This window comes from Amia ocellicauda, unplaced genomic scaffold (genome assembly GCF_036373705.1).
Source record: "Amia ocellicauda isolate fAmiCal2 unplaced genomic scaffold, fAmiCal2.hap1 HAP1_SCAFFOLD_30, whole genome shotgun sequence".
Taxonomy (NCBI): domain Eukaryota; kingdom Metazoa; phylum Chordata; class Actinopteri; order Amiiformes; family Amiidae; genus Amia; species Amia ocellicauda.
In genome coordinates, this window is record NW_027102865.1 from 551199 (window position 1) to 687692 (window position 136494).

The following is a 136494-nucleotide window of genomic DNA, read 5'->3' on the forward strand; positions in this document are numbered from 1 at the left end:
TTGTTCATTGAACTAAAATGACACAACTTAACATCAAAGTATTACCATTTCAAAATGCAATTCACACATTACATCTGAGATCACTGTCTATTCATTTCATTACAAAGATCTAACTATCAATTGATACAGCTGCTCAAAATGATAAGTGACTGTTGCATTACTCTTAATGCATAGTTTTATGGAAACTGACAAACAGTATTCCATGTTTCGATCATGAAAGTTTCAGGATAATGAGATCCATTGACACCAATAACCGAGGAGCATGGTTTCTGTTTGTGAAGGAACAGGACTGCGTTTTCCTGTCTGGGTTCCCGCAGGCTTAAGTGGGTTTGACCTACTATTAGAAAAAAAAAAAAAAAAGGAGCGCTAATTAATTGTTCAATATCTGATACGCCGGTGATAATATAAAATAACGTGTTTATAGTTTATAGAAGTTTATAGTGTTTATGGTAAATGAAGAAAAGTCATTAAGTTATATACAAGTTCTATAAATGCAAACATTGAAAAGCATGTTTGTTGTTATTCCTATATAGGATTTAGTATTATTTGTGTTTTCTTGTTTTTTGCTATGTTTTCTCCCCTGTCGTTTATTGTTATTTTGCGGGCTTGCACGCCTTGGTTGTTGTGTACAAAACGATACATAGAAAATGGGAAAACGTGTTACTGTGTGGGAACAGCTCTAGTAAGACGGGCGACCCGCCACTTAAAGGTACACATGTAAGGTACATGTATGATAACTATGGAGTGAAGCGGTGCGTTTGACTGGACAATAGGTGACAGAAAATTAAGGTTTCCAGAAGATGGGACTTTTGATTCAGATAGACTTGAGCACCTAAAAACGGTTTTGCAAAATAGGAATACAAAGCATTAAGAAATGAGAAACCAAAGCTAGCTATCTTAAAACATTTGTTAGAGAAAAGAAAGAAAAGACAACAGGCATAATTCAATCTGAATGCCCCGAAGACAAATTAAAAATATATATATACAGTGAGGGAAAAAAGTATTTGATCCCCTGCTGATTTTGTACGTTTGCCCATTGACAAATAAATGATCAGTCTATAATTTTAATGGTAGGTGTATTTTAACAGTGAGAGACAGAATAACAACAACAAAATCCAGAAAAACGCATTTCAAAAAAGTTATAAATTGATTTGCATGTTAATGAGGGAAATAAGTATTTGATCCCCTATCAATCAGCAAGATTTCTGGCTCCCAGGTGTCTTTTATACAGGTAACGAGCTGAGATTAGGAGCACTCTCTTAAAGGGAGTGCTCCTAATCTCAGCTCATTACCTGTATAAAAGACACCTATCCACAGAAGCAATAAATCAATCAGATTCCAAACTCTCCACCATGGCCAAGACCAAAGAGCTGTCCAAGGATGTCAGGGACAAGATTGTAGACCTACACAAGGCTGGAATGGGCTACAAGACCATCGCCAAGCAGCTTGGTGAGAAGGTGACAACAGTTGGTGCGATTATTCGCAAATGGAAGAAACACAAAATAACTGTCAGTCTCCCTCAATCTGGGGCTCCATGCAAGATCTCACCTCGTGGAGTTTCAATGATCATGAGAACGGTGAGGAATCAGCCCAGAACTACACAGGAGGATCTTGTTAATGATCTCAAGGCAGCTGGGACCATAGTCACCAAGAAAACAATTGGTAACACACTACGCCGTGAAGGACTGAAATCCTGCAGCGCCCGCAAGGTCTTCCTGCTCAAGAAAGCACATGTACAGGCCCGTCTGAAGTTTGCCAATGAACATCTGAATGATTCAGGGGAGAACTGGGTGAAAGTGTTGTGGTCAGATGAGACCAAAATCGAGCTCTTTGGCATCAACTCAACTCGCCGTGTTTGGAGGAGGAGGAATGACCCCAAGAACACCATCCCCACCGTCAAACATGGAGGTGGAAACATTATGCTTTGGGGGTGTTTTTCTGCTAAGGGGACAGGACAACTGCACCGCATCAAAGGGACGATGAACGGGGCCATGTACCGTCAAATCTTGGGTGAGAACCTCCTTCCCTCAGCCAGGGCATTGAAAATGGGTCGTGGATGGGTATTCCAGCATGACAATGACCCAAAACACACAGCCAAGGCAACAAAGGAGTGGCTCAAGAAGAAGCACATTAAGGTCCTGGAGTGGCCTAGCCAGTCTCCAGACCCTAATCCCATAGAAAATCTGTGGAGGGAGCTGAAGGTTCGAGTTGCCAAATATCAGCCTCGAAACCTTAATGACTTGGAGAGGATCTGCAAAGAGGAGTGGGACAAAATCCCTCCTGAGATGTGTGCAAACCTGGTGGCCAACTACAAGAATCGTCTGACCTCTGTGATTGCCAACAAGGGTTTTGCCACCAAGTAATAAGTTGAAGGGCTCAAATACTTATTTCCCTCATTAACATGCAAATCAATTTATAACTTTTTTGAAATGCATTTTTCTGGATTTGTTTGTTGTTATTCTGTCTCTCACTGTTAAAATACACCTACCATTAAAATTATAGACTGATCATTTCTTTGTCAGTGGGCAAACGTACAAAATCAGCAGGGGATCAAATACTTTTTTCCCCCACTGTATATGTTTTTCAGTATAAATGACAGTCCTCAAGATACTGAAGGAAAATTACTAGATAAGTAATAAATAAGGGTAGTTTGAGACACTGCAGGTCAATATAACATGCCAACCAAAACCATGGTATCTGAATTTACTATGGATATAAATTAATATGTGTCTCTTTGTATGTTTGTACGTTTTCAGTTTGCGCAAGGTAAATGTCCATATTTTGACTTTTTCATGTACTGTATAGTCCAGAATATGACTAAGAGAGTCATAAGTCACAAATAGTTACAGAATGATAGCTAAAAAACGCCAGTTAAATATGTTGTAATAACAGACCTACAAGAAAGTCAGCATTTAACTGTACACAGAATGCTATTGCAAACAGAAATAATAATACAAAATTAAGTTATTTAAATAGGTCTTACGAATACAGAAGTTAAAAGTAACATGTTAGAAATGGAATTAGAGCCAAATTTAGAAATAGGAATCCGAGGCAACCACAAACATTCGGTGAAGGTTTCTTACATATTGATAAATAGATAACCAGATACTCCAGGAAATTAACGATGTGCTCATTTGGAAGCTATGAAATCCACAATGAAGAGTTTTTAAATCCCTAGTAATAGATCCCTAAATACAATGTGTAGGTAAGAAATTAACTATTGATCAGTTCAATCTGGATTCGGGAACAGTTCTTCTGAACCTGTACTGGTGTAGATTGGACTTCAATAGGAGGAAGTGACACAATAAAGACATGAGCCGCGCAGGAGGACAGTCTTAGTGCCCACGCAGGTTCTTAGTTGGGGAAATCATTGACTGGACACATTTTTTGAAAATGTGCTTTCCTGAAGTACCTGGACATCATTATTGAGATCAATGAAAAGGCTTATTTTCCAAAGATTAAATACATTCATTAACTACAATAATGTAGTGAAATGTATATAAATAGTAATAATACAAATCGATCAAATATAACTTGCATTTTCTTGTAAGAAATTAGGAATAGGAGAAAGAACAGCTGTTGGGATGCAGTGCGATGTTATCCAAAATTGAAAGCGGTTGAGAAAGGAGAGTTTGTTCTGTGTGAGACAAATGTACTGCCACGAGAGACTCTGATGGTGATTGACTGGAATATGAGGGAAAATAATGAAGTTACTACAGGTATAACTAAAGGTGTAACATAACTAATTTAATGAAACATAGTCATGGCAAGTTATAAAACTGTTTGGAAATAGTCCTTTCACAAACAGAAATACCCTATCAATTAGGAAGAGGGGGGCAGGGGGCAAGGGCCGTATGTGCTCCTCTGCTCCCCCTGTTCGCCTGAGCAGACAAGCAGCCTGAGATGAGAGAGAGAGAGAGAGAGAGAGAGAGAGAGAGAGAGAGAGAGAGAGAGAGAGAGAGAGAGAGAGAGAGAGAGAGAGAGAGAGAGAGAGAGAGAGAGAGAGAGAGAGAGTCAGAGACTGTAAGTACGTGTAAGGGTTCATAACTTATTACAAACAGAGCAAGAGTGTAATGAATGGTAATTTACACTGCTTGTATTAATAATGATAATAATATTGATGTTGATACAGACGAATACATCACATACTAGATGACAACCGCATAAAACTAATAATAATGAAAATAGGAATAATAGGAGTATGGAAATAATTTCAAATTATGGTTTATTGGTAAAAAATGAATTGAGAAACAAAGATTAATAACTGCCATCATTTACCCAACTACTATTAACTATGGTGTTGAAGGAGCTGCTGTAATAGTTATTGTAATGTTCTCAGGTATTTAAGTTAGATAAAAGGACAAAGATAAGCACATTGTTTTGAAACTTTGACAACTCCACACAAAAAGAGTATCTACACTAGGAAGTAAAGCTGATTCAATAAACACAGGAGATATGATGCTGCTGACGACAGCTGAGTGCTGTACTGAAATAATTTGATAAATGAGATAAATTGGAATCAAGATTATTATTATTTTGAATTGTCCCTTTACTAGAAACCTTATAGATTGTGCGAATGTCAACTAATGTGATAGAGATGCCTTTTATAAGGACGATCTCTGATGTTGTGTGAACCACACATTGTGTCTTCAGACTGATTTATTCCACATGGCAGATATGCATATTATGAATCGTGTCCTGAAGGAACCGATGTCTGACCCATATGGAGAAGATGCTGGTGTTCTTGTTGAGACACAGTAGGCCAAGGGCGCGGCTTTAAAGACAGCCTCACAGCAACTTGAACAGACCAATGCTGAGGTCCACTACGCTGAAGTGATGCTTGACTCAGTGGAGAAATAAGTTAAAATACTATAATTAAAGGTTTTCCAGATTATAGGAATCTACAATATATTGTGAAACTGCTCAGATGACGTCCGCAGTAGCACATATTCTTCTATTGATAGTTTAATTTATAATGTACTATTAGTGGAGATGTCACATTATTCAAATGAATAGAATGACAGCCATGAAGTCAGAATCAGTCCATTGCCCTTCACTTAAGATTTGTACAATGTATAATGTTTATAAATCAAAACGCAACAAATATATGTACAATACAGTTTACAAACTGAATTTGTAAAAAAGAATGTTTTGCTGACTTTTGTATTCTCTTTGAAGCAACAAAATGTATGTGTTATGTATGTCGTAACTAGGGTTTGACTTTTATGACCTGGGGCTGGATGAAATTTCATTTGAGATGCACTGTAAAAGCTCCAGGAAATTGCAACTGGCCACTGCACCTTCCATAAGAGAGCTCAAACATTTGCTAATGCATTGGTTGCCTCACAGGCACTCTTTCCCTGGTTTGCCCATGTGGCGCATGGTGTTGGCCACACGGGCAAAGGGGGGATGTGTGCATCAGTCTTTTAAATTGGTTTGCCCCAGGTTTTATAGTAACAGCTTAGCAATATTGTAGAACTTGCCACATTTGTCAAGCTCATAATCCTGCAATATGCAAATAGATTGTGTTCAAGAGCTTAAATGTTGTGGATATGAATATATACTTGTAATAATATATAGGTGTTCTAAATGGGTTGAAGCCTATCCCGTAGGAAGGCTGAAGTAGTAAAAGTAGCAAAAATACAGTTAAGGGATGTTATATGTAGATTTCGCATTCCAGGGAAATTTCCAGTGATAGGAACACTCACTTCACTGGGACAATAGTGCAGGAACTATGCAAAGCCCTGCGAGGTAAACAACATTTTCACTGCCCCATCAGGCTCAGTCAGCTGGAGCAGTGGAGAAACAAAATGGGATATTAAAGAATAAGCTGTCTAATATATGCAAACAAACAGGACTCAAACGTCCAGATCCCCTTCCTATAGTCCTAATGACAATGAAATCGTCAGCAAATTGAGAAAAACAGGTCTTTCTCCGTGTGAGATTATTATGGGATGACTTATGAGACTCTCCATCACTCCTCCATTGTCTGTAAGGGAAATGGACATCCACTTGATGGATGATGCTATGTTGTCTTTTTGTATGGGACTAACACGTGCTTTCGAAGCTGTCCATTCACAGATGAAAGCCGCCCAGACTGAACCATCCCAGCAGGTTTACCACCCCTTCCAGCAAGATGACTGTGTATATCAAAGCACACAAGAGAAAGTCCTCCCAACAGCCCAGGTGGACAGGGCCCTACCAGGTGCTCCTGACCACCCACACAGCTGTGAAGTGCCTAGGAACGACAACATGGATCCACTCCTCACACTGCAAACTTGCCAATCGAGGCGATCAGCACAACCCTGGTGGAGAACAGAGGGATAAAGGAATTGTTCTTCCACATCAGATTTGACATTACTGTATGTATGCAGGCCCTTGTAATTGCTTTTCCAATACTGCCAACTGGTTATTGATGATTGATTTCACATTGTGGTACGAGTATCGAGTGAAATGCGTGCTATCCACCTCAACAACACAGCGATAACATGGAGCCGGCAGGTGATCCAGGTCACAATAGAGGTCAAGCAGTGGGAGGAGGAAGACGTGGTGGTCAAAGGTGTAGCGTAAGGTACACTTATAAAATTCAATTAAAGAAGTGAATTTATAGTATCACCTTATCACGAATCCTGGAATCTTGTAGAACTCATTTTCTGTAATAATTGGATGCAGACACCAATTCCAAAGATATAAATTGTCAAATTTATTCAAAAACAAAGACTAAATGTAGCACTACACTAATTATACAAAAGGGAAAAACTAATTAAAATTCAACTCTAGATCAACAAATCAAAGACAAATCACTTCCGTGACCAAATCAAAGACCATGGGATCGCATATGATAACACACAAATCATTAAACAAAAAAGGTTATAAACACATTGACTACAATACCGGTTAGTAAGACGAAGGTGAGTCTCTCATTAGTATTGTTAGTCAGACATTCAATAACTATGCAGGTTAGTATTTATGTCAGGTAACTTCTCGTTATATATATATCAGTCTCATTAACGTTTAGGTGGAGAGAAAGATCCTATCATTACTTGTTACCACAATTTCCCTTAACTGATTATTATTCAATGATTAAGGATAGGCAGGGCCACCTATAATCTGGTGTCTATTAACTTGTGTCAATTTCAGACTAAACAGTTAAACAGGAATGAGAAGATATTTCTCGGCGTTGACAGATTTTATTTCAAAAATTATCAACAAAACAGTTGAATGCAACACACATTTATGTTTAAGAAAACTAAATGATATTACACATTCTAGAGTTATGAATCACAGATTAACATTTCTAATTGATTTCTCAAATGTCATGAATCACAAACTCCAAACTGTTAAACTTATCTGAACTTCGTCGCAGAGAGGCCTCTCTGGCTTCGGGCTCAGATAACAGCACACGGCACGAGGTCCGTGTGGTTTGGAACAAAGGCAGTCCGGTTCGGCTTTGTCCAAGAACTTCCACTCAGTCGATGCACCTGGAAGTTGGGGTTTCGCGAATGTAGAGTCTTTTCCAAACAGATTTTCCACTGGTTTGAAGGCTCCAAGGTTGTGCACAAAATCTTCTTTGTAAGCAGGGTTCCACCGTAGTTACTTGAAGACAAAGTCTTTGAGGAAAGCAGGGCCCTGTTCGTTCCAAGGGTCAAGTTTCTTAAGACTCAAATAGCTATTTAAATGACTTTCGTATTCAATCGACTTAGTCAATTGTCCAGCTGGATGGCTGGGCACAGGCGGGCAGCGCAGTCTGTAAAGTTCTTTATTTAATAAAGTCCTTTAAAAGAATTCTTCGTACGGCTCAATCTCCTTCTCCCAGTTTAACCCTTCTGTTGCTGGTAAAGACTTAGTTGGTTTCTGGTTCCGGTTCTGGCAACAGAGATACAAGTTGAGCTGTGGCAGCGAGTTACTGGTTTAGGTGAGAGAGAGAGAGAGATGCCGTGCATTACCCTTTATACGCCTGTCAGATCAATAGGTGATTGGTTCTTTAGTTTGTGAGATTGGATTTCGGCTTCAGCCCCCAGTGTCCTATTGGAGGGGGGCTTGATTTATGACTGATGTCAATCCATGCCATCTTTTGGAAATGCCGGTTGGCACGGGTTCGTAGCTCTGTGTCGGGATTTCGGCTCTCGTCCATTTCAAAGAGTTTTTATTTCCTACAGGCCCCCTTCCCCAGACATCTCACAGCAGGGATTCCAAGCTATTTGGCCCATTCTTGGTGCCATCCTCCCAAGACTGTCACTTTGATGTAAACCAGTTCACATGCTGATGAGTTAAGGAAATCTGATAAATTTGGGGGGGAGAGGTCTTCTTTAGATCAGTGCTTCAGCTCAGAGCTAAAATGCTCTTATCAGAATACACCCAACATAACGCTACACTGGTTAATTCTGTTCTGGGAAAACCACAATCCTGCAGGTTTAATAAGTCTCTCTACACATCAGTCCCTGAGTACCTTCAACCAATGGTCATTTTGACCAATTAAGCCCAAGAATTGAGTCAATTAAGTTGTCATGGACTACCCAGTGAAGACGTGAACTCACGACTAGGTCACACTGTGAGCTCACCAGAGCAGACATTACACTGAGCTCATTGTGAGCTCACTTAGCGCTTTTCCAGCGACATGGTGCCGGTGCTGGAGCCGGAGCTGCTGCTCGGCCTGGGATCCAGCTGATCTTTTTTGAACCGGCCCGCTTTTCCACCGGTTTTGACGTCACTGGATGTGGGCGTTCCCAAGCATGGAGTAGAAGTGGAGAAACACAGCAATAGTAATCAGCACCGAGGCGACTGCGTCTTTAAACCCCATTTAACATCACAATCAAACTCATTCCGCGTCTATGGCAAATCGTAACCCTAATGTTACAAATGTTCCCTAAACACCTATTTTGCAGGATCAATAAAAAATTATTAGGATTTTTTAAACTTTTACTGACACACATAGTTAATAGCAATGTGTTATAACTTTACCGAAAATAATATTCTGTATATCTGTAATTGTTTAGACGTTATTAAGATATAATGCATCTTTCACATAGGGATCATTTGTAACATGTTAGGAAAAACAAACAAATGATTTGAAAATATTCATAATTACAGCATACAATTTGTCAGGCTTCATAACAATGGTATTTATAACATACTCTGTAAAAATCAAGCAAATAGCATTTGTGGTTCACGAGAAAATATATATATATATAATCAAAGCTATCAGACTATAGCAGCCGGTGTATGAAGACACATACGATTATACAGCATTATTTGGCAGCTTCGCAAGACCTAATTTTAAACGTTGTTGGTAAGTTAGATAATTAGTGGGGACCCGCTATTTGCAGTTCTTCCCCTCCATAATTGCTAAAATAAAGTTTTACTGACATTTTATTGACCCTACCACTGCATAGGGCACATCTGTAACATGAACGCTACTGAATGGCACATACATTGAAAACTACGGAGAACTGAGACAAATCCACTTTACACTTCATAAATAATCTTAAAACGTTTCCAACCAAGGCAACACCCACTTGAAATACGTTCATTCTCATTTTTGGTAAACAAAAAGAGAGATTGTTACATATGTTCCCTATGATGCATCTACAGAGAGAGAGAGACAGACAGACACTAACACTCTCTCTCTCTCTCTCTCTCTCTCTCTCTCTCAGCTGGGAGTGTGTGGGAGGGGTCTGCAGTGAGCGGGAGTGCTGCTGAGAGCTCTGTCCTTTGGCTGCGTTTTTTTGTTGCTTTACTTTTTTCAGTTTGTTTATTTTGTCTTCTGTTTTCAGTGCTTTTCTTATTGTGGGGGAACAGGGGAGGGGAGGGGGGAGTACCGGTAGTTCTTCCCGGGTCGGGGGGTCGGACCCCCTGAATGCGTCTTTTGAAAAACTGACCCGACGCCATGGAGTCAAGATCGCTCCGGTGCAGTTCTGCCCCCTAGAGCAGTGTGTGTTAGCGGTTGGGGAGGTAGCAGGGTGTGAAAATATCAAGTCTGCTGCCATTGTTATCTTCTTAAAAACCACTGATCTGCTCAATCAGCTAGTGGCTAATGGCACAGTGTTAGACGACACTTTCACCCCGGTGTTGCCGCTCGCTGCTCCTGCCCGGAAGGTAACGCTGTCTAACGTCCCTCCGTTCATCCGCACCGGCTCGGGCAGCTGATGTCCGGCATTAAGAGGGTCCCGCTGGGCTGCAAAGCCCCGCAACTGAAACACGTCGTGTCCTTCCGAAGGCAGCTGTATATGATCCTCAATAACATCAATGAGGATCTTAATGTCTCCGAAGTTGGATCTCTCTTGCTGCCACCACCACGAAGATTGCTCTTTAGTAATGTTGGAAAGTCAAAGACAGCAACCGTCAGGGTTCTTGCATATGACGTATTCGTGCTGCACCTCTCTGCAAGGATCCAGGACAGTTTGTCAATGTAAACTCCAGTGCCTGGGAATATTTCCACCTAAAAGACAATGGTAAATAAAAAACAAGTTTATCCCCAAACTATTCTTATATTATGTTAAGTGGAATACATTATCAGTAAGGCTGTGATTTTGTTACAGAAATGTGTTATTAAAGACCACAGTATGTCTCAATTCTAAGTTTATTAATTTACAGACATAATAAAGTCAGTGAATCTGTGACACCCATAATTCAATTACATTCTTATTATCAACTATAACTATGAATATAACTGATAATGTAGCATCATTAGATTGTTTACAACCAATATTTGATTTCTATATATATATTTTTACCTTGTCTTTGTAATATTGTAGACCAAGAGTGTTATACCTGTTTTGGTGATTCTTTGTCAGATTCAGAACAATTTGCTGTGGGGCTGTCAGAACCACTTGATGGTGACACACTTTTGTCTTCATTGCTGATAAATGTGGCTTTTGTTACAATTTTTTTCAGATTGTCCAAAAGGTCTGGAATCTCTGGAGAAAAAAACCTTAGTATTAAATGATAATCATTTCTAGTAATATATTTAATACAAAGTGAAAACAAAACCATCAATGCCTGCAATTATACTTGAGAGACTTGCTCTATGTTATTGGCAAACTGACCTTTTTGTGGGTCATTAACATTAGCTACGAAAAAAATAAAAGAGATAAAATACAAGAATTACCAGGTCTAATGTAATGCATATAGTCATTAATGTAGGATTATGAAGTTATGTTGAAAAACTTTATTTAATAATCAGTATTATTAAACTATTAGACAGTGCACATTAAGAGTCTGTATTGTGGTTCTAGATTACTTCAGTATGATCAACTATAATACATTACTCTGGAATCTAAATTACTGAAGAATAACATTTATCAAGGTAAGGAATTATTTGCTATAAATAAAAAAACTTACCATCAACCATACGGTTTCGAAGACATTGGTTTTCATTTTTAAGTCTTGTGTTTTCCTTTTCGAGCTGCTTAACGTTTTGCTGTAGCTCAACTTCACTGGACTCTTTAAATGTCTGTAGAATATGACGGGATCTAATTCTTGAAGCTCCATCGGTTTTCTTTCTTATTTTGTGCTGTATTCAGAGAGAAAAAGAGTTTAAAATGAATATATATATATATATATATATATATATATATATATGAAAATGATTTAAAAAACACAATCCTGCAATACATTTATTATCGTCACTGTAATTATCTCACCGGTAACTGTGGTTCATCAAGGTCACTATCATCTGAAATTTGAAGTTTTTTGTTTGGTTTAGGTACTGTCTTCATTTTAGGACAGGGCATTTTTGTTAGGTCATTAAGTTTTCTTCTTAGTTCGCCTTCTTTTCCTAAAATAAAAATAAAATAAATAAAACCCTGCATTATGTCCACAGATATTTGGGGATTATATTTATTTGTCATAAAAATACTGTGCTTTGACCATACAAATTAAGATGAACAGCCAACAGTGAATCAAAACTGAAGTTAAATTATATCTGGTTTAATTTATTTTGTGATTTGGGGGATTTTATTGTAAAGCACAACACACAATAAATCGTTCTTACAAATGCCAGTCAAGTATGACGAGTTTTTAGCGCCCTCACCACCACCTACCATGTTATAAGAGTATGTTAGAAGTACAACACATTAATAACTTAAACATTCATTTCAAATATACTGTGATTGTATATATCAAATAGCATGTAAAGACTTTAATGTTTTTTTTTTTAAATAAACATTGTTACCAGTCATAATGATCTGCGCTTCATGGACAGGCCATCCACCTTTTGGAGGTTTGTTCGTGTCTCTCCACTCTGCTCTGAAGTTTCGAGTCGTCTCTTCGTCATCATCAGCAATGCTGAATAAATCAAAATTGCGAAAGCAAGCAGTGGGAATCACGCTGTAAGAGTCTTTGTCGACCCCGCTTTCCCACTTCACCAACGCGTGCATCACCGCCATACTACCTTCACCTTCTCGTCCGTTTTTTCTGCGCGTTTTTCCCCCGACAAGTCACGGCACAAAAAACAGTCCCGCTCTGCATTCTGGTACTTGGCGTTCTTAATAACACCAACAGGGTGTAATCGCATAGACCACTCGAGTATAAAGTACTACATATCCCATCTGTTACAGTTTTTTTTCTTCTTCTGAAACTGCAAGCGCACTACATAAAGTCTGGCAAATGAAGAAATTTGGATGATGAGTTTACAATCTTATAAACAGTATTTAAGTAAACCTAGATATGCAATTCCAAAAAGAACATCATCGAGATGGAGAAACAGGATACAAAAATAATAATACAATGTTTATACTTTTTGTATTTTAATTACAGTATGTAATTATTGCCTTTTGATTTACATTTACAGAAAAAGAACGGCGGCAAACGTGGACTACCCAACAAGAAGCAACAAAGTTACTAAAATATCAGATTCTCAGGTAAGCTTCATGCAGCCATACATGTATAATTATAAAATCAATCCAAAAAATAGACCTTGTTTACCCTACAACTGATTTGAGTGTTAATTCTATTTAAGATATAAAAAAATATTTTGTTTTCTGAACTAATAATCTGTGAACATTCTATTATCTCTATAATTTTAATTAATACATTTATTTTATTATTGGTGGAACATTATATTTTTCAGCTCAGATGATTTCACGTACCATCAATTTTTCTGTTAATAAATGTGCAAAAACAAATCAGATGGATAGGCCCCTACATATGAACATTAAGTTAAAGGCCTAGAGTGAGTGTTCTTCACTTCCAGTCATGGCGGGCCACAATCCAGCTCTTTGTAACTCATCAACAACCAAAGACCTGGGAAAAGGGTTAAATGGCTTCAGTTAAGCCAATTAGGTAATTAAGAGCTCAACTGGAAAAAAAACAGCAGGCATAGGGGTACTTTAGGACCACAGTCACTGATATAACCTACAATGTTGTTGTAATGAAAATCAGCAGACAGTGGGCCTCCTCCAGGACTAAGGTTGAGAAGCACTGGTCTTGAAGACCACAATAACAATCGACCTCAAGGGCTAGGGATATTCGAGGTGATGCTAAACCAGTCCTGAATGTTTAAATATAATGTTATTTTCTTGTAGTGTGCCGTTGCTGTTAATGCAACCAGTTATATTGAGCCATCAAATACAGAAGCTGACGAAAGACATCAACATGTAAATTTAGTTGTAAATTTAAAGTGTGTGTGAAAAGTATTTTGTATATGGAGATTAACCCATAGTTTCACAGATAAATTGTGGACCAGTGATATTCAGGATCTTCAAAACAAGTCCTGAATGCTCAAACTTAACACTTCTTTTTTTAGAGTGTCGTTGCTATCAATCCAGCCAGTGATGTGGAGCCATCAGATACAGAAGCTGATGAAAAACAACATGTAAATTTCCTAAATTAATATGGTGCATCAAAATACTTATTTAGCACTTTCAACTGTTTCTTTGTGATTCCTAAAATTACTTTACAGGCTGGGGCTGGGGGAAGACACTGCGCCCGCCTGGAGAAGCCTGTACAAGCCCCCCTCAATAAGAGAGCTGGCAATCTGCAGTGGAGGGTGTTACACACCATTATTGCTGTCAATTCTTTTATTACTGTTCTTAACCCTGCTGTGTCCGACGCCTGCCCATTCTGTGCTCAGAGAGAGACCGTGTTTCACTGTTTCAGCACTTGCTCTCGGTTGTCACCCATTTTTAGTCTTTTAACTCGTCTTTTTACTGATCTTAACCTGATTTTTAACACAAAGGTTTTTATTTTAGGGGCGCGATACACCAGAAAGACCAAACATGTGGACCAGCTGGTAAACTTCTTGCTGGGCCAGGCTAAAATGGCCGTCTATAAGACTAGGAAGAACAGAGTGTGTGGGGAGGGCAGTGAGGATGCAGTGAGAGTGTTTGCCATGCTGGTCAAGTGCAGAGTCAGACTAGAGTTTAACTATTACAGGCTGATTAATGATTTGGAGAGTTTTGAACAGGTCTGGTGTATTAATGATGCCCTTTGTGAATTGTATGACGGGGAGTTGGTTTTTATTATGTAATTCATTTATAGGGTTTAGTATTTGATGGTTGTTTTGTTGTGTGTATTGGGTTGCTTTCTTTAAAAGTGTACAGATCAGTGGCGGAGTTAATGCTTGTTGGGGGGAGACAAACAAAGGGGAACACTATTTTTTATTTATTTATTTATTTTCTTTTGTATGAATTATTGCGTGTTGCAAACAGGCAATGAAGTCTGATAAAAGTCAAAAAGTCTCTCTCTCTCTCACACACACACACACAGCCAGCAAGACACACAGAGCCAGCCAGCTCAGCGATGACATCACAAACATCTCTCTCAGGTGACTCCTATGACATCACAGAGCACGTACATTCCGTTGCTTGCCGTCTGTCAACCACTCAGTCACTGCCAGCCAGACTGGCTGGCTGACTGGATGGTGGGGCTGCTTGCTGCTGCTGCGTACCTTAGCAAGCTTATTTGCTTGACCGGCCTTCCTCCTCCGCCCACATGCCCACCTATGTCCGATCTGCTGTTCACCTGGATCACAGCTCCGCCCCAACAAGGCAGAGCCTCCCAAGAATGGTACAAACTCACCCACGATCCCCTCCACGGAAAGCTATAGCAAAAGGCAAAAGCATTATACGTAATGAAGAGGAACCCGAGTCCAAGACGCATCCGACCAGCCATACATATTTGTGTGTATTAAAGATCACATTTTATTACATTTAGATTTTCTGTACTTTATTACATCTTTTTGTGATTTTTAAATGTATTGTTTCTTTTCCTTATGTATGTATGTATGTATGTATGTATGTATGTATGTGTGTGTGTGTCTGTGTGAAAGTGTATGTGTTTGTGTGTCTCTGTGTGAAAGTGAGTGTGTGTGTGTCTGTCTCTGTGTTTGTGTGTCTGTCTCTGTGTGAAAGTGAGTGTGTGTGCGTGTGTCTGTCTGTGAAAGTGTGTGTGTGTGTGTGGGTGTGACAGTGTGTATGAGTGTCTGTCTGTCATGTAACTCGCACATCTGTGAGGGCACCATTTTTGCAGAAAGAGATGTACACATTTTGGAGCAACATATGCTGCCATCCAGACATCGTCTTTTCCAGGGACGTCCCTGCATTTTTCAGCAGGATAACGCCAAACCACATTCTGCCCAGATTACAAGCGCATGGTTGCGTAGGCAGAGAGTGCGGGTGCTAGCATGGCCTGCCTGCAGTCCTGACCTGTCTCCGAATTGAGAATGTGTGGCGCACTATGAAGTGCAAATTAAGACAACGAAGGCCCTGTGCAGTTGCGCAGCTGAGGAAATGCATAATGGATGAATGGGGGGAAATCCCACTTGCTAAACTTAACCAAGTGGTGTCTTCAGTGCCCAAGTGCTTAATAAGTGTTATTAAAAGAAAAGGTGATGTTACATAGTGGTAAACAGTCGACTGTCCCAACTTTCTTGGTTTCTTTTCACTGCTAATGAGATGCTGTAGAGTGAGTTAGTTATATTGCTTTCAGGAGCTCTAATCGTATTGATGAGTTCATGCAGCATTTGTAATTGAATTTCAAAAAGAAATCCTTGCTGTCTGGCCTGTGTGTATGAGATGTACTCTGTCAATCTTTGGCTAACAACTGAAACATTGGTAGAACAGAAATGGCAACATAAAAAAGAAAAGTACATTTTAAAAGAGCACATTAAATAGGATGAATATACAGTTTTTTACAATCACTTTGTCACTAATTTCAGAACCTTGATGTCATTTTTCAAAACTCTAGACACAAAACTCAAAACGGTCATCACTTGTAACACAGGCTGTCCAATGTTCAAAACATTGCATTGTGCATTCATATCTTTAAAGAAACCTTGCACTTGCAGACTTGTTGGTTCAAATAATTCATTTATCATGAAATACCATAGTAACATTTATTTAGATCACCCACACAGAAGATACCGATAGTTTCACTGTGTAGTTGTTCGTACAATCATTAAATATTGTAGTACAAAATATGTGATACATGTTTCATTATGGTACTACACATAAATACATCACTGTAAAAGGACTAGTAGAGAGAATACTACAGACACAGTGGAATCATTGAACAAAATCTGAAATGTATTGATGCAATACAATCAAATCACACCATAGGTTTCTTTGAAGCCATGCAACAATAATTAGCTACAAAAAAGAACAAAACTACAGTAAAATGTCAACTGCAGTGTTCCTCACCTGGCTTAGTGTAAAACAAAGGATTGATTACTGTACTTCTGAATTTCCATCAGCCCTGTGTTCAGGTTCAGGTTCTCACAACCATTTTTCACAAGAGGCATCTTGAAACTGAACATACCTGAACATACTCAGTCATCAGCTGCTTCACTCTGTCTGCATTTCTTTCAAAAGGCACACTATACTCTGTGCTACACATTGGTATGCAGTATACAGTCATTTGACAATTGAGAGTAGCCTAATGTTTAGTGCATGCTGAAGACTTGCCGCTTCTCAGTACGGAAATTTCTGATGATTGAGGCCACAGTTGATCCTGAGTTGATTCTGAGGTTTGATTGAATCATTGTAGCTGCCTCAGTCATGGTCATGCCATGATTTACAACATGCTCTACAACTATTTCTCGGATTTCACTGGACACTATTTGCTGTTGCTGCCGCTGTCTGGTCCGTGGCCTTGTCCTCTACCACGTTCCCCCAACACCTCTCAAATGAGGCCCATGGCTGCCTCTCTGGTGAGGCCTAAGCCCTCCTCTATGACGAGGCCCACGACCACCTCTCAGAAGGGGTGCATGTCCCCTTCCATTCCTTTGACCACCACGTCTTCCTCCTCCCACTGCTTGACCTCTATTGTGACCTGGATGACTTGCCGGCTCCATGTTATCACTGTGTTGCTGGGGTGGATAGCACTCATTTCACTCGATACTCGTACCACAATGTGAAATCAATCATCAATAACCAGTTGGCAGTATTGGAAAAGCAATTACAAGGGCCTGCATACATACAGTAATGTCAAATCTGATGTGGAAGAACAATCATCTTCAACCAGGTTGGAGCGTTAGTTGCAATGCCTTTAATACACGCAGCGTGGAGAGGAACAGTGACTCAAGTAGATCCCAAAGTCGCTCTGCCTTCATTTTAACAGTCAGAGCTTTTATACACAAAAATCAAAGAGCTGGTTATAATCAGAAAGTCATTACTATGTTATCTTAAAAGTTAGCTAAGCAGAATTTATATCATTATAGGACAGAGTTCATAGATCAACACATGGATTAGGGAGCAGGCACTTCAATCATACTGTTTGACATTGTCTCCAAGATTCTCATCGTAAATAACAAACAGAAATCAAACTACCTTCTGGCCTGACCTTCTAGCTTGACCTTATCTTTCTTAAGTATACAAGAGAGAAAAACAGGTATTAGAGAAAAAAATTCTAACTTTCCTTCCACACTGCAAACATGGTGTGGAAAAGTGCTACATGATGATGAATGATGATGAAATATTACATCCATAGATAATGTAGTCCAACTGGTTCATGCTCCTCGTTTATTGATGTCAATGGATCTCATTATCCTGAAACTTTCATGATCGAAACATGGAATATTGTTTGTCAGTTTCCATAAAATTATGCATTAAGAGTAATGCAACAGTCACTTATCATTTTGAGCAGCTGTATCAATTGATAGTTAGATCTTTGTAATGAAATGAATAGACAGTGATCTCAGATGTAATGTGTGAATTGCATTTTGAAATGGTAATACTTTGATGTTAAGTTGTGTCATTTTAGTTCAATGAACAAATGATCTGAGGTTGATGTGTATTGTATCCAAGCAATTGTAAAAAAGTGTTAGAGTTTTGAAAAATGTGCATTTTGATCATCGGGTGTGAGTTTAGTGTCTAGAGTTTTGAAAAATGACATCAAGGTTCTGAAATGAGTGCCAAAGTGATTGTAAAAAAGTGTAATATCAGGGGACAGTGGCTATTAGTGATCTGGCCTTCCGTGGCCTCTGTATTAATGTAACAGGTCACATTGTATGTGTACACTGATACTTGATAGTATAATATAGTACAAGTAAAAAACATACATAGGTATCATAGAAGTATTTTGCAGAAATGATTATGGATAGTTATCAAAATGGAGAGGAAATGCTAAATCCAGTCTCCCCAGGCTGAGCTTCTATTGCTGCACCTGCTAGCCCCACTATATGGATAGAGCCACACCAAGTACAAGAGTCTCCCCATTGCTATTTATATCTCCCTATCCAGTCTTCTATAGGTGTCAGGGTGGGGTGCCTATTCCCCTGCATGCTTTGAAACCTATAGCACCTGGGACGCACACTTGGGATCCGGTTCCTCTGCCCCTCACATACACATGAGGAATCCTAGGTGCTCAACACGTCATACTGTCTCTTTCATCTCATGTGTAAACTATGGACAAATACATGACTAAACGTGTTTAGTTGCTTTTCCCAGAATGCTTTGCGCCACGATATGCAAATAACGGGGACTATGATTGGCTCCCTGACATTACCCACACTGCGACTGATGCTACCCATTTCACTACCCAACAAAGACCCATAATATGCGTGTGTCTGTCTGTCTGTCTGTCAAAGTATGTGTGTGTGTGTCTGTGTGTGTCTGTGTCTGTCTGTCTGTGTGTGAAAGTGTGTGTGTGTCTGTCATGTAACTTGCACATCTGTGAGGGCACCACTAATGCAGAAAGAGATGTACACATATTGTTTATTTTCCATATATATGTATGTATGTATGTATGCATGTCCAATTGCTTTGACAATACAAATGAATTGAATTGAGAGGGAGAGAGAGAGAGTAAGAGAGAGAGAGAGAGAGACAGACAGACAGACAGAGAGACACACACACACACACACACACACACAGAGAGCCAGCCAGCCAGCTCAGCGATGACATGACGAGCCTCTCTCAGCTTACTGCTATGACATCACAGAGCACGTAAATTTCGTTTAACAAATCGTTAAACAAAAAAGGTTATAAACACATTGACTACAATACCGGTTAGTAAGACGAAGGTGAGTCTCTCGTTAGTATTATTAGTCAGACATTAAATAACTACGCAGGTTAGTATTTATGTCAGGTAACTTCTCGTTATATATATATCAGTCTCATTTACGTTTAGGTGCCGAGAAAGATCCTATTTGTTACCACAATTTCCCTTAACTGATTATTATTCAATGATTAAGGATAGGCAGGGCCACCAATAATCTAATGTCTATTAACTTGTGTCAATTTCAGACTAAACAGTTAAACAGGAATGAGAAGATATTTCTCGGCGTTGACAGATTTTATTTCTAAAATTATCAACAAAACAGTTTAATGCAACTCACATTTATATTTAAGAAAACTAAATGATATTACACATTCTAGAGTTATGAATCACAGATTAACATTTCTAATTGATTTCTCAAATGTCATGAATCACAAACTCCAAACTGTTAAACTTATGTGAACTTCGTCGCAGAGAGGCCTCTCTGGCTTCGGGCTCAGATAACAGCACACGGCACGAGGTCCGTGTGGTTTGGAACAAAGGCAGTCCGGTTCGGCTTTGTCCAAGAACTTCCACTCAGTCGATGCACCTGGAAGTTGGGGTTTCGCGAATGTAGAGTCTTTTCCAAACAGATTTTCCATTGGTTTGAAGGCTCCAAGGTTGTGCACAAAATCTTCTTTGTAAGCATGGTTCCACCGTAGTTACTTGAAGACGAAGTCTTTGAGGAAAGCAGGGCCCTGTTTGTTCCAAGGGTCAAGTTTTTTAAGACTCAAATAGCTATTTAAGTGACTGACACTTTCGTATTCAGTCGACTTAGTCAATTGTCCAGCTGTAAAACTCCACTGATCAGGTGGGTCTGTGAAGTTATTTATTTAATAAAGTCCTTTAAAATAATTCTTCGCTCAATCTCCTTCTCCCAGTTTAACTCTTCTGTTGCCGGCAAAGACTTGGTTGGTTTCTGATTCCGGCTCTGGCAACAGAGCTACAGGTTGAGCTGTGGCAGCGAGTTTCTGGTTCAGGTGAGAGAGAGAGAGAGAGAAAGACTGTCCGCTGTTCCTTATAGTCTGTCAGATCAGTAGGTGATTGGTCCCTGAGTTCTTGAGATTGGATTTCGGTTTCAGCCCCCAGTGTCCTATTGGAGGGAGGCTTTATTTATGACTGATGTCAATCCATGCCATCTTTTGGAAATGCCGGTTGGCCTGGGTTCGTAGCTCTATGTCGGGATTTCGGCTCTCATCCACTTCAAAGAGTTTTTATCACCTACAGGCCCCTTTCTCCAGACATCTCATAGCAGAATTCCAAACTATTTGGCCTCTTCTCGGTGCCATCCTCCCCAAAACTGTCACTTTGATGCAAACCAGTTCCAAGCTGATGAGCTAAGGAAATCTGATAACTTTGGGGGGGGAGAGGTCTTCTTTAGATCAGTGCTTCAGCTCAGAGCCCAAATGCTCTTATCCAAATACACCCAACATAACGCTACATATGTATGTATGTATGTATATATGTGTAGAAGGAAAATTAGAAATTATTTTCTTACACCTGTTTTTCTCTCTTGTATACTTAAGAAAGATACGGTCAAGCTAGAAGGTCAGCCCAGAAGATAGTTTGATTTCTGTTTGTTATTTACGATGAGAACCTTGGAGACATTGTCAAACGGTATGACCTACGTGCCTGTTCCTTAAAACCATGTGTTGACCTATGAACTCTGTTCTATAATGATATATGTTCTGCTTAGTTAGCCTTTAAGATAACATTGTAATGACTTTCTAGCATGTATGGATGTATGTATGTATGTATATATATATATATATATATATATATATATATATATGTATGTATGTATGTCCAATTGCTTTGACAATACAAATGAATTGAATTGAGAGGAAGAGAGAGAGAGAGAGAGAGAGACAGACAGACAGACAGACAGACAGACAGCTCAGCGATGACATCACGAGCCTCTCTCAGCTGACTGCTATGACATCACAGAGCACGTACATTCCGTTGCTTGTCGTCTGTCAACCACTCAGTCACTGCTAGCCAGACTGTCCCTAAGACAAAGTGTACAATACTTCAATTATATCTCCTCCAGACAGATAAAGAGTATTAAGAGTTACGATGAAGTTACCCAGGAGACGTAAAAAGCTTGCATCACCTGGTATTTCCTGGAGGTCACCCATCCAAGTACTAACCAGGCCCTGGCCCGTTTAGTTTCCAAGGTCTGACGAGATCGGGCACGTTCAGGACGGTGTGGCCGCAAGCCGAGATGCCTGGCTGCATGATGTCTCTTAAAGGCTGGCGGGTATTGACGGAATTTCCAGCAAAAAATAAAAAATAAAAAAATAAAAAAATGGAGGGAAAAATAACAGTGCAGGAAAGGGTGTTGAAAGTAGCCGGGAACGTGTACAATTCTTCAATTATATCTCCTCCAGACAGAAAGAGAGTATTAAGAGCTACGATGAAGTTACCCAGGAGACGTAAAAAGCTTGCAGCACCTGGTATTTCTAGGAGATCTCCCATCCAAGTACTGACCAGGCCATGCCCCGTTTAGCTTCCGAGATCTGACGAGACGGGGTGCGTCCAGGACGGTGTAGCCGCAAGCCGAGAGGCCTGGCTGCATGATGTCTCTTAAAGGCTGACGGGTGTTGACGGAACTTCCAGCAAATAAAAAAAGAAAAATGGAGGGAAAAATATCAGTTCAGCAAAGGGTGTTGAAAGTAGCCGGGTACGTGTACATTTCTTCAATTATATCTCCTCCAGACAGAAAGAGAGTATTAAGAGCTACGATGAAGTTACCCAGGAGACGTAAAAAGCTTGCAGTACCTAGTTTTTCCAGGAGGTCACCAATCCAAATACTGACCAGGTCCTGCCACGTTTTGCTTCCTAGATCTGACAAGATCGGGCGCGTTCAGGACGGTGTGGCCGCAAGCCAAAAAGCCTGGCTGCATGATGTCTCTTAAAGGCTGGCGGGTATTGACGGAACTTCCAGCAAAAAAAAGAAAAATGGAGGGAAAAATACCAGTGCAGCAATGGGTGTTGAAAGTAGCCGGGTACGTGTAAAATAATTCAATTATATCTCCTCCAGACAGAAAGAGAGTATTAAGAGCTACGATAAACTTACCCAGCAGACGTAAAAAGCTTGCAGCACCTGGTTTTTCCAGGAGGTCTCCCATCCAAGTACTGACCAGGCCCTGCCCCACTCAGTTTCCGAGATCTTACGAGAGCGGACGCGTTCAGGACGGTGTGGCCGCAAGCCGAGCTGCCTGGCTGCATGATGTCTCTTAAAGGCTGGCGGGTATTGACGGATCTGCCAGCAATAAAAAAAAATAGAAATGAAGGGAGAAATACCAGTGCAGCAAAGGGTGTTGAAAGTAGCCGGGTACGTGTACAATACTTGAATTATATCTCCTCCAGACAGAAAGAGAGTATTAAGAGCTACGATGAAGTTACCCAGGAGACGTAAAAGCTTGCAGCACCAGGTATTTCCAGGAGGTCACCCATCCAAGTACTGACCAGGCCTTGCCCCTTTTACCTTCCGAGATCTGACGATATCGGGCGCGTTCAGGACGGTGTGGCCGAAAGCCAAGAGGCCCGGCTGCATGATGTCTCTTTAGGCTGGTGGGTATTGACGGAACTTCCAGCAAAAAAAAAAAAAAAGAAAAACGGAGGGAAAAATATCAGTGCAGCAAAGGATGTTGAAAGTAGCCAGGTACGTGTACAATACTTCAATTATATCTCCTCCAGACAGAAAGAGAGTATTAAGAGCTACGATAAAGTTACCCAGGAGACGTAAAAAGCTTGCAGAACCAGGTATTTCCAGGAGGTCCCACATTCAAGTAATGACCAGGCCCTGCCCCGTTTAGCTTCCGAGATCTGACGAGATGGGGCGCGTTCAGGACGGTGTGGTTGCAAGCCAAGAGGCCTGGCTGTATGATGTCTCTTAAAGGCTGGAGGGTATTGATGGAACTTCCAGCAAAAAAAAAAAAAAAAGAAAAACGGAGGGAAAAATATCAGTGCAGCAAAGGGTGTTGAAAGTAGCCGGGTACGTGTACAATTCTTCAATTATATCTCCTCCAGACTGAAAGAGAGTATTAAGAGCTACGATGAAGTTACACAGGATACGTAAAAAGCTTGCATCACCTGGTATTTCCAGGAGGTCACCCATCCAAGTACTAACCAGGCCCTGGCCCGTTTAGTTTCCAAGGTCTGACGAGATCGGGCGCGTTCAGGACGGTGTGGCCGCAAGCCAAGAGGCCTGGCTGCATGATGTCTCTAAATGGCTGGAGGGTATTGACAGAACTTCCAGCAAAAAAAAATGAAAAAAGAAAAATGGAGGGAAAAATATCAGTGCAGCAAAGGGTGTTAAAAGTAGCCGGGTACGTGTACAATACTTCAATTATATCTCCTCCAGACAGAAAGAGAGTATTAAGAGCTACAATGAAGTTACTCAGGAGACTAAAAAGCTTGCAGCACCAGGTATTTCCAGGAGGTCTCCCATCCAAGTATTGACCAGGCCCTGCCCCGTTCAGCTTCCGAGATCTGACAAGATCGGGCACGTTCAGGTCAGTGTGGCCGCAAGCCTAGAGAGCAGGCTGCATGATGTCTCTTAAAGGCTGGAGGGTATTGACGGAACTTCCGGCAAAAAAAAATAGAAAAAAGAAAAATGGAGGGAAAAATATCAGTGCAGCAAAGGGTGTTGAAAGTAGCCGGGTACGTGTACAATACTTCAATTATATCTCCTCCAGACAGAAAGAGAGTATTAAGAGCTACGATAAAGTTACCCAGGAGACGTAAAAAGCTTGCAGAACCAGGTATTTCCAGGAGGTCCCACATTCAAGTAATGACCAGGCCCTGCCCCGTTCAGCTTACGCGATCTGACGAGATCGAGCGCGTTCAGGACGGTGTGGACACAAGCCGAGAGGCCTGGCTGCATGATGTCTCTTAATGGTTGGCGGGTATTGACGGAACTTCCAGCAAAAAAAAAAAAAAAAGAAAAACGGAGGGAAAAATATCAGTGCAGCAAAGGATGTTGAAAGTAGCCAGGTACGTGTACAATACTTCAATTATATCTCCTCCAGACAGAAAGAGAGTATTAAGAGCTACGATAAAGTTACCCAGGAGACGTAAAAAGCTTGCAGAACCAGGTATTTCCAGGAGGTCCCACATTCAAGTAATGACCAGGCCCTGCCCCGTTTAGCTTCCGAGATCTGACGAGATGGGGCGCGTTCAGGACGGTGTGGTTGCAAGCCAAGAGGCCTGGCTGCATGATGTCTCTAAATGGCTGGAGGGTATTGACAGAACTTCCAGCAAAAAAAAATGAAAAAAGAAAAATGGAGGGAAAAATATCAGTGCAGCAAAGGGTGTTAAAAGTAGCCGGGTACGTGTACAATACTTCAATTATATCTCCTCCAGACAGAAAGAGAGTATAAAGAGCTACGATGAAGTTACCCAGGAGACGTAAAAGCTTGCAGCACCAGGTTTTTCTAGGAGGTCTCACATTCAAGTACTGACCAGGTCCTGCCCCGTTTAGCTTCCGAGATCTGATGAGTTCGGGCGCGTTCAGGACAATGTGTCCGCATGCCAAGAGGCCTGGCTGCATGATGTCTCTTAAAGGCTGGAGGGTATTGACGGAACTTCCAGCAAAATAAAAAAGAAAAAAGAAAAATGGAGGGAAAAATACCACTGCAGCAAAGGGTATTGAAAGTAGTCGGGTACGTGTACAATACTTCAATTATATCTCCTCCAGACAGAAAGAGAGTATAAAGAGCTACGATGAAGTTCCCCAGGTGACGAAAAAAGCTTGCAGCGCCTGGAATTTCCAGAAGGTCTCACATTCAAGTAATGACCAGGCCCTGCCCAGTTTAGCTTCCGAGAGCTGACGAGATGGGGCGCGTTCAGGACGGTGTGGCCGCAAGCCAAGACTCCTGGCTGCATGATGTCTCTTAAAGGTTGGCGGGTATTGACGGAACTTCCAGCAGAAAAAATAAATAATAATAAAAATAAAAAAATTGATGGAAAAATATCAGTGCTGCAAAGGGTGTTGACAGTAGCTGGGTACGTGTACAATACTTCAATTATATCTCCTCCAGACAGAAAGAGAGTATTAAGAGCTACGATAAAGTTACCCAGGAGACGTAAAAGCTTGCAGCACCAGGTATTTCCAGGAGGTCTCACATTCAAGTACTGACCAGGTCTTGCCCCGTTTAGCTTCCGAGATCTGATGAGATCGGGCGCGTTCAGGACGGTGTGGCCGCAAACCTAGAGGCCTGGCTGCATGATGTCTCTAAAAGGCTGGCGGGTATTGACGGAACATCCAAGAAAAAAAAATAAAAAAAAAATAGAAAAATGGAGGGAAAAATATCAGTGCAGCAATGGGTGTTGAAAGTAGCCGGGTACGTGTAAAATACTTCAATTATATCTCCTCCAGACAGAAAGAGAGTATTAAGAGCTACGATAAACTTACCCAGCAGACGTAAAAAGCTTGCAGCACCTGGTATTTCCAGGAGGTCTCCCATCCAAGTACTGACCAGGCCCTGCCCCACTCAGTTTCCGAGATCTTACGAGAGCGGACGCGTTCAGGACGGTGTGGCCGCAAGCCGAGATGCCTGGCTGTATGATGTCTCTTAAAGGCTGGCGGGTATTGACGGATCTGCCAGCAATAAAAAAAAATAGAAATGAAGGGAGAAATACCAGTGCAGCAAAGGGTGTTGAAAGTAGCCGGGTACGTGTACAATACTTGAATTATATCTCCTCCAGACAGAAAGAGAGTATTAAGAGCTACGATGAAGTTACCCAGGAGACGTAAAAGCTTGCAGCACCAGGTATTTCCAGGAGGTCACCCATCCAAGTACTGACCAGGCCTTGCCCCTTTTACCTTCCGAGATCTGACGATATCGGGCGCGTTCAGGACGGTGTGGCCGAAAGCCAAGAGGCCCGGCTGCATGATGTCTCTTTAGGCTGGTGGGTATTGACGGAACTTCCAGCAAAAAAAAAAAAAAAGAAAAACGGAGGGAAAAATATCAGTGCAGCAAAGGATGTTGAAAGTAGCCAGGTACGTGTACAATACTTCAATTATATCTCCTCCAGACAGAAAGAGAGTATTAAGAGCTACGATAAAGTTACCCAGGAGACGTAAAAAGCTTGCAGAACCAGGTATTTCCAGGAGGTCCCACATTCAAGTAATGACCAGGCCCTGCCCCGTTTAGCTTCCGAGATCTGACGAGATGGGGCGCGTTCAGGACGGTGTGGTTGCAAGCCAAGAGGCCTGGCTGTATGATGTCTCTTAAAGGCTGGAGGGTATTGATGGAACTTCCAGCAAAAAAAAAAAAAAAAGAAAAACGGAGGGAAAAATATCAGTGCAGCAAAGGGTGTTGAAAGTAGCCGGGTACGTGTACAATTCTTCAATTATATCTCCTCCAGACTGAAAGAGAGTATTAAGAGCTACGATGAAGTTACACAGGATACGTAAAAAGCTTGCATCACCTGGTATTTCCAGGAGGTCACCCATCCAAGTACTAACCAGGCCCTGGCCCGTTTAGTTTCCAAGGTCTGACGAGATCGGGCGCGTTCAGGACGGTGTGGCCGCAAGCCAAGAGGCCTGGCTGCATGATGTCTCTAAATGGCTGGAGGGTATTGACAGAACTTCCAGCAAAAAAAAATGAAAAAAGAAAAATGGAGGGAAAAATATCAGTGCAGCAAAGGGTGTTAAAAGTAGCCGGGTACGTGTACAATACTTCAATTATATCTCCTCCAGACAGAAAGAGAGTATTAAGAGCTACAATGAAGTTACTCAGGAGACTAAAAAGCTTGCAGCACCAGGTATTTCCAGGAGGTCTCCCATCCAAGTATTGACCAGGCCCTGCCCCGTTCAGCTTCCGAGATCTGACAAGATCGGGCACGTTCAGGTCAGTGTGGCCGCAAGCCTAGAGAGCAGGCTGCATGATGTCTCTTAAAGGCTGGAGGGTATTGACGGAACTTCCGGCAAAAAAAAATAGAAAAAAGAAAAATGGAGGGAAAAATATCAGTGCAGCAAAGGGTGTTGAAAGTAGCCGGGTACGTGTACAATACTTCAATTATATCTCCTCCAGACAGAAAGAGAGTATTAAGAGCTACGATAAAGTTACCCAGGAGACGTAAAAAGCTTGCAGAACCAGGTATTTCCAGGAGGTCCCACATTCAAGTAATGACCAGGCCCTGCCCCGTTCAGCTTACGCGATCTGACGAGATCGAGCGCGTTCAGGACGGTGTGGACACAAGCCGAGAGGCCTGGCTGCATGATGTCTCTTAATGGTTGGCGGGTATTGACGGAACTTCCAGCAAAAAAAAAAAAAAAAGAAAAACGGAGGGAAAAATATCAGTGCAGCAAAGGATGTTGAAAGTAGCCAGGTACGTGTACAATACTTCAATTATATCTCCTCCAGACAGAAAGAGAGTATTAAGAGCTACGATAAAGTTACCCAGGAGACGTAAAAAGCTTGCAGAACCAGGTATTTCCAGGAGGTCCCACATTCAAGTAATGACCAGGCCCTGCCCCGTTTAGCTTCCGAGATCTGACGAGATGGGGCGCGTTCAGGACGGTGTGGTTGCAAGCCAAGAGGCCTGGCTGCATGATGTCTCTAAATGGCTGGAGGGTATTGACAGAACTTCCAGCAAAAAAAAATGAAAAAAGAAAAATGGAGGGAAAAATATCAGTGCAGCAAAGGGTGTTAAAAGTAGCCGGGTACGTGTACAATACTTCAATTATATCTCCTCCAGACAGAAAGAGAGTATAAAGAGCTACGATGAAGTTACCCAGGAGACGTAAAAGCTTGCAGCACCAGGTTTGTCTAGGAGGTCTCACATTCAAGTACTGACCAGGTCCTGCCCCGTTTAGCTTCCGAGATCTGATGAGTTCGGGCGCGTTCAGGACAATGTGTCCGCATGCCAAGAGGCCTGGCTGCATGATGTCTCTTAAAGGCTGGAGGGTATTGACGGAACTTCCAGCAAAATAAAAAAGAAAAAAGAAAAATGGAGGGAAAAATACCACTGCAGCAAAGGGTATTGAAAGTAGTCGGGTACGTGTACAATACTTCAATTATATCTCCTCCAGACAGAAAGAGAGTATAAAGAGCTACGATGAAGTTCCCCAGGTGACGAAAAAAGCTTGCAGCGCCTGGAATTTCCAGAAGGTCTCACATTCAAGTAATGACCAGGCCCTGCCCAGTTTAGCTTCCGAGAGCTGACGAGATGGGGCGCGTTCAGGACGGTGTGGCCGCAAGCCAAGACTCCTGGCTGCATGATGTCTCTTAAAGGTTGGCGGGTATTGACGGAACTTCCAGCAGAAAAAATAAATAATAATAAAAATAAAAAAATTGATGGAAAAATATCAGTGCTGCAAAGGGTGTTGACAGTAGCTGGGTACGTGTACAATACTTCAATTATATCTCCTCCAGACAGAAAGAGAGTATTAAGAGCTACGATAAAGTTACCCAGGAGACGTAAAAGCTTGCAGCACCAGGTATTTCCAGGAGGTCTCACATTCAAGTACTGACCAGGTCTTGCCCCGTTTAGCTTCCGAGATCTGATGAGATCGGGCGCGTTCAGGACGGTGTGGCCGCAAACCTAGAGGCCTGGCTGCATGATGTCTCTAAAAGGCTGGCGGGTATTGACGGAACATCCAAGAAAAAAAAATAAAAAAAAAATAGAAAAATGGAGGGAAAAATATCAGTGCAGCAATGGGTGTTGAAAGTAGCCGGGTACGTGTAAAATACTTCAATTATATCTCCTCCAGACAGAAAGAGAGTATTAAGAGCTACGATAAACTTACCCAGCAGACGTAAAAAGCTTGCAGCACCTGGTATTTCCAGGAGGTCTCCCATCCAAGTACTGACCAGGCCCTGCCCCACTCAGTTTCCGAGATCTTACGAGAGCGGACGCGTTCAGGACGGTGTGGCCGCAAGCCGAGATGCCTGGCTGTATGATGTCTCTTAAAGGCTGGCGGGTATTGACGGATCTGCCAGCAATAAAAAAAAATAGAAATGAAGGGAGAAATACCAGTGCAGCAAAGGGTGTTGAAAGTAGCCGGGTACGTGTACAATACTTGAATTATATCTCCTCCAGACAGAAAGAGAGTATTAAGAGCTACGATGAAGTTACCCAGGAGACGTAAAAGCTTGCAGCACCAGGTATTTCCAGGAGGTCACCCATCCAAGTACTGACCAGGCCTTGCCCCTTTTACCTTCCGAGATCTGACGATATCGGGCGCGTTCAGGACGGTGTGGCCGAAAGCCAAGAGGCCCGGCTGCATGATGTCTCTTTAGGCTGGTGGGTATTGACGGAACTTCCAGCAAAAAAAAAAAAAAAAAAAAAAAAATGGAGGGAGAAATATCAGTGCAGCAAAGGCTGTTGAAAGTAGCCGGGTACGTGTACAATTCTTCAATAATATCTCCTCCAGACTGAAAGAGAGTATTAAGAGCTACGATGAAGTTACCCAGGAGACGTAAAAGCTTGCAGCACCAGGTATTTCCAGGAGGTCACCCATCCAAGTACTGACCAGGCCTTGCCCCTTTTACCTTCCGAGATCTGACGATATCGGGCGCGTTCAGGACGGTGTGGCCGAAAGCCAAGAGGCCCGGCTGCATGATGTCTCTTTAGGCTGGTGGGTATTGACGGAACTTCCAGCAAAAAAAAAAAAAAAAAAAAAAAAATGGAGGGAGAAATATCAGTGCAGCAAAGGCTGTTGAAAGTAGCCGGGTACGTGTACAATTCTTCAATAATATCTCCTCCAGACTGAAAGAGAGTATTAAGAGCTACGATGAAGTTACCCAGGAGACGTATAAAGCTTGCAGCACCAGGTATTTCCAGGAGGTCACCCAACCAAGTACTGGCCAGACCCTGCCCCGTTTAGCTTCCGAGATATGATGAGATCAGGCGCGTTCAGGACGGTGTGGCCGCAAGCCAAGAGACCTGGCTGCATGATGTCTCTTAAAGGCTGGCAAGTATTGACGGAACTTCCAGCAAAAAAAAAAAAAAAAAAAAATAGAAAAAGGGAGGGAAAAATATCAGTGCAGCAAAGGGTGTTGAAAGTAGCCGGGTACATGTACAATTCTTCAATTATATCTCCTGGAGACAGAAAGAGAGTATTAAGAGCTACGATGAAGTTACCCAGGAGACGTAAAAAGCTTGCAGCACCTGGCATTTCCAGGAGGTCACCCATCCAAGTACTGACCAGGCCCTGCCCCGTTTAAATTCCAAGATCTGATGAGATCGGGGGCGTTCAGGACGGTGTGGCTGCAAGCCAAGAGGCCGGGCTGCATGATGTCTCTTAATGGTTGGCGGGTTTTGACGGAACATCCAGCAAAAAAAAAAAAGAGAAATGGAGGGAGAAATACCAGTGCAGCAAAGGGTGTTGAAAGTAGCCGGGTACGTGTACAATTCTTCAATTATATCTCCTGCAGACAGAAAGAGAGTATTAAGAGCTACGATGAAGTTACCCAGGAGACGTAAAAAGCTTGCAGCACCTGGTATTTCTAGGAGGTCAGCCATCCAAGTACTGACCAGGCCCTGCCCCGTTTAGCTTCCGAGATCTTACGAGATCGGGCGCATTCAGGACGGTGTGGCCACAAGCCGAGAGGCCTGGCTGCATGATGTCTCTTAAAGGTTGGCGGGTATTGACGGAACTTCCAGCAAAAAAAAAAAAAAAGAAAAATGGATGGAAAAATATCAGTGCAGCAAAGGGTGTTGACAGTAGCTGGGTACGTGTACAATACTTCAATTATGTCTCCTCCAGACAGAAAGAGAGTATTAAGAGCTACGATGAAGTTACCCAGGAGACAAAAAAGCTTGCAGCACCAGGTATTTCCAGGAGGTCACCCATCCAAGTACTGACCAGGCCCTGCCCCTTTTACCTTCCGAGATCTGACGATATCAGGCGCGTTCAGGACGGTGTGGCCGAAAGCCAAGAGGCCCGGCTGCATGATGTCTCTTTAGGCTGGTGGGTATTGACGGAACTTCCAGCAAAAAAAAAAAAAAAAAAAGAAAAATGGAGGGAGAAATATCAGTGCAGCAAAGGCTGTTGAAAGTAGCCGGGTACATGTACAATTCTTCAATTATATCTCCTCCAGACAGATAGAGAGTATTAAGAGCTACGATAAAGTTACCCAGGAGACGTAAAAGCTTGCAGCACCAGGTATTTCCAGGAGGTCACCCATCCAAGTACTGACCAGGCCCTGCCCCTTTTACCTTCCGAGATCTGACGAGATCGGGCGCATTCAGGACGGTGTGGCCACAAGACGGTTTGGCCACAAGCCGAAAGGCCTGGCTGCATGATGTCTCTTAAAGGTTGGCGGGTATTGACGGAACTTCCAGCAAAAAAATAAAATAAAAAAAGAAAAAAGAAAAATGGATGGAAAAATATCAGTGCAGCAAAGGGTGTTGACAGTAGCTGGGTACGTGTACAATACTTCAATTATATCTCCTCCAGACAGATAGAGAGTATTAAGAGCTACGATAAAGTTACCCAGGAGACATAAAAGCTTGCAGCACCAGGTATTTCCAGGAGGTCTCACATTCATGTACCGACCAGGTCCTGCCCCGTTTAGCTTCCAAGATCTGACGAGATCGGGCGAGTTCAGGATGGTGTGGCCGCAAGCCGAGATGCCTGGCTGCATGATGTCTCTTAAAGGCTGGCGGGTATTGATGGAATTTCCAGCAAAAAAAAAAAGAAAAATAGAGGGAAACATACCAGTGCAGCAAAGGGTGTTGAAAGTAGCCGGGTACGTGTACAATTCTTCAATTATATCTCCTGGAGACAGAAAGAGAGTATTAAGAGCTACGATGAAGTTACCCAGGAGACGTAAAAAGCTTGCAGCACCTGGTATTTCTAGGAGGTCTCCCACCCAAGTACTGACCAGGCCCTGCCCCGTTTAGCTTCCGAGATCTGACAAGATCGGGCGCATTCAGGACGGTGTGGCCACAAGCCGAAAGGCCTGGCTGCATGATGTCTCTTAAAGGTTGGCGGGTATTGACGGAACTTCCAGCAAAAAAAAAATAAAAAAAAATAAAAAAGAAAAATGGATGGAAAAATATCAGTGCAGCAAAGGGTGTTGACAGTTGCTGGATACGTGTACAATACTTCAATTATATCTCCTCCAGACAGAGAGAGAGTATTAAGAGCTACGATAAAGTTACCCAGGAGACGTAAAAGCCTGCAGCACTAGGTATTTCCAGGAGGTCTCACTTTCATGTACTGACCAGGTCCTGCACCGTTTAGCTTCCGAGATCTGACAAGATCGGGCGCGTTCAGGATGGTGTGGCCGCAAGCCGAGATGCCTGGCTGCATGATGTCTCTTAAAGGCTGGCGGGTATTGACGGAACTGCCAGCAAAAAAAAAAAGAAAAATAGAGGGAAATATACCAGTGCAGCAAAGGGTGTTGAAAGTAGCCGGGTACGTGTACAATTCTTCAATTATATCTCCTGGAGACAGAAAGAGAGTATTAAGAGCTACGATGAAGTTACCCAGGAGACGTAAAAAGCTTGCAGCACATGGTATTTCTAGGAGGTCTCCTATCCAAGTACTGACCAGGCCCTGCCCCGTTTAGCTTCCGAGATCTGACGAGATCGGGCGCATTTAGGACGGTGTGGCCACAAGCCGAAAGGCCTGGCTGCATGATGTCTCTTAAAGGTTGGCGGGTATTGACGGAACTTCCAGCAAAAAAAAAAAAGAAAAAAAGAAAAAAGAAAAATGGATGGAAAAATATCATTGCAGCAAAGGGTGTTGACAGTAGCTGGATACGTGTACAATACTTCAATTATATCTCCTCCAGACAGAGAGAGAGTATTAAGAGCTACGATAAAGTTACCCAGGAGACGTAAAAGCTTGCAGAACTAGGTATTTCCAGGAGGTCTCACTTTCATGTACTGACCAGGTCCTGCCCCGTTTAGCTTCCGAGATCTGACGAGATCGGGCGCGTTCAGGATGGTGTGGCCGTAAGCCGAGATGCCTGGCTGCATGATGTCTCTTAAAGGCTGGCGGGTATTGACGGAACTGCCAGCAAAAAAAAAAAAGAAAAATAGAGGGAAATATACCAGTGCAGCAAAGGGTGTTGAAAGTAGCCGGGTACGTGTACAATTCTTCAATTATATCTCCTGGAGACAGAAAGAGAGTATTAAGAGCTACGATGAAGTTACCCAGGAGACGTAAAAAGCTTGCAGCACCTGGTATTTCTAGGAGGTCTCCCATCCAAGTACTGACCAGGCCCTGCCCCGTTTAGCTTCCGAGATCTGACGAGATCGGGCGCGTTCAGGATGGTGTGGCCGCAAGCCAAGATGCCTGGCTGCATGATGTCTCTTAAAGGCTGGCGGGTATTGACGGAACTGCCAGGAAAAAAAAAAAGAAAAATAGAGGGAAATATACCAGTGCAGCAAAGGGTGTTGAAAGTAGCCGGGTACGTGTACAATTCTTCAATTATATCTCCTGGAGACAGAAAGAGAGTATTAAGAGCTACGACGAAGTTACCCAGGAGACGTAAAAAGCTTGCAGCACCTGGTATTTCTAGGAGGTCTCCCATCCAAGTACTGACCAGGCCCTGCCCCGTTTAGCTTCCGAGATCTGACGAGATCGGGCGCATTCAGGACGGTGTGGCCACAAGACGGTTTGGCCACAAGCCGAAAGGCCTGGCTGCATGATGTCTCTTAAAGGTTGGCGGGTATTGACGGAACTTCCAGCAAAAAAATAAAATAAAAAAAGAAAAAAGAAAAATGGATGGAAAAATATCAGTGCAGCAAAGGGTGTTGACAGTAGCTGGGTACGTGTACAATACTTCAATTATATCTCCTCCAGACAGATAGAGAGTATTAAGAGCTACGATAAAGTTACCCAGGAGACATAAAAGCTTGCAGCACCAGGTATTTCCAGGAGGTCTCACATTCATGTACCGACCAGGTCCTGCCCCGTTTAGCTTCCAAGATCTGACGAGATCGGGCGAGTTCAGGATGGTGTGGCCGCAAGCCGAGATGCCTGGCTGCATGATGTCTCTTAAAGGCTGGCGGGTATTGATGGAATTTCCAGCAAAAAAAAAAAGAAAAATAGAGGGAAACATACCAGTGCAGCAAAGGGTGTTGAAAGTAGCCGGGTACGTGTACAATTCTTCAATTATATCTCCTGGAGACAGAAAGAGAGTATTAAGAGCTACGATGAAGTTACCCAGGAGACGTAAAAAGCTTGCAGCACCTGGTATTTCTAGGAGGTCTCCCACCCAAGTACTGACCAGGCCCTGCCCCGTTTAGCTTCCGAGATCTGACAAGATCGGGCGCATTCAGGACGGTGTGGCCACAAGCCGAAAGGCCTGGCTGCATGATGTCTCTTAAAGGTTGGCGGGTATTGACGGAACTTCCAGCAAAAAAAAAATAAAAAAAAATAAAAAAGAAAAATGGATGGAAAAATATCAGTGCAGCAAAGGGTGTTGACAGTTGCTGGATACGTGTACAATACTTCAATTATATCTCCTCCAGACAGAGAGAGAGTATTAAGAGCTACGATAAAGTTACCCAGGAGACGTAAAAGCCTGCAGCACTAGGTATTTCCAGGAGGTCTCACTTTCATGTACTGACCAGGTCCTGCACCGTTTAGCTTCCGAGATCTGACAAGATCGGGCGCGTTCAGGATGGTGTGGCCGCAAGCCGAGATGCCTGGCTGCATGATGTCTCTTAAAGGCTGGCGGGTATTGACGGAACTGCCAGCAAAAAAAAAAAGAAAAATAGAGGGAAATATACCAGTGCAGCAAAGGGTGTTGAAAGTAGCCGGGTACGTGTACAATTCTTCAATTATATCTCCTGGAGACAGAAAGAGAGTATTAAGAGCTACGATGAAGTTACCCAGGAGACGTAAAAAGCTTGCAGCACATGGTATTTCTAGGAGGTCTCCTATCCAAGTACTGACCAGGCCCTGCCCCGTTTAGCTTCCGAGATCTGACGAGATCGGGCGCATTTAGGACGGTGTGGCCACAAGCCGAAAGGCCTGGCTGCATGATGTCTCTTAAAGGTTGGCGGGTATTGACGGAACTTCCAGCAAAAAAAAAAAAGAAAAAAAGAAAAAAGAAAAATGGATGGAAAAATATCATTGCAGCAAAGGGTGTTGACAGTAGCTGGATACGTGTACAATACTTCAATTATATCTCCTCCAGACAGAGAGAGAGTATTAAGAGCTACGATAAAGTTACCCAGGAGACGTAAAAGCTTGCAGAACTAGGTATTTCCAGGAGGTCTCACTTTCATGTACTGACCAGGTCCTGCCCCGTTTAGCTTCCGAGATCTGACGAGATCGGGCGCGTTCAGGATGGTGTGGCCGTAAGCCGAGATGCCTGGCTGCATGATGTCTCTTAAAGGCTGGCGGGTATTGACGGAACTGCCAGCAAAAAAAAAAAAGAAAAATAGAGGGAAATATACCAGTGCAGCAAAGGGTGTTGAAAGTAGCCGGGTACGTGTACAATTCTTCAATTATATCTCCTGGAGACAGAAAGAGAGTATTAAGAGCTACGATGAAGTTACCCAGGAGACGTAAAAAGCTTGCAGCACCTGGTATTTCTAGGAGGTCTCCCATCCAAGTACTGACCAGGCCCTGCCCCGTTTAGCTTCCGAGATCTGACGAGATCGGGCGCGTTCAGGATGGTGTGGCCGCAAGCCAAGATGCCTGGCTGCATGATGTCTCTTAAAGGCTGGCGGGTATTGACGGAACTGCCAGGAAAAAAAAAAAGAAAAATAGAGGGAAATATACCAGTGCAGCAAAGGGTGTTGAAAGTAGCCGGGTACGTGTACAATTCTTCAATTATATCTCCTGGAGACAGAAAGAGAGTATTAAGAGCTACGACGAAGTTACCCAGGAGACGTAAAAAGCTTGCAGCACCTGGTATTTCTAGGAGGTCTCCCATCCAAGTAATGACCAGGCGCTGCCCCGTTTAGCTTCCGAGATCTGACGAGATCGGGCGCATTCAGGACGGTGTGGCCACAAGCCGAAAGGCCTGGCTGCATGATGTCTCTTAAAGGCCGGCGGGTATTGACGGAATTTCCAGCAAAAAAAAAAAAAAAAAAAATAGAACAATGTAGGGAAAAATATCAGTGCAGGAAAGGGTGTTGAAAGTAGCCGGGTACGTGTACAATTCTTCAATTATATCTCCTGGAGACAGAAAGAGAGTATTAAGAGCTACGATGAAGTTACCCAGGAGACGTAAAAAGCTTGCAGCACCTGGTATTTCTAGGAAGTCTCCCATCCAAGTACTGATTAGGCCGCGCCCCGTTTAGCTTCCGAGATCTGACGAGATCGGGCGCATTCAGGACGGTGTGGCCACAAGCCGAAAGGCCTGGCTGCATGATGTCTCTTAAAGGCTGGCGGGTATTGACGGAACTTCCAGCAAAAAAAAAAAAAAAAAAAAATAGAAAAATGGAGGGAAAAATATCAGTGCAGGAAAGGGTGTTGAAAGTAGCCGGGTACGTGTACAATTCTTCAATTATATCTCCTCCAGACAGATAGAGAGTATTAAGAGCTACGATAAAGTTACCCAGGAGACATAAAAGCTTGCAGCACCAGGTATTTCCAGGAGGTCTCACATTCATGTACCGACCAGGTCCTGCCCCGTTTAGCTTCCAAGATCTGACGAGATCGGGCGAGTTCAGGATGTTGTGGCCGCAAGCCGAGATGCCTGGCTGCATGATGTCTCTTAAAGGCTGGCGGGTATTGACGGAATTTCCAGCAAAAAAAAAAAAAAAAAAATCGAAAAATGGAGGGAAAAATATCAGTGCAGGAAAGGGTGTTGAAAGTAGCCGGGTACGTGTACAATTCTTCAATTATATCTCCTGGAGACAGAAAGAGAGTATTAAGAGCTACGATGAAGTTACCCAGGAGACGTAAAAAGCTTGCAGCACCTGGTATGTCTAGGAGGTCTCCCATCCAAGTACTGACCAGGCCCTGCCCCGTTTAGCTTTCGAAATCTGACGAGATCGGGCGCATTCAGGACGGTGTGGCCACAAGCCGAAAGGCCTGGCTGCATGATGTCTCCTAAAGGTTGGCGGGTATTGACGGAACTTCCAGCAAAAAAAAAAAAAAATCGATGGAAAAATATCAGTGCAGCAAAGGGTGTTGACAGTAGCTGGGTACGTGTACAATACTTCAATTATATCTCCTCCAGACAGATAGAGAGTATTAAGAGCTACGATAAAGTTACCCAGGAGACGTAAAAGCTTGCAGCACGAGGTATTTCCAGGAGGTCTCACATTCATGTACTGACCAGGTCCTGCCCCGTTTAGCTTCCGAGATCTGACAAGATCGGGCGCGTTCAGGACGGTGTGGCCGCAAGCCGAGATGTCTGGCTGCATGATGTCTCTTAAAGGCTGGCGGGTATTGACGGAATTTCCAGCAAAAAAAAAAAAAAAAAAAAAAAAGAAAAATGGAGGGAAAAATATCAGTGCAGGAAAGGGTGTTGAAAGTAGCCGGGTACGTGTACAATTCTTCAATTATATCTCCTGGAGACAGAAAGAGAGTATTAAGAGCTACGATGAAGTTACCCAGGAGACGTAAAAAGCTTGCAGCACCTGGTATTTCTAGGAGGTCTCCCATCAAAGTACTGACCAGGCCCTGCCCCGTTTAGCATCCGAGATCTGACGAGATCGGGCGCGTTCAGGATGGTGTGGCCGCAAGCCAAGATGCCTGGCTGCATGATGTCTCTTAAAGGCTGGCGGGTATTGACGGAACTGCCAGCGAAAAAAAAAAAGAAAAATAGAGGGAAAAATACCAGTGCAGCAAAGGGTGTTAAAAGTAGCCGGGTACGTGTACAATACTTCAATTATATCTCCTCCAGACAGAAAGAGAGTACTAAGAGCTACGATGAAGTTACCCAGGAGACAAAAAAGCTTGCAGCACCAGGTATTTCCAGGAGGTCACCCATCCAAGTACTGACCAGGCCCTGCTCCTTTTACCTTCCGAGATCTGACGATATCGGGCGCGTTCAGGACGGTGTGGCCGAAAGCCAAGAGGCCCGGCTGCATGATGTCTCTTTAGGCTGGTGGGTATTGACGGAACTTCCAGCAAAAAAAAAAAAAAAAAAGAAAAATGGAGGGAGAAATATCAGTGCAGCAAAGGCTGTTGAAAGTAGCCAGGTACGTGTACAATTCTTGAATTATATCTCCTCCAGACAGAAAGAGAGTACTAAGAGCTACGATAAAGTTACCCAGGAGACGTAAAAGCTTGCAGCACTAGGTATTTCCAGGCGGTCTCACATTCATGTACCGACCAGGTCCTGCCCCGTTTAGCTTCCAAGATCTGACGAGATCGGGCGAGTTCAGGATGTTGTGGCCGCAAGCCGAGATGCCTGGCTGCATGATGTCTCTTAAAGGCTGGCGGGTATTGACGGAATTTCCAGCAAAAAAAAAAAAAAAAAATCGAAAAATGGAGGGAAAAATATCAGTGCAGGAAAGGGTGTTGAAAGTAGCCGGGTACGTGTACAATTCTTCAATTATATCTCCTGGAGACAGAAAGAGAGTATTAAGAGCTACGATGAAGTTACCCAGGAGACGTAAAAAGCTTGCAGCACCTGGTATGTCTAGGAGGTCTCCCATCCAAGTACTGACCAGGCCCTGCCCCGTTTAGCTTCCGAGATATGACGAGATCGGGCGCATTCGGGACGGTGTGGCCACAAGCCGAAAGGCCTGGCTGCATGATGTCTCCTAAAGGTTGGCGGGTATTGACGGAACTTCCAGCAAAAAAAAAAAAAAATGGATGGAAAAATATCAGTGCAGCAAAGGGTGTTGACAGTAGCTGGGTACGTGTACAATACTTCAATTATATCTCCTCCAGACAGATAGAGAGTATTAAGAGCTACGATAAAGTTACCCAGGAGACGTAAAAGCTTGCAGCACGAGGTATTTCCAGGAGGTCTCACATTCATGTACTGACCAGGTCCTGCCCCGTTTAGCTTCCGAGATCTGACAAGATCGGGCGCGTTCAGGACGGTGTGGCCGCAAGCCGAGATGTCTGGCTGCATGATGTCTCTTAAAGGCTGGCGGGTATTGACGGAATTTCCAGCAAAAAAAAAAAAAAAAAAAAATAGAAAAATGGAGGGAAAAATATCAGTGCAGGAAAGGGTGTTGAAAGTAGCCGGGTACGTGTACAATTCTTCAATTATATCTCCTGGAGACAGAAAGAGAGTATTAAGAGCTACGATGAAGTTACCCAGGAGACGTAAAAAGCTTGCAGCACCTGGTATTTCTAGGAGGTCTCCCATCAAAGTACAGACCAGGCCCTGCCCCGTTTAGCTTCCGCGATCTGACGAGATCGGGCGCGTTCAGGATGGTGTGGCCGCAAGCCAAGATGCCTGGCTGCATGATGTCTCTTTAGGCTGGTGGGTATTGACGGAACTTCCAGCAAAAAAAAAAAAAAAAAAATAGAAAAAGGGAGGGAAAAATATCAGTGCAGCAAAGGGTGTTGAAAGTAGCCAGGTACGTGTACAATTCTTCAATTATATCTCCTCCAGACAGATAGAGAGTATTAAGAGCTACGATAAAGTTACCCAGGAGACGTAAAAGCTTGCAGCACTAGGTATTTCCAGGCGGTCTCACATTCATGTACTAACCAGGTCCTGCCCCGTTTAGCTTCCGAGATCTGACGAGATCGGGCGCGTTCAGTATGGTGTGGCCGCAAGCCGAGATGCCTGGCTGCATGATGTCTCTTAAAGGATGGCGGGTATTGACGGAATTTCCAGAAAAAAAAAAAAAAAAAAAATAGAAAAATGGAGGGAAAAATATCAGTGCAGCAAAGGGTGTTGAAAGTAGCCGGGTACGTGTACAATTCTTCAATTATATCTCCTCCAGACAGAAAGAGAGAATTAAGAGCTACGATAAAGTTACCCAGGAGACGTAAAACCTTGCAGCACCAGGTATTTCCAGGAGGTCTCCCATCCAAGTACTGACCAGGTCCTGCCTCGTTTAGCTTTCGAGATCTTACGAGATCGGGCGCATTCAGGACGGTGTGGCCACAAGCCGATAGGCCTGCTGCATGATGTCTCTTAAAGGTTGGCGGGTATTGACGGAACTTCCAGCAAAAAAAAAAAAAAAAAAAAAAAAAAAAAGAAAAATGGATGGAAAAATATCAGTGCAGCAAAGGATGTTGACAGTAGCTGGGTACGTGTAGAGTACTTCAATTATATCTCCTCCAGACAGATAGAGAGTATTAAGAGCTACGATAATGTTACCCAGGAGACGTAAAAAGCTTGCAGCACCTGGTATTTCCAGGAGGTCTCCCATCCAAGTACTGACCAGGCCCTGCCCCGTTTAGCTTCAGAGATCTGACGAGATCGGGCGCATTCAGGACGGTGTGGCCGCAAGCCGAGAGGCCTGGCTGCATGATGTCTCTTAAAGGTTGGCGGGTATTGACGGAACTTCCAGCAAAAAAAAAAAAGAAAAAAGAAAAATGGATGGAAAAATATCAGTGCAGCAAAGGGTGTTGACAGTAGCTGGGTACGTGTACAATACTTCAATTATATCTCCTCCAGACAGAAAGAGAGAATTAAGAGCTACGATAAAGTTACCCAGGAGACGTAAAAGCTTGCAGCACCAGGTATTTCCAGGAGGTCTCACATTCATGTACCGACCAGGTCCTGCCCCGTTTAGCTTCCAAGATCTGACGAGATCGGGCGCATTCAGGACGGTGTGGCCACAAGCCGAAAGGCCTGGCTGCATGATGTCTCTTAAAGGTTGGCGGGTATTGACGGAACTTCCAGCAAAAAAATAAAAATAAAAAAATAAAAAAGAAAAATGGATGGAAAAATATCAGTGCAGCAAAGGGTGTTGACAGTAGCTGGATACGTGTACAATACTTCAATTATATCTCCTCCAGACAGAGAGAGAGTATTAAGAGCTACGATAAAGTTACCCAGGAGACGTAAAAGCTTGCAGCACCAGGTATTTCCAGGAGGTCACCCATCCAATTACTGACCAGGCCCTGCCCAGTTTTTCTTCCGAGATCTGACGAGATCTTGCGTCTTCAGGACAGTGTGGCCGCAAGCCGAGATGCCTGGCTGCATGATGTCTCTTAAAGGTTGGCGGGTATTGACGGAACTTCCAGCAAAAAAAATAAATAAAAAAAGAAAAAAGAAAAATGGATGGAAAAATATCAGTGCAGCAAAGGGTGTTGAAAGTAGCCGGGTACGTGTACAATTCTTCAATTATATCTCCTGCAGACTGAAAGAGAGTATTAAGAGCTACGATAAAGTTACCCAGGAGACGTAAAAGCTTGCAGCACCTGGTATTTCCAGGAGGTCTCACATTCATGTACTGACCAGGTCCTGCCCCGTTTAGCTTCCGAGATCTGACGAGATCGGGCGCGTTCAGGATGGTGTGGCCGCAAGCCGAGATGCCTGGCTGGATGATGTCTCTTAAAGGCTGGCGGGTATTGACGGAACTGCCAGCAAAAAAAAAAAAGAAAAATATAGGGAAATATACCAGTGCAGCAAAGGGTGTTGAAAGTAGCCGGGTACGTGTACAATTCTTCAATTATATCTCCTGGAGACAGAAAGAGAGTATTAAGAGCTACGATGAAGTTACCCAGGAGACTTAAAAAGCTTGCAGCACCTGGTATTTCTAGGAGGTCTCCCATCCAAGTACTGACCAGGCCCTGCCCCGTTTAGCTTCCGAGATCTGACGAGATCAGGCGCGTTCAAGACGGTGTGGCCGCAAGCCAAGAGGCCTGGCTGCATGATGTCTCTTAAAGGCTGGCGGGTATTGACGGAACTTCCAGCAAAAAAAAAAAAAAAAAAAAATAGAAAAATGGAGGGAAAAATATCAGTGCAGGACAGGGTGTTGAAAGTAGCCGGGTACATGTACAATTCTTCAATTATATCTCCTCCAGACTGAATGAGAGTATTAAGAGCTACGCTGAAGTTACCCAGGAGATGTAAAAAGCTTTCAGCACCTGGTATTTCCAGGAGGTCACCCATCCAATTACTGACCAGGCCCTGCCCAGTTTTTCTTCCGAGATCTGACGAGATCTTGCGTCTTCAGGACGGTGTGGCCGCAAGCCAAGATGCCTGGCTACATGATGTCTCTTAAAGGTTGGCGGGTATTGACGGAACTTCCAGCAAAAAAAATATATAAAAAAAGAAAAAAGAAAAATGGATGGAAAAATATCAGTGCAGCAAAGGGTGTTGAAAGTAGCCGGGTACGTGTACAATTCTTCAATTATATCTCCTGCAGACTGAAAGAGAGTATTAAGAGCTACGATAAAGTTACCCAGGAGACGTAAAAGCTTGCAGCACCTGGTATTTCCAGGAGGTCTCACATTCAAGTACTGACCAGGTCCTGCCCCGTTTAGCTTCCGAGATCTAACGATATCATGCGCATTAAGGACGGTGTGGCCGAAAGCCGAGAGGCCAAGCTGCATGATGTCTCTTTAAGGCTGGCGGGTATTGACGGAACTTCCAGCAAAAAAAAAAAGAAAAAAGAAAAATGGAGGGAAAAATATCAGTGCAGCAAAGGGTTTTGAAAGTAGCCGGGTACGTGTACAATTCTTCAATAATATCTCCTACAGACTGAAAGAGAGTATTAAGAGCTATGATGAAGTTACCCAGGAGACGTAAAAAGCTTGCAGCACCTGGTATTTCTAGGAGGTCTCCCATCCAAGTACTGACCAGGCCCTGCCCCGTTAGCTTCCGAGATCTGACGAGATCGGGCGCGTTCAGGATGGTGTGGCCGCAAGCCGAGAGGCCTGGCTGCATGATGTCTCTTAAAGGCTGGCGGGTATTGATGGAACTTCCAGCAAAAAAAAAAAAAAAAAAAATAGAAAAATGGAGGGAAAAATATCAGTGCAGCAAAGGGTTTTGAAAGTAGCCGGGTACGTGTACAATTCTTCAATTATATCTCCTACAGACTGTAAGAGAGTATTAAGAGCTATGATGAAGTTACCCAGGAGACGTCAAAAGCTTGCAGCACCTGGTATTTCCAGGAGGTCACCCATCCAAGTACTGACCAGGCCCTGCCCCGTTAGCTTCCGAGATCTGATGAGATCGGGCGCGTTCAGGACGGTGTGGCCGCAAGCCAAGAGGCCTGGCTGCATGATGTCTCTTAAAGGCTGGCGGGTATTGACGGAACTGCCAGCAAAAAAAAAAAGAGAAATAGAGGGAAATATACCAGTGCAGCAAAGGGTGTTGAAAGTAGCCGGGTACGTGTACAATTCTTCAATTATATCTCCTGGAGACAGAAAGAGAGTATTAAGAGCTACGATGAAGTTACCCAGGAGACGTAAAAAGCTTGCAGCACCTGGTATTTCTAGGAGGTCTCCCATCCGAGTACTGACCAGGCCCTGCCCCGTTTAGCTTCCGACATCTGACGAGATCGGGCGCATTCAGGACGGTGTGGCCACAAGCCGAAAGGCCTGGCTGCATGATGTCTCTTAAAGGTTGGCGGGTATTGACGGAACTTCCAGCAAAAAAAAAAAAAAAAAAAAAATGGAAAATGGAGGGAGAAATATCAATGCAGCAAAGGCTGTTGAAAGTAGCCGGGTACGTGTACAATACTTCAATTATATCTCCTCCAGACAGATACAGAGTATTAGGAGCTACGATGAAGTTTCCCAGGAGACGTAAAAAGCTTGCAGCACCAGGTATTTCCAGGAGGTCTCCCATCCAAGTACTGACGAGGCCCTGCCCCGTTTAGCTTCCGAGATCTGACGAAGTCAGGCGTGTTCAGGACGGTGTGGCCACAAGCCAAGAGGCCGGGCTGCATGATGTCTCTTAAAGGTTGGCGGGTATTGACGGAACTTCCAGCAACAAAAAAAAAAAAAAAGAAAAATGGATGGAAAAATATCAGTGCAGCAAAGGGTGTTGACAGTAGCTGGGTACGTGTACAATACTTCAATTATATCTCCTCCAGACAGATAGAGAGTATTAAGAGCTACGATAAAGTTACCCAGGAGACGTAAAAGCTTGCAGCACCAGGTATTTCCAGGAGGTCTCACATTCATGTACTGACCAGGTCCTGCCCCGTTTAGCTTCCAAGATCTGACGAGATCGGGCGAGTTCAGGATGGTGTGGCCGCAAGCCGAGATGCCTGGCTGCATGATGTCTCTTAAAGGCTGGCGGGTATTGACGGAATTTCCAGCAAAAAAAAAAAAAAAAAAATAGAAAAATGGAGGGAAAAATATCAGTGCAGCAAAGGGTGTTGACAGTAGCTGGGTACGTGTACAATACTTCAATTATATCTCCTCCAGACAGATAGAGAGTATTAAGAGCTACGATAAAGTTACCCAGGAGACATAAAAGCTAGCAGCACCAGGTATTTCTAGGAGGTCTCCCATCCATGTACTGACCAGGCCCTGCCCCGTTTAGCTTCCGAGATCTGACGAGATCGGGCGCATTCAGGACGGTGTGGCCACAAGCCGAAAGGCCTGGCTGCATGATGTCTCTTAAAGGTTGGCGGGTATTGACGGAACTTCCAGCAAAAAAAAAATATATAAAAAGAAATAAGAAAAATGGATGGAAAAATATCAGTGCAGGAAAGGGTGTTGAAAGTAGCCAGGTACGTGTACAATTCTTCAATTATATCTCCTCCAGACTGAAAGAGAGTATTAAGAGCTACGATGAAGTTACCCAGGAGACGTAAAAAGCTTGCAGCACCTGGTATTTCCAGGAGGACACCCATCCATGTACTGACCAGGCCTTGCCCCGTTTAGCCTCCGAGATCTGACGAGATCGGGCGCGTTCAGGATGGTGTGGCCGCAAGCCGAGATGCCTGGCTGCATGATGTCTCTTAAAGGCTGGTGGGTATTGACGGAACAGCCAGCAAAAAAAAAAAAGAGAAATGGAGGGAGAAATACCAGTGCAGCAAAGGGTGTTAAAAGTAGCCAGGTACGTGTACAATTCTTCAATTATATCTCCTGCAGACAGAAAAAGAGTATTAAGAGCTACGATGAAGTTACCCAGGAGACGTAAAAAGCTTGCAGCACCTGTTATTTCTAGGAGGTCAGCCATCCAAGTACTGACCAGGCCCTGCCCCGTTTAGCTTCCGAGATCTTACGAGATCGGGCGCATTCAGGACGGTGTGGCCACAAGCCGAGAGGCCTGGCTGCATGATGTCTCTTAAAGGTTGGCGGGTATTGACGGAACTTCCAGCAAAAAAAAATAAATGGAGGGAAACATATCAGTGCAGCAAAGGGTGTTGTATGTAGCCGGGTACGTGTACAATACTTCAATTATATCTCCTCCAGACAGATAGAGAGAATAAAGAGCTACGATAAAGTTACCCAGGAGACGTAAAAAGCTTGCAGCACAAGGTATTTCCAGGAGTTCTCACATTCAAGTACTGACCAGGCCCTGGCCCGTTTAGCTTCCGAGATCTGATGAGATCGGGCGCGTTCAGGACAATGTGTCCGCAAGCCAAGAGGCCTGGCTGCATAATGTCTTTTAAAGGCTGGACGGTATTGACGGAACTTCCAGCAAAAAAAAAAGAAAAAAGAAAAATGGAGGGAAAAATATCAGTGCAGCAAAGGGTGTTGAAAGTAGCCGGGTACGTGTACAATTCTTCAATTACATCTCTTCCAGACAGAAAGAGAGTATTAAGAGCTACGGTGAAGTTACCCAGCAGACGTAAAAAGCTTGCAGCACCTGGTATTTCCAGCAGGTCTCCCATGCAAGTACTGAACAGGCCCTGCCCCGTTCAGCTTCCGAGGTCTGACGAGATTGGGGGTGTTCAGGGCGGTGTGGCCGCCAGCCGAGAGGCCTGGCTGCATGATATGTCTTAATGGTTGGCAGGTATTGACGGAACTTCCAGCAAAAAAAAAAAAAAAAAGAAAAATGGAGGGAAAAATATCAGTGCAGCAATGGGTGTTGAAAGTAGCCGGGTACGTGTACAATACTTCAATTATATCTCCTCCAGACAGAAAGAGAGTATTAAGAGCTACGGTGAAGTTACCCAGCAGACGTAAAAAGCTTGCAGCACCTGGTATTTCCAGGAGGTCTCCCATCCAAGTACTGACCAGGCCCTGCCCCGTTTAGCTTTCGAGATCTGACGAGATCGGGCGCGTTCAGGATGGTGTGGCCGCAAGCCAAGGCGCCTGGCTGCATGATGTCTCTTAAAGGCTGGCGGGTATTGACGGAACTGCCAGCAAAAAAAAAAAAAAAAAATAGAGGGAAAAATACCAGTGCAGCAAAGGCTGATGAAAGTAGCCGGGTACGTGTACAATTCCTCAATTATAACACCTCCAGACAGATAGAGAGTATTAAGAGCTACGATGAAGTTTCCCAGGAGACGTAAAAAGCTTGCAGCACCAGGTATTTCCTGGAGGTCTCCCATCCAAGTACTGACGAGGCCCTGCCCCGTTTAAATTCCGAGATCTGACGAGATCGGGCGCGTTCAGGACGGTGTGGCTGCAAGCCAAGAGGCCGGGCTGCATGATGTCTCTTAATGGTTGGCGGGTTTTGACGGAACATCCAGCAATAAAAAAAAGAGAAATGGAGAGAGAAAAACCAGTGCAGCAAAGGGTGTTGAAAGTAGCCGGGTACGTGTACAATTCTTCAATTATATCTCCTGCAGACAGAAAGAGAGTATTAAGAGCTACGATGAAGTTACCCAGGAGACGTAAAAAGCTTGCAGCACCTGGTATTTCTAGGAGGTCAGCCATCCAAGTACTGACCAGGCCCTGCCACTTTTACCTTCCGAGATCTGACGAGATCGGGCGCGTTCAGGATGGTGTGGCCACAAGCCAAGAGGCCTGGCTGCATGATGTCTCTTAAAGGCTGGCGGGTGTTGACGGAACTTCCAGCAAAAAAAAACAAAAAAAAAAGGAAAATGGAGGGAAAAATATCAGTGCAGGAAAGGGTGTTGAAAGTAGCCGGGTACGTGTACAATACTTCAATTATATCTGCTCCAGACAGATAGAGAGTATTAAGAGCTACGATGAAGTTTCACAGGAGACGTAAAAAGCTTGCAGCACCAGGTATTTCCAGGAGGTCTCCCATCTAAGTACTGACCAGGCCCTGCCCCGTTTAGCTTCAGAGATCTGACGATATCGTGCGCGTTCAGGACGGTGTGGCCGAAAGCCAAGAGGGCCGGCTGCATGATGTCTCTGTAGGCTGGTGGGTATTGACGGAACTTCCAGCAAAAAAAAAAAAAAAAAAAAGAAAAAGGGAGGGAAAAATATCAGTGCAGCAAAGGGTGTTGAAAGTAGCCGGGTACATGTACAATTCTTCAATTATATCTCCTCCAGACAGATAGAGAGTATTAAGAGCTACGATAAAGTTACCCAGGAGACGTAAAAGCTTGCAGCACTAGGTATTTCCAGGAGGTCTCACATTCATGTACTAACCAGGTCCTGCACCGTTTAGCTTCCGTGATCTGACGAGATCGGGCGCGTTCAGGTTGGTGTGGCCGCAAGCCGAGATGCCTGGCTGCATGATGTCTCTTAAAGGCTGGCGGGTATTGACGGAACTGCCAGCAAAAAAAAAAAAGAAAAATAGAGGGAAAAATACCAGTGCAGCAAAGGGTGTTGAAAGTAGCCGGGTACGTGTACAATTCTTCAATTATATCTTCTCCAGACAGAAAGAGAGTATTAAGAGCTACGGTGAAGTTCCCCAGGAGACGTAAAAAGCTGGCAGCACCTGGTATTTCCAGGAGGTCTCACATTTAAGTACTGACCAGGTCCTGCCCCATTTAGCTTCCGAGATCTGACAAGATCGGGCGCGTTCAGGACGGTGTGGCCGCAAGCCGAGATGTCTGGCTGCATGATGTCTCTTAAAGGCTAGCGGGTATTGACGGAATTTCCACCAAAAAAAAAAAAAAAAAAAAAGAAAAATGGAGGGAAAAATATCAGTGCAGGAAAAGGTGTTGAAAGTAGCCGGGTACGTGTACAATTCTTCAATTATATCTCCTGGCGACAGAAAGAGAGTATTAAGAGCTACGATGAAGTTACCCAGGAGACGTAAAAAGCTTGCAGCACCTGGTATTTCTAGGAGGTCTCCCATCCAAGTACTGACCAGGCCCTGCCCCGTTTAGCTTCCGAGATCTGACGAGATCGGGCGCATTCAGGACGGTGTGGCCACAAGTCAAAAGGCCTGGCTGCATGATGTCTCTTAAAGGTTGGCGGGTATTGACGGAACTTCCAGCAAAAAAAAAAAAAAAAAAAGAAAAATGGATGGAAAAATATCAGTGCAGCAAAGGGTGTTGACAGTAGCTGGGTACGTGTACAATTCTTCAATTATATCTCCTCCAGACAGAAAGAGAGAACTAAGAGCTACGATAAAGTTACCCAGGAGACGTAAAATCTTGCAGCACCAGGTATTTCCAGGAGGTCTCACTTTCATGTACTGACCAGGTCCTGCCCCGTTTAGCTTCCGAGATCTTACGACATCGGGCACGTTCAGGACGGTGTGGCCGCAAGCCGTGAGGCCTGGCTGCATGATGTCTCTTAAAGGTTGGCGGGTATTGACGGAACTTCCAGCAAAAAAAAAAAAAAAAAAAAAAAAAAAAAAGAAAAATGGATGGAAAAATATCAGTGCAGGAAAAGGTGTTGAAAGTAGCCGGGTACGTGTACAATTCTTCAATTATATCTCCTGGAGACAGAAAGAGAGTATTAAGAGCTACGATGAAGTTACCCAGGAGACGTAAAAGCTTGCAGCACTAGGTATTTCCAGGCGGTCTCACATTCATGTACTAACCAGGTCCTGCCCCGTTTAGCTTCCGAGATCTGACGAGATCGGGCGCGTTCAGGATGGTGTGGCCGCAAGCCGAGATGCCTGGCTGCATGATGTCTCTTAAAGGCTGGCGGGTATTGACGGAACTGCCAGCAAAAAAAAAAAAGAAAAATAGAGGGAAATATACCAGTGCAGCAAAGGGTGTTGAAAGTAGCCGGGTACGTGTACAATTCTTCAATTATATCTCCTGGAGACAGAAAGAGAGTATTAAGAGCTACGATGAAGTTACCCAGGAGACGTAAAAAGCTTGCAGCACCTGGTATTTCTAGGAGGTCTCCCATCCAAGTACTGACCAGGCCCTGCCCCATTTAGCTTCCGAGATCTGACAAGATCGGGCGCGTTCAGGATGGTGTGGCCGCAAGCCAAGATTCCTGGCTGCATGATGTCTCTTAAAGGCTGGCGGGTATTGACGGAAATGCCAGCAAAAAAAAAAAGAAAAATAGAGGGAAATATACCAGTGCAGCAAAGGGTGTTGAAAGTAGCCGGGTACGTGTACAATTCTTCAATTATATCTCCTGGAGACAGAAAGAGAGTATTAAGAGCTACGATGAAGTTACCCAGGAGACGTAAAAAGCTTGCAGCACCTGGTATTTCTAGGAGGTCTCCCATCCAAGTACTGACCAGGCCCTGCCCCGTTTAGCTTCCGAGATCTGACGAGATCGGGCGCATTCAGGACGGTGTGGCCACAAGCCGAAAGGCCTGGCTGCATGATGTCTCTTAAAGGTTGGCGGGTATTGACGGAACTTCCAGCAAAAAAAAAAAATAAAAAAAGAAAAAAGAAAAATGGATGGAAAAATATCAGTGCAGCAAAGGGTGTTGACAGTAGCTGGATACGTGTACAATACTTCAATTATATCTCCTCCAGACAGAGAGAGAGTATTAAGAGCTACGATAAAGTTACCCAGGAGACGTAAAAGCTTGCAGCACTAGGTATTTCCAGGAGGTCTCACTTTCACGTACTGACCAGGTCCTGCCCCGTTTAGCTTCCGAGATCTGACGAGATCGGGCGCGTTCAGGATGGTGTGGCCGCAAGCCAAGATGCCTGGCTGCATGATGTCTCTTAAAGGCTGGCGGATATTGACGGAACTGCCAGCAAAAAAAAAAAAGAAAAATAGAGGGAAATATACCAGTGCAGCAAGGGGTGTTGAAAGTAGCCGGGTACGAGTACAATTCTTCAATTATATCTCCTGGAGACAGAAAGAGAGTATTAAGAGCTACGATGAAGTTACCCAGGAGACGTAAAAAGCTTGCAGCACCTGGTATTTCTAGGAGGTCTCCCATCCAAGTACTGACCAGGCCCTGCCCCGTTTCGCTTCCGAGATCTGACGAGATCGGGCGCATTCAGGACGGTGTGGCCGCAAGCCGAGAGGCCTGGCTGCATGATGTCTCTTAAAGGTTGGCGGGTATTGACGGAACTTCCAGCAAAAAAAAAAAAAAAAAAGAAAAATGGATGGAAAAATATCAGTGCAGCAAATGGTGTTGACAGTAGCTGGGTACGTGTACAATACTTCAATTATATCTCCTCCAGACAGATAGAGAGTATTAAGAGCTACGATAAAGTTACCCAGGAGACATAAAAGCTTGCAGCACCAGGTATTTCCAGGAGGTCTCACATTCATGTACTGACCAGGTCCTGCCCCGTTTAGCTTCCGAGATCTGACGAGATCGGGCGCGTTCAGGATGGTGTGGCCGCAAGCCAAGGGGCCTGGCTGCATGATGTCTCTTTAAGGCTGGCGGGTATTGACGGAACTTCCAGCAAAAAAAAAAAGAAAAAAGAAAAATGGAGGGAAAAATATCAGTGCAGCAAAGGGTTTTGAAAGTAGCCGGGTACGTGTACAATACTTCAATTATATCTCCTCCAGACAGAGAGAGAGTATTAAGAGCTACGATAAAGTTACCCAGGAGACGTAAAAGCTTGCAGCACTAGGTATTTCCAGGAGGTCTCACTTTCATGTACTGACCAGGTCCTGCCCCGTTTAGCTTCCGAGATCTGACGAGATCGGGCGCGTTCAGGATGGTGTGGCCGCAAGCCAAGATGCCTGGCTGCATGATGTCTCTTAAAGGCTGGTGGATATTGACGGAACTGCCAGCAAAAAAAAAAAGAAAAAAGAAAAATGGAGGGAAAAATATCAGTGCAGCAAAGGGTTTTGAAAGTAGCCGGGTACGTGTACAATACTTCAATTATATCTCCTCCAGACAGATAGAGAGTATTAAGAGCTACGATGAAGTTTCCCAGGAGACGTAAAAAGCTTGCAGCACCAGGTATTTCCAGGAGGTCTCCCATCCAAGTACTGACGAACCCTTGCCCCGTTTAGCTTCCGAGATCTGATGAGATTGGGCGCGTTCAGGACGGTGTGGCCGCAAGCCAAGAGGCCTGGCTGCATGATGTCTCTTAAAGGCTGACGGGTATTGACGGAACTTCCAGCAAAAAAAAAATGGATAAAGAAAAATGGAGGGAAAAATATCAGTGCAGCAATGGGTGTTGAAAGTAGCCGGGTACGTGTAAAATACTTCAATTATATCTCCTCCAGACAGAAAGAGAGTATTAAGAGCTACGATGAACTCACCTAATGGATTATTAGGAACACCATACTAATATTGTGTTTGACCCCCTTTCGCCTTCAGAACTGCTTTAATTCTACGTGGCATTGATTCAACAAGGTGCTGAAAGCATTCTTTAGAAATGTTGGCCCATATTGATAGGATAGCATCTTGCAGTTGATGGAGATTTGTGTGATGCACATCCAGGGCACGAAGCTCCCGTTCCACCACATCCCAAAGATGCTCTATTGGGTTGAGATCTGGTGACTGTGGGGGCCAGTTTAGTACAGTGAACTCATTGTCATGTTCAAGAAACCAATTTGAAATGATTCGACCTTTGTGACATGGTGCATTATCCTGCTGGAAGTAGCCATCAGAGGATGGGTACATGGTGGTCAAAAAGGGATGGACATGGTCAGAAACAATGCTCAGGTAGGCCGTAGCATTTAAACGATGCCCAATTGGCACTAAGGGGCCTAAAGTGTGCCAAGAAGACATCCCCCACACCATTACACCACCACCACCAGCCAGCACAGTGGTAACAAGACATGATGGATCCATATTCTCATTCTGTTTACGCCAAATTCTGACTCTACCATCTGAATGTCTCAGCTCTTTTTCCTATTTGTAGTGGAGATGAGTGGTACCCGGTGGGGTCTTCTGCTGTTGTAGCCCATCCGCCTCAAGGTTGTACGTGTTGTGGCTTCACAAATGCTTTGCTGCATACCTCGTTTGTAACGAGTGGTTATTTCAGTCAAAGTTGCTCTTCTATCAGCTTGAATCAGTCGGCCCATTCTCCTCTGACCTCTAGCATCAACAAGGCATTTTCGCCCACAGGACTGCCGCATACTGGATGTTTTTCCCTTTTCACACCATTCTTTGTAAACCCTAGAAATGGTTGTGCGTGAAAATCCCAGTAACTGAGCAGATTGTGAAATACTCAGACCGGCCCGTCTGGCACCAACAACCATGCCACGCTCAAAATTGCTTAAATCACCTTTCATTCCCATTCAGACATTCAGTTTGGAGTTCAGGAGATTGTCTTGACCAGGACCACACCCCTAAATGCATTGAAGCAACTGCCATGTGATTGGTTGATTAGATAATTGCATTAATGAGAAATTGAACAGGTGTTCCTAATAATCCTTTAGGTGAGTGTATATGTATGTATGTGTATGTATGTCCAATTGCTTTGACAATACAAATGAAATGAATTGAGAGAGAGAGAGAGAGAGAGAGAGAGAGGAATATGAGCTCCTAAAAAACATTTGTTTTTATACATAAGCGGATTTAATTTGTGATTTACAAATGAATTTATAGCACTATAAACATACACAGAAGACATGGAATAGAAATTCAGAAGAAAAAGTATTCAAAAAATAATAATTTTAAGAGAAAAACAAAAAGAAGAAAGCAGAGAGACAGTTCAGGAAGAAAAGTCAGAAAAGAAAAGCTGAAGACAAGAATTGGAGGTAAGAGACAAATAATTAAACAAAAAAATATGTATTAATAAAATAAATAAGCATTCTCAGTAGTTGACTCAGCCAATGAAAATGCAGAGCTCCGATTTGAATAGAGTGACAGTAGGAGAGAGCCCAACTGCCACTGAGACTGATAGAAATCTATCGAACAGCAGTCTGACTGCAGAGCTGCCTTTTGAAATCCGATACCCTGAAGACATTCGCTCTGCACAGGCTAAGAAGGACTACAAACAAGCTGTGATGAGAGCATCTCCTGAGACCCTCATCCTAGACTACACCGGTAAAGGAGAAAACAGGGTCAAGAACAATCTACTGTTCTACAGCGCCTTTCACAAAACCCTGTGCCAGACATACCCCAATAACAACAAGAGGGGCATTAGCAGAGGCAGGCAGATCTCAGTGCTGGTAGAGAAAGACACAGACAGTGTGATGCTCACTTTTAATGTATACCACAACGGGACCATCATGGTGCAGGGCAGCGAGAGCAGCCTGGACCAATTAGCTCTCGGCTTCCACACCTCAAAGCAGCAGACTGAGGTAGAGAAACAAGAGCCAGAGCCGGCCACCCTGCAGTCTGCCCCCAGCCACACGGAGCCAGACAGTGCCCCATCTCCCACAGACTGCCCCCCTGTCTCCCCAAAACTCTCCAGCAACATTAAAACACTAAAGGAATGCCTATCAGTGCTGGAGCTGGAGTTTGCGGAGTTCAGGGAGCAGACCTTGAGCACCCTGGCCCAGACCTCCTTGTGTGATCAGCTCCGGGATGAGATGCACAGACTAAAGATGCAGCACAAGGCTGAGATCCATGAGCTGAGAGCAGCAGTGAGAGACCTGGAGGAGCAGAGACAAACCCTGAGGACGGAGCTGCGCAGAGCGAGGGAGGAGCTGACCAGGACACCCCAGCACAGCCAGCTAAGGAGCCTGCAGAGCCAGCTGGAGGAGCTAAGAGAGGAGCTACACATCACTGGAGCACAGAGACTGCACTGCACTGACCCCACAACACCTCCAACCCCTGACGCACCCACTGATCCACCCACACTCCCCACCACTCCTGACACACCCACTATCACCAGACCTGCCACTAATACACAACCCCCTGAAACGCCACTCCCCCAAAACACACCCGCTGCCCCCACCACTCCCGACGCAAACCCGGAGTGGCAGGTCAACGCAGAGGTGGTCATTCTGAGCGAATCCAATGGGAAGTTCCTGGTTGAGAGGCGCCTCTTCCCTGGGCGAAAAGTGAAAAAGCTTTGGTGCTCCACAGCACATAGAGCCCTGGAGCTGCTCTCCAAGAGGAGGCTTTGCCAAGTCAAACACATCCTCATCCACACCGGCACTAACGACCTGAGTGCCCGCAGGGGCGATGTGGCCTCAGCCCTGAGACAGGTAGCAACGAAAGCCACAGAGGAATTCCCAACTGCCAAAATTTCCATCTCCACACTGCTGCCCCGCACAGACGTGCCCCTGCACATCATCCAGGCCATCAACGCAGAAGTGTCCCGAAGATGTGCCCTCCTCCCCAACGTCCACCTGGCACACCACTGAGACATCCAGCCACATCACCTGTATGACCACGTCCACCTCAACAAGACGGGTGTGAGGATCATCTCAAAGGTCCTCAAGGACACAACCCTGGGCCGAAACCCCACACACCCCCACCTCGAGACCAGGAGCAAACCCCCCAGCCCCCGGCCACATCCCCAGCCACCGGCTCCACCCCAGCCCCAGCCCCTGAGACCCCGCGGCCCCATTCCCCACCCCCCCATCCCCAGAGGGCCCGTCCAGCACAGCAGAGCGGACAGCCGGGGACCAGCACAGCCACACAGCCACGCAGCAGCGGCTTCCAGAGCCTGGAGGCCCGATGCTGCCCAGCTGGCCCAGATAAGGCAACTCCTCAGTGTCATCTGTACCACACTGCTGAGTTAACTGAGCCTCAACACACATATATATGGTTGTGGAGATGGAGAGTAAGAAAAAATGTGATTTAATTATTCTGATATTTTGATGCAAAGATAAAATCTGTGAGTGATTATTATTAATATCCATATATAATTATGAATAGTAATATAATATCAGTTGTAGACCACAAATTAAACTTTCTTATGTAGAAGAGACAAGTATAATAAAATATATTAACATGTCCTTTAAAATAAGCAGTTGGAATATGCAGGGTTTACGCTCCTCAACTTTTGGAATGAAGAGCACAGGCCCTGAACTGATCAACACTGTAAATAGTTCAGATGTTTTCATTCTTGTAGAGACTTGGTGCTGTGCAGATATGTCTATACACTGGATGGATACAATGGATACAGGGAGCTGATTGTGCCCTCCTATAAAAAACCCAAAGTCAGGTGTGGCAGGGCCTCGTGGGGGATTATCGTGTGGTACAGGGAGGAGCTCCGAGCAGCCCTATGCCCAGTACAGAGAGGAGACACACACCTGTGGATGAAAATCAGAAAAGACACCCTACAAAATAACACAGATATATACCTATGTGCAATTTATATGCCACCCGCAGACTCCCCCTACTATAATGAGGAAGGCTTTCATGAGCTTCAAAACGAAATCTGCCACTTCCAGACCCTGGGCTCTGTACTGCTGTGTGGCGATCTCAATGCCAGGACTGGCAGAGAGATGGACTACATCAATACGGAGGGGAACACACACCTGTTCGGAGACTCCCCGCTGTGCCACACACACACCTCCACACTGACACAGCCACGACAGCGTGGTAAACAAGAGCAGGAAGCAGGTAGTGCGCCTATGTAAAAGCCTGGGTCTATATATCATCAATGGCAGGACCAGGGGGTACTCTCTGGGGAGATTCACATACTGCTCGGCTCTGGGCAGCAGTGTGGTGGACTACGCCATAACTGACCTGGACCCACAAGCCAACAATGCGTTTATAGTCAGACAACAATCTCCACTATCAGACCACAGCCAAATAACACTTTACCTAAAAAGATCAGCGCAGCCACAAGTCAGAGCCAAACTTCCCACAAAACTGGTCTCCCTGCCACCCAGTTAGAGATGGTCAGAGCCCAGCACAGAGAACTACACAAGAGCCCTGAATAGTGATGAGATTGAAAACATGTTAGACAGATATCAATCCTCACACTATCAAATAAACCAAAACGGAATAAACTCAGCCACCAAAACACTGAATGAAATATTTGAGAGACTGGCTTTAAAATCAAACATTAAAACAATTAAAAACCAAAATATGAAATCGTCTAAAAGAAAAAAAGAACAGTGGTGTGACCAGGAGTGTGAAACTTCTAGGAAACACCTGAGACATCTCTCCAACACTAAACACAGAGAGCCCGACAACCAGGAGGCTCGCCTCAGCTACTGCCAGGCCCTGCGGCACTACAAGCAACTCCTCAGTAAGAAAAAAGACCACTATATGGGCAGAATAAATACCCCAAAAACAAAAAATGAAATACCAATTCAAAATGGAGAAATCTGGAAAACACACTTTGAAAAACTTTACCAAAATGTTGAAAACAATCCAAAGCCAGAACAGGTTAAAATATTAAAAAACCTAAATAAATTGGAAGAAATCATTAAGAATAACCAAAATCCCTTAGATAACCCATTTACAATACAGGAACTAAAACATCAACTCAAAATCCTCAAACCCAGGAAAGCCAGCGGCCCCGACAGCATCAGCCCTGAGATGCTGAAGCACAGCAGCCCGCAGCTGCAGGAGGCTCTGCTCAAACTCTTTAACCTGGTGCTGAGAGCCGGGTGTTTCCCTGAGGTCGGGAATCAAGGATTGATCACCCCGATTTTTAAAAGTGGAGACAAATTAGACCCCAATAACTACTGGGGCAGCTGTGTGAGCAGTAACCTGGGGAAGGTGTTCTGCAGTATCATCAACGCCCAGATACTGGCCTTCCTTACCAAGCACAGTGTCCTGAATAAGAGTCAGATTGGCTTCCTACCAAAACACAGCACAACAGATCATATTTACACTCTACACACCCTCATAAATAAATATACCCAAAACAATAAAGGAAAAATATTTGCCTGTTTTGTAGACTTTAGAAAGGCATTTGACTCAATCTGGCACAAGGGATTATTTTATAAACTTCTACAGAGTGGTGTAGGGGGTAAAGTTTATGACATCATTAAATCAATGTATTCTGAAAACAAATGCGGAGTTCAAATTGGCAACTCAAGAACAGAGTTCTTCACTCAGGGGCGGGGAGTGAGACAGGGCTGCAGTCTGAGTCCAACACTGTTCAACATCTACATCATCGAGTTGGCCACAGTGTTGGAGCAGTCTGACGCCCGCAGCCTAACTCTCCATGACACAGAGATCAAGTTCCTGCTCTATGCAGACGACCTGGTGCTGCTGTCGCCCACAGAGCAGGGGCTTCAGCAGAACCTGGCGCTGCTAGAGCAGTACTGTCAGAAATGGGCCCTGGCAGTCAATCTGGACAAGACCAGAGTTATGGTTTTCCAGAAAAAAGCCCCATCTCAGGGAAACAGGTACCGCTTCACTCTGGGCAGCACTGGATTAGAGCACTGCACCAGATACAACTACCTTGGCCTGACCATCAGTGCGTCAGGGAGCTTCAGCCTGGCTATAAACGCATTAAAAGACAAGGCACGCCGGGCATTTTATGCCATAAAGACACAATTTGGGAAAACAACAATACCAATAACTATTTGGATTAAAATATTAAACTCCATCATCCAACCAATCCTGCTATATGGGAGCGAAGTGTGGGGTCCCCTCATGAACCTCAATAACAACAATTGGGACAAAAGCCCCATGGAAATATTCCACCTAGAATTTAATAAAAACATCTTACACGTACACAGAAACACCCCCACGGCTCTGAGGCTCACAGAGCCCGAACACACAATGACCAAAACAACAACAATTGGGAAAATTGACATGTACCTGAAAAGCAAATACACAAAAGATTAGAGACACGAATTAGAATTACAAAACAAATTGGAATGCTACCGGGCCCTGAATAGAAACATTACATTGGCTGAATACTTAAAAATCCAAAATATAAAAGAGAGACAAAATCTAACTAAATACAGGCTCAGTGACCACAGCCTCGCCATTGAAAAAGGCCGCTACAGAAAATTCTGGGTTGCCAGAGAAGAGCGGCTGTGCAGCCAGTGTGACCTAGGGGAGGTCGAAACACAGGCGCATTTCCTGCTGTCCTGCCCTAAATACACAAAAATCAGGGAGACATACTTTAAAATATTAAAAATGCATATCCCTGAGTTCAGCATGATCCCCGATTGCTGCAAACTCCCCGTCCTGCTGGGAGAGGAGGAGCGCACTGCCTTCTTAGCAGCGCAATATGCATCCACCTGCCACAGCCTGCGAGACAGTGTGTAGACACCAGCCTGTGGCACTCCATTTGCAAAACAAAATAAAAACAGTGATTTTTCTGATGTCATGACACAAATTTTGATACAAACAACAAATATGGTTTATATCCTACTTAATTTTATTTCAATGTGTACTATATTTGTTCCACTGAATCTTGTATTGCAATGTTTTGTCTTGATTGATAGAACATTTGTATCTGCTTTGGCAATATTGTGATAGATCATGCCAATAAAGCACCTTTGAATTGAATTGAAATGAATTGACAGACAGACAGACACACGCACACACACACACACACACACACAGAGCCAGCCAGCCAGACAGCCAGCCAGCTCAGCCATGACATCACGAGCCTCTCTCAGCTGACTGCTATGACATCACAGAGCACGTACATTCCGTTGCTTGCCGTCTGTCAACCACTCAGTCACTGCCAGCCAGACTGGCTGGCTGGCTGGATGGGGGGGCTGCTTGCTGCTGCTGCGTACCTTAGCAAGCTTATTTGCTTGACCGGCCTTCCTACTCCTCTGCCCACATGCCCACCTATGCCCGATCTGCTGTTCACCTGGATCACAGCTCCGCCCCAACAAGGCAGAGCCCCCCAAGAATGGTACAAACTCACCCACGTTCCCCTCCACAGAAAGCTTTAGCCCAAAATAAGGGACACATTCTGCCCAATATGTCAGCGCCAACCACAGCCTGAGGGACACAGTGACACACGAGCACCGGCTGTAAATATAATGTAAATACTCGTTTGTAATGCATGTCATTGTATTTCAAAAAAGGAATCTGGAAATGGTATACCTATTTTCTTTATTTGTATGTATTAAAGATCACATTTTATTACATTTTCTTTTTCTGTACTTCATTACATCTTATTGTGATTCATAATTCTATTATTTATTTTCCGTGTATATGTATGTATGTATGTATTGTGACAAACCAAGGGGCAGGGTCATACATGGCAGATATGTCAGGCCAGGTCTGCTGCAAGGTGTGTACTCTAGGGTAGAATACCGACCCTAGGCAACTACACTCCCCAGAAACCCTCAGGCAGCCATTCTAGCACCTAATGTGGTCACTTGGTGTTACTTCCTCAATTATTCACCAGGTATATAAGGCGGGCCTGAGAGAGAGAGAAGTGAGAGACAATAGGGTGAGTTATCTGGAAAACAGAGGTAGCTCATAAGGAGAAAGCCAAGACTTATTTATTCCAGACTTTGTTTAAAATAGAATGATTATGTAAGATTAGTTACAACTCCAGTGTGAGTTAGGTTTTGTTTTCAGATTTGTTTTGTTTGAAGTAAACATACAGGCACAGCCCTGTATTTGCAACCTCCTCCCTGGGTCATGACTGGTTTTTACTCCTAAGAAGATCACAGAGAAGACCCGCACATGTGTACAGCCAAGGCGTTTTGTCACATTTGGTGTAGAATGCGGGCAGCACCTCATGAAACCCAGACTGGCTGAGTGAATTTTTTTATCCAAAAAAAAAAAAACTACAGGCTGTAATAGCCCAACAGGAAGCGACCAGGGTGCAGCAGGTGGCTCACCAGGATGCTATGCGGATGCATCAGGAAGCACTGCAGGTCCAGCATGATACAAATAAAATGTTTAGAGAAGAGCAGGAAAAGGTGACTAAAGAGCTGAAAGAGAGTGTTGAAGCACTTGCAACCAGGATTGGGCCACAGGGGGCTGCAACCCATTCCACTCCCCGCACCAATCACTTTCTGCAGAAAATGACAAAACAGGACGATGTTGAGGCCTTCCTTATGACCTTTGAGAGGACAGCAGAGAGAGGGATGGCCAAAAGATTCCTGGGCAGGGCTTGTGGCACCTTATCTGGCAGGGGATGCACAGAAAGCGTACTTTGATCTGGAGCTGAAGGACGCCCAGGACTATGATAAATTGAAAGCGGAGATAATGACCCGATTGGGCGTGACCACCGCAGTGAGGGCACATCGGTTTCAGCAGTGGGCCTACCAACCAGGACAACCAATCCGAACGCAGATGTTTGATCTGATCCATCTGGCCAGGAAATGGCTACAGCCAGAGGTCCATTCATCAGCCGAGGTGGTGGAGGCCATAGTCCTTGACAACTACCAACGCTGTTTGCCCAAGGACGTTCGACGCTGGGTTGGCCAGAATGAGGTGCTGTCCGCTGACACCTTGGTGGCCATTGTAGAGCGGTTCTATACAGCCGGAGCAGCAGAGCATGTACCGGAGGTTAAAAACTCGTTCCCCAGGCCATGACGAACCAGCGGACCGGGTAAGATGGTTCCAAAGTACTCTGGGAAACATGACGCGCTGGATTGGAAGAAAAGAGCAAGACTGGGGGGGGCAAAGGTGGGGCCTAAAGCCGAGACTAAGGGTTATAGGGGGTCACCATCACAACCAATTGTCTGCTACAATTGTGACAAAGTAGGACATATTGCGGCCCACTGCCCAGGTAGAGAGGAACCAATGCAATGTAATGTGTGTGATATGGGGAAAGAGAAACCGGTATTTTATGCCTGCCCTGTTGGGACGGATGTTTTCATAGGCGGAGTACCTAATCCAAAACACATGTGTACAGTGATAGTCGATGAGAAAGAAGTGGCTGCTCTACTCGACTCTGGCAGTATGGTTACACTGGTCACAGAAAAATTAGTAGCGACCAACAAGCTGGATAGACATCAGGAGCTCAGTATCACATGCACACATGGTGACACACGCCCCTATCCCACAGCCCTTGTAAACATACAGACAGAGGCCGGGAAACTAGATTACGAAGTCGGTGTGGTACCCAACATGCCATATGATGTGATACTGGGACGATATTTTCCTAATTTTGGAAAACTAGATAGAAAACATAGTAAATTGGAAATGCACACTGAAAACTGTAAGCCAGAAGTTGCCTCGATCCCACAACTAGAGCTAAAAGTAGACCTGGTTCCAGTTGAGTCGACAGTGAAGGTTTTGGTTGGGGAAAATTAAACTGAAAACATAGGGGTGGAATGTAGTGACGTAGATGACCCTATGGAGGGTGAGGAACCCAGCACTAGCAGGGTGGGTGAGAATCCATTCATAGAGACCCCTGAAGCTGACAATGTAGAAGTGTCAGTGTTAGAGGGACTCCCCACTGATTTTGGCAGCGCACAGGTGCGAGATCTCACTCTACACTATGCTAAAGAAAATGTGAAGGTAGTAAATGGGACCCCTATGACTACTGCAGACCCGCCAACAGCTTATCCTTATTTTATGGTAAAAAATGACCTATTGTACCGTGTAAATAAGATAGGGGTGGACATTGTGGAGCAATTGCTAGTTCCCACCCCATTCAGACGAACAGTTCTCAATCTGGCACATGGGCATATCCTGGGGGGACATCTGGGGATGGACAAAACCAAGGATAGACTCCTGAGGAGGTTTTACTGGCCAGGCGTACATGCAGACGTGACAGAACATTGTAGCTCATGTCCTGAATGTCAACTACATGCTCCTAAACCAGCCTTCAGAAGCCCACTGGTCCCTTTGCCCATCATAGAGACCCCCTTTGCTAGGATAGCTATGGATGTGGTGGGACCTCTCCCGAAATCAGCCAGAGGGCATCAGTATATACTGGTTATTTTGGATTATGCCACCAGGTACCCAGAAGCCATTCCACTGCGGACCATGGCTTCAAAAGGTATTGCAAAAGAGCTAATGTTGATGTGTAGTAGGGTGGGGATACCGAGGGAGATATTAACAGATCAGGGCACACCCTTTATGTCTAAGGTTATGACCGATCTGTGTAAATTGTTGCAGGTTAAGCAGTTGAGAACATCAGTCTACCACCCACAAACAGATGGGTTGGTTGAGAGATTTAATAGGACCCTGAAGTCCATGCTAAGAAAGGTAATCGATAAGGATGGGAAAAATTGGGAATTCATGCTGCCCTACTTGATGTCTGCCATTAGGGAAGTCCCACAGGCTTCCCTGGGCTTTTCGCCTTTTGAACTGTTATATGGGAGGCACCCCAGGGGGATATTAGACATAGCCCGTGAAACGTGGGAACACGAGTCCACTCCTTTCCGGAGTGTAGTCGAGCACATCAATGCTATGCAAGAGAGAATAGCCACAGTCACTCCCATTGTGAGAGAGCACCTAAGGCAGGCACAGGAACACCAACAATTCGCCTATAATCGTCAGGCTACACTGAGGGTGTTCCAGCCTGGTGATAGGGTGTTGGTGTTGGTTCCCACTGTAGAATGTAAATTTCTGGCTACGTGGATGGGACCTTATGAGATTATAGAGCGAATACGGGAAGTGAACTATAAGGTTCAGCAACCCGGCCGCCGACCCCCAGAACAAATATATCATGTCAACTTAATAAAAGCCTGTAAGGACAGGGAAGTGTTGATGTTGACTTACCCCCCTCAGCCACTAGGGACACCGAAGGTGAATATTGCAGCTGCCTTGTCACCTGACCAGTTGAAGGAGGTGAACGACTTGATAATACGTAATAGGGAAGTTTTCTCAGGCATACCGGGGCGTACCCATTTAGTCTCTCACAACATTGTGTCTCTCCCAGGAAAGAAGGTAAATATGAGGCCTTACAGGGTACCAGAAGCTCGCAGGAACACTATTAGAAATGAGGTTAAGGAAATGCTGGAGGCAGGGGTTATTGAAGAATCCCACAGTGAGTGGTCCAGCCCTATAGTCATGGTTTCCAAACCTGATGGCTCCTGGAGATTCTGTAATGATTTTAGAAAGGTTAATGAAATTTCAAAGTTTGATGCATACCCAATGCCCCGAGTAGATGAATTGTTAGAGAATATTGGGAATGCTCGCTATATTTCAACTATTGACTTAGCCAAGGGCTACTGGCAGATTCCCTTGACCCCGGGTGCCAAAGAAAAAACAGCCTTTGCAACCCCAGATGGTCTGTTTCACTACACAGTGATGCCCTTTGGCCTGCATGGTGCTCCTGCCACCTTTCAAAGGTTGATGGACCACATACTTAGACCACACAGGACGTATGCGGCAGCATATTTAGATGATGTGGTCATTCACAGTCCAGATTGGGAATCACATTTGTCTCAGCTCCAAGCGGTATTGGATTCAATACATGCAGCAGGCCTGATGGCTAATCCAACCAAATGCAATTTGGGGTTGGAAGAGGCCAAATACTTGGGCTATACAGTAGGGAGGGGTATGGTGAAACCCCAAATATCCAAGGTTGAAGCCATAAACTCTTGGCCTAGGCCTGTCAATAAAAAGCAGGTTAGGGCATTTTTAGGGTTAACTGGGTATTACCGGAGGTTTATTCCCAACTATGCTACCTTAGCGGCCCCTCTGACTGATATGACTAAGGCTACAGAACCCAATATGGTTAGATGGGGTGATACAGCAAACCGGGCTTTCCGGAGCCTACAGGAGGCGCTCTGCCGCAACCCCGTTTTAATGGTACCTGACTTTCAGAAAGAATTTATAGTCCAGACGGACGCCTCTGAGGTGGGGATCGGAGTGGTTTTGTCCCAAAGAATGGGTGATCACGAACACCCGGTGTTGTTCCTTAGCAGAAAGTTGGAATCCAATGAAATAAATTATTTGGTAGTTGAAGAAGAATGTTTGGCAGTGAAGTGGGCTTTGGACAGTCTTCGATACTATTTGTTGGGCAGGCACTTCACCCTGATCACTGACCATGCCCCCCTCACTTGGATGCATCGTTCGAAAGACAGGAATGCCCGTGTGATGAGGTGGTTTTTGAGTCTCCAACATTTTCATTTCACCCTGCAGCACAGGCCAGGGAAGGCCATGGGGAATGTTGATGGGCTGTCCCGGGTGCATGCTTTTTTGCGGCTGTCGCTCGACCTATGGGGTCGCAGCTGGGGGGGAGGATGTGGGACAAACCAAGGGGCAGGGTCATACATGGCAGACATGTCAGGCCAGGTCTGCTGCAAGGTCTGCACTCTAGGGAAGAAAACCGACCCTAGACAACTACACTCCCCAGAAACCCTCAGGCAGCCTAATGTGGTCACTTGGTGCTACTTCCTCAATTATTCACCAAGTATATAAGGCGGAAAGATAGAGTCAAGCTAGAAGGTCAGGCCAGAAGCTAGTTTGATTTCTGTTTGTTATTTACGATGAGAACCTTGGAGACAATGTCAAACGGTATGACCTACGTGCCTGTTCCCTAAAACCATGTGTAGACCTATGGACTCTGTTCTATAATGATATATGTTCTGCTTAGTTAGCCTTTAAGATAACATAGTAATGACTTTCTAGCATGTATGCATGTATGTATGTCCAATTGCTTTGACAATACAAATGAATTGAATTGAGAGGGAGAGAGAGAGAGAGAGAGAGAGAGAGAGAGAGAGAGAGACAGACAGACTGAAAAACAGACAAACAGACACACACACACACACACACAGACATACACACACACACACAGAGCCAGCCAGCCAGCCAGCTCAGCGATGACATCACGAGCCTCTCTCAGCTGACTGCTATGACATCACAGAGCACGTACATTCCGTTGCTTGCCGTCTGACAACCACTCAGTCACTGCCAGCCAGACTGGCTGGCTGGCTGGATGTGGGGGATGCTTGCTGCTGCTGCGTACCTTAGCAAGCTTATTTGCTTGACCGGCCTTCCAACTCCTCTGCCCACATGCCCACCTATGCCCGATCTGCTGTTCACCTGGTCACAGCTCCGCCCCAACAAGGCAGATTCTCCCAAAAATGGTACAAACTGATCCACGTTCCCCTCCACGGAAAGCTTTAGCCCAAAATAAGGGACAAATTCTGTAACAACATAATGGATGCCCACCCAACCTGTGACAAAACTGAGAAAAAAGAAAAACGCCAGTCCTCCTGGGGGAGGGACACACAGCCACCCTGGCTGCCCAATATGTCAGCGCCTACCACAGCCTGAGGGACACAGTGACACACGAGCACCGGCTGTAAATATAATGTAAATACTTGTTTGTTATGCATGTCATTGTATTTCAAAAAAGGAATCTGGAAATAGTAAACCTATTTTCTTTATTTGTATGTATTAAAGATCACATTTTTTTACATTTTCATTTTCTGTACTTCATTACATCTTATTGTGATTCATAATTCTATTATTTATTTTCCGTGTAGATGTATGTATGAATGTATGTATGTATGTATGTATATGTATGTATGTCCAATTGCTTTGACAATACAAATGAATTGAATTGAGAGGGAGAGAGAGAAAGAGAGAGAGAGAGAGAGAGAGAGAGAGAGAGAGAGAGAGGAATATGAGCTCCTAAAAAACATTTGTTTTTATACATAAGCGGATTTAATTTGTCATTTACAAATGAATATATAGCACTATAAACATACACAGAAGACATGGAATAGAAATTCAGAAGAAAAAGTATTCAAAACATAATAATTTTAAGAGAAACACAAAAAGAAGAAAGCAGAGAGACAGTTCAGGAAGAAAAGTCAGAAAAGAAAAGCTGAAGACAAGAATTGGAGGTAAGACCTTTCACCTATAGAGACAAATAATTAAACAAAAAAATATGTATTAATAAAATAAATAAGCATTCTCAGTAGTTGACTCAGCCAATGAAAATGCAGAGCTCCAATTTGAATAGAGTGACAGTAGGAGAGAGCCCAACTGCCACTGAGACTGATACAAATCTATCGAACAGCAGTCTGACTGCAGAGCTGCCTTTTGAAATCCGATACCCTGAAGACATTCGCTCTGCACAGGCTATAAGGACTACAAACAAGCTGTGATGAGAGCATCTCCTGAGACCCTCATCCTAGACTACACCGGTAAAGGAGAAAACAGGGTCAAGAACAATCTACTGTTCTACACTCAGTACCCCACCGCCTTTCACAAAACCCTGTGCCAGACATACCCCAATAACAACAAGAGGGGCATTTGCAGAGGCAGGCAGATCTCAGTGCTGGTAGAGAAAGACACAGACAGTGTGATGCTCACTTTTAATGTATACCACAACGGGACCATCATGGTGCAGGACAGCGAGAGCAGCCTGGACCAATTATCTCTCGGCTTCCACACCTCAAAGCAGCAGACTGAGGTAGAGAAACACGAGCCAAAGCCGGCCACCCTGCAGTCTGCCCCCAGCCACACGGAGCCAGACAGTGCCCCATCTCCCACAGACTGCCCCCCTGTCTCCCCAAAACTCTCCAGCAACATTAAAACACTAAAGGAATGCCTATCAGTGCTGGAGCTGAAGTTTGCGGAGTTCAGGGACTAAAGATGCACCACAAGGCTGAGATCCATAAGCTGAGAGCAGCAGTGAGAGACCAGGAGGAGCAGAGCCAAACCCTGAGGACGGAGCTGCACAGAGCGAGGGAGGAGCTGACCAGGACACCCCAGCACAGCCAGCTGAGGAGCCTGCAGAGCCAGCTGGAGAAGCTAAGAGAGGAGCACAGAGACTGCACTGCACTGACCCCACAACACCTACAACCCCTGACGCACCCACTGACGCACCCACTGATCCACCCACACTCCCCACCACTCCTGACACCCCCACTATCACCAGACCTGCCACTAATACACAAACCCCTGAAACGCCACTCCCCTAAAACACACCCGCTGCCCCCACCACTCCTGACGCAAAACCCGGAGTGGCAGGTCAACACAGAGGTGGTCATTCTGAGCGACTCCAATGGGAAGTTCCTGGATGAGAGGCGCCTCTTCCCTGGGCGAAAAGTGAAAAAGCTTTGGTGCCCGACAGCACAGAGAGCCCTGGAGCTGCTCTCCAAGAGGAGGCTGTGCCAGGTCAAACACATCCTCATCCACACCGGCACTAACGACCTGAGTGCCCGCAGGGGCGATGTGGCCTCAGCCCTGAGACAGGTGGCAAAGAAAGCCACAGAGGAATTCCAAACTGCCAAAATCACCATCTCCACACTGCTGCCCCGCACAGACGTGCCCCTGCACATCATCCAGGCCATCAACGCAGAAGTATCCCGAAGATGTGCCCTCCTCCCCAACGTCCACCTGGCACACCACTGAGACATCCAGCCACATCACCTGTATGACCACGTCCACCTCAACAAGACGGGTGTGAGGAAGGTCCGTTTTTAGTGTTTCTCTGAACACATCCAAGCTTACCTAGGCGCTACATATTATTTTCAATTACCCGTAATTCTGATCTGTATTTTGGCTTGTTAATAGAAGTTATTGAAGTTGGACTCCTAATTCAAAATAACCAATATGTATCTCAACGTAATTTACTGACAGACATCACTCTTTATCACTTTCACTTTTGAAGGAACTGCTTTGTATTCTGTGTATTGTTTTATTGTAGTGCTGCTTCCTTTCTTGGCCAGGTTTTACTTGCAAAAGTGATTTTATTCTCAATGTAAGCTCAAAGTCAAATAGTTTAAATAAGAAAACAATGTATTGAAATGAGAACATCATGAACCTGTGTAATTGTGCTGAAGGACAAGCACTGAAAGCAGAGAGAATTTTGTGTTTGGCATTGAATAGCCTTAAAGAAAACTATGCCGTTTTTGGAAACTTTCATATTTAAGTTGAATGTAGGCAAAAACATTCCAGTCACTCTGAAGAGAGAATACAGTTTACTGTTCGAATAAGTAGCCCCTGAATTGAAGATAAAAATCAAAAGTGCTGTTCGTAATTAGTTTACACTTTTACATCAGATGTCTTGTTTTTGCGTTCCAAATTGAGGAGTTGTGGCATATAATGTAAATGAAGTTACTTCACTAGTAGTGCGATTTTTACGTTGTGTATGTGTGTTTGTATATATGAACTCATACATTTTTTAAAGATTGTATTTGGAAAACAAATTCAGGTATAGCACGTGTCCCCCTTTTGAATGGGTTCTATATATAACATTTTAAAACGAATGGTTCTGTGTAGAACGCTATGTTTGGGGGTTCTTCATGTAACCCCTTTGAAGGGGTTCTACATAGAACCATAAAGGGATCCACCAGAGCGATTACTCGAGGAACCCTTTATGGTTCTGTGCAGAACAATTTCTTCTAAGAGTGTGGAGTGTCGCCACACAATTTCTCTCAGAGGGCTTTTGACCAATGGCAATCCAATCCTGAATGACGTCACCACTATCCTGTTGTACTTTATGCGAGAGATGTATTAAGTAGTTTTTAATGAGAAGAATAACAATAATCACCTGTTTTTCATAGGTTTTGTATCCATGGTCTCCTTCATATTAGGAAAGGAAGTTGATCCATAGCCTACTCAGAGACAACTGAGAGTTGGTCTCTGAGCAGCAGCACAAAGGGGTCGAGTCTCTCAATGTCCGTGTGTTGGAGATATTCCACCATATTGGTCCCAGCCTTTAAAACAATGTTAAAGAAGATGTTAAAGATATTGTAGAAATATATTGCAGAAGAGCAGAACTACAATCACACTTTTTCAATGCTATTGCTGTTTTCTACCTCCCTGGTGAGGTACCAATGCGGGAAGTTTGAGAGAGTATTTCTAAAATGTGTATGATCCAATACACACAGTTATTTAAAAAGCTGACGTCTTGTACATGCTCACCAGAACCAAGCCTAATTAAATAACACATTTAATATTAAATAAGTACATGTGCAGTAGCCACTTGGACAATTACAGATCCCCAGGTCAAAACACAACAGAAAGACATGGAAGATCGTATTTTCAAATCACATCTGTGGCCCCCATAACTGTAATTTGGTATTAGTGGGTCAAAGGATTTATTTGGTTCAAGTGATAATAAGATCATATTTTGAAAACAAACACTACAGGATGTCATATTTAAAATGACTGTGAGTACCTTTCTTTAGTGACGGTTCTCAGGGGGGCAGGGATTAGTTGAGTGTGCTAATTGGAGCTGTGAAGTGTGCAGAGAAAATACAAATGTTTTCTTTTAATATGAAAACAAAGAACTTTTTTTTTAACACCGACCTGGGATTGTGTTTCTTTCCAAGTTTCCTTATTGTTTCTGAGAAGAGACTGTTCACTTGCAAAGTGAACTGGACCCGTGTGACTCGCAGGTAAGGAGAGCCCGTGTTGAACTAAGATGGCTACAGTGAGTTTTCCTGGACAAAGCTCGGGCAAAGGATAGCGCAGAGTGCACCTGCACCTGAGATTGTGTTGAGAAGCTTTGTGATAAGAGCAGGTAAAGAGGGAAAAGAAACACAAGTATTTTCTTTGTTTGAAGAACACATTTTGTTTTAACTGAAACGGGACTACAACTTTTGAAAGGGAAATAGTTGCTAGTGCACTGTATTTTTATTGAGTTTATTAGAAGAAAAAAGCTTATATTTTGGACAGAACGAACTCGTTTGGCATGCAACTAGCAGCAAACGATGTGAAGCAAACAAAACAGTTAGCAAGTTAGCAAGTTACAGTCTGTCCTAGGTCCGGGGGTGCTTATGGTTGTTTATGGGTTCCCTTACCTTAGCCAGTGTCATGTACGGGTGTCCGTACCTTACTGGAGTGTTTGTTTTTATTATAATATATATACATAATATAATATATAATAATGTAATATTTCAGATAAATCGTCACAGTGAGTGACACCAGCATTATTGGTTTTTTGAGAAATAAAAAAACAGAATGTAGAGAAGAAAATGTTGGAAGGAAGTTGGGAGAAAGACTGGTCTCCGAAGGAGCACCGGGACTGGTGGAAGCAACAACAACCAGATAAGACAGAGAAAGGAATTGTGATATTGTGTCAGGTTGGTGAGAATCAAGAAAAGAAAATAACAGAAATGGAAGATCATCATAAACAGTAATGTGAATTGAGAGCAGAAGTTGTGAAAAATACGATAGAATTAATAGAACTACAAGGCAAATTAGAAGGGCAAGAAAAGTGGTCAGAAAAGGTGAAGGTGTAGGTGCGCGATGTGCTGCCGTGTTAGGAGCGCGTCGCGACACAGATCACTCCGAGGACGACAGGCCCGATTGGGATGATTTAGATCGCAAAGCATGGGAATATGAAAAAGGAGGTTTTGCTAGCACTCCTCCCCCATATAATCCGGAATATAAATCAATCACTGATTTTGGTTATAATAATACATTGTATCCAGATCTGACCGCTCTGAAAACGGTCCCAGCTGCACCCATGCAAGTCAAAACTAGACAGAGTAAAGAGGAAGGTCAATCAATAGTCTATACGACTAAAACCCATGTCCCCTTCTCCCCAGGAGAAAAAGAAATGATATGGGCGTCCCTCCCAAAATTAAAACCAAACCAGGGTAACACAACTTTTTGGGATATTCTAGATGAAAAGATGGTTATTCACCTCCTTCACCCGCACGATGTACACATCATCGTGAAGGCTAAATGTCCGCCCAACATTTGGATACAGTTACTACGAGAATATCAGACCGGGGAGTGGGCTAATGTAGCCTCTACAGATGAGGAGGAAATAACAGAACTTTTTCACAATGGATCAAGAAAACTGAGATAGTGAAATAATGAAATAATCGAGTGGGATTATTTGACATTTTATTCTAAATAATCATAAGCTTAAATAATAAGTTATGAGGGCTGTTTGAGACACTGCAGGGTCAATAAAACATGCCACAGATCGGATATCTGAATTATCTTTAGATATCAATGTGTATGTGCTTTGTGTGTTTATGAATATGTATAGTTTGAAGGTGATATAAGGTAAATGTCTATGTTTTGGCAATCATTTTAGAATTATATTTAAAAATGTAACAACAGATTTATCATATTCATGAGGATCTTTGGCTCTATACAGAGTGCCTCAAGCATCAGAAATCAGAAAGAAAGACTATTATAAGAAAAGTAATCCAAAATATACATTGAATAAACAGATGGATAATAATAGTAATACATAAATAGTCATGGTGTCTCCACAAGAAGAACCAGAATTTGTTTGTTAAACATCATGTTATGGACAAGCTCTGTCAAAAGTCAAATTCAAGGAAACGAAAGGCTAGAAGAGAGCCTGGTGCAGCCCTGACAGCCTGTGAAAGCAGGAGAATGTAAACAGTCTGGTGACATGTTACAGTCTTTCAGAAAATGTTTGGTTATTGGTGCCTAGCATATAATACCTGAAATGAAAGTCAAAGTAGACCATGGTTTTAAGATGAGTGATGTAGGAAAAGGGTAAGATACCGCAGAAGTATAAGATTACAACTATAGAATAAGTAAGCTCAAGTAATATAAAATGCTTTACAGGAGAAAAGTAAGAATGGAAAGGAAGAGTAAAAGAGAAGGTGTCCTAGGATTATGGGAATCATTATTGAGATCAATGGCCTATTGGCTAATATTTTGTTAGGTACATATATGACTTCAATAAACGAATAATGGAGTGACATCTGTATAAATATAAATAAAACATATTGATAAAAAAACCTGAATACATTTCTTGTAAGAAATTAAGAATAGGAGAAAGAATAGCTGTTAGAATGCAGAGCAATGTTAACCAAAGTTGAAGAGGGTTTGAGTAAGTTGACGAGGGTCTGAGTAAGTTGATAAGGCTTGGGAAGCAGGAAAAGGCGAGTTTGATGTGTGTGAGACAAATGTGCTGCCACTTTTAGCACAGAGAGCTTCTGATGGTGATTGAATGAAACGTGGGAAAATAAATAAACTTGATGTAGGATAAATGAATAAATAATTGAATGAGATATGAGCCGCAGAGACCTCCCACATTGGAAAGTGGACTACAGCAGATAATCCTCTCCTCTCCCAGGGCAGGGTGATTAAGTGGGGACGCGTGTGAAGAGTGCAGGTGGACCCAGGTGAGTTGTGAAAGAAAGAAGAAACAAAAATAATAAGGCACGCGTGCAAACAATCAAAATAATACTAAGTGAATAACAAATTAAACAATAAAGTGAAAGATAATCAACACACAAAATAATGGCAATATAGAACCAAACAAAATACACAAGCCATATTGCATAAAGTGAAGTGAAATATAAATATAATAAGTAATGGTGATTAAGGAGCTAATTAACACCGTCCGTGACATTTACATTGGTTGGGTGTGTGGATACCAGTAATAATTTTTGTTTTATTGAAATACAAAATAATTCTATTTTTCCGAAGTGCTGAACTTTAATACAGTCTAGAAAGATTAATATTTTTTGTCTTGGGCTATATTATTATTACCATAGTTTTTCTATTGTATAAGTATCTTGGAGTAGAGGCATAGGTGGGCATGTGGGCAGAGGAGTAGGAAGGCCGGTCAAGCAAATAAGCTTGCTAAGGTACGCAGCAGCAGCAAGCAGCCCCCACATCCAGCCAGCCAGCCAGTCTGGCTGGCAGTGACTGAGTGGTTGACAGACGGCAAGCAACGGAATGTACGTGCTCTGTGATGTCATAGCAGTCAGCTGAGAGAGGCTCGTGATGTCATCGCTGAGCTGGCTGGCTGGCTGGCTGGCTGGCGGACTGGCTGGCTCTGTGTGTGTGTGTGTTTGTGTGTGTGTCTGTTTTTCTGTTTGTCAGTCTGTCTGTCTGTCTCTCTCTCCCTCTCAATTCATTTGTATTGTCAAAAGCAATTGGACATACATACATTCATACATATATATATATATATATATATATATATATATATATACATACATACATACATGCTAGAAAGTCATTACTATGTTATCTTAAAGGCTAACTAAGCAGAACATATATCATTATCGAACAGAGTTCATAGGTCTATACATGGTATTAGGGAACAGGCACGTAGGTCATTCTGTTTGACATTGTCTCCAAGGTTCTCATTGTAAATAACAAAGAGAAATCAAACTACCTTATGGCCTCCTGACCTTCTAGCTTGACCTTATCTTTCTTAAGTATACAAGAGAGAAAAACAGTTGTGAGAAAAGAATTTCTAACTTTCCTTCCACACATACATACATACATACATACATACATACATACATACATACATACATACAAACCAGAGGCATGCAAAAAAATATAAAGAGGAAGAAAATGTTGTATAGCACATACAAAAGGGATGGTGATGAAACAAAATACATAGAATATGTTGAGCTGCAAAGAGATCTTAAGAAAGGGATCAGGAAAGCAAAGAGGGAAATAGAAAGAAACATAGCTCTTGGAGCTACAACCAATGCAATGAGCTTTTTTCAAAATTACAACAGCAAGCGGTCAATTAAGGAGGAGGTGAAACAGATAAAGGGCAAAAATGGAGGTATCTTGGAAAACGAACAAGATGTGGCAAATATTCTAAATGAGTATTTCACAGAGGTTTGTACAAAAGAAAAAACAGATGACATGCCACAGGTTGACAATCAATCCAGTCAAACCCTAAGAGAGATCAGGATAAATGAGGAGGAGGTACTAAAGGGACTAGCAGAATTAAAATCAAACAAATCACCTGGGCCAGATGGGATATTTCCAACAGTACTTAAAGAAATGAGGGAAATTATGTATAGGCCGTTAACTCGATTATTTCAAATGACACTTAGAACAGGGGATGTTCCCACTGACTGGAAGACAGCAAATTTCATACCAATCCACAAGAAAGGGGACAAAACTGAGCCAGGAAATTACAGACCAATCAGTCTCACCTGCATCACCTGTAAAATGTTGGAAAAAATGATTAGACAGAAAATAGAGGAGCATCTCAATGAAAACCATATTCTTGGAGATAGTCAACATGGGTTTAGACGAGGCAGATCATGTCTTACTAACTTAATACATTTTTTTGAACATGCAACTGCAGCTGTAGATCACGTGAAAGCATATGATATGATATACTTAGATTTCCAAAAAGCTTTTGATAAGGTTCCACACCAAAGACTGATCCTCAAATTGGAAGCTGTAGGCATTCAGGGTCATGTAAGTAGATGGATTATGAACTGGTTGATGTATAGGAAACAGATTAGAGGAGTCACTTCTAACTGGAGTGAGGTTGTTAGTGGAGTTCCACAGGGATCAGTACTAGGGCCTTTGCTTTTTCTAATCTATATTAATGATCTGGACTCTGGGATACTTAGCAACCTTGTCAAATTTGCAGATGATACTAAAATAGGTGGCTTAGCAGATACAATCTTGGCAGCACATGCTATTCAGAGGAACTTAGATAAATTCAGTTGTGGGCTGACACCTGGCAAATGAAATTCAATGTGGACAAGTGCAAGGTAATACATGCAGTAAAACAAAAATGTCCACTATAATTACACTATGGGAGGTACAGATCTAGATGAAGTAATGCATGAGAAAGACCTAGGAATCTATGTGGATTCACTTTCTCCATCCAAACAATGTGGGGAAGCAATACAAAAGGCATACAGAATGCTAGGGTATATCGTCAAAAGTGTAGAATTTAAGTAATGTTAAGACTGTACAATGCGCTAGACCTCATCTGGAATACTGTGTACAGTTCTGGGCACCACACTTCAAGAAGGATATTGCTGCTTTAGAGACAGTTCAGAGGAGAGCAACCAGACTTATTCCAGGTCTGAAGGGAAAGTCCTACTCGGAGAGACTGAGGGAACTGAACCTTTTCACCCTGGAACAGAGGAGATTACGTGGGGACTTGATCCAAGTCTTCAAAATCATGAAAGGTTCCTCAAACCAGAGGAGCTTTTCCAGATCAGCAGGGACACACGCACCAGGGGACAACAAATGGAAATTGGGCTTCAAGGCATTCAAGATGGAAAGTGGTAGAAGCTGAAAGTTTGGGAACATTTAAAAATAGACTGGATAGGATCCATGGATCACTTAGATATTAATGGACACCAAACGAGCATGATGGGTCGAATGGCCTCCTCTCGTGTGTAAACTTTCTTATGTTCTTATGTTCTTATGTTCTTATGAATGTTCCCTAAGCATGTTTCAAATGTTCCCTAATTTATGTTACAAATGTGCCTTAGCACCTCTCTCTCTCTCTCTCTCTCTCTCTCTCTCTCTCTCTGTCTCAATTCAGTGCATTTGTATTGTCAAAGCAATTGGACATGCATACATACATACATACATATATATGGAAAATAAACAATATGTGTACATCTCTGCATTAATGGTGCCCTAACAGATGTACAAGTTACATGACAGACAGACAGACAGACACTCACACACACTTTCACACACACACACACACACACACTTTCACAGACAGACAGACAGACAGACAGACACACACACACACACACACACACACACTTGTATACCTGACACCTATAGAAGACTGGATAGGGAGATATAAATAGCAATGGGGAGACTCTTGTACTTGGTGTGGCTCTATCCATATAGTGGGGCCAGCAGCCACTTAGCAGGTGTAGCAATAGAAGCTCAGCCTGGGGAGACTGGATTTAGCATTTCCTCTCCATTTTGATAAGTATCCATAATCATTTCTGCAAAATACTTCTATGATACCTATGTATGTTTTTTACTTGTACTATATTATACTATCAAGTATCAGTGTACACATACAATGTGACCTGTTACATTAATACAGAGGCCACGGAAGGCCAGATCAGTAATAGCCACTGTCCCCTGATATTACACTTTTTTACAATCACTTTGGCACTCATTTCAGAACCTTGATGTCATTTTTCAAAACTCTAGACACAAAACTCACACCCGATGATCAAAATGCACATTTTTCAATTGCTTGGATACAATACACATCAACCTCAGATCATTTGTTCATTGAACTAAAATGATACAACTTAACGTCAAAGTATTACCATTTCAAAATGCAATTCACACATTACATCTGAGATCACTGTCTATTCATTTCATTACAAAGATCTAACTATCAATTGATACAGCTGCTCAAAATGATAAGTGACTGTTGCATTACTCTTAATTCATAGTTTTATGGAAACTGACGAACAGTATTCCATGTTTCGATCATGAAAGTTTCAGGATAATGAGATCCATTGACACCAATAACCGAGGAGCATGAACCAGTTGGACTACATTATCTATGGATGTAATATTTCATCATCATTCATCATCATGTAGCACTTTTCCACACCATGTTTTCAGTGTGGAAGGAAAGTTAGAAATTCTTTCTCTAATACCTGTTTTTCTCTCTTGTATACTTAAGAAAGATAAGGTCAAGCTAGAAGGTCAGGCCAGAAGGTAGTTTGATTTCTGCTTGTTATTTACGATGAGAATCTTGGAGACAATGTCAAACAGTATGATTGAAGTGCCTGCTCCCTAATCCATGTGTTGATCTATGAACTCTGTCCTATAATGATATAAATTCTGCTTAGCTAACTTTTAAGATAACATAGTAATGACTTTCTGATTATAACCAGCTCTTTGATTTTTGTGTATAAAAGCTCTGACTGTTAAAATGAAGGCAGAGCGACTTTGGGATCTTCTTGAGTCACTGTTCCTCTCCACGCTGCGTGTATTAAAGGCATTGCAACTAACGCTCCAACCTGGTTGAAGATGATTGTTCTTCCACATCAGATTTGACATTACTGTATGTATGCAGGCCCTTGTAATTGCTTTTCCAATACTGCCAACTGGTTATTGATGATTGATTTCACATTGTGGTACGAGTATCGAGTGAAATGAGTGCTATCCACCCCAGCAACACAGTGATAACATGGAGCCGGCAAGTCATCCAGGTCACAATAGAGGTCAAGCAGTGGGAGGAGGAAGACGTGGTGGTCAAAGGAATGGAAGGGGACAAGCACCCCTTCTGAGAGGTGGTCGTGGGCCTCGTCATAGAGGAGGGCTTAGGCCTCACCAGAGAGGCAGCCATGGGCCTCATTTGAGAGGTGTTGGGGGAACGTGGTAGAGGACAAGGCCACGGACCAGACAGCGGCAGCAACAGCAAATAGTGTCCAGTGAAATCCGAGAAATAGTTGTAGAACATGTTGTAAATCATGGCATGACCATGACTGAGGCAGCAACAATGATTCAATCAAACCTCAGAATCAACTCAGGATCAACTGTGGCCTCAATCATCAGAAATGTCCGTACTGAGAAGCGGCAAGTCTTCAGCATGCACTAAACATTAGGCTACTCTCAATTGTCAAATGACTGTATACTGCATACCAATGTGTAGCACAGAGTATAGTGTGCCTTTTGAAAGAAATGCAGACAGAGTGAAGCAGCTGATGACTGAGTATGTTCAGGTATGTTCAGTTTCAAGATGCCTCTTGTGAAAAATGGTTGTGAGAACCTGAACCTGAACACAGGGCTGATGGAAATTTAGAAGTACAGTAATCAATCCACTGCAGTTGACATTTTACTGTAGTTTTGTTCTTTTTTGTAGCTAATTATTGTTGCATGGATTCAAAGAAACCTATGGTGTGATTTGATTGTATTGCATCAATACATTTCAGATTTTGTTCAATGATTCCACTGTGTCTGTAGTATTCTCTCTACTAGTCCTTTTACAGTGATATATTTATGTGTAGTACCATAATGAAACATGTATCACATATTTTGTACTACAATATTTAATGATTGTACGAACAACTACACAGTGAAACTATCGGTATCTTCTGTGTTACTATGTTACTATGGTATTTCATGATAAATGAGTTATTTGAACCAACAAGTCTGCAATTGCTAGGTTTCTTTAAAGATATGAATGCACAATGCAATGTTTTGAACATTGGACAGCCTGTGTTACAAGTGATGACCGTTTTGAGTTTTGTGTCTAGAGTTTTGAAAAATGACATCAAGGTTCTGAAATTAGTGACAAAGTGATTGTAAAAAACTGTATATTCATCCTATTTAATGTGCTCTTTTAAAATGTACTTTTCTTTTTTATGTTGCCATTTCTGTTCTACCAATGTTTCAGTTGTTAGCCAAAGATTGACAGAGTACATCTCATACACACAGGCCAGACAGCAAGGATTTCTTTTTGAAATTCAATTACAAATGCTGCATGAACTCATCAATACGATTAGAGCTCCTGAAAGCAATATAACTAACTCACTCTACAGCATCTCATTAGCAGTGAAAAGAAACCAAGAAAGTTGGGACAGTCGACTGTTTACCACTATGTAACATCACCTTTTCTTTTAATAACACTTATTAAGCACTTGGGCACTGAAGACACCACTTGGTTAAGTTTAGCAAGCGGGATTTTCCCCCATTCATCCATTATGCATTTCCTCAGCTGCGCAACTGCACAGGGCCTTCGTTGTCTTAATTTGCACTTCATAGTGCGCCACACATTCTCAATTCGGAGACAGGTCAGGACTGCAGGCAGGCCATGCTAGCACCCGCACTCTCTGCCTATGCAACCATGCGCTTGAAATCTGGGCAGAATGTGGTTTGGCGTTATCCTGCTGAAAAATGCAGGTACGTCCCTGGAAAAGACGATGTCTGGATGGCAGCATATGTTGCTCCAAAATGTGTACATCTCTTTCTGCAAAAATGGTGCCCTCACAGATGTGCGAGTTACATGACAGACACTCATACACAATGTCACACCCATACACACACAAACACACACTTTCACAGACAGACACACGCACACACACACACACACACACACACTTTTACAGACAGACAGACAGACACACACACTTTCACACACAATCACTTTCACAGACAGACACACACACACACTTTCACACAGAGACAGACACACACACACTTACATACATACATACATACATACATACAGTGAGGGAAAAAAGTATTTGATCCCCTGCTGATTTTGTACGTTTGCCCACTGACAAAGAAATGATCAGTCTATAATTTTAATGGTAGGTGTATTTTAGCAGTGAGAGACAGAATAACAACAAGAAAATCCAGAAAAACGCATTTCAAAAAAGTTATAAATTGATTTGCATGTTAATGAGGGAAATAAGTATTTGATCCCCTATCAATGAGCAAGATTTCTGGCTCCCAGGTGTCTTTCATACAGGTAACGAGCTGAGATTAGGAGCACTCTCTTAAAGGGAGTGCTCCTAATCTCAGCTCGTTACCTGTATAAAAGACACTTGTCCACAGAAGCAATCAATCAATCAGATTCCAAACTCTCCACCATGGCCAAAGAGCTGTCCAAGGATGTCAGGGACAAGATTGTAGACCTACACAAGGCTGGAATGGGCTACAAGACCATCACCAAGCAGCTTGGTGAGAAGGTGACAACAGTTGGTGCGATTATTCGCAAATGGAAGAAACACAAAATAACTGTCAGTCTCCCTCAGTCTGGGGCTCCATGCAAGATCTCACCTCGTGGAGTTTCAATGATCATGAGAACGGTGAGGAATCAGCCCAGAACTACATGGGAGGATCTTGTTAATGATCTCAAGGTAGCTGGGACCATAGTCACCAAGAAAACAATTGGTAACACACTACGCCATGAAGGACTGAAATCCTGCAGCGCCCCCGCAAGGTCCCCCTGCTCAAGAAAGCACATGTACAGGCCCGTCTGAAGTTTGCCAATGAACATCTGAATGATTCAGAGGAGAACTGGGTGAAAGTGGTCTCAGATGAGACCAAAATCAAGCTCTTTGCCATCAACTCAACTCGCCGTGTTTGGAGGAGGAGGAATGACCCCAAGAACACCATTCCCACCATCAAACATGGAGGTGGAAACATTATGCTTTGGGGCTGTTTTTCTGCTAAGGGGACAGGACAACTGCACCGCATCAAAGGGACGATGGACGGGGCCATGTACCGTCAAATCATGGGTGAGAACCCTAAGCCAGGGCATTGAAAATGGGTCAAATACTTATTTCCCTCATTAACATGCAAATCAATTTATAACTTTTTTGAAATGCATTTTTCTGGATTTTCTTGTTGTTATTCTGTCTCTCACTGCTAAAATACACCTACCATTAAAATTATAGACTGATCATTTCTTTGTCAGTGGGCAAACGTACAAAATCAGCAGGGGATCAATTACTTTTTTCCCCCACTGTACATACATATATATGGAAAAGAAACATTACAAGTATAAATCACAATAAGATGTAATAAAGTACAGATAAACAAAGTGTAATAAATTGTGATCTGTTTGAAAATGCAGGGACGTCACTGGAAAAGATGATGTCTGGATGGCAGCATATGTTGCTCCAAAATGTGTACATCTCTTCTGCAAAAATGGTGCCCTCACAGATGTGCGAGTTACATGACAGACAGACAGACAGACACTCACATACACTGTCACACCCACACACACACTTTCACACAGAGACAGGCACACACACGTACAGACACACACACTAACTTTCACACAGAGACAGACACACACACACACACACACACACACACACATACATACATACATATGGAAAAGAAACAATACTTTTATAAATCACAATAAGATGTAATAAAGTACAGAAAAACTAAATGTAAGAAAATGTGATCTTTAATACACACAAATATGTATGGCTGGTCGGATGCGTCTTGGACTCGGGTTCCTCTTCATTACGTATAACGCTTTTGCCTTTTGCTAAAGCTTTCCGTGGAGGGGATCGTGGGTGAGTTTGTACCATTCTTGGGGGGCTCTGCCTTGTTGGGGCGGAGCTGTGATCCAGGTGAACAGCAGATCGGGCATAGGTGGGCATGTGGGCAGAGGAGTAGGAAGGCCGGTCAAGCAAATAAGCTTGCTAAGGAACGCAGCAGCAGCAAGCAGCCCCCCCATCCAGCCAGCCAGCCAGTCTGGCTGGCAGTGACTGAGTGGTTGACAGACGGCAAGCAACGGAATGTACGTGCTCTGTGATGTCATAGCAGTCAGCTGAGAGAGGCTCGTGATGTCATCGCTGAGCTGGCTGGCTGGCTGGCTCTGTGTGTGTGTGTGTCTGTGTCTGTCTGTTTTTCTGTTTGTCAGTCTGTCTGTCTGTCTCTCTCTCTCTCTCTCTCTCTCTCTCTCTCCCTCTCAATTCAATTCATTTGTATTGTCAAAGCAATTGGACATACATACATACATACATACATATATGTAGCGTAAGGTACACTTATACATTTCAATTAAAGAAGTGAATTCATAGTATCACCTTATCACGAATCCTGGAGTCTTGTAGAACTCAATTTCTGTAATAATTGGACGCAGACACCAATTCCAAAGATATAAATTGTCAAATTTATTTAAAAACAAAGACTAAATGTAGCACTACACTAATTATACAAAAGGGAAAAACTAATTAAAATTCAACTCTAGATCAACAAATCAAAGACAAATCACTTCCGTGACCAAATCAAAGACCATGGGATCCCATAGGATAACACACAAATCGTTAAACAAAAAAGGTTATAAACACATTGACTACAATACCGGTTAGTAATTCTAGGAATCACTAAGAAACAGTTGAAAGTGCTAAATTGCAGTTTCAGAAGATGAAAAAAAAACTGTAACTGACGGGATATGTAGTACTTTATACTCGAGTGGTCTATGCGATTACACCCTGTTGGTGTTATTAAGAACGCCAAGTACCAGAATGCAGAGCGGGACTGTTTTTTGTGCCGTGACTTGTCGGGGGAAAAAGGCGCAGAAAAAACGGACGAGAAGGTGAAGGTAGTATGGCGGTGATGCACGCGTTGGTGAAGTGGGAAAGCGGGGTCGACAAAGACTCTTACAGCGTGATTCCCACTGCTTGCTTTCGCAATTTTGATTTATTCAGCATTGCTGATGATGACGAAGAGACGACTCGAAACTTCAGAGCAGAGTGGAGAGACACGAACAAACCTCCAAAAGGTGGATGGCCTGTCCATGAAGCGCAGATCATTATGACTGGTAACAATGTTTATTTAAAAAAAAAACATTAAAGTCTTTACATGCTATTTGATATATACAATCACAGTATATTTGAAATGAATGTTTAAGTTATTAATGTGTTGTACTTCTAACATACTCTTATAACATGGTAGGTGGTGGTGAGGGCGCTAAAAACTCGTCATACTTGACTGGCATTTGTAAGATCGATTTATTGTGTGTTGTGCTTTACAATAAAATCCCCCAAATCACAAAATAAATTAAACCAGATATAATTTAACTTCAGTTTTGATTCAGTGTTGGCTGTTCATCTTAATTTGTATGGTCAAAGCACAGTATTTTTATGACACATAAATATAATCCCCAAATATCTGTGGACATAATGCAGGGTTTTATTTATTTTATTTTTATTTTAGGAAAAGAAGGCGAACTAAGAAGAAAACTTAATGACCTAACAAAAATGCCCTGTCCTAAAATGAAGAGAGTACCTAAACCAAACAAAAAACTTCAAATTTCAGATGATAGTGACCTTGATGAACCACAGTTACCGGTGAGATAATTACTGCAAATATTAAATAAATGTATTGCAGGATTGTTTTTTTTTTAATCATATTCATATATATATATATTTTCATTTTAAACTCTTTTCCTCTCTGAATACAGCACAAAATAAGAAAGAAAACCGATGGAGCTTCAAGAATTAGATCCCGTCATATTCTACAGACATTTAAAGAGTCCAGTGAAGTTGAGCTACAGCAAAAAGTTAAGCAGCTCGAAAAGGAAAACACAAGACTTAAAAATGAAAACCAATGTCTTCGAAACCGTATGGTTGATGGTAAGTTTTTTTATTTATAGCAAATAATTCCTTACCTTGATAAATGTTATTCTTCAGTAATTTAGATTCCAGAGTAATGTATTATAGTTGATCATACTGAAGTAATCTAGAACCACAATACAGACTCTTAATGTGCACTGTCTAATAGTTTAATAATACTGATTATTAAATAAAGTTTTTCAACATAACTTCATAATCCTACATTAATGACTATATGCATTACATTAGACCTGGTTATTCTTGTATTTTATCTTTTTTATTTTTTTCGTAGCTAATGTTAATGACCCACAAAAAGGTCAGTTTGCCAATAACATAGAGCAAGTCTCTCAAGTATAATTGCAGGCATTGATGGTTTTGTTTTCACTTTGTATTAAATATATTACTAGAAATGATTATCATTTAATACTAAGGTTTTTTTCTCCAGAGATTCCAGACCTTTTGGACAATCTGAAAAAAATTGTAACAAAAGCCACATTTATCAGCAATGAAGACAAAAGTGTGTCACCATCAAGTGGTTCTGACAGCCCCACAGCAAATTGTTCTGAATCTGACAAAGAATCACCAAAACAGGTATAACACTCTTGGTCTACAATATTACAAAGACAAGGTAAAAATATATATATTGAAAACAAATATTGGTTGTAAACAATCTAATGATGCTACATTATCAGTTATATTCATAGTTATAGTTGATAATAAGAATGTAATTGAATTATGGGTGTCACAGATTCACTGACTTTATTATGTCTGTAAATTAATAAACTTAGAATTGAGACATACTGTGGTCTTTAATAACACATTTCTGTAACAAAATCACAGCCTTACTGATAATGTATTCCACTTAACATAATATAAGAATAGTTTGGGGATAAGCTTGTTTTTTATTTACCATTGTCTTTTAGGTGGAAATATTCCCAGGCACTGGAGTTTACATTGACAAACTGTCCTGGATCCTTGCAGAGAGGTGCAGCACGAATACGTCATATGCAAGAACCCTGACGGTTGCTGTCTTTGACTTTCCAACATTATTAAAGAGCAATCTTCGTGGTGGTGGCAGCAAGAGAGATCCAACTTCGGAGAAAAAGACACCTCTGGATCGCTTAAAGGTGGAAGCCATATATGGTATGTAAATGCTGTTGTACAAAATTTCTAACTCTCCTTTTTAACTGTATAGAACACAAAGGGTTAGCATTTGAAATGTTCCTTTGGCCTTTGTTTTAGTTTCAGAGACTAGAGTTAATTTATTAATAAATAATAATACCTTACATGTAGCAGCTGGAAAGATCCCAAAGTGCTCTACAGACTCACTTCACCCACCACCCTCTGGGGTGCAGCCATTTTGTACCAGCAGATTACTACACAGCAGTAAAGGTGGAGTCATAACAAATTTGTTAGACCTGATTGAGGGAAGCCTGACTTAGAATTCAGCCACGTCACTCTTTCAACAACACCTTGTAAATCACCTTGGATTAATGCTTCAGACATATTAATACATAATAATAATGAATAGTGCCATGGGATCCTTGACAATATAAACTTTCATGTCTCATTTAAATTTGACTTTTGAGCAAATACTTCACATTTCAGTCCAGTTGTGCCACATCAATGTAATGCTTAAGCAAGGTATTAATGGAGAAAAGACTGCCTTTGCATAGCTGCTTCGCCAAGTACAGATTTTACTATGAACTAGTGTAAGACAAGTTTAAGAGCATACACCAAAACGTTTAAATACACCCACACACAAAAATGTTGATTTACTGTGGCAATATGTAACTAATGAACCCTTCTCAAAGATATGTGGTATGTTTATTAAAAGATTTTTATATATCTATGTGCAAGTCATTAAATCTATGTGATACATGTTTTTTAGGGGCTACCTTGAAAAAATTGCCCAGTACCCCAAAGAGTGTAATTGGTGGTGCAATTAACAGCAAGATAAATGAACTACGACACAGAATGAAACCAGAGTGAAGATTTGAAGAACCAGATCTGTATTTTTTGTTTTGTTTTCAACAGGGTTGGGGTCAATTCCAATTCAATTTTTAATTCCCTTTTCAATTCAATTCCAATAAAGAATATTCTGTGAATGCAAAAAGTAATTGCAATTTTGAATTGATTTGTAGGAGGAATTGGAATTGAAAAACAGGAATTGACCCCAACCATGGTTTTCAGTGAGTGTTGTACAAATTGATAGGTCAGGGTTTCTGTAAAAACTTAATAGAGGCCAGCAGGCATGCACGATCTGGGAAAAACTGCTCCACTAAAACAGACCTCTTTCCCTTCGTTTTCTCTAAAAACCTCCTGATATCCTTCACTGCAGCTCTGACTCACCGAGGACGAGGAGGCGAGAGAGGAATCCGTGAAGCCGCCCTCACTGTCACTCCGAGCCCGAGGCGTCCCCGGTGGCTGCCGCGATGCTCCAGCGTGTAGCCGGACCTTTCCCCACCAAGCCGCTCGCTACCCCAGCTTCACTACTGTGCCACCACTTCTTTTACTGACACTATTTACCAACACCGTCCGTGCTCCCTCCCAGCACCTTCTTAGTGCGTTTTTTCCACCCGGCGCCTCGGCTTGTACCGCCGAGCCTGGCCCTGCCTCCTCCTCGGCTACACCCTGTGTGTCTGTCCGCCCGTCTGCTGGCTGCTGAGGTTGTTCCTCGTCACTAACCAGTGCCCCGTGCACCGCCTCAACACCATCTCCCCCCGGCGTCTCGGTCGTCACTATCCCCCGCTGCCTCGACCCCGTCCCCCAGCTGTGTGTCATCGCCTCCGGGCAGCTCTTCCCCCGTCACGGCATCAGTGGTACCATCGGTCCGACCGGCGACTGTCTCCTCCGGCGGGGCTCGATCTCTGTCTGCCCGCTGCATCTGTGGCTGCGGGCCGGTGTCTCTATTCCTCCCCGCGTCGCCCCGCTCCTCCTCCCGCTCCCTGTCCTGCTCGGGACAGTTCCTCACGACATTCCCCTCGCTCCCACACCTGAAACACTTCATGGACTCCGAAGTAGCGAACACGACGTAGTCGGTATTGTCGATCTTAAATTTAAAAATGACATTAAGATCCTCATTGATGTTATTGAGGATCATATACAGCTGCCTTCGGAAGGACATGACGTGTTTCAGTTGCGGGGCTTTGCAGCCCAGCGGGACCCTCTTAATGCCGGACATCAGCTGCCCGAGCCGGTGCGGATGAACGGAGGGACGTTAGACAGCGTTACCTTCCGGGCAGGAGCAGCGAGCGGCAACACCGGGGTGAAAGTGTCGTCTAACACTGTGCCATTAGCCACTAGCTGATTGAGCAGATCAGTGGTTTTTAAGAAGATAACAATGGCAGCAGACTTGATATTTTCACACCCTGCTACCTCCCCAACCGCTAACACACACTGCTCTAGGGGGCAGAACTGCACCGGAGCGATCTTGACTCCATGGCGTCGGGTCAGTTTTTCAAAAGACGCATTCAGGGGGTCCGACCCCCCGACCCGGGAAGAACTACCGGTACTCCCCCCTCCCCTCCCCTGTTCCCCCACAATAAGAAAAGCACTGAAAACAGAAGACAAAATAAACAAACTGAAAAAAGTAAAGCAACAAAAAAACGCAGCCAAAGGACAGAGCTCTCAGCAGCACTCCCGCTCACTGCAGACCCCTCCCACACACTCCCAGCTGAGAGAGAGAGAGAGTTAGTGTCTGTCTCTCTCTCTCTCTCTGTAGATGCATCATAGGGAACATATGTAACAATCTCTCTTTTTGTTTACCAAAAATGAGAATGAACGTATTTCAAGTGGGTGTTGCCTTGGTTGGAAACGTTTTAAGATTATTTATGAAGTGTAAAGTGGATTTGTCTCAGTTCTCCGTAGTTTTCAATGTATGTGCCATTCAGTAGCGTTCATGTTACAGATGTGCCCTATGCAGTGGTAGGGTCAATAAAATGTCAGTAAAACTTTATTTTAGCAATTATGGAGGGGAAGAACTGCAAATAGCGGGTCCCCACTAATTATCTAACTTACCAACAACGTTTAAAATTAGGTCTTGCGAAGCTGCCAAATAATGCTGTATAATCGTATGTGTCTTCATACACCGGCTGCTATAGTCTGATAGCTTTGATTATATATATATATATATATATATATATATATATATTTTCTCGTGAACCACAAATGTTATTTGCTTGATTTTTACAGAGTATGTTATAAATACCATTCTTATGAAGCCTGACAAATTGTATGCTGTAATTATGAATATTTTCAAATCATTTGTTTGTTTTTCCTAACATGTTACAAATGTTCCCTATGTGAAAGATGCATTATATCTTAATAACGTCTAAACAATTAAAGATATACAGATTATTATTTTTGGTAAAGTTATAATACATTGCTATTAACTATGTGTGTCAGTAAAAGTTTAAATTTCCTAAAGGATTTTTATTGATCTTGCAAAATAAGTGTTTAGGGAACATTTGTAACATAGAGGTGGGTTAGCCACCGAGTAAGGGCAGCGGCTCCGGCTCCAGCACCGGCACCATGTCGCTGGAAAAGCGCTAAGTGAGCTCACAGTGAGCTCAGTGTAATGTCTGCTCTGGTGAGCTCACAGTGTGACCTAGTCGTGAGTTCACGTCTTCACTGGGTAGTCCTTGACAACTTAATTGACTCAAATCTTGGGCTTAATTGGTCAAAATGACCATTGGTTGAAGGTACTCAGGGACTGATGTGTAGAGAGACTTATTAAACCTGCAGGATTGTGGTTTTCCCAGATCAGAATTAACCAGATCACCACAAAGGAACATGGTATGTGCTATTGCAACACAGATTACACAAATACATTGAAATCCAAGTTTGCAGTGGTCCTTGGGCCATTGTGTGGTGATCCAGATCACTTCAGCAGGAATTTTGCAGTGGTCTGGACTACAACTCTCTCTCTCTCTCTCTCTCTCTCTCTCTCTTTCTCTCTCTCTCTCAATTCAGTGCATTTGAATTGTCAAAGCAATTGGACATGCATACATACATACATACATATACACTCACCTAAAGGATTATTAGGAACACCTGTTCAATTTCTCATTAATGCAATTATCTAACCAACCAATCACATGGCAGTTGCTTCAATGCATTTAGGGGTGTGGTCCTGGTCAAGACAATCTCCTGAACTCCAAACTGAATGTCTGAATGGGAATGAAAGGTGATTTAAGCAATTTTGAGCGTGGCATGGTTGTTGGTGCCAGACGGGCCGCTCTGAATATTTCACAATCTGCTCAGTTACTGGGATTTTCACGCACAACCATTTCTAGGGTTTACAAAGAATGGTGTGAAAAGGGAAAAACATCCAGTATGCGGCAGTCTTGTGGGCGAAAATGCCTTGTTGATGCTAGAGCTCAGAGGAGAATGGGCCGACTCGATTCAAGCTGATAGAAGAGCAACTTTGACTGAAATAACCACTCGCTACAACCGAGGTATGCAGCAAAGCATTTGTGATGCCACAACACGTACAACCTTGAGGCGGATGGGCTACAACAGCAGAAGACCCCACTGGGTACCACTCATCTCCACTACAAATAGGAAAAAGAGGCTACAATTTGCACAAGCTCACCAAAATTGGACAGTTGAAGTCTGGAAAAATGTTGCCTGGTCTGATGAGTCTCGATTTCAGAGTCAGAATTTGGCGTAAACAGAATGAGAACATGGATCCATCATGCCTTGTTACCACTGTGCAGGCTGGTGGTGGTGGTGTAATGGTGTGGGGGATGTTTTCTTGGCACACTTTAGGCCCCTTAGTGCCAATTGGGCATCGTTTAAATGCCACGGCCCGTTGTTTCTGACCATGTCCATCCCTTTATGACCACCATGTACCCATCCTCTGATGGCTACTTCCAGCAGGATAATGTACCATGTCACAAAGGTCGAATCATTTCAAATTGGTTTCTTGAACATGACAATGAGTTCACTGTACTAAACTGGCCCCCACAGTCACCAGATCTCAACCCAATAGAGCATCTTTGGGATGTGGTGTGTAACGTTATGTTGGGTGTATTTGGATAAGAGTATTTGGGCTCTGAGCTGAAGCACGGATCTAAAGAAGACCTCTCCCCCCCAAAGTTATCAGATTTCCTTAGCTCATCAGCTTGGAACTGGTTTGCATCAAAGTGACAGTTTTGGGGAGGATGGCACCGAGAAGAGGCCAAATAGTTTGTTATTCTGCTATGAGATGTCTGGAGAAAGGGGCCTGTGGGTGATAAAAACTCTTTGAAGTGGATGAGAGCCGAAATCCCGACATAGAGCTACGAACCCAGGTCAACCGGCATTTCCAAAAGATGGCATGGATTGACATCAGTCATAAATCCAAAGTCACAAAAGATTAAGTCTGTTTTAGTTACTTGTGATAAATTGTTGATATCCTAAGCGTTGGCATTAGAGTCATTAGGTGATTAATCGAGTACTGTTCTGTTGGGTTGTTACTGAATAGCCAAAACAATGATTACCCAAATGTCCCCATGTGAAGCATTGATTGTTAAGGTGCCAGGAACAGAGATTCCTGAATTCCTTGGACGCCTAGGCAGTTTGGACTTTGAAGTAGAGTCGCGTCGAACTCAGTTGGTAAACGACACTACGACGCAACTCGAAAAAGAGTCGATAGAGGTGATGAAAGTTATGGCTAGCTTAGCACTTGCGAGCTCAAGGGTAGTGAACTGGATCATAAGCAAGTTTGAAAAACTGAAAAAGCTAGGAGAAAAGTATGCTAAAGCGAAAGAAGAAAGAGCCAAACGGCATGGAATGGTTTTAGAATTTGAAGGAAAGCTAGATACTTGTGGAAAACAAGTCATTGTGTTGAATGCTGAAAAAGAGGACTTAATTGAACAGAGAGAGCAATTAGGAAATGATTTAAGACAATGTCAAGTTGAATTGGAAACAACTCTGATCCAAGTAAAAGGTCTGCAAAATGACAGATGTAAAGCGGTTGAAAATGAAAGGATAGTTTTGAAGGACCGGGATGTTTTGGAAATGCGTCTTTGCAAAACAGTCAGGGAGAAAGATTTGGGCACTGTAAAAATGGAGATACTCGAAGGCGAGGTCATACATTTAAAAAGGGACAGTGAAGAAATGAGGAGAGTAAATCAGGTGCTTAGGGGAGAACTCAAATCAACTGAAGTTGAAAATGAGCGTCTCAAGCAACAAATAGGGGCCCTGAAAGCTGCCTCTTGGTGGGCTGCAAAGCTGACACCTGACAGCATAAAGGAACAGCCGGAACCGGCCAATGCACGGAGTCGCACACCGTCTCCACATTTAGGCCCCGGGTTGCCTCGTCCTGATCGTACCCCTCCCTGTAGTCTTTCTCCACCCAGGGTAAGAAGCTCGTCGCACAGACGAACTTCCTCTCCCGAGAGTCCAGACCGAAAGGTTAACATGCGCCAGTTGAGAGAACTGGCTAAAGATTGTGAAACCTTTAACCCAGCAGACAAGGAAGGAAATGTGGAAGCGTATATTAAGGACATTAAGTATGCTTTGAGTTTCTATCCTGAGGCTACGGAGAAGGAAAAGGTTCTCCTAATCCGCAAAACTACCTCTCGCCAAGTCCATTCTTGGATGGAGAGGCAAGGGTCCATGGTCTGCGATAGGTTTCAACGCTTGTGCAGAGCATTAGTTAGGGACTATTCCAGGTTCATTGATCCAGTGGCAGCAGTGACTGCCGCACACCAGATCAAACAGGGTAAGCATGAGTCCCCCCGTGATTACTATGAAAAGCTTAGGAAAACCTATTTTGCGGGTCAAGATCGACCCGGGGCCGAGGAAGAGGTGAGCTTTAAAGGGTTGTTTGTTGCTAATTTGTTCCCAACGATTAAGGAAATGATCATATTACATGCAGACGCAACGTATATGAACATAGCTGAAATTCGAAAAAATGGCACAGAAAGCTTGGGAAAGCAAGTACAATAGCACTTCTGATCGTAAAGATTCAAGCACCCAAGTACTGGCAAGGCGCTCTGAGAGCCCTATTTCTCCACTGGAGTTAGAGGGGACAGAGATTCAAAGAAGGAAAGAACCTCCCAAGGATGGAATCCAAGACACCCAGGCTTACAATAAAAAAAAGAAATCTGCTCCTAGCCTAGGTGGGTTAACTCAGTCTCTGAGCAATGTTGCAGTTTCTGAGCTACTGCTACGCTTAGCTCTGCTCCCTTTGCCCCCTCTTCCCAAACTGGAAGTTAGTAGCCAGGGTAAAGGGCCGGACTCGCCACCTAAGGAATGACTAGCTCTGGAACCGCCCCCTGTCCCCGCCTCTGTGTTTTTGATTGGATGTGAGGAACAGCAGGGGGGTTTCTCTGACACATCAGCCCACTGGGACCTCCCAGTGGGGGAAGTTGCCTGCAGGCAAGCTGAACCTTTGGTGATGTTACTGGGTGATCTGACACAGAGAGGCAGAGCCAAGCAAGTTTACATAGAAGTGACCATTGAGAATGTGTGGGAGTGAGGAGCCTTGTTGGACACTGGGGCTGAAATTTGTTTAATGTCTGCCACCACAATGGGCAACCTGAAACAAATTATGGAAACCTCAGACCAACGACTGAAAGTGGAAGCTTGTAGTGTGAACATTACAAGTTACACAGAGACTAAGGCACAGCTCACTCAAAAGGCATTGTTAGAGTTCACCTTTGGGAAGATTAAGTTGGTTCATCCAGTTTATATTTCCAAATTTGAAACAGAGAAGTTGATCATTGGTCAGGATCTATTGAACAGGTTGTGGGCTCAAGTTGAATCACCAAAGCCGGTGGAATTGAATGACAGATATGATACAGCCACCAAGGTACAACTTCCCAATGAGACCATTTTTTGTGCATGTCCCTAAAGGGGGCACCGGCTTACCATGTAAGCCAACCATTCGAACCCAGGTCCCTACCAACTATTATAGACATAGTGAAGGTCAGGTGCCTGAATAACACCTGAATTCCCAGTCACCTCCCTCTGTTAATCAACTTCCACCTATTGGTTACCGTCAGTAACCATACTCAATACTGAGTAATACCAATTGTTTTTTTGTTTTAATGTACTTGTGTTATAATATGTAACCTGTATATGTGCTAGTATAGGATTGTCAATTTGATTGGAATACATTCTGCTTAAATAATGAACTATTAGTTTGTTTTCTTTGATTTCTCGGGGTCATGAATGGTGAAGTCCACTGTTGAATTCTGTTACATAACTTTGAGATAAATGCTTATCGTCTTATTTTGTCTTGAAGGGGATAACGTCCTAGTCGACCTCAGTCCCATTCAAGAAAGGGGGTATGTAGCGTTATGTTGGGTGTATTTGGATAAGAGTATTTGGGCTCTGAGCTGAAGCACGGATCTAAAGAAGACCTCTCCCCCCCAAAGTTATCAGATTTCCTTAGCTCATCAGCTTGGAACTGGTTTGCATCAAAGTGACAGTTTTGGGGAGGATGGCACCGAGAAGAGGCCAAATAGTTTGTTATTCTGCTATGAGATGTCTGGAGAAAGGGGCCTGTAGGTGATAAAAACTCTTTGAAGTGGATGAGAGCCGAAATCCCGACATAGAGCTACGAACCCAGGCCAACCGGCATTTCCAAAAGATGGCATGGATTGACATCAGTCATAAATCAAGCCCCCCTCCAATAGGACACTGGGGGCTGAAACCGAAATCCAATCTCAAGAACTCAGGAACCAATCACCTATTGATCTGACAGACTATAAAGGACAAACACGGCCTTTCTTTCTCTCTCTCTCTCACCTGAACCAGTAACTCGCTGCCACAGCTCAACCTGTAGCTCTGTTGCCCGAACCGGAACCAGAAACCAACCAAGTCTTTGCCGGCAACAGAAGAGTTAAACTGGGAGAAGGAGATTGAGCCGTACAAAGAATTCTTTTAAAGGACTTTATTAAATAAAGAACTTTACAGACTGCGCTGCCCGCCTGTGCCCACCTGATCAGTGGAGTTTTACAGCTGGACAAATGACTAAGTCGACTGAATACGAAAGTGTCAGTCATTTAAATAGCTATTTGAGTTTTAAGAAACTTGACCCTTGGAACAAACAGGGCCCTGCTTTCCTCAAAGACTTTGTCTTCAAGTAACTACGGTGGAACCCTGCTTACAAAGAAGATTTTGTGCACAACCTTGGAGCCTTCAAACCAGTGGAAAATCTGTTTGGAAACGACTCTACTTTCGCGAAACCCCAACTTCCAGGTGCATCGACTGAGTGGAAGTTCTTGGACAAAGCCGAACCGGACTGCCTTTGTTCCAAACCACACGGACCTCGTGCCGTGTGCTGTTATCTGAGCCCGAAGGCAGAGAGGCCTCTCTGCGACGAAGTTCAGATAAGTTTAACAGTTTGGAGTTCATGATTCATGACATTTGAGAAATCAATTAGAAATGTTAATCTGTGATTCATAACTCTAGAATGTGTAATATCATTTAGTTTTCTTAAATATAAATGTGTGTTGCATTAAACTGTTTTGTTGATAATTTTAGAAATAAAATCTGTCAACGCCGAGAAATATCTTCTCATTCCTGTTTAACTGTTTAGTCTGAAATTGACACAAGTTAATAGACACCAGATTATAGGTGGCCCTGCCTATCCTTAATCATTGAATAATAATCAGTTAAGGGAAATTGTGGTAACAAGTAATGATAGGATCTTTCTCTCCACCTAAACGTTAATGAGACTGATATATATATAACGAGAAGTTACCTGACATAAATACTAACCTGCGTAGTTATTGAATGTCTGACTAATAATACTAACAAGAGACTCACCTTCATCTTACTAACTGGTATTGTAGTCAATGTGTTTATAACCTCTTTTGTTTAACGATTTGTGTTATCATATGCGATCCCATGGTCTTTGATTTGGTCACGGAAGTGATTTGTCTTTGATTTGTTGATATAGAGTTTTTAGTTTAGAATTATTTTTTCCCTTTTGTATAATTAGTGTAGTGCTACATTTAGTCTTTGTTTTGAATAAATTTGACAATTTATATCTTTGGAATTGGTGTCTGCGTCCAATTATTACAGAAATTGAGTTCTACAAGATTCCAGGATTCGTGATAAGGTGATACTATAAATTCACTTCTTTAATTGAAATTTATAAGTGTACCTTACGCTACAGGTGGAACGGGAGCTTCGTGCCCTGGATGTGCATCCCACAAATCTCCATCAACTGCAAGATGCTATCCTATCAATATGGGCCAACATTTCTAAAGAATGCTTTCAGCACCTTGTTGAATCAATGCCACGTAGAATTAAGGCAGTTCTGAAGGCGAAAGGGGGTCAAACACAGTATTAGTATGGTGTTCCTAATAATCCTTTAGGTGAGTGTATATGGAAAAGGAACAATATGTGTACATCTCTGCATATGGTGCCCTAACAGATGTGCAAGTTACATGACAGACAGACACTCACACACACTTTCAAAGACAGACAGACAGACAGACACTCACACACACTTTCACACACTCACTTTCACAGACAGACACAGACACAGACACACTCACTTTCACACAGAGACAGGCACATTTTCACACAGAGACAGACACACAAACACACACAAACAGACACAGACACACATACTTTGACAGACAGGCAGACAGACACATGCATATTATGGGTCTTTGTTGGGTAGTGAAATGGGTAGCATCAGTCGCAGTGTGGGTAATGTCAGGGAGCCAATCATAGTCCCCGTTATTTGCATATCGTGGCGCAAAGCATTCTGGGAAAAGCAACTAAACACGTTTAGTCATGTATTTGTCCATAGTTTACACATGAGATGAAAGAGACAGTATGACGTATTGAGCACCTGGGATTCCTCATGTGTATGTGAGGGGCAGAGGAACCGGATCCCAAGTGTGTGTCCCAGGTGCTATAGGTTTCAAAGCATGCAGGGGAAAAGGCACCCCACCCTGACACGTATAGAAGACTGGATAGGGAGATATAAATAGCAATGGGGAGACTCTTGTACTTGGTGTGGCTCTATCCATATAGTGGGGCCAGCAGCCACTTAGCAGGTGCAGCAATAGAAGCTCAGCCTGGGGAGACTGGATTTAGCATTTCCTCTCCATTTTGATAAGTATCCATAATCATTTCTGCAAAATACTTCTATGATACCTATGTATGTTTTTTACTTGTACTATATTATACTATCAAGTATCAGTGTACACATACAATGTGACCTGTTACATTAATACAGAGGCCACGGAAGGCCAGATCACTAATAGCCACTGTCCCCTGATATTACACTTTTTTACAATCACTTTGGCACTCATTTCAGAACCTTGATGTCATTTTTCAAAACTCTAGACACTAAACTCACACCCGATGATCAAAATGCACATTTTTCAAAACTCTAACACTTTTTTACAATTGCTTGGATACAATACACATCAACCTCAGATCATTTGTTCATTGAACTAAAATGACACAACTTAACATCAAAGTATTACCATTTCAAAATGCAATTCACACATTACATCTGAGATCACTGTCTATTCATTTCATTACAAAGATCTAACTATCAATTGATACAGCTGCTCAAAATGATAAGTGACTGTTGCATTACTCTTAATGCATAGTTTTATGGAAACTGACAAACAGTATTCCATGTTTCGATCATGAAAGTTTCAGGATAATGAGATCCATTGACACCAATAACCGAGGAGCATGGTTTCTTAGGGTTACCATAGACTTGACTGTGTCTTCTTGTTTGTGAAGGAACACGACTGTGTTTTCCTGTCTGGGTTCCCGCAGGCTTAAGTGTGTTTGTAAACTGCAGCGTAGGTTTGACCTACTATTAGAAAAAAAAAAAAAAAGGAGCGCTAATTAATTGTTCAATATCTGATACGCCGGTGATAATATAAAATAACGTGTTTATAGTTTATAGAAGTTTATAGTGTTTATGGTAAATGAAGAAAAGTCATTAAGTTATATACAAGTTCTATAAATGCAAACATTGAAAAGCATGTTTGTTGTTATTCCTATATAGGATTTAGTATTATTTGTGTTTTCTTGTTTTTTGCTATGTTTTCTCCCCTGTCGTTTATTGTTATTTTGCGGGCTTGCACGCCTTGGTTGTTGTGTACAAAACGATACATAGAAAATGGGAAAACGTGTTACTGTGTGGGAACAGCTCTAGTAAGACGGGCGACCCGCCACTTAAAGGTACACATGTAAGGTACATGTATGATAACTATGGAGTGAAGCGGTGCGTTTGACTGGACAATAGGTGACAGAAAATTAAGGTTTCCAGAAGATGGGACTTTTGATTCAGATAGACTTGAGCACCTAAAAACGGTTTTGCAAAATAGGAATACAAAGCATTAAGAAATGAGAAACCAAAGCTAGCTATCTTAAAACATTTGTTAGAGAAAAGAAAGAAAAGACAACAGGCATAATTCAATCTGAATGCCCCGAAGACAAATTAAAAATATATATATATATATGTTTTTCAGTATAAATGACAGTCCTCAAGATACTGAAGGAAAATTACTAGATAAGTAATAAATAAGGGTAGTTTGAGACACTGCAGGTCAATATAACATGCCAACCAAAACCATGGTATCTGAATTTACTATGGATATAAATTAATATGTGTCTCTTTGTATGTTTGTACGTTTTCAGTTTGCGCAAGGTAAATGTCCATATTTTGACTTTTTCATGTACTGTATAGTCCAGAATATGACTAAGAGAGTCATAAGTCACAAATAGTTACAGAATGATAGCTAAAAAACGCCAGTTAAATATGTTGTAATAACAGACCTACAAGAAAGTCAGCATTTAACTGTACACAGAATGCTATTGCAAACAGAAATAATAATACAAAATTAAGTTATTTAAATAGGTCTTACGAATACAGAAGTTAAAAGTAACATGTTAGAAATGGAATTAGAGCCAAATTTAGAAATAGGAATCCGAGGCAACCACAAACATTCGGTGAAGGTTTCTTACATATTGATAAATAGATAACCAGATACTCCAGGAAATTAACGATGTGCTCATTTGGAAGCTATGAGTTCCACAATGAAGAGTTTTTAAATCCCTAGTAATAGATCCCTAAATACAATGTGTAGGTAAGAAATTAACTATTGATCAGTTCAATCTGGATTCGGGAACAGTTCTTCTGAACCTGTACTGGTGTAGATTGGACTTCAATAGGAGGAAGTGACACAATAAAGACATGAGCCGCGCAGGAGGACAGTCTTAGTGCCCACGCAGGTTCTTAGTTGGGGAAATCATTGACTGGACACATTTTTTGAAAATGTGCTTTCCTGAAGTACCTGGACATCATTATTGAGATCAATGAAAAGGCTTATTTTCCAAAGATTAAATACATTCATTAACTACAATAATGTAGTGAAATGTATATAAATAGTAATAATACAAATCGATCAAATATAACTTGCATTTTCTTGTAAGAAATTAGGAATAGGAGAAAGAACAGCTGTTGGGATGCAGTGCGATGTTATCCAAAATTGAAAGCGGTTGAGAAAGGAGAGTTTGTTCTGTGTGAGACAAATGTACTGCCACGAGAGACTCTGATGGTGATTGACTGGAATATGAGGGAAAATAATGAAGTTACTACAGGTATAACTAAAGGTGTAACATAACTAATTTAATGAAACATAGTCATGGCAAGTTATAAAACTGTTTGGAAATAGTCCTTTCACAAACAGAAATACCCTATCAATTAGGAAGAGGGGGGCAGGGGGCAAGGGCCGTATGTGCTCCTCTGCTCCCCCTGTTCGCCTGAGCAGACAAGCAGCCTGAGATGAGAGAGAGAGACAGAGAGAGAGAGAGAGAGAGAGAGAGAGAGAGAGAAGTCAGAGACAAGGCAGAGACTGTAAGTACGTGTAAGGGTTCATAACTTATTACAAACAGAGCAAGAGTGTAATGAATGGTAATTTACACTGCTTGTATTAATAATGATAATAATATTGATGTTGATACAGACGAATACGTCACATACTAGATGACAACCGCATAAAACTAATAATAATGAAAATAGGAATAATAGGAGTATGGAAATAATTTCAAATTATGGTTTATTGGTAAAAAATGAATTGAGAAACAAAGATTAATAACTGCCATCATTTACCCAACTACTATTAACTATGGTGTTGAAGGAGCTGCTGTAATAGTTATTGTAATGTTCTCAGGTATTTAAGTTAGATAAAAGGACAAAGATAAGCACATTGTTTTGAAACTTTGACAACTCCACACAAAAAGAGTATCTACACTAGGAAGTAAAGCTGATTCAATAAACACAGGAGATATGATGCTGCTGACGACAGCTGAGTGCTGTACTGAAATAATTTGATAAATGAGATAAATTGGAATCAAGATTATTATTATTTTGAATTGTCCCTTTACTAGAAACCTTATAGATTGTGCGAATGTCAACTAATGTGATAGAGATGCCTTTTATAAGGACGATCTCTGATGTTGTGTGAACCACACATTGTGTCTTCAGACTGATTTATTCCACATGGCAGATATGCATATTATGAATCGTGTCCTGAAGGAACCGATGTCTGACCCATATGGAGAAGATGCTGGTGTTCTTGTTGAGACACAGTAGGCCAAGGGCGCGGCTTTAAAGACAGCCTCACAGCAACTTGAACAGACCAATGCTGAGGTCCACTACGCTGAAGTGATGCTTGACTCAGTGGAGAAATAAGTTAAAATACTATAATTAAAGGTTTTCCAGATTATAGGAATCTACAATATATTGTGAAACTGCTCAGATGACGTCCGCAGTAGCACATATTCTTCTATTGATAGTTTAATTTATAATGTACTATTAGTGGAGATGTCACATTATTCAAATGAATAGAATGACAGCCATGAAGTCAGAATCAGTCCATTGCCCTTCACTTAAGATTTGTACAATGTATAATGTTTATAAATCAAAACGCAACAAATATATGTACAATACAGTTTACAAACTGAATTTGTAAAAAAGAATGTTTTGCTGACTTTTGTATTCTCTTTGAAGCAACAAAATGTATGTGTTATGTATGTCGTAACTAGGGTTTGACTTTTATGACCTGGGGCTGGATGAAATTTAATTTGAGATGCACTGTAAAAGCTCCAGGAAATTGCAACTGGCCACTGCACCTTCCATAAGAGAGCTCAAACATTTGCTAATGCATTGGTTGCCTCACAGGCACTCTTTCCCTGGTTTGCCCATGTGGCGCATGGTGTTGGCCACACGGGCAAAGGGGGGATGTGTGCATCAGTCTTTTAAATTGGTTTGCCCCAGGTTTTATAGTAACAGCTTAGCAATATTGTAGAACTTGCCACATTTGTCAAGCTCATAATCCTGCAATATGCAAATAGATTGTGTTCAAAAGCTTAAATGTTGTGGATATGAATATATACTTGTAATAATATATAGGTGTTCTAAATGGGTTGAAGCCTATCCCGTAGGAAGGCTGAAGTAGTAAAAGTAGCAAAAATACAGTTAAGGGATGTTATATGTAGATTTCGCATTCCAGGGAAATTTCCAGTGATAGGAACACTCACTTCACTGGGACAATAGTGCAGGAACTATGCAAAGCCCTGCGAGGTAAACAACATTTTCACTGCCCCATCAGGCTCAGTCAGCTGGAGCAGTGGAGAAACAAAATGGGATATTAAAGAATAAGCTGTCTAATATATGCAAACAAACAGGACTCAAACGTCCAGATCCCCTTCCTATAGTCCTAATGACAATGAAATCGTCAGCAAATTGAGAAAAACAGGTCTTTCTCCGTGTGAGATTATTATGGGATGACTTATGAGACTCTCCATCACTCCTCCATTGTCTGTAAGGGAAATGGACATCCACTTGATGGATGATGCTATGTTGTCTTTTTGTATGGGACTAACACGTGCTTTCGAAGCTGTCCATTCACAGATGAAAGCCGCCCAGACTGAACCATCCCAGCAGGTTTACCACCCCTTCCAGCAAGATGACTGTGTATATCAAAGCACACAAGAGAAAGTCCTCCCAACAGCCCAGGTGGACAGGGCCCTACCAGGTGCTCCTGACCACCCACACAGCTGTGAAGTGCCTAGGAACGACAACATGGATCCACTCCTCACACTGCAAACTTGCCAATCGAGGCGATCAGCACAACCCTGGTGGAGAACAGAGGGATAAAGGAATTGTTCTTCCACATCAGATTTGACATTACTGTATGTATGCAGGCCCTTGTAATTGCTTTTCCAATACTGCCAACTGGTTATTGATGATTGATTTCACATTGTGGTACGAGTATCGAGTGAAATGCGTGCTATCCACCTCAACAACACAGCGATAACATGGAGCCGGCAGGTGATCCAGGTCACAATAGAGGTCAAGCAGTGGGAGGAGGAAGACGTGGTGGTCAAAGGTGTAGCGTAAGGTACACTTATAAAATTCAATTAAAGAAGTGAATTTATAGTATCACCTTATCACGAATCCTGGAATCTTGTAGAACTCATTTTCTGTAATAATTGGATGCAGACACCAATTCCAAAGATATAAATTGTCAAATTTATTCAAAAACAAAGACTAAATGTAGCACTACACTAATTATACAAAAGGGAAAAACTAATTAAAATTCAACTCTAGATCAACAAATCAAAGACAAATCACTTCCGTGACCAAATCAAAGACCATGGGATCGCATATGATAACACACAAATCATTAAACAAAAAAGGTTATAAACACATTGACTACAATACCGGTTAGTAAGACGAAGGTGAGTCTCTCATTAGTATTGTTAGTCAGACATTCAATAACTACGCAGGTTAGTATTTATGTCAGGTAACTTCTCGTTATATATATATCAGTCTCATTAACGTTTAGGTGGAGAGAAAGATCCTATCATTACTTGTTACCACAATTTCCCTTAACTGATTATTATTCAATGATTAAGGATAGGCAGGGCCACCTATAATCTGGTGTCTATTAACTTGTGTCAATTTCAGACTAAACAGTTAAACAGGAATGAGAAGATATTTCTCGGCGTTGACAGATTTTATTTCTAAAATTATCAACAAAACAGTTTAATGCAACACACATTTATATTTAAGAAAACTAAATGATATTACACATTCTAGAGTTATGAATCACAGATTAACATTTCTAATTGATTTCTCAAATGTCATGAATCATGAACTCCAAACTGTTAAACTTATGTGAACTTCGTCGCAGAGAGGCCTCTCTGGCTTCGGGCTCAGATAACAGCACACGGCACGAGGTCCGTGTGGTTTGGAACAAAGGCAGTCCGGTTCGGCTTTGTCCAAGAACTTCCACTCAGTCGATGCACCTGGAAGTTGGGGTTTCGCGAATGTAGAGTCTTTTCCAAACAGATTTTCCACTGGTTTGAAGGCTCCAAGGTTGTGCACAAAATCTTCTTTGTAAGCAGGGTTCCACCGTAGTTACTTGAAGACAAAGTCTTTGAGAAAAGCAGGGCCCTGTTCGTTCCAAGGGTCAAGTTTCTTAAGACTCAAATAGCTATTTAAGTGACTGACACTTTCGTATTCAGTCGACTTAGTCAATTGTCCAGCTGTAAAACTCCACTGATCAGGTGGGTCTGTGAAGTTATTTATTTAATAAAGTCCTTTAAAATAATTCTTCGCTCAATCTCCTTCTCCCAGTTTAACTCTTCTGTTGCCGGCAAAGACTTGGTTGGTTTCTGATTCCGGTTCTGGCAACAGAGCTACAGGTTGAGCTGTGGCAGCGAGATTCTGGTTCAGGTGAGAGAGAGAGAGAGAGAAAGACTGTCCGCTGTTCCTTATAGTCTGTCAGATCAGTAGGTGATTGGTCCCTGAGTTCTTGAGATTGGATTTCGGTTTCAGCCCCCAGTGTCCTATTGGAGGGAGGCTTTATTTATGACTGATGTCAATCCATGCCATCTTTTGGAAATGCCGGTTGGCCTGGGTTCGTAGCTCTATGTCGGGATTTCGGCTCTCATCCACTTCAAAGAGTTTTTATCACCTACAGGCCCCTTTCTCCAGACATCTCATAGCAGAATTCCAAACTATTTGGCCTCTTCTCGGTGCCATCCTCCCCAAAACTGTCACTTTGATGCAAACCAGTTCCAAGCTGATGAGCTAAGGAAATCTGATAACTTTGGGGGGGGAGAGGTCTTCTTTAGATCAGTGCTTCAGCTCAGAGCCCAAATGCTCTTATCAAAATACACCCAAAATAACGCTACATATGTATGTATGTATGTATATATGTGTAGAAGGAAAATTAGAAATTATTTTCTTACACCTGTTTTTCTCTCTTGTATACTTAAGAAAGATACGGTCAAGCTAGAAGGTCAGCCCAGAAGATAGTTTGATTTCTGTTTGTTATTTACGATGAGAACCTTGGAGACATTGTCAAACGGTATGACCTACGTGCCTGTTCCCTAAAACCATGTGTTGACCTATGAACTCTGTTCTATAATGATATATGTTCTGCTTAGTTAGCCTTTAAGATAACATTGTAATGACTTTCTAGCATGTATGGATGTATGTATGTATGTATATATATATATATATATATATATATGTATGTATGTATGTCCAATTGCTTTGACAATACAAATGAATTGAATTGAGAGGAAGAGAGAGAGAGAGAGAGAGAGAGAGAGAGAGAGAGAGAGAGACAGACAGACAGACAGACAGCTCAGCGATGACATCACGAGCCTCTCTCAGCTGACTGCTATGACATCACAGAGCACGTACATTCCGTTGCTTGTCGTCTGTCAACCACTCAGTCACTGCTAGCCAGACTGTCCCTAAGACAAAGTGTACAATACTTCAATTATATCTCCTCCAGACAGATAAAGAATATTAAGAGCTACGATGAAGTTACCCAGGAGACGTAAAAAGCTTGCATCACCTGGTATTTCCTGGAGGTCACCCATCCAAGTACTGACCAGGCCCTGGCCCGTTTAGCTTCCGAGATCTGACGAGACGGGGTGCGTCCAGGACGGTGTAGCCGCAAGCCGAGAGGCCTGGCTGCATGATGTCTCTTAAAGGCTGGCGGGTATTGACGGAACTTCTAGCAAAAAAAAAAAAAAAAAAAAAAAAAAGAAAAACGGAGGCAAAAATATCAGTGCAGCAAATGGTGTTGAAAGTTGCCGGGTACGTGTACAATACTTCAATTATATCTCCTCCAGACAGATAGAGAGTATTAAGAGCTACGATAAAGTTACCCAGGAGAAGTAAAAAGCTTGCAGCACCTGGTATTTCCAGGAGGTCACCCATCCAAGTACTGACCAGGCCCTGCCCCGTTTAGCTTCCGAGATCTGACAAGATCGGGCGCATTCAGGACGGTGTGGCCACAAGCCGAGACGCCTGGCTGCATGATGTCTCTTAAAGGTTGGTGGGTATTGACGGAACTTCCAGCAAAAAAAAAAAAGAAAAAAGAAAAATGGTGGGAAACATATCAGTGCAGCAAAGTGTGTTGAAAGTAGCCGGGTACGTGTACAATTCTTTAATTATATCTCCTCCAGACTGAAAGAGAGTATTAAGAGCTACGATGAAGTTACCCAGGGGACGTAAAAAGCTTGCAGCACCTGGTATTTCCAGGAGGTCACCCATTCAAGTACTGTCTAGGCCCTGCCCCATTTAGCTTCCGAGATCTGATGAGATCGGGCGCGTTCAGGACGGTGTGGCCGCAAGCCAAGAGGCCTGGCTGCATGATGTCTCTTAAAGGCTGGCGGGTATTGACGGAACTTCCAGCAAAAAAAAAAATAGAAAAATGGAGGGAAAAATATCAGTGCAGGAAAGGGTGTTGAAAGTAGCCGGGTACATGTACAATTCTTCAATTATATCTCCTCCAGACTGAAAGAGAGTATTAAGAGCTACAATGAAGTTACCCAGGAGACGTAAAAAGCTTGCAGCACCTGGTATTTCCAGGAGGTCACCCATCCAAGTACTGAACAGGCCCTGCCCCGTTTAGCTTCCGGGATCTGATGAGATCGGTCGCGCTCAGGACGGTGTGGTCGCAAGCAAGAGGCCTGGCTGCATGATGTCTCTTAAAGGCTGGAGGGTATTGACGGAACTTCCAGCAAAATAAAAAAGAAAAAAGAAAAATGGAGGGAAAAAAATCAGTGCCGCAAAGGGTGTTGAAAGTAGCCAGGTACGTGTACAATTCTTCAATTAAATCTCCTCCAGACAGAAAGAGAGTATTAAAAGCTACGACGAAGTTCCCCAGGTGACGAAAAAAGCTTGCAGCGCCTGGAATTTCCAGAAGGTCTCACATTCAAGTAATGACCAGGCCCTGCCCAGTTTAGCTTCCGAGAGCTGACGAGATGGGGCGCGTTCAGGACGGTGTGGCCGCAAGCCAAGACGCCTGGCTGCATGATGTCTCTTAAAGGTTGGCGGGTATTGACGGAACTTCCAGCAGAAAAAATAAATAATAATAAAAATAAAAAAATTGATGGAAAAATATCAGTGCAGCAAAGGGTGTTGACAGTCGCTGGGTACGTGTACAATACTTCAATTATATCTCCTCCAGACAGAAAGAGAGTAATAAGAGCTACGATAAAGTTACCCAGGAGACGTAAAAGCTTGCAGCACCAGGTATTTCCAGGAGGTCTCACATTCAAGTACTGACCAGGTCTTGCCCCGTTTAGCTTCCGAGATCTGATGAGATCGGGCGCGTTCAGGACGGTGTGGCCGCAAACCTAGAGGCCTGGCTGCATGATGTCTCTAAAAGGCTGGCGGGTAATGACGGAACATCCAAGAGAAAAAAATAAAAAAAAAAATAGAAAAATGGAGGGAAAAATATCAGTGCAGCAAAGGCTGTTGAAAGTAGCCGGGTACGTGTACAATTCTTCAATAATATCTCCTCCAGACTGAAAGAGAGTATTAAGAGCTACGATGAAGTTACCCAGGAGACGTAAAAAGCTTGCAACACCTGGTATTTCCAGGAGGTCACCCAACCAAGTTCTGACCAGACCCTGCCCCGTTTAGCTTCCGAGATATGATGAGATCAGGCGTGTTCAGGACAGTGTGGCCGCAAGCCAAGAGACCTGGCTGCATGATGTCTCTTAAAGGCTGGCTAGTATTGACGGAACTTCCAGCAAAAAAAAAAAAAAAAAAAATAGAAAAAGGGAGGGAAAAATATCAGTGCAGCAAAGGGTGTTGAAAGTAGCCGGGTACATGTACAATTCTTCAATTATATCTCCTCCAGACAGATAGAGAGTATTAAGAGCTACGATAAAGTTACCCAGGAGACGTAAAAACTTGCAGCACTAGGTATTTCCAGGCGGTCTCACATTCATGTACTAACCAGGTCCTGCCCCGTTTAGCTTCCGAGATCTGACGAGATCGGGCGCGTTCAGCATGGTGTGGCCGCAAGCCGAGATGCCTGGCTGCATGATGTCTCTTAAAGGCTGGCGGGTATTGACGGAACTGCCAGCAAAAAAAAAAAAGAAAAATAGAGGGAAATATACCAGTGCAGCAAAGGGTGTTGAAAGTAGCCGGGTACGTGTACAATTCTTCAATTATATCTCCTGGAGACAGAAAGAGAGTATTAAGAGCTACGATGCTGTTACCCAGGAGACGTAAAAAGCTTGCAGCACCTGGTATTTCCAGGAGGTCACACATCCATGTACTGACCAGGCCCTGCCCCGTTTAGCTTCCGAAATCTGATATGATCGGGCGCGTTCAGGACAGTGTGACTACAAGCCAAGAGACCTGGCTGCATGATGTCTCTTAAAGGCTGGCGGATATTGACGGAACTTCCTGCAAAAAAATAAAATAAAAAGAAAAATGGAGGGAAAAATATCAGTGCAGCAAAGGGTGTTGAAAGTAGCCTAGTACGTGTACAATTCTTCAATTATATCTCCTGGAGACAGAAAGAGAGTATTAAGAGCTACGATGAAGTTACCCAGGAGACGAAAAAGGCTTGCAGCACCTGGTATTTCTAGGAGGTCTCCCATCCAAGTACTGACCAGGCCCTGCCCCGTTTAGCTTCCGAGATCTGACGAGATCGGGCGCATTCAGGACGGTATGGCCACAAGCCGAAAGGCCTGGCTGCATAATGTCTCTTAAAGGTTGGCGGGTATTGACGGAACTTCCAGCAAAAAAAAAAAAAAAAAAAAATAGAAAAATGGAGGGAAAAATATCAGTGCAGGAAAGGGTGTTGAAAGTAGCCAGGTACGTGTACAATTCTTCAATTATATCTCCTGCAGACTGAAAGAGAGTATTAAGAGCTACGATAAAGTTACCCAGGAGACGTAAAAGCTTGCAGCACCTGGTATTTCCAGGAGGTCTCACATTCAAGTACTGACCAGGTCCTGCCCCGTTTAGCTTCCGAGATCTGACGATATCATGCGCATTCAGGACGGTGTGGCCGAAAGCCGAGAGGCCCGGCTGCATGATGTCTCTTTAAGGCTGGCGGGTATTGACGGAACTTCCAGCAAAAAAAAAAAGAAAAAAGAAAAATGGAGGGAAAAATATCAGTGCAGCAAAGGGTTTTGAAAGTAGCCGGGTACGTGTACAATTCTTCAATAATATCTCCTACAGACTGAAAGAGAGTATTAAGAGCTATGATGAAGTTACCCAGGAGACGTAAAAGGCTTGCAGCACCTGGTATTTGCAGGAGGTCACCCATCCAAGTACTGACCAGGCCCTGCCCCGTTAGCTTCCGAGATCTGATGAGATCGGGCGCGTTCAGGATGGTGTGGCCGCAAGCCAAGAGGGCTGGCTGCATGATGTCTCTTAAAGGCTGGCGGGTATTGACGGAACTTCCAGCAAAAAAAAAAAAAAAAAAAAAAAAAAAAGAAAAATGGATGGAAAAATATCAGTGCAGCAAAGGGTGTTGACAGTAGCTGGGTACGTGTACAATTCTTCAATTATATCTCCTCCAGACAGAAAGAGAGAATTAAGAGCTACGATAAAGTTACCCAGGAGACGTAAAAGCTTGCAGCACCAGGTATTTCCAGGAGGTCTCACATTCATGTACTGACCAGGTCCTGCCCCGTTTAGCTTCCGAGATCTGACGAGATCGGGCGCGTTCAGGATGGTGTGGCCGCAAGCCGAGATGCCTGGCTGCATGATGTCTCTTTAAGGCTGGCGGGTATTGACGGAACTTCCAGCAAAAAAAAAAAAGAAAAAAAGAAAAAAGAAAAATGGATGGAAAAATATCAGTGCAGCAAAGGGTGTTGACAGTAGCTGGATACGTGTACAATTCTTCAATTATATCTCCTGGAGACAGAAAGAGAGTATTAAGAGCTATGATGAAGTTACCCAGGAGACGTAAAAAGCTTGCAGCACCTGGTATTTCCAGGAGGTCTCACTTTCATGTACTGACCAGGCCCTGCCCCGTTTAGCTTCCGAGATCTGACGAGATCGGGCGCGTTCAGGATGGTGTGGCCGCAAACCAAGATGCCTGGCTGCATGATGTCTCTTAAAGGCTGGCGGGTATTGACGGAACTTCTAGCAGAAAAAAAAAAAAAAAAAAATGGAAAATGGAGGGAAAAATATCAGTGCAGCAAAGGCTGTTGAAAGTAGCCGGGTACGTGTACAATACTTCAATTATATCTCCTCCAGACAGATAGAGAGTATTAAGAGCTACGATGAAGTTTCCCAGGAGACGTAAAAAGCTTGCAGCACCAGGTATTTCCAGGAGGTCTCCCATCCAAGTACTGACGAGGCCCTGCCCCGTTTAGCTTCCGAGATCTGACGAGATCGGGCGTGTTCAGGACGGTGTGGCCACAAGCCAAGAGGCCTGGCTGCATGATGTCTCTTAAAGGCTGGCGGGTATTGACAGAACTTCCAGCAAAAAATAAAAAATAAATAAATAGAAAAATGGAGGGAAAAATATCAGTGCAGGACATGGTGTTGAAAGTAGCCGGGTACATGTACAATTCTTCAATTATATCTCCTCCAGACTGAATGAGAGTATTAAGAGCTACGCTGAAGTTACCCAGGAGACGTAAAAAGCTTGCAGCACCAGGTATTTCCAGGAGGTCTCCCATCCAAGTACTGACGAGGCCCTGCCCCGTTTAGCTTCCGAGATCTGACGAGATCGGGCGCGTTCAGGACGGTGTGGCCGCAAGCCGAGATGTCTGGCTGCATGATGTCTCTTAAAGGCTGGCGGGTATTGACGGAATTTCCAGCAAAAAAAAAAAAAAAAAAAAATAGAAAAATGGAGGGAAAAATATCAGTGCAGAAAAGGGTGTTGAAAGTAGCCGGGTACGTGTACAATTCTTCAATTATATCTCCTGGAGACAGAAAGAGAGTATTAAGAGCTACGATGAAGTTACCCAGGAGACGTAAAAGGCTTGCAGCACCTGGTATTTCTAGGAGGTCTCCCATCCAAGTAGTGACCAGGCCCTGCCCCGTTTAGCATCCGAGATCTGACGAGATTGGGCGCATTCAGGACGGTGTGGCCGCAAGCCAAGAGGCCTGGCTGCATGATGTCTCTTAAAGGTTGGCGGGTATTGACGGAACTTCCAGCAAAAAAAAAAAAAAAAAAAAAAAGAAAAATGGATGGAAAAATATCAGTGCAGGAAAGGGTGTTGACAGTAGCTGGGTACGTGTACAATACTTCAATTATATCTCCTCCAGACAGATAGAGAGTATTAAGAGCTACGATAAAGTTACCAAGGAGACGTAAAAGCTAGCAGCACCAGGTACTTCCAGGAGGTCTCACATTCATGTACTGACCAGGTCCTGCCCCGTTTAGCTTCCGAGATCTGACGAGATCGGGCGCGTTCAGGATGGTGTGGCCGCAAGCCGAGATGCCTGGCTGCATGATGTCTCTTTAAGGCTGGCGGGTATTGACGGAACTGCCAGCAAAAAAAAAAAAGAAAAATAGAGGGAAATATACCAGTGCAGCAAAGGGTGTTGAAAGTAGCCGGGTACGTGTACAATTCTTCAATTATATCTCCTGGAGACAGAAAGAGAGTATTAAGAGCTACGATGAAGTTACCCAGGAGACGTAAAAAGCTTGCAGCACCTGGTATTTCTAGGAGGTCTCCCATCCAAGTACTGACCAGGCCCTGCCCCGTTTAGCTTCCGAGATCTGACGAGATCGGGCGCATTCAGGACGGTATGGCCACAAGCCGAAAGGCCTGGCTGCATAATGTCTCTTAAAGGTTGGCGGGTATTGACGGAACTTCCAGCAAAAAAAAAAAAAAAAAAAAATAGAAAAATGGAGGGAAAAATATCAGTGCAGGAAAGGGTGTTGAAAGTAGCCGGGTACGTGTACAATTCTTCAATTATATCTCCTGCAGACTGAAAGAGAGTATTAAGAGCTACGATAAAGTTACCCAGGAGACGTAAAAGCTTGCAGCACCTGGTATTTCCAGGAGGTCTCACATTCAAGTACTGACCAGGTCCTGCCCCGTTTAGCTTCCGAGATCTGACGATATCATGCGCATTCAGGACGGTGTGGCCGAAAGCCGAGAGGCCCGGCTGCATGATGTCTCTTTAAGGCTGGCGGGTATTGACGGAACTTCCAGCAAAAAAAAAAAGAAAAAAGAAAAATGGAGGGAAAAATATCAGTGCAGCAAAGGGTTTTGAAAGTAGCCGGGTACGTGTACAATTCTTCAATAATATCTCCTACAGACTGAAAGAGAGTATTAAGAGCTACGATGAAGTTACCCAGGAGACGTAAAAGGCTTGCAGCACCTGGTATTTCCAGGAGGTCACCCATCCAAGTACTGACCAGGCCCTGCCCCGTTAGCTTCCGAGATCTGATGAGATCGGGCGCGTTCAGGATGGTGTGGCCGCAAGCCGAGATGCCTGGCTGCATGATGTCTCTTTAAGGCTGGCGGGTATTGACGGAACTTCCAGCAAAAAAAAAAAAGAAAAAAGAAAAAAGAAAAATGGATGGAAAAATATCAGTGCAGCAAAGGGTGTTGACAGTAGCTGGATACGTGTACAATTCTTCAATTATATCTCCTGGAGACAGAAAGAGAGTATTAAGAGCTACGATGAAGTTACCCAGGAGACGTAAAAAGCTTGCAGCACCAGGTATTTCCAGGAGGTCTCCCATCCAAGTACTGACGAGGCCCTGCCCCGTTTAGCTTCCGAGATCTGACGAGATCGGGCGCGTTCAGGACGGTGTGGCCGCAAGCCGAGATGTCTGGCTGCATGATGTCTCTTAAAGGCTGGCGGGTATTGACGGAATTTCCAAAAAAAAAAAAAAAAAAAAAAATAGAAAAATGGAGGGAAAAATATCAGTGCAGGAAAGGGTGTTGAAAGTAGCCGGGTACGTGTACAATTCTTCAATTATATCTCCTGGAGACAGAAAGAGAGTATTAAGAGCTACGATGAAGTTACCCAGGAGACGTAAAAGGCTTGCAGCACCTGGTATTTCTAGGAGGTCTCCCATCCAAGTAGTGACCAGGCCCTGCCCCGTTTAGCATCCGAGATCTGACGAGATCGGGCGCATTCAGGACGGTGTGGCCGCAAGCCAAGAGGCCTGGCTGCATGATGTCTCTTAAAGGTTGGCGGGTATTGACGGAACTTCCAGCAAAAAAAAAAAAAAATAAGAAAAATGGATGGAAAAATATCAGTGCAGCAAAGGGTGTTTACAGTAGCTGGGTACGTGTACAATACTTCAATTATATCTCCTCCAGACAGATAGAGAGTATTAAGAGCTACGATAAAGTTACCCAGGAGACGTAAAAGCTTGCAGCACCAGGTATTTCCAGGAGGTGTCACATTCATGTACTGACCAGGTCCTGCCCCGTTTACCTTCCAAGATCTGACGAGATCGGGCGAGTTCAGGATGGTGTGGCCGCAAGCCGAGATGCCTGGCTGCATGATGTCTCTTAAAGGTTGGCGGGTATTGACGGAACTTCCAGCAAAAAAAAAATATAAAAAAAGAAAAAAGAAAAATGGATGGAAAAATATCAGTGCAGCAAAGGGTGTTGACAGTAGCTGGATACGTGTACAATACTTCAATTATATCTCCTCCAGACAGAGAGAGAGTATTAAGTGCTACGATAAAGTTACCCAGGAGACGTAAAAGCTTGCAGCACTAGGTATTTCCAGGAGGTCTCACATTCATGTACTGACCAGGTCCTGCCCCGTTTAGCTTCCGAGATCTGATGAGATTGGGCGCGTTCAGGACGGTGTGGCCGCAAGCCAAGAGGCCTGGCTGCATGATGTCTCTTAAAAGGCTGGCGGGTATTGACGGAACTTCCAGCAAAAAAAAAAAAAAAAAAAATGGAAAATGGAGGGAAAAATATCAGTGCAGCAAAGGCTGTTGAAAGTAGCCGGGTACGTGTACAATACTTCAATTATATCTCCTCCAGACAGATAGAGAGTATTAAGAGCTACGATGAAGTTTCCCAGGAGACGTAAAAAGCTTGCAGCACCAGGTATTTCCAGGAGGTCTCCCATCCAAGTACTGACGAGGCCCTGCCTCGTTTAGCTTCCGAAATCTGACGAGATCGGGCGTGTTCAGGACGGTGTGGCCGCAAGCCAAGAGGCCGGGCTGCATGATGTCTCTTAAAGGTTTGGCGGGTATTGACGGAACTTCCAGCAAAAAATAAAAAATAAATAAATAGAAAAATGGAGGGAAAAATATCAGTGCAGGACAGGGTGTTGAAAGTAGCCGGGTACATGTACAATTCTTCAATTATATCTCCTCCAGACTGAATGAGAGTATTAAGAGCTACGCTGAAGTTACCCAGGAGATGTAAAAAGCTTTCAGCACCTGGTATTTCCAGGAGGTCACCCATCTAATTACTGACCAGGCCCTGCCCAGTTTTTCTTCCGAGATCTGACGAGATCTTGCGTCTTCAGGACGGTGTGGTCTCAAGCCAAGAGGCCTGGCTGCATGATGTCTCTTAAAGGCTGGAGGGTATTGATGGAACTTCCAGCAAAAAACAAAAGAAAAAAGAAAAATGGAGGGAAAAATATCAGTGCAGCAAAGCGTGTTGAAGGTAGCCGGGTACGTGTACAATTCTTCAATTATATCTCCTCCAGACAGATAGAGAGTATTATGAGCTACGATAAAGTTACCCAGGAGACGTAAAAGCTTGCAGCACCAGGTATTTCCAGGAGGTCTCACATTCAAGTACTGACCAGGTCCTGCCCCGTTTAGCTTCCGAGATCTGACGAGATCGGGCGCGTTCAGGACGGTGTGGCCGCAAGCCGAGATGTCTGGCTGCATGATGTCTCTTAAAGGCTGGCGGGTATTGACGGAATTTCCAAAAAAAAAAAAAAAAAAAAATAGAAAAATGGAGGGAAAAATATCAGTGCAGGAAAGGGTGTTGAAAGTAGCCGGGTACGTGTACAATTCTTCAATTATATCTCCTGGAGACAGAAAGAGAGTATTAAGAGCTACGATGAAGTTACCCAGGAGACGTAAAAGGCATGCAGCACCTGGTATTTCTAGGAGGTCTCCCATCCAAGTACTGACCAGGCCCTGCCCCGTTTAGCTTCCGAGATCTGACGAGATCGGGCGCATTCAGGACGGTGTGGCCGCAAGCCAAGAGGCCTGGCTGCATGATGTCTCTTAAAGGTTGGCGGGTATTGACGGAACTTCCAGCAAAAAAAAAAAAAAAAAAGAAAAATGGATGGAAAAATATCAGTGCAGCAAAGGGTGTTGACAGTAGCTGGGTACGTGTACAATTCTTCAATTATATCTCCTCCAGACAGAAAGAGAGAATTAAGAGCTACGATGAAGTTACCCAGGAGACGAAAAAAGCTTGCAGCACCTGGTATTTCTAGGAGGTCTCCCATCCAAGTACTGACCAGGCCCTGCCCCGTTTAGCTTCCGAGATCTGACGAGATCCGGCGCGTTCAGGATGGTGTGGCCGCAAGCCAAGATGCCTGGCTGCATGATGTCTCTTAAAGGCTGGCGGGTATTGACGGAACTGCCAGCAAAAAAAAAAAGAAAAATAGAGGGAAATATACCAGTGCAGCAAAGGGTGTTGAAAGTAGCCGGGTACGTGTACAATTCTTCAATTATATCTCCTGGAGACAGAAAGAGAGTATTAAGAGCTACGATGAAGTTACCCAGGAGACGTAAAAAGCTTGCAGCACCTGGTATTTCCAGGAGGTCTCACATTCAAGTACTGACCAGGCCCTGCCCCGTTTAGCTTCCGAGATCTGACGAGATCGGGCGCGTTCAGGATGGTGAACGAGATGTCTGTCTGCATGATGTCTCTTAAAGGCTGGCGGGTATTGACGGAATTTCCAGCAAAAAAAAAAAAAAAAAAAATAGAAAAATGGAGGGAAAAATATCAGTGCAGGAAAGGGTGTTGAAAGTAGCCGGGTACGTGTACAATTCTTCAATTATGTCTTCTCCAGACAGAAAGAGAGTATTAAGAGCTACGATGAAGTTCCCCAGGAGACGTAAAAAGCTGGCAGCACCTGGTATTTCCAGGAGGTCACCCATCCAAGTACTGACCAGGACCTGCCCCGTTTTGCTTTCGAGATCTGACGAGATCGGGCGCGTTCAGGCCGGTGTGGCCTCAAGCCAAGAGGCCTGGCTGCATGATGTCTCTTAAAGGCTGGAGGGTATTGACGGAACTTCCAGCAAAATAAAAAAGAAAAAAGAAAAATGGAGGGAAAAATATCAGTGCAGCAAAGGGTGTTGAAAGTAGCCGGGTACGTGTAGAATTCTTCAATAATATCTCCTCCAGACTGAAAGAGAGTACTAAGAGCTACGATGAAGTTACCCAGGAGACGAAAAAGCTTGCTGCACCTGGTATTTCCAGGAGGTCACCCATCCAAGTACTGACCAGGCCCTGCCCCGTTTAGCTTCCGAGATCTGACGAGATCGGGCGCGTTCAGGACGGTGTGGCCGCAAGCCAAGAGGCCTGGCTGCATGATGTCTCTTAAAGGCTGACGGGTATTGACGGAACTTCCAGCAAAAAAAAAATGGATAAAGAAAAATGGAGGGAAAAATATCAGTGCAGCAATGGGTGTTGAAAGTAGCCGGGTACGTGTACAATACTTCAATTATATCTCCTCCAGACAGAAAGAGAGTATTAAGAGCTACGATGAACTCACCTAAAGGATTATTAGGAACACCATACTAATACTGTGTTTGACCCCCTTTCGCCTTCAGAACTGCTTTAATTCTACGTGGCATTGATTCAACAAGGTGCTGAAAGCATTCTTTAGAAATGTTGGCCCATATTGATAGGATAGCATCTTGCAGTTGATGGAGATTTGTGTGATGCACATCCAGGGCACGAAGCTCCCGTTCCACCACATCCCAAAGATGCTCTATTGGGTTGAGATCTGGTGACTGTGGGGGCCAGTTTAGTACAGTGAACTCATTGTCATGTTCAAGAAACCAATTTGAAATGATTCGACCTTTGTGACATGGTGCATTATCCTGCTGGAAGTAGCCATCAGAGGATGGGTACATGGTGGTCAAAAAGGGATGGACATGGTCAGAAACAATGCTCAGGTAGGCCGTAGCATTTAAACGATGCCCAATTGGCACTAAGGGGCCTAAAGTGTGCCAAGAAGACATCCCCCACACCATTACACCACCACCACCAGCCTGCACAGTGGTAACAAGACATGATGGATCCATGTTCTCATTCGGTTTACGCCAAATTCTGACTCTACCATCTGAATGTCTCACCTCTTTTTCCTATTTGTAGTGGAGATGAGTGGTACCCGGTGGGGTCTTCTGCTGTTGTAGCCCATCCGCCTCAAGGTTGTACGTGTTGTAGCTTCACAAATGCTTTGCTGCATACCTCGTTTGTAACGAGTGGTTATTTCAGTCAAAGTTGCTCTTCTATCAGCTTGAATCAGTCGGCCCATTCTCCTCTGACCTCTAGGATCAACAAGGCATTTTCGCCCACAGGACTGCCGCATACTGGATGTTTTTCCCTTTTCACACCATTCTTTGTAAACCCTAGAAATGGTTGTGCATGAAAATCCCAGTAACTGAGCAGATTGTGAAATACTCAGACCGGCCCGTCTGGCACCAACAACCATGCCACGCTCAAAATTGCTTAAATCACCTTTCATTCCCATTCAGACATTCAGTTTGGAGTTCAGGAGATTGTCTTGACCAGGACCACACCCCTAAATGCATTGAAGCAACTGCCATGTGATTGGTTGATTAGATAATTGCATTAATGAGAAATTGAACAGGTGTTCCTAATAATCCTTTAGGTGAGTGTATATGTATGTATGTGTATGTATGTCCAATTGCTTTGACAATACAAATGAAATGAATTGAGAGAGAGAGAGAGAGAGAGAGAGAGAGAGAGAGAGAGAGGAATATGAGCTCCTAAAAAACATTTGTTTTTATACATAAGCGGATTTAATTTGTGATTTACAAATGAATATATAGCACTATAAACATACACAGAAGACATGGAATAGAAATTCAGAAGAAAAAGTATTCAAAAAATAATAATTTTAAGAGAAACACAAAAAGAAGAAAGCAGAGAGACAGTTCAGGAAGAAAAGTCAGAAAAGAAAAGCTGAAGACAAGAATTGGAGGTAAGAGACAAATAATTAAACAAAAAAATATGTATTAATAAAATAAATAAGCATTCTCAGTAGTTGACTCAGCCAATGAAAATGCAGAGCTCCGATTTGAATAGAGTGACAGTAGGAGAGAGCCCAACTGCCACTGAGACTGATAGAAATCTATCGAACAGCAGTCTGACTGCAGAGCTGCCTTTTGAAATCCGATACCCTGAAGACATTCGCTCTGCACAGGCTAAGAAGGACTACAAACAAGCTGTGATGAGAGCATCTCCTGAGACCCTCATCCTAGACTACACCGGTAAAGGAGAAAACAGGGTCAAGAACAATCTACTGTTCTACAGCGCCTTTCACAAAACCCTGTGCCAGACATACCCCAATAACAACAAGAGGGGCATTAGCAGAGGCAGGCAGATCTCAGTGCTGGTAGAGAAAGACACAGACAGTGTGATGCTCACTTTTAATGTATACCACAACGGGACCATCATGGTGCAGGGCAGCGAGAGCAGCCTGGACCAATTAGCTCTCGGCTTCCACACCTCAAAGCAGCAGACTGAGGTAGAGAAACAAGAGCCAGAGCCGGCCACCCTGCAGTCTGCCCCCAGCCACACGGAGCCAGACAGTGCCCCATCTCCCACAGACTGCCCCCCTGTCTCCCCAAAACTCTCCAGCAACATTAAAACACTAAAGGAATGCCTATCAGTGCTGGAGCTGGAGTTTGCGGAGTTCAGGGAGCAGACCTTGAGCACCCTGGCCCAGACCTCCTTGTGTGATCAGCTCCGGGATGAGATGCACAGACTAAAGATGCAGCACAAGGCTGAGATCCATGAGCTGAGAGCAGCAGTGAGAGACCTGGAGGAGCAGAGACAAACCCTGAGGACGGAGCTGCGCAGAGCGAGGGAGGAGCTGACCAGGACACCCCAGCACAGCCAGCTAAGGAGCCTGCAGAGCCAGCTGGAGGAGCTAAGAGAGGAGCTACACATCACTGGAGCACAGAGACTGCACTGCACTGACCCCACAACACCTCCAACCCCTGACGCACCCACTGATCCACCCACACTCCCCACCACTCCTGACACACCCACTATCACCAGACCTGCCACTAATACACAACCCCCTGAAACGCCACTCCCCCAAAACACACCCGCTGCCCCCACCACTCCCGACGCAAACCCGGAGTGGCAGGTCAACGCAGAGGTGGTCATTCTGAGCGAATCCAATGGGAAGTTCCTGGTTGAGAGGCGCCTCTTCCCTGGGCGAAAAGTGAAAAAGCTTTGGTGCTCCACAGCACATAGAGCCCTGGAGCTGCTCTCCAAGAGGAGGCTTTGCCAAGTCAAACACATCCTCATCCACACCGGCACTAACGACCTGAGTGCCCGCAGGGGCGATGTGGCCTCAGCCCTGAGACAGGTAGCAACGAAAGCCACAGAGGAATTCCCAACTGCCAAAATTTCCATCTCCACACTGCTGCCCCGCACAGACGTGCCCCTGCACATCATCCAGGCCATCAACGCAGAAGTGTCCCGAAGATGTGCCCTCCTCCCCAACGTCCACCTGGCACACCACTGAGACATCCAGCCACATCACCTGTATGACCACGTCCACCTCAACAAGACGGGTGTGAGGATCATCTCAAAGGTCCTCAAGGACACAACCCTGGGCCGAAACCCCACACACCCCCACCTCGAGACCAGGAGCAAACCCCCCAGCCCCCGGCCACATCCCCAGCCACCGGCTCCACCCCAGCCCCAGCCCCTGAGACCCCGCGGCCCCATTCCCCACCCCCCCATCCCCAGAGGGCCCGTCCAGCACAGCAGAGCGGACAGCCGGGGACCAGCACAGCCACACAGCCACGCAGCAGCGGCTTCCAGAGCCTGGAGGCCCGATGCTGCCCAGCTGGCCCAGATAAGGCAACTCCTCAGTGTCATCTGTACCACACTGCTGAGTTAACTGAGCCTCAACACACATATATATGGTTGTGGAGATGGAGAGTAAGAAAAAATGTGATTTAATTATTCTGATATTTTGATGCAAAGATAAAATCTGTGAGTGATTATTATTAATATCCATATATAATTATGAATAGTAATATAATATCAGTTGTAGACCACAAATTAAACTTTCTTATGTAGAAGAGACAAGTATAATAAAATATATTAACATGTCCTTTAAAATAAGCAGTTGGAATATGCAGGGTTTACGCTCCTCAACTTTTGGAATGAAGAGCACAGGCCCTGAACTGATCAACACTGTAAATAGTTCAGATGTTTTCATTCTTGTAGAGACTTGGTGCTGTGCAGATATGTCTATACACTGGATGGATACAATGGATACAGGGAGCTGATTGTGCCCTCCTATAAAAAACCCAAAGTCAGGTGTGGCAGGGCCTCGTGGGGGATTATCGTGTGGTACAGGGAGGAGCTCCGAGCAGCCCTATGCCCAGTACAGAGAGGAGACACACACCTGTGGATGAAAATCAGAAAAGACACCCTACAAAATAACACAGATATATACCTATGTGCAATTTATATGCCACCCGCAGACTCCCCCTACTATAATGAGGAAGGCTTTCATGAGCTTCAAAACGAAATCTACCACTTCCAGACCCTGGGCTCTGTACTGCTGTGTGGCGATCTCAATGCCAGGACTGGCAGAGAGATGGACTACATCAATACGGAGGGGAACACACACCTGTTCGGAGACTCCCCGCTGTGCCACACACACACCTCCACACTGACACAGCCACGACAGCGTGGTAAACAAGAGCAGGAAGCAGGTAGTGCGCCTATGTAAAAGCCTGGGTCTATATATCATCAATGGCAGGACCAGGGGGTACTCTCTGGGGAGATTCACATACTGCTCGGCTCTGGGCAGCAGTGTGGTGGACTACGCCATAACTGACCTGGACCCACAAGCCAACAATGCGTTTATAGTCAGACAACAATCTCCACTATCAGACCACAGCCAAATAACACTTTACCTAAAAAGATCAGCGCAGCCACAAGTCAGAGCCAAACTTCCCACAAAACTGGTCTCCCTGCCACCCAGTTAGAGATGGTCAGAGCCCAGCACAGAGAACTACACAAGAGCCCTGAATAGTGATGAGATTGAAAACATGTTAGACAGATATCAATCCTCACACTATCAAATAAACCAAAACGGAATAAACTCAGCCACCAAAACACTGAATGAAATATTTGCGAGACTGGCTTTAAAATCAAACATTAAAACAATTAAAAACCAAAATATGAAATCGTCTAAAAGAAAAAAAGAACAGTGGTGTGACCAGGAGTGTGAAACTTCTAGGAAACACCTGAGACATCTCTCCAACACTAAACACAGAGAGCCCGACAACCAGGAGGCTCGCCTCAGCTACTGCCAGGCCCTGCGGCACTACAAGCAACTCCTCAGTAAGAAAAAAGACCACTATATGGGCAGAATAAATACCCCAAAAACAAAAAATGAAATACCAATTCAAAATGGAGAAATCTGGAAAACACACTTTGAAAAACTTTACCAAAATGTTGAAAACAATCCAAAGCCAGAACAGGTTAAAATATTAAAAAACCTAAATAAATTGGAAGAAATCATTAAGAATAACCAAAATCCCTTAGATAACCCATTTACAATACAGGAACTAAAACATCAACTCAAAATCCTCAAACCCAGGAAAGCCAGCGGCCCCGACAGCATCAGCCCTGAGATGCTGAAGCACAGCAGCCCGCAGCTGCAGGAGGCTCTGCTCAAACTCTTTAACCTGGTGCTGAGAGCCGGGTGTTTCCCTGAGGTCGGGAATCAAGGATTGATCACCCCGATTTTTAAAAGTGGAGACAAATTAGACCCCAATAACTACTGGGGCAGCTGTGTGAGCAGTAACCTGGGGAAGGTGTTCTGCAGTATCATCAACGCCCAGATACTGGCCTTCCTTACCAAGCACAGTGTCCTGAATAAGAGTCAGATTGGCTTCCTACCAAAACACAGCACAACCGATCATATTTACACTCTACACACCCTCATAAATAAATATACCCAAAACAATAAAGGAAAAATATTTGCCTGTTTTGTAGACTTTAGAAAGGCATTTGACTCAATCTGGCACAAGGGATTATTTTATAAACTTCTACAGAGTGGTGTAGGGGGTAAAGTTTATGACATCATTAAATCAATGTATTCTGAAAACAAATGCGGAGTTCAAATTGGCAACTCAAGAACAGAGTTCTTCACTCAGGGGCGGGGAGTGAGACAGGGCTGCAGTCTGAGTCCAACACTGTTCAACATCTACATCATCGAGTTGGCCACAGTGTTGGAGCAGTCTGACGCCCGCAGCCTAACTCTCCATGACACAGAGATCAAGTTCCTGCTCTATGCAGACGACCTGGTGCTGCTGTCGCCCACAGAGCAGGGGCTTCAGCAGAACCTGGCGCTGCTAGAGCAGTACTGTCAGAAATGGGCCCTGGCAGTCAATCTGGACAAGACCAGAGTTATGGTTTTCCAGAAAAAAGCCCCATCTCAGGGAAACAGGTACCGCTTCACTCTGGGCAGCACTGGATTAGAGCACTGCACCAGATACAACTACCTTGGCCTGACCATCAGTGCGTCAGGGAGCTTCAGCCTGGCTATAAACGCATTAAAAGACAAGGCACGCCGGGCATTTTATGCCATAAAGACACAATTTGGGAAAACAACAATACCAATAACTATTTGGATTAAAATATTAAACTCCATCATCCAACCAATCCTGCTATATGGGAGCGAAGTGTGGGGTCCCCTCATGAACCTCAATAACAACAATTGGGACAAAAGCCCCATGGAAATATTCCACCTAGAATTTAATAAAAACATCTTACACGTACACAGAAACGCCCCCACGGCTCTGAGGCTCACAGAGCCCGAACACACAATGACCAAAACAACAACAATTGGGAAAATTGACATGTACCTGAAAAGCAAATACACAAAAGATTAGAGACACGAATTAGAATTACAAAACAAATTGGAATGCTACCGGGCCCTGAATAGAAACATTACATTGGCTGAATACTTAAAAATCCAAAATATAAAAGAGAGACAAAATCTAACTAAATACAGGCTCAGTGACCACAGCCTCGCCATTGAAAAAGGCCGCTACAGAAAATTCTGGGTTGCCAGAGAAGAGCGGCTGTGCAGCCAGTGTGACCTAGGGGAGGTCGAAACACAGGCGCATTTCCTGCTGTCCTGCCCTAAATACACAAAAATCAGGGAGACATACTTTAAAATATTAAAAATGCATATCCCTGAGTTCAGCATGATCCCCGATTGCTGCAAACTCCCCGTCCTGCTGGGAGAGGAGGAGCGCACTGCCTTCTTAGCAGCGCAATATGTATCCACCTGCCACAGCCTGCGAGACAGTGTGTAGACACCAGCCTGTGGCACTCCATTTGCAAAACAAAATAAAAACAGTGATTTTTCTGATGTCATGACACAAATTTTGATACAAACAACAAAAATGGTTTATATCCTACTTAATTTTATTTCAATGTGTACTATATTTGTTCCACTGAATCTTGTATTGCAATGTTTTGTCTTGATTGATAGAACATTTGTATCTGCTTTGGCAATATTGTGATAGATCATGCCAATAAAGCACCTTTGAATTGAATTGAAATGAATTGACAGACAGACAGACACACGCACACACACACACACACACACACACACACACACACAGAGCCAGCCAGCCAGACAGCCAGCCAGCTCAGCCATGACATCACGAGCCTCTCTCAGCTGACTGCTATGACATCACAGAGCACGTACATTCCGTTGCTTGCCGTCTGTCAACCACTCAGTCACTGCCAGCCAGACTGGCTGGCTGGCTGGATGGGGGGGCTGCTTGCTGCTGCTGCGTACCTTAGCAAGCTTATTTGCTTGACCGGCCTTCCTACTCCTCTGCCCACATGCCCACCTATGCCCGATCTGCTGTTCACCTGGATCACAGCTCCGCCCCAACAAGGCAGAGCCCCCCAAGAATGGTACAAACTCACCCACGATCCCCTCCACGGAAAGCTTTAGCCCAAAATAAGGGACACATTCTGCCCAATATGTCAGCGCCAACCACAGCCTGAGGGACACAGTGACACACGAGCACCGGCTGTAAATATAATGTAAATACTCGTTTGTAATGCATGTCATTGTATTTCAAAAAAGGAATCTGGAAATGGTATACCTATTTTCTTTATTTGTATGTATTAAAGATCACATTTTATTACATTTTCTTTTTCTGTACTTCATTACATCTTATTGTGATTCATAATTCTATTATTTATTTTCCGTGTATATGTATGTATGTATGTATTGTGACAAACCAAGGGGCAGGGTCATACATGGCAGATATGTCAGGCCAGGTCTGCTGCAAGGTGTGTACTCTAGGGTAGAATACCGACCCTAGGCAACTACACTCCCCAGAAACCCTCAGGCAGCCATTCTAGCACCTAATGTGGTCACTTGGTGTTACTTCCTCAATTATTCACCAGGTATATAAGGCGGGCCTGAGAGAGAGAGAAGTGAGAGACAATAGGGTGAGTTATCTGGAAAATAGAGGTAGCTCATAAGGAGAAAGCCAAGACTTATTTATTCCAGACTTTGTTTAAAATAGAATGATTATGTAAGATTAGTTACAACTCCAGTGTGAGTTAGGTTTTGTTTTCAGATTTGTTTTGTTTGAAGTAAACATACAGGCACAGCCCTGTATTTGCAACCTCCTCCCTGGGTCATGACTGGTTTTTACTCCTAAGAAGATCACAGAGAAGACCCGCACATGTGTACAGCCAAGGCGTTTTGTCACATTTGGTGTAGAATGCGGGCAGCACCTCATGAAACCCAGACTGGCTGAGTGAATTTTTTTATCCAAAAAAAAAAAAACTACAGGCTGTAATAGCCCAACAGGAAGCGACCAGGGTGCAGCAGGTGGCTCACCAGGATGCTATGCGGATGCATCAGGAAGCACTGCAGGTCCAGCATGATACAAATAAAATGTTTAGAGAAGAGCAGGAAAAGGTGACTAAAGAGCTGAAAGAGAGTGTTGAAGCACTTGCAACCAGGATTGGGCCACAGGGGGCTGCAACCCATTCCACTCCCCGCACCAATCACTTTCTGCAGAAAATGACAAAACAGGACGATGTTGAGGCCTTCCTTATGACCTTTGAGAGGACAGCAGAGAGAGGGATGGCCAAAAGATTCCTGGGCAGGGCTTGTGGCACCTTATCTGGCAGGGGATGCACAGAAAGCGTACTTTGATCTGGAGCTGAAGGACGCCCAGGACTATGATAAATTGAAAGCGGAGATAATGACCCGATTGGGCGTGACCACCGCAGTGAGGGCACATCGGTTTCAGCAGTGGGCCTACCAACCAGGACAACCAATCCGAACGCAGATGTTTGATCTGATCCATCTGGCCAGGAAATGGCTACAGCCAGAGGTCCATTCATCAGCCGAGGTGGTGGAGGCCATAGTCCTTGACAACTACCAACGCTGTTTGCCCAAGGACGTTCGACGCTGGGTTGGCCAGAATGAGGTGCTGTCCGCTGACACCTTGGTGGCCATTGTAGAGCGGTTCTATACAGCCGGAGCAGCAGAGCATGTACCGGAGGTTAAAAACTCGTTCCCCAGGCCATGACGAACCAGCGGACCGGGTAAGATGGTTCCAAAGTACTCTGGGAAACATGACGCGCTGGATTGGAAGAAAAGAGCAAGACTGGGGGGGGCAAAGGTGGGGCCTAAAGCCGAGACTAAGGGTTATAGGGGGTCACCATCACAACCAATTGTCTGCTACAATTGTGACAAAGTAGGACATATTGCGGCCCACTGCCCAGGTAGAGAGGAACCAATGCAATGTAATGTGTGTGATATGGGGAAAGAGAAACCGGTATTTTATGCCTGCCCTGTTGGGACGGATGTTTTCATAGGCGGAGTACCTAATCCAAAACACATGTGTACAGTGATAGTCGATGAGAAAGAAGTGGCTGCTCTACTCGACTCTGGCAGTATGGTTACACTGGTCACAGAAAAATTAGTAGCGACCAACAAGCTGGATAGACATCAGGAGCTCAGTATCACATGCACACATGGTGACACACGCCCCTATCCCACAGCCCTTGTAAACATACAGACAGAGGCCGGGAAACTAGATTACGAAGTCGGTGTGGTACCCAACATGCCATATGATGTGATACTGGGACGATATTTTCCTAATTTTGGAAAACTAGATAGAAAACATAGTAAATTGGAAATGCACACTGAAAACTGTAAGCCAGAAGTTGCCTCGATCCCACAACTAGAGCTAAAAGTAGACCTGGTTCCAGTTGAGTCGACAGTGAAGGTTTTGGTTGGGGAAAATTAAACTGAAAACATAGGGGTGGAATGTAGTGACGTAGATGACCCTATGGAGGGTGAGGAACCCAGCACTAGCAGGGTGGGTGAGAATCCATTCATAGAGACCCCTGAAGCTGACAATGTAGAAGTGTCAGTGTTAGAGGGACTCCCCACTGATTTTGGCAGCGCACAGGTGCGAGATCTCACTCTACACTATGCTAAAGAAAATGTGAAGGTAGTAAATGGGACCCCTATGACTACTGCAGACCCGCCAACAGCTTATCCTTATTTTATGGTAAAAAATGACCTATTGTACCGTGTAAATAAGATAGGGGTGGACATTGTGGAGCAATTGCTAGTTCCCACCCCATTCAGACGAACAGTTCTCAATCTGGCACATGGGCATATCCTGGGGGGACATCTGGGGATGGACAAAACCAAGGATAGACTCCTGAGGAGGTTTTACTGGCCAGGCGTACATGCAGACGTGACAGAACATTGTAGCTCATGTCCTGAATGTCAACTACATGCTCCTAAACCAGCCTTCAGAAGCCCACTGGTCCCTTTGCCCATCATAGAGACCCCCTTTGCTAGGATAGCTATGGATGTGGTGGGACCTCTCCCGAAATCAGCCAGAGGGCATCAGTATATACTGGTTATTTTGGATTATGCCACCAGGTACCCAGAAGCCATTCCACTGCGGACCATGGCTTCAAAAGGTATTGCAAAAGAGCTAATGTTGATGTGTAGTAGGGTGGGGATACCGAGGGAGATATTAACAGATCAGGGCACACCCTTTATGTCTAAGGTTATGACCGATCTGTGTAAATTGTTGCAGGTTAAGCAGTTGAGAACATCAGTCTACCACCCACAAACAGATGGGTTGGTTGAGAGATTTAATAGGACCCTGAAGTCCATGCTAAGAAAGGTAATCGATAAGGATGGGAAAAATTGGGAATTCATGCTGCCCTACTTGATGTCTGCCATTAGGGAAGTCCCACAGGCTTCCCTGGGCTTTTCGCCTTTTGAACTGTTATATGGGAGGCACCCCAGGGGGATATTAGACATAGCCCGTGAAACGTGGGAACACGAGTCCACTCCTTTCCGGAGTGTAGTCGAGCACATCAATGCTATGCAAGAGAGAATAGCCACAGTCACTCCCATTGTGAGAGAGCACCTAAGGCAGGCACAGGAACACCAACAATTCGCCTATAATCGTCAGGCTACACTGAGGGTGTTCCAGCCTGGTGATAGGGTGTTGGTGTTGGTTCCCACTGTAGAATGTAAATTTCTGGCTACGTGGATGGGACCTTATGAGATTATAGAGCGAATACGGGAAGTGAACTATAAGGTTCAGCAACCCGGCCGCCGACCCCCAGAACAAATATATCATGTCAACTTAATAAAAGCCTGTAAGGACAGGGAAGTGTTGATGTTGACTTACCCCCCTCAGCCACTAGGGACACCGAAGATGAATATTGCAGCTGCCTTGTCACCTGACCAGTTGAAGGAGGTGAACGACTTGATAATACGTAATAGGGAAGTTTTCTCAGGCATACCGGGGCGTACCCATTTAGTCTCTCACAACATTGTGTCTCTCCCAGGAAAGAAGGTAAATATGAGGCCTTACAGGGTACCAGAAGCTCACAGGAACACTATTAGAAATGAGGTTAAGGAAATGCTGGAGGCAGGGGTTATTGAAGAATCCCACAGTGAGTGGTCCAGCCCTATAGTCATGGTTTCCAAACCTGATGGCTCCTGGAGATTCTGTAATGATTTTAGAAAGGTTAATGAAATTTCAAAGTTTGATGCATACCCAATGCCCCGAGTAGATGAATTGTTAGAGAATATTGGGAATGCTCGCTATATTTCAACTATTGACTTAGCCAAGGGCTACTGGCAGATTCCCTTGACCCCGGGTGCCAAAGAAAAAACAGCCTTTGCAACCCCAGATGGTCTGTTTCACTACACAGTGATGCCCTTTGGCCTGCATGGTGCTCCTGCCACCTTTCAAAGGTTGATGGACCACATACTTAGACCACACAGGACGTATGCGGCAGCATATTTAGATGATGTGGTCATTCACAGTCCAGATTGGGAATCACATTTGTCTCAGCTCCAAGCGGTATTGGATTCAATACATGCAGCAGGCCTGATGGCTAATCCAACCAAATGCAATTTGGGGTTGGAAGAGGCCAAATACTTGGGCTATACAGTAGGGAGGGGTATGGTGAAACCCCAAATATCCAAGGTTGAAGCCATAAACTCTTGGCCTAGGCCTGTCAATAAAAAGCAGGTTAGGGCATTTTTAGGGTTAACTGGGTATTACCGGAGGTTTATTCCCAACTATGCTACCTTAGCGGCCCCTCTGACTGATATGACTAAGGCTACAGAACCCAATATGGTTAGATGGGGTGATACAGCAAACCGGGCTTTCCGGAGCCTACAGGAGGCGCTCTGCCGCAACCCCGTTTTAATGGTACCTGACTTTCAGAAAGAATTTATAGTCCAGACGGACGCCTCTGAGGTGGGGATCGGAGTGGTTTTGTCCCAAAGAATGGGTGATCACGAACACCCGGTGTTGTTCCTTAGCAGAAAGTTGGAATCCAATGAAATAAATTATTTGGTAGTTGAAGAAGAATGTTTGGCAGTGAAGTGGGCTTTGGACAGTCTTCGATACTATTTGTTGGGCAGGCACTTCACCCTGATCACTGACCATGCCCCCCTCACTTGGATGCATCGTTCGAAAGACAGGAATGCCCGTGTGATGAGGTGGTTTTTGAGTCTCCAACATTTTCATTTCACCCTGCAGCACAGGCCAGGGAAGGCCATGGGGAATGTTGATGGGCTGTCCCGGGTGCATGCTTTTTTGCGGCTGTCGCTCGACCTATGGGGTCGCAGCTGGGGGGGAGGATGTGGGACAAACCAAGGGGCAGGGTCATACATGGCAGACATGTCAGGCCAGGTCTGCTGCAAGGTCTGCACTCTAGGGAAGAAAACCGACCCTAGACAACTACACTCCCCAGAAACCCTCAGGCAGCCTAATGTGGTCACTTGGTGCTACTTCCTCAATTATTCACCAAGTATATAAGGCGGAAAGATAGAGTCAAGCTAGAAGGTCAGGCCAGAAGCTAGTTTGATTTCTGTTTGTTATTTACGATGAGAACCTTGGAAACAATGTCAAACGGTATGACCTACGTGCCTGTTCCCTAAAACCATGTGTAGACCTATGGACTCTGTTCTATAATGATATATGTTCTGCTTAGTTAGCCTTTAAGATAACATAGTAATGACTTTCTAGCATGTATGCATGTATGTATGTCCAATTGCTTTGACAATACAAATGAATTGAATTGAGAGGGAGAGAGAGAGAGAGAGAGAGAGAGAGAGAGAGAGAGACAGACAGACTGAAAAACAGACAAACAGACACACACACACACACACAGACATACACACACACACACAGAGCCAGCCAGCCAGCCAGCTCAGCGATGACATCACGAGCCTCTCTCAGCTGACTGCTATGACATCACAGAGCACGTACATTCCGTTGCTTGCCGTCTGACAACCACTCAGTCACTGCCAGCCAGACTGGCTGGCTGGCTGGATGTGGGGGATGCTTGCTGCTGCTGCGTACCTTAGCAAGCTTATTTGCTTGACCGGCCTTCCAACTCCTCTGCCCACATGCCCACCTATGCCCGATCTGCTGTTCACCTGGTCACAGCTCCGCCCCAACAAGGCAGATTCTCCCAAAAATGGTACAAACTGATCCACGTTCCCCTCCACGGAAAGCTTTAGCCCAAAATAAGGGACAAATTCTGTAACAACATAATGGATGCCCACCCAACCTGTGACAAAACTGAGAAAAAAGAAAAACGCCAGTCCTCCTGGGGGACACACAGCCACCCTGGCTGCCCAATATGTCAGCGCCTACCACAGCCTGAGGGACACAGTGACACACGAGCACCGGCTGTAAATATAATGTAAATACTTGTTTGTTATGCATGTCATTGTATTTCAAAAAAGGAATCTGGAAATAGTAAACCTATTTTCTTTATTTGTATGTATTAAAGATCACATTTTTTTACATTTTCATTTTCTGTACTTCATTACATCTTATTGTGATTCATAATTCTATTATTTATTTTCCGTGTAGATGTATGTATGTATGTATGTATGTATGTATGTATGTATGTATGTATGTATGTATGTATGTATGTATGTATATGTATGTATGTCCAATTGCTTTGACAATACAAATGAATTGAATTGAGAGGGAGAGAGAGAAAGAGAGAGAGAGAGAGAGAGAGAGAGAGAGGAATATGAGCTCCTAAAAAACATTTGTTTTTATACATAAGCGGATTTAATTTGTCATTTACAAATGAATATATAGCACTATAAACATACACAGAAGACATGGAATAGAAATTCAGAAGAAAAAGTATTCAAAAAATAATAATTTTAAGAGAAACACAAAAAGAAGAAAGCAGAGAGACAGTTCAGGAAGAAAAGTTAGAAAAGAAAAGCTGAAGACAAGAATTGGAGGTAAGACCTTTCACCTATAGAGACAAATAATTAAACAAAAAAATATGTATTAATAAAATAAATAAGCATTCTCAGTAGTTGACTCAGCCAATGAAAATGCAGAGCTCCGATTTGAATAGAGTGACAGTAGGAGAGAGCCCAACTGCCACTGAGACTGATACAAATCTATCGAACAGCAGTCTGACTGCAGAGCTGCCTTTTGAAATCCGATACCCTGAAGACATTCGCTCTGCACAGGCTATAAGGACTACAAACAAGCTGTGATGAGAGCATCTCCTGAGACCCTCATCCTAGACTACACCGGTAAAGGAGAAAACAGGGTCAAGAACAATCTACTGTTCTACACCGCCTTTCACAAAACCCTGTGCCAGACATACCCCAATAACAACAAGAGGGGCATTAGCAGAGGCAGGCAGATCTCAGTGCTGGTAGAGAAAGACACAGACAGTGTGATGCTCACTTTTAATGTATACCACAACGGGACCATCATGGTGCAGGACAGCGAGAGCAGCCTGGACCAATTATCTCTCGGCTTCCACACCTCAAAGCAGCAGACTGAGGTAGAGAAACACGAGCCAGAGCCGGCCACCCTGCAGTCTGCCCCCAGCCACACGGAGCCAGACAGTGCCCCATCTCCCACAGACTGCCCCCCTGTCTCCCCAAAACTCTCCAGCAACATTAAAACACTAAAGGAATGCCTATCAGTGCTGGAGCTGAAGTTTGCGGAGTTCAGGGACTAAAGATGCACCACAAGGCTGAGATCCATAAGCTGAGAGCAGCAGTGAGAGACCAGGAGGAGCAGAGCCAAACCCTGAGGACGGAGCTGCACAGAGCGAGGGAGGAGCTGACCAGGACACCCCAGCACAGCCAGCTGAGGAGCCTGCAGAGCCAGCTGGAGAAGCTAAGAGAGGAGCACAGAGACTGCACTGCACTGACCCCACAACACCTACAACCCCTGACGCACCCACTGACGCACCCACTGATCCACCCACACTCCCCACCACTCCTGACACCCCCACTATCACCAGACCTGCCACTAATACACAAACCCCTGAAACGCCACTCCCCTAAAACACACCCGCTGCCCCCACCACTCCCGACGCAAAACCCGGAGTGGCAGGTCAACACAGAGGTGGTCATTCTGAGCGACTCCAATGGGAAGTTCCTGGATGAGAGGCGCCTCTTCCCTGGGCGAAAAGTGAAAAAGCTTTGGTGCCCGACAGCACAGAGAGCCCTGGAGCTGCTCTCCAAGAGGAGGCTGTGCCAGGTCAAACACATCCTCATCCACACCGGCACTAATGACCTGAGTGCCCGCAGGGGCGATGTGGCCTCAGCCCTGAGACAGGTGGCAAAGAAAGCCACAGAGGAATTCCAAACTGCCAAAATCACCATCTCCACACTGCTGCCCCGCACAGACGTGCCCCTGCACATCATCCAGGCCATCAACGCAGAAGTATCCCGAAGATGTGCCCTCCTCCCCAACGTCCACCTGGCACACCACTGAGACATCCAGCCACATCACCGGTATGACCACGTCCACCTCAACAAGACGGGTGTGAGGAAGGTCCGTTTTTAGTGTTTCTCTGAACACATCCAAGCTTACCTAGGCGCTACATATTATTTTCAATTACCCGTAATTCTGATCTGTATTTTGGCTTGTTAATAGAAGTTATTGAAGTTGGACTCCTAATTCAAAATAACCAATATGTATCTCAACGTAATTTACTGACAGACATCACTCTTTATCACTTTCACTTTTGAAGGAACTGCTTTGTATTCAGTGTATTGTTTTATTGTAGTGCTGCTTCCTTTCTTGGCCAGGTTTTACTTGCAAAAGTGATTTTATTCTCAATGTAAGCTCAAAGTCAAATAGTTTAAATAAGAAAACAATGTATTGAAATGAGAACATCATGAACCTGTGTAATTGTGCTGAAGGACAAGCACTGAAAGCAGAGAGAATTTTGTGTTTGGCATTGAATAGCCTTAAAGAAAACTATGCCGTTTTTGGAAACTTTCATATTTAAGTTGAATGTAGGCAAAAACATTCCAGTCACTCTGAAGAGAGAATACAGTTTACTGTTCGAATAAGTAGCCCCTGAATTGAAGATAAAAATCAAAAGTGCTGTTCGTAATTAGTTTACACTTTTACATCAGATGTCTTGTTTTTGCGTTCCAAATTGAGGAGTTGTGGCATATAATGTAAATGAAGTTACTTCACTAGTAGTGCGATTTTTACGTTGTGTATGTGTGTTTGTATATATGAACTCATACATTTTTTAAAGATTGTATTTGGAAAACAAATTCAGGTATAGCACGTGTCCCCCTTTTGAATGGGTTCTATATATAACATTTTAAAACGAATGGTTCTGTGTAGAACGCTATGTTTGGGGGTTCTTCATGTAACCCCTTTGAAGGGGTTCTACATAGAACCATAAAGGGATCCACCAGAGCGATTACTCGAGGAACCCTTTATGGTTCTGTGCAGAACAATTTCTTCTAAGAGTGTGGAGTGTCGCCACACAATTTCTCTCAGAGGGCTTTTGACCAATGGCAATCCAATCCTGAATGACGTCACCACTATCCTGTTGTACTTTATGGGAGAGATGTATTAAGTAGTTTATAATGAGAAGAATAACAATAATCACCTGTTTTTCATAGGTTTTGTATCCATGGTCTCCTTCATATTAGGAAAGGAAGTTGATCCATAGCCTACTCAGAGACAACTGAGAGTTGGTCTCTGAGCAGCAGCACAAAGGGGTCGAGTCTCTCAATGTCCGTGTGTTGGAGATATTCCACCATATTGGTCCCAGCCTTTAAAACAATGTTAAAGAAGATGTTAAAGATATTGTAGAAATATATTGCAGAAGAGCAGAACTACAATCACACTTTTTCAATGCTATTGCTGTTTTCTACTTCCCTGGTGAGGTACCAATGCGGGAAGTTTGAGAGAGTATTTCTAAAATGTGTATGATCCAATACACACAGTTATTTAAAAAGCTGACGTCTTGTACATGCTCACCAGAACCAAGCCTAATTAAATAACACATTTAATATTAAATAAGTACATGTGCAGTAGCCACTTGGACAATTACAGATCCCCAGGTCAAAACACAACAGAAAGACATGGAAGATCGTATTTTCAAATCACATCTGTGGCCCCCATAACTGTAATTTGGTATTAGTGGGTCAAAGGATTTATTTGGTTCAAGTGATAATAAGATCATATTTTGAAAACAAACACTACAGGATGTCATATTTAAAATGACTGTGAGTACCTTTCTTTAGTGACGGTTCTGAGGGGGGCAGGGATTAGTTGAGTGTGCTAATTGGAGCTGTGAAGTGTGCAGAGAAAATACAAATGTTTTCTTTTAATATGAAAACAAAGAACTTTTTTTAACACCGACCTGGGATTGTGTTTCTTTCCAAGTTTCCTTACTGTTTCTGAGAAGAGATTGTTCACTTGCAAAGTGAACTGGACCCGTGTGACTCGCAGGTAAGGAGAGCCCGTGTTGAACTAAGATGGCTACAGTGAGTTTTCCTGGACAAAGCTCGGGCAAAGGATAGCGCAGAGTGCACCTGCACCTGAGATTGTGTTGAGAAGCTTTGTGATAAGAGCAGGTAAAGAGGGAAAAGAAACACAAGTATTTTCTTTGTTTGAAGAACACATTTTGTTTTAACTGAAACGGGACTACAACTTTTGAAAGGGAAATAGTTGCTAGTGCACTGTATTTTTATTGAGTTTATTAGAAGAAAAAAGCTTATATTTTGGACAGAACGAACTCGTTTGGCATGCAACTAGCAGCAAACGATGTGAAGCAAACAAAACAGTTAGCAAGTTAGCAAGTTACAGTCTGTCCTAGGTCCGGGGGTGCTTATGGTTGTTTATGGGTTCCCTTACCTTAGCCAGTGTCATGTACGGGTGTCCGTACCTTACTGGAGTGTTTGTTTTTATTATAATATATATACATAATATAATATATAATAATGTAATATTTCAGATAAATCGTCACAGTGAGTGACACCAGCATTATTGGTTTTTTGAGAAATAAAAAAACAGAATGTAGAGAAGAAAATGTTGGAAGGAAGTTGGGAGAAAGACTGGTCTCCGAAGGAGCACCGGGACTGGTGGAAGCAACAACAACCAGATAAGACAGAGAAAGGAATTGTGATATTGTGTCAGGTTGGTGAGAATCAAGAAAAGAAAATAACAGAAATGGAAGATCATCATAAACAGTAATGTGAATTGAGAGCAGAAGTTGTGAAAAATACGATAGAATTAATAGAACTACAAGGCAAATTAGAAGGGCAAGAAAAGTGGTCAGAAAAGGTGAAGGTGTAGGTGCGCGATGTGCTGCCGTGTTAGGAGCGCGTCGCGACACAGATCACTCCGAGGACGACGGGCCCGATTGGGATGATTTAGATCGCAAAGCATGGGAATATGAAAAAGGAGGTTTTGCTAGCACTCCTCCCCCATATAATCCGGAATATAAATCAATCACTGATTTTGGTTATAATAATACATTGTATCCAGATCTGACCGCTCTGAAAACGGTCCCAGCTGCACCCATGCAAGTCAAAACTAGACAGAGTAAAGAGGAAGGTCAATCAATAGTCTATACGACTAAAACCCATGTCCCCTTCTCCCCAGGAGAAAAAGAAATGATATGGGCGTCCCTCCCAAAATTAAAACCAAACCAGGGTAACACAACTTTTTGGGATATTCTAGATGAAAAGATGGTTATTCACCTCCTTCACCCGCACGATGTACACATCATCGTGAAGGCTAAATGTCCGCCCAACATTTGGATACAGTTACTACGAGAATATCAGACCGGGGAGTGGGCTAATGTAGCCTCTACAGATGAGGAGGAAATAACAGAACTTTTTCACAATGGATCAAGAAAACTGAGATAGTGAAATAATGAAATAATCGAGTGGGATTATTTGACATTTTATTCTAAATAATCATAAGCTTAAATAATAAGTTATAAGGGCTGTTTGAGACACTGCAGGGTCAATAAAACATGCCACAGATCGGATATCTGAATTATCTTTAGATATCAATGTGTATGTGCTTTGTGTGTTTATGAATATGTATAGTTTGAAGGTGATATAAGGTAAATGTCTATGTTTTGGCAATCATTTTAGAATTATATTTAAAAATGTAACAACAGATTTATCATATTCATGAGGATCTTTGGCTCTATACAGAGTGCCTCAAGCATCAGAAATCAGAAAGAAAGACTATTATAAGAAAAGTAATCCAAAATATACATTGAATAAACAGATGGATAATAATAGTAATACATAAATAGTCATGGTGTCTCCACAAGAAGAACCAGAATTTGTTTGTTAAACATCATGTTATGGACAAGCTCTGTCAAAAGTCAAATTCAAGGAAACGAAAGGCTAGAAGAGAGCCTGGTGCAGCCCTGACAGCCTGTGAAAGCAGGAGAATGTAAACAGTCTGGTGACATGTTACAGTCTTTCAGAAAATGTTTGGTTATTGGTGCCTAGCATATAATACCTGAAATGAAAGTCAAAGTAGACCATGGTTTTAAGATGAGTGATGTAGGAAAAGGGTAAGATACCGCAGAAGTATAAGATTACAACTATAGAATAAGTAAGCTCAAGTAATATAAAATGCTTTACAGGAGAAAAGTAAGAATGGAAAGGAAGAGTAAAAGAGAAGGTGTCCTAGGATTATGGGAATCATTATTGAGATCAATGGCCTATTGGCTAATATTTTGTTAGGTACATATATGACTTCAATAAACGAATAATGGAGTGACATCTGTATAAATATAAATAAAACATATTGATAAAAAAACCTGAATACATTTCTTGTAAGAAATTAAGAATAGGAGAAAGAATAGCTGTTAGAATGCAGAGCAATGTTAACCAAAGTTGAAGAGGGTTTGAGTAAGTTGACGAGGGTCTGAGTAAGTTGATAAGGCTTGGGAAGCAGGAAAAGGCGAGTTTGATGTGTGTGAGACAAATGTGCTGCCACTTTTAGCACAGAGAGCTTCTGATGGTGATTGAATGAAACGTGGGAAAATAAATAAACTTGATGTAGGATAAATGAATAAATAATTGAATGAGATATGAGCCGCAGAGACCTCCCACATTGGAAAGTGGACTACAGCAGATAATCCTCTCCTCTCCCAGGGCAGGGTGATTAAGTGGGGACGCGTGTGAAGAGTGCAGGTGGACCCAGGTGAGTTGTGAAAGAAAGAAGAAACAAAAATAATAAGGCACGCGTGCAAACAATCAAAATAATACTAAGTGAATAACAAATTAAACAATAAAGTGAAAGATAATCAACACACAAAATAATGGCAATATAGAACCAAACAAAATACACAAGCCATATTGCATAAAGTGAAGTGAAATATAAATATAATAAGTAATGGTGATTAAGGAGCTAATTAACACCGTCCGTGACATTTACATTGGTTGGGTGTGTGGATACCAGTAATAATTTTTGTTTTATTGAAATACAAAATAATTCTATTTTTCCGAAGTGCTGAACTTTAATACAGTCTAGAAAGATTAATATTTTTTGTCTTGGGCTATATTATTATTACCATAGTTTTTCTATTGTATAAGTATCTTGGAGTAGAGGCATAGGTGGGCATGTGGGCAGAGGAGTAGGAAGGCCGGTCAAGCAAATAAGCTTGCTAAGGTACGCAGCAGCAGCAAGCAGCCCCCACATCCAGCCAGCCAGCCAGTCTGGCTGGCAGTGACTGAGTGGTTGACAGACGGCAAGCAACGGAATGTACGTGCTCTGTGATGTCATAGCAGTCAGCTGAGAGAGGCTCGTGATGTCATCGCTGAGCTGGCTGGCTGACTGGCTGGCTGGCGGGCTGGCTGGCTCTGTGTGTGTGTGTGTTTGTGTGTGTGTCTGTTTTTCTGTTTGTCAGTCTGTCTGTCTGTCTGTCTCTCTCTCTCTCTCTCTCCCTCTCAATTCATTTGTATTGTCAAAAGCAATTGGACATACATACATTCATACATATATATATATATATATATATATATATACATACATACATACATACATGCTAGAAAGTCATTACTATGTTATCTTAAAGGCTAACTAAGCAGAACATATATCATTATCGAACAGAGTTCATAGGTCTATACATGGTATTAGGGAACAGGCACGTAGGTCATTCTGTTTGACATTGTCTCCAAGGTTCTCATTGTAAATAACAAAGAGAAATCAAAATACCTTATGGCTCCTGACCTTCTAGCTTGACCTTATCTTTCTTAAGTATACAAGAGAGAAAAACAGTTGTGAGAAAAGAATTTCTAACTTTCCTTCCACACATACATACATACATACATACATACATACATACATACATACATACAAACCAGAGGCATGCAAAAAAATATAAAGAGGATGAAAATGTTGTATAGCACATACAAAAGGGATGGTGATGAAACAAAATACATAGAATATGTTGAGCTGCAAAGAGATCTTAAGAAAGGGATCAGGAAAGCAAAGAGGGAAATAGAAAGAAACATAGCTCTTGGAGCTACAACCAATGCAATGAGCTTTTTTCAAAATTACAACAGCAAGCGGTCAATTAAGGAGGAGGTGAAACAGATAAAGGACAAAAATGGAGGTATCTTGGAAAACGAACAAGATGTGGCAAATATTCTAAATGAGTATTTCACAGAGGTTTGTACAAAAGAAAAAACAGATGACATGCCACAGGTTGACAATCAATCCAGTCAAACCCTAAGAGAGATCAGGATAAATGAGGAGGAGGTACTAAAGGGACTAGCAGAATTAAAATCAAACAAATCACCTGGGCCAGATGGGATATTTCCAACAGTACTTAAAGAAATGAGGGAAATTATGTATAGGCCGTTAACTCGATTATTTCAAATGACACATAGAACAGGGGATGTTCCCACTGACTGGAAGACAGCAAATTTCATACCAATCCACAAGAAAGGGGACAAAACTGAGCCAGGAAATTACAGACCAATCAGTCTCACCTGCATCACCTGTAAAATGTTGGAAAAAATGATTAGACAGAAAATAGAGGAGCATCTCAATGAAAACCATATTCTTGGAGATAGTCAACATGGGTTTAGACGATGCAGATCATGTCTTACTAACTTAATACATTTTTTTGAACATGCAACTGCAGCTGTAGATCACGTGAAAGCATATGATATGATATACTTAGATTTCCAAAAAGCTTTTGATAAGGTTCCACACCAAAGACTGATCCTCAAATTGGAAGCTGTAGGCATTCAGGGTCATGTAAGTAGATGG

At 43.3% G+C, this 136494-nt stretch overlaps 26 non-coding genes and 91 pseudogenes across 26 annotated transcripts; 1 reads left to right on the plus strand and 116 right to left on the minus strand.

Moving 5' to 3' along the window:
• Positions 1-14975: 14975 nt before the first annotated feature.
• LOC136729275 (U5 spliceosomal RNA) lies at positions 14976-15090 on the minus strand. The gene has a single exon (XR_010808887.1). It is a non-coding gene; the product is annotated as a U5 spliceosomal RNA (small nuclear RNA).
• Positions 15091-21574: 6484 nt separating this feature from the next.
• LOC136729582 (uncharacterized) lies at positions 21575-21693 on the minus strand (annotated as a pseudogene).
• A 221-nt stretch (positions 21694-21914) lies between these two features.
• Positions 21915-22033, minus strand: LOC136729007 (uncharacterized; annotated as a pseudogene).
• A 209-nt stretch (positions 22034-22242) lies between these two features.
• Positions 22243-22361, minus strand: LOC136729179 (uncharacterized; annotated as a pseudogene).
• Positions 22362-22567: 206 nt separating this feature from the next.
• Positions 22568-22686, minus strand: LOC136729046 (uncharacterized; annotated as a pseudogene).
• Positions 22687-22895: 209 nt separating this feature from the next.
• Positions 22896-23014, minus strand: LOC136729071 (uncharacterized; annotated as a pseudogene).
• Positions 23015-23226: 212 nt separating this feature from the next.
• On the minus strand, positions 23227-23345 carry LOC136729189 (uncharacterized; annotated as a pseudogene).
• Positions 23346-23559: 214 nt separating this feature from the next.
• Positions 23560-23678, minus strand: LOC136729621 (uncharacterized; annotated as a pseudogene).
• Positions 23679-23892: 214 nt separating this feature from the next.
• Positions 23893-24011, minus strand: LOC136728969 (uncharacterized; annotated as a pseudogene).
• Positions 24012-24560: 549 nt separating this feature from the next.
• On the minus strand, positions 24561-24679 carry LOC136729190 (uncharacterized; annotated as a pseudogene).
• Positions 24680-24893: 214 nt separating this feature from the next.
• Positions 24894-25012, minus strand: LOC136729169 (uncharacterized; annotated as a pseudogene).
• Positions 25013-25228: 216 nt separating this feature from the next.
• LOC136729197 (uncharacterized) lies at positions 25229-25347 on the minus strand (annotated as a pseudogene).
• Positions 25348-25570: 223 nt separating this feature from the next.
• LOC136729705 (uncharacterized) lies at positions 25571-25689 on the minus strand (annotated as a pseudogene).
• A 220-nt stretch (positions 25690-25909) lies between these two features.
• Positions 25910-26028, minus strand: LOC136729037 (uncharacterized; annotated as a pseudogene).
• A 209-nt stretch (positions 26029-26237) lies between these two features.
• On the minus strand, positions 26238-26356 carry LOC136729073 (uncharacterized; annotated as a pseudogene).
• Positions 26357-26568: 212 nt separating this feature from the next.
• Positions 26569-26687, minus strand: LOC136729191 (uncharacterized; annotated as a pseudogene).
• A 214-nt stretch (positions 26688-26901) lies between these two features.
• LOC136729622 (uncharacterized) lies at positions 26902-27020 on the minus strand (annotated as a pseudogene).
• Positions 27021-27234: 214 nt separating this feature from the next.
• On the minus strand, positions 27235-27353 carry LOC136728970 (uncharacterized; annotated as a pseudogene).
• A 549-nt stretch (positions 27354-27902) lies between these two features.
• LOC136729192 (uncharacterized) lies at positions 27903-28021 on the minus strand (annotated as a pseudogene).
• A 549-nt stretch (positions 28022-28570) lies between these two features.
• On the minus strand, positions 28571-28689 carry LOC136729198 (uncharacterized; annotated as a pseudogene).
• A 223-nt stretch (positions 28690-28912) lies between these two features.
• On the minus strand, positions 28913-29031 carry LOC136729706 (uncharacterized; annotated as a pseudogene).
• A 220-nt stretch (positions 29032-29251) lies between these two features.
• On the minus strand, positions 29252-29370 carry LOC136729038 (uncharacterized; annotated as a pseudogene).
• Positions 29371-29579: 209 nt separating this feature from the next.
• Positions 29580-29698, minus strand: LOC136729074 (uncharacterized; annotated as a pseudogene).
• Positions 29699-29913: 215 nt separating this feature from the next.
• Positions 29914-30032, minus strand: LOC136729075 (uncharacterized; annotated as a pseudogene).
• Positions 30033-30248: 216 nt separating this feature from the next.
• LOC136729658 (uncharacterized) lies at positions 30249-30367 on the minus strand (annotated as a pseudogene).
• A 221-nt stretch (positions 30368-30588) lies between these two features.
• Positions 30589-30707, minus strand: LOC136729449 (uncharacterized; annotated as a pseudogene).
• Positions 30708-30917: 210 nt separating this feature from the next.
• LOC136729443 (uncharacterized) lies at positions 30918-31036 on the minus strand (annotated as a pseudogene).
• A 212-nt stretch (positions 31037-31248) lies between these two features.
• LOC136729025 (uncharacterized) lies at positions 31249-31367 on the minus strand (annotated as a pseudogene).
• Positions 31368-31582: 215 nt separating this feature from the next.
• LOC136729491 (uncharacterized) lies at positions 31583-31701 on the minus strand (annotated as a pseudogene).
• Positions 31702-31941: 240 nt separating this feature from the next.
• Positions 31942-32060, minus strand: LOC136729059 (uncharacterized; annotated as a pseudogene).
• A 209-nt stretch (positions 32061-32269) lies between these two features.
• LOC136729416 (5S ribosomal RNA) lies at positions 32270-32388 on the minus strand. Its single transcript, XR_010809014.1, has one exon. It is a non-coding gene; the product is annotated as a 5S ribosomal RNA (ribosomal RNA).
• Positions 32389-32612: 224 nt separating this feature from the next.
• Positions 32613-32731, minus strand: LOC136729232 (uncharacterized; annotated as a pseudogene).
• Positions 32732-32940: 209 nt separating this feature from the next.
• Positions 32941-33059, minus strand: LOC136728815 (uncharacterized; annotated as a pseudogene).
• Positions 33060-33283: 224 nt separating this feature from the next.
• Positions 33284-33402, minus strand: LOC136729230 (uncharacterized; annotated as a pseudogene).
• Positions 33403-33612: 210 nt separating this feature from the next.
• On the minus strand, positions 33613-33731 carry LOC136729584 (5S ribosomal RNA). Its single transcript, XR_010809041.1, has one exon. It is a non-coding gene; the product is annotated as a 5S ribosomal RNA (ribosomal RNA).
• Positions 33732-33940: 209 nt separating this feature from the next.
• LOC136729340 (5S ribosomal RNA) lies at positions 33941-34059 on the minus strand. The gene has a single exon (XR_010808946.1). It is a non-coding gene; the product is annotated as a 5S ribosomal RNA (ribosomal RNA).
• A 240-nt stretch (positions 34060-34299) lies between these two features.
• On the minus strand, positions 34300-34418 carry LOC136729060 (uncharacterized; annotated as a pseudogene).
• Positions 34419-34627: 209 nt separating this feature from the next.
• LOC136729417 (5S ribosomal RNA) lies at positions 34628-34746 on the minus strand. Its single transcript, XR_010809015.1, has one exon. It is a non-coding gene; the product is annotated as a 5S ribosomal RNA (ribosomal RNA).
• Positions 34747-34970: 224 nt separating this feature from the next.
• LOC136729233 (uncharacterized) lies at positions 34971-35089 on the minus strand (annotated as a pseudogene).
• Positions 35090-35298: 209 nt separating this feature from the next.
• On the minus strand, positions 35299-35417 carry LOC136728816 (uncharacterized; annotated as a pseudogene).
• A 224-nt stretch (positions 35418-35641) lies between these two features.
• On the minus strand, positions 35642-35760 carry LOC136729231 (uncharacterized; annotated as a pseudogene).
• A 210-nt stretch (positions 35761-35970) lies between these two features.
• On the minus strand, positions 35971-36089 carry LOC136729597 (5S ribosomal RNA). Its single transcript, XR_010809043.1, has one exon. It is a non-coding gene; the product is annotated as a 5S ribosomal RNA (ribosomal RNA).
• Positions 36090-36298: 209 nt separating this feature from the next.
• Positions 36299-36417, minus strand: LOC136729700 (uncharacterized; annotated as a pseudogene).
• Positions 36418-36637: 220 nt separating this feature from the next.
• Positions 36638-36756, minus strand: LOC136728955 (uncharacterized; annotated as a pseudogene).
• A 220-nt stretch (positions 36757-36976) lies between these two features.
• On the minus strand, positions 36977-37095 carry LOC136729177 (uncharacterized; annotated as a pseudogene).
• A 219-nt stretch (positions 37096-37314) lies between these two features.
• On the minus strand, positions 37315-37433 carry LOC136729710 (uncharacterized; annotated as a pseudogene).
• A 206-nt stretch (positions 37434-37639) lies between these two features.
• On the minus strand, positions 37640-37758 carry LOC136729089 (uncharacterized; annotated as a pseudogene).
• A 222-nt stretch (positions 37759-37980) lies between these two features.
• LOC136729342 (5S ribosomal RNA) lies at positions 37981-38099 on the minus strand. Its single transcript, XR_010808948.1, has one exon. It is a non-coding gene; the product is annotated as a 5S ribosomal RNA (ribosomal RNA).
• Positions 38100-38308: 209 nt separating this feature from the next.
• Positions 38309-38427, minus strand: LOC136729051 (uncharacterized; annotated as a pseudogene).
• A 551-nt stretch (positions 38428-38978) lies between these two features.
• On the minus strand, positions 38979-39097 carry LOC136729679 (uncharacterized; annotated as a pseudogene).
• Positions 39098-39303: 206 nt separating this feature from the next.
• Positions 39304-39422, minus strand: LOC136729090 (uncharacterized; annotated as a pseudogene).
• A 221-nt stretch (positions 39423-39643) lies between these two features.
• Positions 39644-39762, minus strand: LOC136729521 (uncharacterized; annotated as a pseudogene).
• Positions 39763-39979: 217 nt separating this feature from the next.
• Positions 39980-40098, minus strand: LOC136728994 (uncharacterized; annotated as a pseudogene).
• Positions 40099-40316: 218 nt separating this feature from the next.
• LOC136728820 (uncharacterized) lies at positions 40317-40435 on the minus strand (annotated as a pseudogene).
• A 226-nt stretch (positions 40436-40661) lies between these two features.
• Positions 40662-40780, minus strand: LOC136729294 (5S ribosomal RNA). Its single transcript, XR_010808904.1, has one exon. It is a non-coding gene; the product is annotated as a 5S ribosomal RNA (ribosomal RNA).
• Positions 40781-40996: 216 nt separating this feature from the next.
• Positions 40997-41115, minus strand: LOC136729033 (uncharacterized; annotated as a pseudogene).
• A 225-nt stretch (positions 41116-41340) lies between these two features.
• Positions 41341-41459, minus strand: LOC136728935 (uncharacterized; annotated as a pseudogene).
• A 224-nt stretch (positions 41460-41683) lies between these two features.
• Positions 41684-41802, minus strand: LOC136729652 (uncharacterized; annotated as a pseudogene).
• Positions 41803-42012: 210 nt separating this feature from the next.
• Positions 42013-42131, minus strand: LOC136729353 (5S ribosomal RNA). The gene has a single exon (XR_010808958.1). It is a non-coding gene; the product is annotated as a 5S ribosomal RNA (ribosomal RNA).
• A 221-nt stretch (positions 42132-42352) lies between these two features.
• On the minus strand, positions 42353-42471 carry LOC136729063 (uncharacterized; annotated as a pseudogene).
• Positions 42472-43030: 559 nt separating this feature from the next.
• LOC136729430 (uncharacterized) lies at positions 43031-43148 on the minus strand (annotated as a pseudogene).
• A 220-nt stretch (positions 43149-43368) lies between these two features.
• On the minus strand, positions 43369-43486 carry LOC136729290 (5S ribosomal RNA). Its single transcript, XR_010808901.1, has one exon. It is a non-coding gene; the product is annotated as a 5S ribosomal RNA (ribosomal RNA).
• A 209-nt stretch (positions 43487-43695) lies between these two features.
• Positions 43696-43814, minus strand: LOC136729509 (uncharacterized; annotated as a pseudogene).
• Positions 43815-44035: 221 nt separating this feature from the next.
• Positions 44036-44154, minus strand: LOC136728904 (uncharacterized; annotated as a pseudogene).
• A 215-nt stretch (positions 44155-44369) lies between these two features.
• LOC136728961 (uncharacterized) lies at positions 44370-44488 on the minus strand (annotated as a pseudogene).
• A 218-nt stretch (positions 44489-44706) lies between these two features.
• On the minus strand, positions 44707-44825 carry LOC136729519 (uncharacterized; annotated as a pseudogene).
• Positions 44826-45050: 225 nt separating this feature from the next.
• Positions 45051-45169, minus strand: LOC136729632 (uncharacterized; annotated as a pseudogene).
• A 210-nt stretch (positions 45170-45379) lies between these two features.
• Positions 45380-45498, minus strand: LOC136729548 (uncharacterized; annotated as a pseudogene).
• Positions 45499-45703: 205 nt separating this feature from the next.
• On the minus strand, positions 45704-45822 carry LOC136728965 (uncharacterized; annotated as a pseudogene).
• A 215-nt stretch (positions 45823-46037) lies between these two features.
• Positions 46038-46156, minus strand: LOC136729056 (uncharacterized; annotated as a pseudogene).
• Positions 46157-46371: 215 nt separating this feature from the next.
• Positions 46372-46490, minus strand: LOC136729747 (5S ribosomal RNA). The gene has a single exon (XR_010809057.1). It is a non-coding gene; the product is annotated as a 5S ribosomal RNA (ribosomal RNA).
• A 210-nt stretch (positions 46491-46700) lies between these two features.
• Positions 46701-46819, minus strand: LOC136729654 (uncharacterized; annotated as a pseudogene).
• A 209-nt stretch (positions 46820-47028) lies between these two features.
• Positions 47029-47147, minus strand: LOC136728859 (uncharacterized; annotated as a pseudogene).
• A 218-nt stretch (positions 47148-47365) lies between these two features.
• LOC136729068 (uncharacterized) lies at positions 47366-47484 on the minus strand (annotated as a pseudogene).
• Positions 47485-47700: 216 nt separating this feature from the next.
• LOC136729178 (uncharacterized) lies at positions 47701-47819 on the minus strand (annotated as a pseudogene).
• A 210-nt stretch (positions 47820-48029) lies between these two features.
• Positions 48030-48148, minus strand: LOC136729001 (uncharacterized; annotated as a pseudogene).
• A 219-nt stretch (positions 48149-48367) lies between these two features.
• On the minus strand, positions 48368-48486 carry LOC136729347 (5S ribosomal RNA). The gene has a single exon (XR_010808953.1). It is a non-coding gene; the product is annotated as a 5S ribosomal RNA (ribosomal RNA).
• A 562-nt stretch (positions 48487-49048) lies between these two features.
• LOC136728834 (uncharacterized) lies at positions 49049-49167 on the minus strand (annotated as a pseudogene).
• A 210-nt stretch (positions 49168-49377) lies between these two features.
• Positions 49378-49496, minus strand: LOC136729454 (uncharacterized; annotated as a pseudogene).
• Positions 49497-49705: 209 nt separating this feature from the next.
• Positions 49706-49824, minus strand: LOC136729040 (5S ribosomal RNA). The gene has a single exon (XR_010808839.1). It is a non-coding gene; the product is annotated as a 5S ribosomal RNA (ribosomal RNA).
• Positions 49825-50048: 224 nt separating this feature from the next.
• LOC136729016 (uncharacterized) lies at positions 50049-50167 on the minus strand (annotated as a pseudogene).
• Positions 50168-50377: 210 nt separating this feature from the next.
• LOC136729287 (5S ribosomal RNA) lies at positions 50378-50496 on the minus strand. The gene has a single exon (XR_010808898.1). It is a non-coding gene; the product is annotated as a 5S ribosomal RNA (ribosomal RNA).
• Positions 50497-50711: 215 nt separating this feature from the next.
• On the minus strand, positions 50712-50830 carry LOC136729667 (uncharacterized; annotated as a pseudogene).
• A 215-nt stretch (positions 50831-51045) lies between these two features.
• On the minus strand, positions 51046-51164 carry LOC136729019 (uncharacterized; annotated as a pseudogene).
• A 216-nt stretch (positions 51165-51380) lies between these two features.
• On the minus strand, positions 51381-51499 carry LOC136729049 (uncharacterized; annotated as a pseudogene).
• A 29289-nt stretch (positions 51500-80788) lies between these two features.
• Positions 80789-80903, plus strand: LOC136729256 (U5 spliceosomal RNA). The gene has a single exon (XR_010808870.1). It is a non-coding gene; the product is annotated as a U5 spliceosomal RNA (small nuclear RNA).
• Positions 80904-102759: 21856 nt separating this feature from the next.
• On the minus strand, positions 102760-102878 carry LOC136728872 (uncharacterized; annotated as a pseudogene).
• Positions 102879-103102: 224 nt separating this feature from the next.
• Positions 103103-103221, minus strand: LOC136729292 (5S ribosomal RNA). The gene has a single exon (XR_010808903.1). It is a non-coding gene; the product is annotated as a 5S ribosomal RNA (ribosomal RNA).
• A 217-nt stretch (positions 103222-103438) lies between these two features.
• LOC136729365 (5S ribosomal RNA) lies at positions 103439-103557 on the minus strand. Its single transcript, XR_010808969.1, has one exon. It is a non-coding gene; the product is annotated as a 5S ribosomal RNA (ribosomal RNA).
• Positions 103558-103768: 211 nt separating this feature from the next.
• On the minus strand, positions 103769-103887 carry LOC136729733 (uncharacterized; annotated as a pseudogene).
• Positions 103888-104102: 215 nt separating this feature from the next.
• On the minus strand, positions 104103-104221 carry LOC136729200 (uncharacterized; annotated as a pseudogene).
• Positions 104222-104444: 223 nt separating this feature from the next.
• Positions 104445-104563, minus strand: LOC136729708 (uncharacterized; annotated as a pseudogene).
• Positions 104564-104784: 221 nt separating this feature from the next.
• LOC136729132 (uncharacterized) lies at positions 104785-104903 on the minus strand (annotated as a pseudogene).
• Positions 104904-105122: 219 nt separating this feature from the next.
• On the minus strand, positions 105123-105241 carry LOC136729055 (uncharacterized; annotated as a pseudogene).
• A 210-nt stretch (positions 105242-105451) lies between these two features.
• LOC136729048 (uncharacterized) lies at positions 105452-105570 on the minus strand (annotated as a pseudogene).
• A 216-nt stretch (positions 105571-105786) lies between these two features.
• LOC136729218 (5S ribosomal RNA) lies at positions 105787-105905 on the minus strand. Its single transcript, XR_010808855.1, has one exon. It is a non-coding gene; the product is annotated as a 5S ribosomal RNA (ribosomal RNA).
• A 220-nt stretch (positions 105906-106125) lies between these two features.
• Positions 106126-106244, minus strand: LOC136729206 (uncharacterized; annotated as a pseudogene).
• Positions 106245-106460: 216 nt separating this feature from the next.
• Positions 106461-106578, minus strand: LOC136729334 (5S ribosomal RNA). Its single transcript, XR_010808941.1, has one exon. It is a non-coding gene; the product is annotated as a 5S ribosomal RNA (ribosomal RNA).
• Positions 106579-106803: 225 nt separating this feature from the next.
• LOC136729668 (uncharacterized) lies at positions 106804-106922 on the minus strand (annotated as a pseudogene).
• Positions 106923-107147: 225 nt separating this feature from the next.
• Positions 107148-107266, minus strand: LOC136729756 (uncharacterized; annotated as a pseudogene).
• A 220-nt stretch (positions 107267-107486) lies between these two features.
• LOC136729457 (uncharacterized) lies at positions 107487-107605 on the minus strand (annotated as a pseudogene).
• Positions 107606-107826: 221 nt separating this feature from the next.
• On the minus strand, positions 107827-107945 carry LOC136729354 (5S ribosomal RNA). Its single transcript, XR_010808959.1, has one exon. It is a non-coding gene; the product is annotated as a 5S ribosomal RNA (ribosomal RNA).
• A 221-nt stretch (positions 107946-108166) lies between these two features.
• LOC136729702 (uncharacterized) lies at positions 108167-108285 on the minus strand (annotated as a pseudogene).
• Positions 108286-108505: 220 nt separating this feature from the next.
• Positions 108506-108624, minus strand: LOC136728876 (uncharacterized; annotated as a pseudogene).
• A 210-nt stretch (positions 108625-108834) lies between these two features.
• On the minus strand, positions 108835-108953 carry LOC136729285 (5S ribosomal RNA). The gene has a single exon (XR_010808896.1). It is a non-coding gene; the product is annotated as a 5S ribosomal RNA (ribosomal RNA).
• Positions 108954-109173: 220 nt separating this feature from the next.
• On the minus strand, positions 109174-109292 carry LOC136729207 (uncharacterized; annotated as a pseudogene).
• Positions 109293-109508: 216 nt separating this feature from the next.
• Positions 109509-109626, minus strand: LOC136728942 (5S ribosomal RNA). Its single transcript, XR_010808830.1, has one exon. It is a non-coding gene; the product is annotated as a 5S ribosomal RNA (ribosomal RNA).
• A 224-nt stretch (positions 109627-109850) lies between these two features.
• LOC136729355 (5S ribosomal RNA) lies at positions 109851-109969 on the minus strand. The gene has a single exon (XR_010808960.1). It is a non-coding gene; the product is annotated as a 5S ribosomal RNA (ribosomal RNA).
• Positions 109970-110189: 220 nt separating this feature from the next.
• Positions 110190-110308, minus strand: LOC136729463 (uncharacterized; annotated as a pseudogene).
• A 215-nt stretch (positions 110309-110523) lies between these two features.
• On the minus strand, positions 110524-110642 carry LOC136728993 (uncharacterized; annotated as a pseudogene).
• A 224-nt stretch (positions 110643-110866) lies between these two features.
• LOC136729053 (uncharacterized) lies at positions 110867-110985 on the minus strand (annotated as a pseudogene).
• Positions 110986-111205: 220 nt separating this feature from the next.
• Positions 111206-111324, minus strand: LOC136729703 (uncharacterized; annotated as a pseudogene).
• A 556-nt stretch (positions 111325-111880) lies between these two features.
• On the minus strand, positions 111881-111999 carry LOC136729500 (uncharacterized; annotated as a pseudogene).
• A 218-nt stretch (positions 112000-112217) lies between these two features.
• On the minus strand, positions 112218-112336 carry LOC136729301 (5S ribosomal RNA). Its single transcript, XR_010808911.1, has one exon. It is a non-coding gene; the product is annotated as a 5S ribosomal RNA (ribosomal RNA).
• A 216-nt stretch (positions 112337-112552) lies between these two features.
• LOC136729380 (5S ribosomal RNA) lies at positions 112553-112671 on the minus strand. Its single transcript, XR_010808983.1, has one exon. It is a non-coding gene; the product is annotated as a 5S ribosomal RNA (ribosomal RNA).
• A 539-nt stretch (positions 112672-113210) lies between these two features.
• Positions 113211-113329, minus strand: LOC136728971 (uncharacterized; annotated as a pseudogene).
• Positions 113330-113544: 215 nt separating this feature from the next.
• On the minus strand, positions 113545-113663 carry LOC136728880 (5S ribosomal RNA). The gene has a single exon (XR_010808825.1). It is a non-coding gene; the product is annotated as a 5S ribosomal RNA (ribosomal RNA).
• Between the last annotated feature and the right edge of the window lie 22831 nt (positions 113664-136494).